General features: G+C 41.9%; 4 protein-coding genes across 4 annotated transcripts; 3 read left to right on the forward strand and 1 right to left on the reverse strand.

The window, feature by feature from the left end:
* Positions 1-20767: 20767 nt before the first annotated feature.
* htr1b (5-hydroxytryptamine (serotonin) receptor 1B) lies at positions 20768-21922 on the forward strand (the record flags this gene model as incomplete). The annotated part of the gene is made up of 1 exon (XM_080783444.1): positions 20768-21922. The coding sequence occupies one exon, from the start codon at positions 20768-20770 to the stop codon at positions 21920-21922; it is 1155 nt and encodes a 384-aa protein (XP_080639570.1).
* Positions 21923-33600: 11678 nt separating this feature from the next.
* On the forward strand, positions 33601-58454 carry impg1b (interphotoreceptor matrix proteoglycan 1b; the record flags this gene model as incomplete). Its single annotated transcript, XM_080783445.1, has 15 exons — positions 33601-33664; positions 37002-37217; positions 38768-38934; positions 41120-41263; positions 43282-43322; positions 43589-43761; positions 44333-44578; positions 44779-45401; positions 45832-45921; positions 52532-52751; positions 53729-53936; positions 55059-55247; positions 55964-56138; positions 57040-57123; positions 58374-58454. 15 exons carry the CDS (start codon positions 33601-33603, stop codon positions 58452-58454), a joined length of 2721 nt encoding a protein of 906 aa, XP_080639571.1.
* Positions 58455-61871: 3417 nt separating this feature from the next.
* Positions 61872-104218, reverse strand: myo6b (myosin VIb). Its single transcript, XM_080783294.1, has 33 exons — positions 104083-104218; positions 99098-99234; positions 96029-96098; positions 95783-95856; positions 94918-95047; positions 94405-94510; positions 93183-93238; positions 92958-93055; positions 92370-92534; positions 91176-91256; positions 88370-88550; positions 87260-87404; positions 83551-83708; positions 82990-83081; positions 82079-82151; positions 80643-80770; positions 79614-79709; positions 79307-79477; positions 78489-78527; positions 78137-78230; positions 76912-77042; positions 76622-76699; positions 76385-76514; positions 75553-75643; positions 73925-74075; positions 72707-72915; positions 72011-72089; positions 71026-71183; positions 70370-70417; positions 66123-66226; positions 65052-65186; positions 63763-63981; positions 61872-63390 (listed from the first exon to the last, which is right to left on the reverse strand). The coding sequence occupies exons 2-33, from the start codon at positions 99215-99217 to the stop codon at positions 63191-63193; spliced, it is 3810 nt and encodes a 1269-aa protein (XP_080639420.1). The 5' UTR covers positions 99218-99234; positions 104083-104218; the 3' UTR covers positions 61872-63190.
* Positions 104219-107677: 3459 nt separating this feature from the next.
* colec11 (collectin sub-family member 11) lies at positions 107678-109777 on the forward strand (the record flags this gene model as incomplete). Its single annotated transcript, XM_080783634.1, has 6 exons — positions 107678-107795; positions 107989-108060; positions 108725-108796; positions 108898-108951; positions 109054-109149; positions 109386-109777. The coding sequence occupies 6 exons, from the start codon at positions 107678-107680 to the stop codon at positions 109775-109777; spliced, it is 804 nt and encodes a 267-aa protein (XP_080639760.1).
* Positions 109778-144179: the final 34402 nt, after the last annotated feature.

Consider the following 144179-nt stretch of genomic DNA (forward strand, 5'->3'; position numbering starts at 1 on the left):
AAAAATATAATTAAATAATGATAATAGTAATACAAAATTAAAAAAAATATAATAAAATAACGGAATAAACATGGTGATATAATGGCATATTTACTGAAAGCAAGAACATAAGACTTTGAAGTATGAAGACAATGCACTTTTGAAAACTGGGAATGATGAGATGGATCTAATGTTATTTGGTAAGGTATTCCAGTCTGACGGGGCTTTAAAGGAAAAGGCATATTTACCAAATTCAATACTGACCAAAGGAACATAAAAATAAACCTGAGTGGAGTGTCTGGTACGTTGTGTTGAAGGGATAGAAGTTAAATAACGTTTGAGGTAAATAGGATAATTGAAATAGATACATTTAAAAACCAGTTGAAGCCAGTGCATGTGTCTTCTTATATGTAAAGGTGTCCATTGAAGTCTTTCATACATTATGCAATGGTGTGTGAGAAAAGGACAGCCAAGGACAAATCGACAGAGTCTATTGTATGCAGTGTTAAGCGGCACAAGATCTGATTTTGAGGCATTTTGGTAAACCACATCACAATAGTCAAATAGTGGAAGTACTAATTGCAAAGCCAGTTTCTTACGTACACTGAGTGAAAAGCAGTTTCTGGATCTATATAAAGCATTTATTCCGAAGTTAACCTTTTTTAACACATGGTTAATGTGAGATTTGAAAGCAAGTTCTGGGTCCAACCATACGCCTAAATATTTAATGTTGTCAGCTTTTTGCAAAGTCGTGCCATCATTACTGGTTATAGTAAGGGAATCTGTTATGGATTTGAGTTTAGGACTAGTACCAAAGATCATAATAAAAGATTTTGACTTATTGAGCAGTAATTTATTATGTAGGAGCCAATTTTGTAATATGTTATAGTCGTATTGAAGAGAAGTTTGGATTTGTGCTAAATCAGAGTTAGATGTGTAGATGACCGTATCATCGGCATATAGCTGGGAGCAACAATGTCTAAAAATTGATGGCAGATTGTTCACATAAATAGAAAAAAGAAGGGGTCCTAAAGTTGACCCCTGGGGCACACCTTTAAGTTGAACCACCATATCAGATTTCTTCCCATGCATGACAACACACTGTTTTCTATTATGGAGGTATGAGTTGAATAAGTTTAGTTTATTAAGGATCCCCATTAGTCTACACCGTAGTGGAGACTATTGTTCCTGGGATCCAGGCAAAAATGCATGTTTCTGAACAAACACACAAACCTAAAAACCTAAATTTATAACAGTAAAATTGAAAGGAAAAATAAACACATGCAGATTTGTCAGTCTGAAAATACAAAAAATAAATATATAAATAAATAATTTAATATAATTTATTTTCTGATTATTGCTGCCTTGAGTTTCCTTTTGAAACAAAATGTAGGTCTATTTCGAGTCAAAGGTGGGGGGAGCACACATACCAGTATGCAATGGCTCTGTATACATGACTGTTTTCTTTAAGTGCATTGGTTTTGGCCAGAGGAAAAGTAGAGTGACGCTTTAGTCCCAAGAATGTGCATTCCTCACAGAAACCGCATGCACTACATTTTAGTGCATGGTTTCTGTGAGGAATGCACATTCTTTAAAAACAGAATAAGGCTTAAAGTTTGCCAGTCTTTCATTCACCCTCATCCATGACAGCCTGGCATGCATAGCCAGTTGAGGAATATTTTGGGGCAGAGGTTTGTTGTTGGCATCCAGGGAGTGTGTGTGGAAAGTTTGGCATGGATCAGGCCAACGGTGACAGCAAAGTCCATCATTTATTCAAGGCATCTTCCAGTTACGTCAGGTTACCAGCATAATAAAGTCATCTTTCCATAGTATAGCACATTAATTAAGGCCAGGCCAAGCCTGTCCATCATGGTCTCCTCCGTTCTCTAACTCCCAACCCCCGACCCTGTGTCCCCCATGCCTTAATTTCACAAAACATCAAACAAAAGGTGCTTGCTTTTTCTATTGGTCAATTGTGTGTGTGTGTGTGTGTGTGTGTGTGTGTGTGTGTGTGTGTGTGTGTGTGTGTGTGTGTGTGTGTGTGTGTGTGTGTGTGTGTGTGTGTGTGTGTGTGTGTGTGTGTGTGTGTGTGTGTGTGTGTGTGTGTGTGTGTGTGTGTGTGTGTGCGTGTGCATAGAGACAAACTATAGCCTCCTACCCTAAAGAATGGCTCTGTCACTTATCAGTCAATCAGGAAGGCCAAAGCCCCAGGTGGTCTATTTTGACACCCTGAGTGATACAGTGATAAAGCCCTTTGAATTGATACAATTGATATGCAAATAGACTTCAAAACCTCTTAAGACCCAATCCCCCGCCAGCGGGGGCAGCGGCTGTCCACCTCATGAACAGCTCTCAGCGGGTAAATGGGCCTGGTCAAGGTCTCAGGTTCCAACTCCGATATTTTAGATTTTCCCTCCTGGACCCCCCTGGGGTTGGCACTTTGGTGAGACACTGGAGGGAGATGCAGGGAGAAATGGCTTGCAGAAGTTAAAGTTATATGTACAATTATGACTAACCATGTAGTTATGAATATGCATATGATTCATAATACACCATACACACGGACGGAGTGCAAAACATACTCTCTCCCCATGCCTTCGGCCTGGTGGAGACAATTATTCCTTGTCAGACAGACACAGACATCTGTTTAACAGATGTGTATCAATGGGCTGTGGTGCTGTTTGTTTATTCTACTATACACAGTAAAATCCTCAGTGTTAATTTAACTCTAGTGGTCTTTTACTCCTCCAAATGGACCTCCCCCTGCCCATGAAAAGTCCCCCATTGACTGTGCCGTTTTCACCAGCACCCCCTAGTGGATATGTGAAGTAAAGTAAAACGTGGGACTGAAGGGTGCTTGATTGATTGATTGAAAAATGGTTATTAACAGTTTGTAGAATGGGTACAGTTCAACAAAATAGGCCTACAGGTCAATACAAAATGGATAAAATCAGAAAAAGCACTAAGACTTGTTTACATCAGTGTCCTCCATCCAGAAAAAATGGAAAATATGTACAGTATAGAAATATAGAGGGGACTTACAGGGGCCAGTTTTGAATTGCAGCCTAGGTTTTGAAGGAGTCTAGGGATTCACATTTGCTGTTTGTAGGGCGTTCCACATTTTAGTGGAATAGGAGTGAAATGAGTTTAACCCCTTGTTTGAGCCGAATCAGGGTTGAGGCCTGACGTCGAAATAAATAAATAGCATGCCACTCGGTGGGGCGCTATGAGCTTGTAGATCGGCTATTTTTCAATAGCAGCTAAATAATGCTTAGTTAAAACACCAAAAGGGGTTCCCGTGTAGAATGGGATAATATTAGTCAACCTAATGTGATCCTCGTCTCCTGCACACAACAAACCACGAGAAACACCTTTTCTTGACACAGATCTCGCATCCTGCTACCCTAATAGAAAGGGGTGCATGAGCACCTGGCCGTTCATTCGTGCTCTATCTCCGACCAAGCCACACTTCCACCACACATCTCTCTATGCAAAATAAAACCTGCACACTCCCACAAAAGACATAGACTACATTGCATTCGCCAAAAATGTCTTATTTACTGTTTAAATATTACTTTTCTGAAACACGCTATTCTTGCTCAACCTCAACAGCCTACGTCAGAATCGTCATGTTGGCGTCTACTACGCCAACTACGTTCACTTAATGGGGCCAGTCCTTCACAGTGACACACGCGTTAGATGAACCACGCGACCGGCATGGTTTATACCCCTCAATGTCGTGCCTACTCTACACTGCCATCCCAAGTCCCCTCCCCCTTTCACTGCTCCTGTGTGTGACCTGTGAACTACTCTCTGACTGCACTGTGGCTTGATTTATATGTGCGAGGTTGAAATGTAATGCACATAAATTAATTATAGGTCCAGCAAGCAAATCATGATTGGCTGTTTGTGCTCAATAGGTCACCATCACATTCCGATTTTAGCTGTTGTATTTTGTATGACATTTATTTGGGCCAGTAGTTTCATATCTATCCTTTTTCCGACCAACACAGAACATGCTAACGGTGTTAGCGCGTTAGCATCCATCTTGCTTTTGATTTATATGTGCGAGGTGGAAATGTAATGCACATAAATTAATTATAGGTCCAGCAAGCAAATCATGATTGTCTGTTTGTGCTCAATAGGTCACCATCACATTCCGATTTTAGGTGTTGTGTTTTGGATGACATTTTGACCAGTAGTTTCATATCTATCCTTTTTCCTTTGACCAACACAGACCATGCTAACGGTGTTAGCGCGTTAGCATCACACAGCTTACAGCGTCAGTGTTGCATGAATACTTTCAACCATGACAATGCCGACTACTTTTGCTACACACACTTCCAAAGGATTATGGAGATGTCTTTATATTTTTTTTAAGGTTGAGAAATGAAATAATTATGGTCGTTTCTAATCTCAGCATTTCACAAGAGAAAGACGTGGATGCCTTTCGCTGCGCTGTTGGCGTTGCCATGTCTCATAGAAACAAGTAAATAGGTCTATAAAAATAATCCCAAAACAAGCGCATATAACAGGGGTCTGTAACCTATTTTCAATGAAGTGCCATGTTTTTAATTTCTAGATAGTGAGTCAGCCACAAGCTCACATCACAACAATAATCCATGTAATAATCACAATAACAATACTAATAATAATAATCATAATAATAATAATAACAATAAACTTCTTTGTAAACTCACTCATTTACAAACAAGCTCACATCAGAACAATAATGCATGTAATAATAATAACAATAATAATAATAATCATTATAAGAAAAACAACACTAACAACAGTACAGTACAGTACAGTACAGTACAGTACAGTAAAGACGTACAGTAAAGTACAGTACAGAGGACAACATTACAGTACAGTGCAATACTAAGGAGTGCAGTACAGTATCCTGCTACCCTAATAGACAGGGGTACATAAGCACATGGCCGTTTATCCAACAGCTTTCTCCCACCGAACCACACTTTCACCACACATCTCTATATGCAAAATAAAACCTGCACACTCCCAGAAAACATATAGACTACATTGCATTCGCCAAAAATGTCTTATTTACTGTTTAAATATTACTTTTGTCAAACACGCTATTATTGCTCAACCTCTACAGCCTACGTCAGAATCGTCATGTTGGCGTCTACTACGCCAACTACGTTCACTTAATGGGGCCAGTCCTTCACAGTGACACACGCGTTAGATCAACCACGCGACCGGGATGGTTTCTACCCCTCAATGTCGTGCCTACTCTACACTGCCATCCGAAGCCCCCTCCCCCTTTCACTGCTCCTTTGTCGCCAACTACGTTCACTTAATGGGGCCAGTCCTTCACAGTGACACACGCGTTAGATGAACCACGCGACCGGGATGGTTTCTACCCCTCAATGTCGTGCCTACTCTACACTGCCATCCCAAGTCCCCTCCCCCTTTCAGCGACTCGAACAGCAGCTCCGTCCGAAAGCCCACAGCACTACTGCACAGCCCCACACATGTCACACACCCAAATGAATCGAATGAATGAATAAGGCGCTTATATCGCTTTTGCTCAGTGGATGGGACATTTACATTAAAAGCAATCGGATGGACGCGTGGATAACGGCATGGTTGTGTGCAATCGGAGGGAAAGCTTCCATAATCCATATAGCTTCCATGCTAGCTGCTTCAGACACAGGGGAGGGAGATGGCCCGGTCTCGAGTGCGAAATAGCGCTTATGCAACAATTACCCTAAAAACACAAACACATCAACTCGATGTCATTGTGAATAAGAATTTCGAGCGACAAAATAATTTTTGGAAGGACACTTTCACCCAGTATGAAGCTATATGTGGTAGCCGTCTGTGTCACACCAAAACTGGTGTCCTATACAATCCTGTAACGATCCTCTCTTGCATCTGGGCTGAGGCACTGCCTGCGAGTTGGCTCCGTCTAATAAGCAAATTTAGAAATTCCTGTTTGAGAGCTAGCTAATTTAAGACATCCGGTTGCCTTCAGAATAAAATAAGGTCATTTAATTCGTTAATTACATAATTATTACATTATTAGTATTATTGTTACATTACAGTTATTGTAAAGACACACATTATGTTCCTGTGTAAAAATAAGTAATTCAATATATCTAAATGGATAAATGCTATTCACTACAGTGCATGGACTTTAAAAAGTGGAAATTATACTTCTGGATTTGCAGGCCTGGCGCCACAGGGGGGGGGGAGGGGTGTTTGCCCCCCTAAATCAACCTCTCTGCCCCCTTACATCAAAAGTGGAAAAAACTCTACAGTTACAGACAAAACAATTACAGGTACATTTCCAGGCATTCAATTAAATTCCCTTGCTTGAAAGGAAGGAAGTAAGGATGCATCTTAATACAGGATCCAGCAGCATCTTAATGATCTCCCATCTACAACTGGAAAAACAACATTCCTCACCTATAGGCCATCCTTGGGGTGGGGAGGGGTGCTAATGTAATTGTTGCAGTGGTCAGGGTGCTTAAGTGGCCAGCTACTGTAACTAGCCAGGGGTGCTAATGTCATTGTGCTGGGTGTGGTCAGGGTGCTTAAGTGGCCAGCTTAGCTAACAATAAGCTTCTTTGTAAACTCACTCATTTACAAACAAGCTCACATCAGAACAATAATGCATGTAATAATAATAACAATAATAATAATAATCATTATAAGAAAAACAACAATAACAACACTAACAACAGTACAGTACAGTACAGTACAGTACAGTACAGTACAGTACAGTACAGTACAGTACAGTACAGTACAGTACAGTACAGTACAGTACAGTACAGTAACGACGTACAGTAAAGTACAGTACAGAGGACAACATTACAGTACAGTGCAATACTAAGGAGTGCAGTACAGTACTATAATAATTTATAACCCATCCGTTACTACATGTGCAGGGCACACTACTGAGTTTAAAAACACAGCTGAAACATGAAGTGGAGTCTGTCAACTCCTTCTTCCCATATTGCGCTGCAACGACACTGGGATGAGGCCCCCGAAGGGGGCCGAAATTCTAGTCAGATTAATGCAATCACTCTTATAGTCAAGTGGGAATAGCGTGGAGGTGTTCCTTCTCATTTCTAAATAATTGGGTTGCCCTGAATTATTTGTGTGTTGTTATGGGGTTAAGGTTCCCCTCCTTTTCCCCCTGTGTACTGCCCGGGCTATGAGTACAAAATTGAATTCAGGCACAAATTGAATTACGCCAACCCGACTCAAATAGCAGCTTCATGGTGTTTCACATTTTACAGGAGAACTTGCCGAGGATGCAATAAGAATTGGTTAAATCTAAATAGCCTGTTTATTGTTTTCATATTATGGTCTCACACTTCGTCACGTCTTGTAGAAAATAGACAACCAGGGAGAGAGGAGGAGGGGGGGGGGGGGGGGGGGACGACGACTGCGTGCGTGCGTGTGTGCAGGGAGAGTGTATGCTAAGTGATTGGGATGTGCCATCAACATCAGTCCATAAAACGAGCCATCAATTTAATTTGAGGTGCATTAGTGTATAAAGGTTGAATCGTATGGAGTCAAATATCCAGCTCAACATTATTCTTGAATCAGTCTCTCAGCAGATCACTGATCTTTTGCACCCGTCAAAAATCTCTCATTAGGGGGTTCATTTGGAGGTTAGGTTAGCTAGCCTGTCATCTTAAACTATAAATAACGTTGTTTATATCACTGGATGTCAAAAACCCCAGGGCCCTTGAGGGGGGGGGGGGGGGGGGTCTCCATCAAAATGAGGAAAAGTTTTAACTCTTACAATAAGCTAACATTTTTAATTTTCAGCTATGAACATAGCAGATATATAGGATCACAACGCATATATATTTAAATAGTTTGACAAATCTTGACAATCTTCAAATCTTCTCTGGCACAAAATCTTTTAAAATGGGGGTCTGTGGCAAAATATACAGTATCAATTAGGGGGTCCTTGACATGAAAATGTTAATGTCACTCCATTCAGACTCTGTGTTGACAGTGACACAGATGAAAGCTATCTTGTCAATTCTCCTTCAGGCTTCGCATGTGATTGAGGAATGAGACTGATTTAATTATCATATTTTGCAGCTGTGAATCTTATGTGGTTTCATTTGTTGCTAGATCACAATAATTATAATGACTCAATCTGAATCAGCTGAGGCCACTGATCCACACACAGGACAGGTAGCATCATTGCTGACAAACATACTGTAAGACAGGGATATTCAATTGGCGGCCCGCGGGCCACATGTGGCCCGCGGAGCGCCTCCTTGTGGCCCCTGGAAGAATTTTGAAAAAAGAAAAAAAAAAAAAAAAAAAAACTTTTTTTTTTTTTTTTTTTTGGAGAATAATAATAGGGCTGATAAAAGTTACAGGTATGGTTTGTGCGATATTAATTGTGAGATTACCATAATGACGGTAATCATTAAAGGACCACTTTTCAACCTATCTTCATAATAGGTCCTCACTAATAATCATGATAAAATGACACGTTTTTTTCTACTCGGTCTGTGTCACATAGGAGGGCTGTGGGCAGTTCAGAAACCCACAGTGACATCAATGGAGAATCCAAGCTAATAGAAACTGCAGGCTTTCTAGTCCTGAAAAGTTGCGAAAATGGAAGCCATCATTCTCACAATAATAAACCCTGTTAGGGTCCATTTGGTTCCATTTGTACACTCTCAGAGTTACAGACCCATAAGGGTCCATTTGATTCCAAACCATTTCCCTGGGGACCCCCTGGAACTGCCTCAAGGACCGTGGGGGTCCCCGGACCCCGAAACCCACTTTGGAATCACTGCTCTATGTAATGTTTGTGTGTGTGTGTGTGTGTGTCCGTCCAGCTGATGGTCGTTAATGTCAAAGCAATGCTGTTTATGCACTGTCAAATAGGTCTAGGCCTACATCTATTCTAAGGTGGCATATACCTGTATAGACATATTACCCTGCTCATTACTGTGCGGAAATATACATAAATCTTCGTGTTTGAGCACAAAAAGCATTTTGAGAACCCACAAATTTCCGCGCTTCGCGCGCACACTGTGCGGCCCCCCACACACAATCATTCTACAGTTGTGGCCCCCGGCCTAATCTAATTGAATACCCCTGCTGTAAGACATTATTAACCATATACTGTAGATCATGATAACCTCTAAAAGTAGAAATAAAGCAAAAATAATAAGTCTAATCTGATTCTCAACCTTTCTCACCTGTCTCCCACATTCAAATCTTTTCAAAAAGAAGTCTAGTCTATGAGCTGCAGGATCAGATAGCAAAGTAAAAGTAATTATTTTTGTAATACTGTTTGCCCCCCATTCCTCCAACAGTTTTAAAAAAACATTGAATGATACTATAGCTGCCGAAGATATAAAAGAGTAGCACGAGTAGCATTTACCCTTTTTCTATACGTGCTATTGACATATGCAATTAGTTCAATCCTCCTGTCACAGTCACAGACTTTTGTCATTCATTGTACAGTCTAGGTCTTGTATTTCTATGTATTGTTCCCTGGTCTAGTTTCCATGGTTCTATGTTTGGTTGCTCCAGCTGTGTCTCATTTTGTAATTGACCCTCATGTGTATATCAGTCTTGTTCCCCAGTCAGTCCTGGTTGAGTCATTGGGCTGGATTTTGAAGGTGCGTTTTACCATGTGGTAATACATAAATTGGCCTCGCTCTGCGCACAATCGTATTATGAAAGCCTTATCGTCCCGTGTTGAACGCACACACATATGGAATACGACGTTGCTGAATATTTTAGCATTGTGGGAGTGTCCATATGTTAATTATTTTCGCTTTGCGCAATTTGCTATTAAGCCCCTTGACCTGCGCATAACGATTAGACGTGGGTCTAGGCACCTCATAAACGCAAAAAGAATTTAAAGCACTGTTTGATTTTACACTTGAGCGGCTCTGGGACGCTGCTGGAGTGTTGCCAAGTCTGTTTATTATAAGCGGCTTCTTTTTCTGTAAAGTTGCTTGTAAATATTGGTAGTTGTGGTTGCTTTTCTTGTTTCTAAAGGTTTCTCCTAATGTTGTTTAAACCAGTGATCCTCACACAGCACATTCCCATGTCAAGGATCCCCAGATTAATGCATTTGCCCAACTTAAGGACGGCTAATACAAAAATGTAATTAAAATGTTACTTTTGAAAATAGCAGATCTACCAGCTCACAATGAATCACATTCATTCATTAAAACTATGAACTCTGACTGCAGGCGGATATATAATGATCATTATAACAATGTGCAAGAAAATATTTAAAAAGATGGAAGGACTTTATATTTGTGGACAATCAAAATATGTTTTTTATTTTAATGTGGTGTCATTAAAATTAATCTGGATATAGCAGACTCACTATCTAGAAAATAAAAACATGGCACTTCATTTAAAATAGGTTACAGACCCCTGTTATATGCGCTTATTTTGGGATTATTTTTATATACCTATTTACTTGTTTCTATGAGACATGGCAACAGCCAGCAAAAGACGCATCCATTCTTTTTGAAAGGTTGAGATTAGAAACGACCATAATTATTTCATTTCTCAACCTTAAAAATAAATAAAAACATCTCCATAATCCTTGAGAGGTTTGCTTTCATACGCTGTATCACACTCGATCCAAGTCTTCTTCAATAAAATGCTACGAGCGAAGACCATACCATCACGGGCATACGCACCACGCATTCAACTCATTACTCATTTCAAATATAATATAATTATAATTTAAATTAAAATATAATTTTACTGGTGTTTCTCAATAGAAACAACTTATTTTGAGGCATAAAGGTGACAGCATGCAGTGCAATAGGAATAATTAACCCAAATGTGACAAAGTCATATGTCATGTCTTCTATGGTGCCAGCCTGAAGAAATGTAATAATAACGATCCCCAAAGTGCGCATTCCGTATGTGACATCAGCTGACTGGTAAAGAAAATAGTACGGACATGTTGATTGGGTAACTCTCAAACACGCCTTAAACACTCCCATGACTAATTCAAGGCCGTTTTGCGCACTCCACGGGGTGTCGAAAGCGCTTCTTAACATGCTTAAAATTGCAATATGACATACCTCACGCCCCCAGCTCATATTACTGTAATAGGTAAAACGCACCTTCAAAATCTAGCCCATTGTATCCTGTCACCTGTTTCAGTCTGTTTTAAGGTGTTCATGTTAACCTGTCTTCTGTATTAAAACACCAATTCATGGTTTTGAACACTACATGCCTGGCTGTCCTGCGTTTGGGTCCTTACCTCACCTACACGTGACACCTCGAATGTGATTATCCACAGCTTTAATTTGAATAATGAAGACAGGGTGGGGAAATCAGTGGAATTTCAACTGAGCTTATTTATACCTCTTTTTGTTTGCGAGCCAAATATCAACCCCCGAGCCTCTGTTCTAAACACATGGGCATTAAAGCATTGAATGTCAGAACAGGTCAGTTCTATATATGGAGATCTAATGGTGTCAGTGGGGGCAGTGTCTTGAGTGTATACAGGGTTTGATGTTTTTTGGTTTTGTTTTCATACCAGCTTACGTTCATTGTCTTTACATTTTGTATCTGAAACTGAAGGAAGATCAAATAAACTAAACTAAACTTAATTTTCGGGCCTGTTGAGAAGGCTAGTTTTCGCCGGTTGAAAATAGCAGATCTACACGCTCACAACACGTCGCAAAGCGACCAGCTTGTTCATGGAGATTTTTAGGTTATTGTCACATTCCGAAGCCAATAATTTGATGACCAATAGAGATGAGCATGAATTCAAGGCTTCACGGGGTGTTTAATTGATAGAAAATAAGTCCTTTTGACTCCTCATGCATTGAATGAAGCATGAGGTCAGTCTGTATAATATTAAGTCTTCAAACCAGTAACTCAAGTTTTCATAAAATTGTAGTGGAGTAAAAAGTACAATACCGTATACACAGTACAATAATTCAAGAGTAGTAGCCTACAGAACATTGTACAGTACAGTACTTGAGTAAATGTACTGGTGTATCCTGGGTAGGACATAGGATACAGCATACAAGCTATAGTAGCTACTGATCGCAGTAAAAACTAATGAAAATAGCAGATCAACAAGCTCACAATGCATGGGGTTGTGGATCAGCTATTTTCGCTATTTGTTGTAAAAAGGGTTTAAGTGACTAACACCTCCTGTTTTCACTAACCCATCACCCCCATCATCACCAATGATGTGCGCTAACAGCACTTTGCTATCCTTTGGGCATTGGTCCAATCATTTCCTCCCATTCTCACTATTTCACTGCACACAACACCTACACACACACACGCACGCACGCGCGCACACGCACACGCACACACACTCTCTCTCTCTCACACTCACACTCACACTCACACACACAAAAACATAAAAGTTGTTTTAGAGACATATATCTCACCTCCACAGTGAATAAAGTGATACTGCATCGCTTCTCATAGCCTCGCCCAGACATTCCCACCATTGGTGATCAATATAGGGCAGGCTATGACTGGATTGTCGAAGTATATTCTCTGAAGTCTCTGAAGTATTCAAATGGATCCAAATTAGATCCATGTGCATACTTCCTATAAGTATGGGGACCACCTGGAACCCCCTCAAGGACCCTTAGGGGTCCCCGATAACACGCTGAGAACCAGTGTTATAGACACGTAGGAGTATAGGATATTTCTATGATTGTTAGGAAGAAGCCACCGCTAGATGTGCTTAGAATAATTATGTTTGTTTAACTAATGAAACCCTACTTCTTTGACCAGGGTCCCCCAGGATCTCCTTCTTTCCTTCTGCATCAAATCTCTTTGCTAAAAATAACTGATAACTATACGTTTACAATGCATTGCAAGTTCACAACGTGACATATTGTATGCTTTTAGATCTGTACATTTACCTGAATGCTCACCATAGATTATGACTTGCCCAGAATAGAGTGAAAGTGTTTTCTATATGCCATGCAAGGACACGGTGGACTTTGAAGAGAATGTTGGCTGTTGTACGATGCAAAAAGGTTTCCATGTTTGGAGGATTAAGGTCTGTCTGCTTCAGTGTGATGATAGCCGTTGCTGAGTGGGTAGTTTGGGAATTGAAATGTCTCTGAGCAAGAGCGTTAAAAGGGGCACTTAAACGATTCTGCACACATTGAGGACATAATAAACATGATGTACCTCCTGGTGGAACTTTTAGACCAATCTCCCAGATCCAGGTCACTCCGATCTGACAGCCAGTTGAAGTCTCCATGGTCTAGCACAGTAAAGTTCAGGCGACCGTACCTTTGCTCAGTTTGCTGTGTTGGCAACGAAGTTGTGGAAGAAACTCCTTTTGAGGATCAAAGCTGCCCCCACCCTATAGGGACTTTTAAAAACATGCTTTCACTGCAGAGGACTCTTAGGTTCACTCGCTGTTTTCAGTTTCAGTTTTGTGGGTTGTGTGTGTGACGTGTGTGTTTAGCCTCCCACAGACTGAGCTCTTGTTGTCCTAATAGTCTTCTTTGTCTTGTCCCATGTTTTTCCTCTTTCCTTTCGCTTTCTTCTGACTGCGCCCCGGGAAAGTGTAATATCTGAATGGGGGGGAACCTATGAACCTATATAGTTCCAGTCAGACCAGCTTCTCCAGCTGATGTCATTCGACTTCAGCTCTTCTAAGGTGTCAACTACCTTGACTATTTTATTTTGATGCCATTTCTACTGTTACTCAAGTACAAATAGTGAATACAGACATTTTACTTGAATTTCTAGATGGGGATATTGCTACCTGACCTGTACTTAAGTAAAGAAATGGGAGTATTTCTTCCACCACTGACCCTATCTGCTCCTGTATTAATAGGCTACCAGCAAATATCAGAACAACAACAACATCATTAATAATATAGCCTGTACTCCTTTCTGCTATATGTCACTGTACAGTATATTTGCAAATGAGGTATTTCCATTAATCCATCACAGAGCAGTGGATGCTAACCTCTAACAGCCCCTCGGGGAGCAGTTAGACTAGAGGTTACATTAAGTGTCTTGCTTAGGGATACTTTGACACATTGCTGAGGCCTGGAATTGAACCTGGGACCTTTGGCTTCCCAGGCGGGCTCTCTAACCATTCAGATATGGCCACCAGGTATTGACACAGCTTACCATTACCATGGGTTGATGAATCAGTTCTCTACTGTACTTGATTTCTCCTCTGCACTTCTATGTTGGTATACAGGTCCAAGCTATACGGAACCTGCACCAACATTCAGAAGCGCTGATTCAGCTATATATAGAGAGAGAACACTTAACTGTTCTCAGTGGATTTATTTTCCAGTCCTCCAGCAGATCCCAAATGGATTCTGCAATTTCCGTTCCACCACAGTTCCATCATCCATCATCACTCATTTCCTGTCAGTCACATGATCCCTTCCGGGAGATACTAGCGCCGCTCTGTGTGTAGTACTGTACAGTACTGTACATTCACAGCAGCAAATGATCCCCGGTCCTTCTTTCTAGACAACACATCATCTGTGCTGGTATGGGATGCTCTGTCAAAGAGTAGAGATGTAACACTGTGAGCTCATAGAGCAGTTACTTTTGGCACGTGCTGCACAGCATCGTATACAACAAGGTATAAAACCCTGCATGGTGCCATGGTCTGAAGCTCATCTCAGCAACAACCTTTCTCTAAATGATTGACTTGATAATACTTCTTTGTGCCAGTAGCCATCAGGCTCCACAACAAGGCTCACCTCCATATGTCTGTTCTGTTCTTTTGAATTACTGACTTTCTGCTTGACACAGTGGAATATACATGTACAACACTATACAGAACCTTGTACGGATGCCTGTCAAGGATAACTGTTGTGAGACTCACTTCTATTTATCAATCAATAGATTGTATACTCAAGAATCACTGTTGATTGACGATGTATATACACTTGGTCTTCAGTGTATAGACTCCCTCAAGTAATATAAAAAAAGATGGAAAAGAAAAAAACGGCCTATATGCAGTATAGTATAGTCACAGTATAGTCCTGTGCTTTCATAATATGGTGAGTGACTGAAGCTTGTTAGATACCTTATTGCCTAGATAAAAATAGCACTTTCGGGGCCAGTGCGAGATTGAATGCAGCTTGCTACTTTGCTATAATAATAGCTATAATGTATTTACAGGATGACGGGGAGTCACACAGGTCTGTGCTGCTGGGACAGTGTAAAGCAGTTTATTTCTCTATATGCAGGCCTACACAGCAAAACATGATTGCAGTGGTAAATCTGTGCTACTTTGCCAGTAATAAAGAACTGTAGAGGTGCATGTAAAAAGGTATGAATTTTAACTGAGGCCAACAATTCAGATTTGAAACTAAATCACAGTATATAAAATTGTATATTGGACGCTGGTTGATACTATGTTTTAGCCCACCTCACCTTGGGTTGTGTGTGTGTGTGTGTGTGTGTGTGTGTGTGTGTGTTGGGGGGCAGATGCAGGCTCGCTTAGAAATTGGACCAAAGTGCAGTTTGCTTCGCAGCCCCTGTGGTGTGGTGTGATTTTCCATCATCTTCAAATGGTGCAATTTCTGTGTCTTTAGTTGCAGTGAAGCCTAGGCAAAACGTATACATTATTATCCCACAGGGGTGTGTGTGTGTGTGTGTGTGTGTGTGTGTGTGTGTACTTGGGTATAGCCACCTCTCCTCAAGGGCAGACATTGACTGCGAAGTACATCATCATCATCAAGCTTCTTAAAATAGTCTTTGAAAACTCCGACCTGTTGGCTAAGACGAAGCTCCTTGTCTATAAGGGAGTTATCCTGCCCACGCTCCTATATGGTGCAGACACATACGAGCCCTGGAGTCCTACCACCAGAGGTGCCTGCGCAAAACCCTGCGCATCGATTGGGAAAGAGAGGCGCACAAATGTGAGTGTGCTCGAGGAGGCAGATATTGACAGCATTGGCACAATCATCTGTAAACACCAGCTCAGATGGACAGGCCATGTTGTGCGAATGCCAGACACTCGCCTGCAGGTCCTCTACTCAGAGCTATAGCGACTGGTCAGAGCATAGAACTCCTGGAGGTCAGAAAAAGCGTTACAAATCCAATTACATATGAACGACTTTGACCGTCCATTTTGTTTTCTCCTCGCTGTCTCTCTTATCCAGTGAAACCCCATAAAGTTTAGACAGATGGCTCATTAATCACAATCAATTTCCACGGGTGAGATACCGTCATGGCATCATGCTGCCAAGCTCCAAATGGAACCTGAGTGCTTGATGTATGCTGTCGCCTGACTGTTAATTACGTTAGTTAGCATGAAGGGAGCATTGCCTGTAACTCCCTCAAATCATGCCTTTTTGTGCCATGCAGATCAGAGCGGATATGATTTACTGTGTATAGATATACATTGACTGAGCGTATCCAGTTCAATAACAAGCTGTGACTATTGTAACTCCCTCCTTACTGGCCTACCGGCATGTGCATTTAAGCCTCTCCAATTGATCCAAAATGCCTTCTTCTGTCGTATGTCCTTAGTTAGACCTTCATCTCCGTTGCAGCAAGCCAGTCAGAGTCCAGTGTGTCATTGTCTAGGTCAATTAACCCACGATCACCATCCGGTGGCCGGTATGGGGCAGCTGGTCAGCACGTGTTCCACGTGTTACAATTTCCCTTTTTCCGCATCTCTGATTTCTCGCCTGTGTTCATCACCTGCTGTTCTGTGATGTCTCTACAGAAACTGAACCAAACAGTGGCACTTATTAAAATCAGTAAGAGTCCAGTGGTCAGTGGGGGACATCATGGTTGAGGCTGAATCAAATGGCTGTCAATATTGGTAGGGAGCTGAGTTGAGGTCAGTCTTTCACCAGATTGACAGAATAGATAAAAACTCTAAAGAGTTAGTTAGTTACATGAGAAATAACTGTTGAAAAGCAACTGTAAATACGGTCCCCTCCCACACAGTATAGCCTCAGCATTTTAATTTCACACTGTGTACAAATGCACGTCTATTTGGTTCCATTTGGAGTTATATGGATAAGAGGATTTTACTGTGCACCTGCAGGCATACTCAATTACTCATGGCTGACTCGTTGTTCCTTATCTGATAGTGGAGTAGTGGAGAGAATGATAGTTCAGGACCTGAATTATCATTCTCTCCACTACTCAGAATAGCAGATAAGTTCAGGACTAGGCCAGATCTCAGCCCGTATGGGGATGAACTTTACGTCCTTTCCAGGACTTCTTCACCAGTTGAAATAAAATAGCTAATTCTGACTATATATGACTTTAGTTTAACTGTCCCGAGCCTCGATCGGACTCTCTCTGATTCATTCATTGTCCAAAATGCAGCAGCCAGAGTTTTAACTATAGAACTAGGATGAGAGAACATATTACTCCAGTTTTGGCATCACTGCACTGGCTTCCGGTTGTTTTTAGGATTGATTTTAAAATTATTTTACTTGTCTTGGGCCAAAAGGATAAAACAAAGTCCTGCATGGCCACTGCCAGGTAACTATCTGCTACAGAATTAACCCATTCTGAACGGGAACCCATTTTGGTGTTAGCACTATGTTATGCTTTAGGTATTGAAAAATAGCAGATCTACAAGCTCATAGCGCGCCACCGAGTGGCGCGCTACGAGCTTGTAGGTCTGCTATTTTTGAAAAATCGAACAACAACTGACATTTTTAGAATCTGATCTCAGGTCAGAATGGGTTCATCAGACCATTGTGTGTCCAGTGGAAACCTCGTATGAATCTGATCTCAGGTCAGAATGGGTTAAGCAACACACCTGTAGGTCATTCCCCATCTCCAATGATTAAACATGTGCTACTTTAACCACTTTAACCTATACAAATACTGGCTATTTGAAAATAGCAGATGTGCAAGCTCACATGTTGCGATGCGAGCTGCATGTACTATTTAAATAAAATCTTTAAATATATACAAAGTAAGACGCACTGAGGGTGAGAAGTGACCTCGCCAGGTCGTGTGCCTGCATCCGCCTGGGTGACGGCAGGCTGCTGGGCGAGCGTTTGGGATGGGGGGTCAGATCAACATATGGAATTAATTCTGTACTGGCCATATATGGAGCGTGTCTTGAGGGTACAGGGTTTGATGAGGTCAGATCAACATATGGAATGTCAGATCAGGTCAGCTCCATATATGGAGATATAAGGGTGGCATCGGGGGGCAGTATCTTGAGTGTACAGGGTTTGATGAGGTCTGGCCATATATGGAGCGTGTCTTGAGTGTACAGGGTTTGATGAGGTCAGATCAACATGGAATGTCAGAACAGGTCAGCTTCATATATGGAGATCTAAGGGTGGCATCGGGGGGCAGTGTCTTGAGTGTACAGGGTTTGATGAGGTCTGGCCATATATAGAGTGTGTCTTGAGGGTACAGGGTTTGATGAGGTCAGATCAACACATGGAATGTCAGAACAGGGGGGCAGTGTCTTGAGTGTACAGGGTTTGATGAGGTCAGATCAACATATGGAATGTCAGAACAGGGGGGCAGTGTCTTGAGTGTACAGGGTTTGATGAGGTCTGGCCATATATAGAGTGTGTCTTGAGGGTACAGGGTTTGATGAGGTCAGATCAACATATGGAATGTCAGAACAGGGGGGCAGTGTCTTGAGTGTACAGGGTCTTTCGGGCCTGTTGCCGGGTGTGGCTGCACTTTGGGGCGGTCCCGTCTAGAGTTTGAATGGACATGCATCAGTCAAAAGGGAGACATTGAAGAGGAAGGATGGGTGGGGAAGGATCAACATATGGAATGTCAGAACAGGTTGGCTCCATATATGGAGATCTAAGAGTTTGAGGTGAGTGGTAGAGTTGCTGGCCGGCTCCATATATGCAGATAGGTGATAATCCAGTCTTTTCCATGTATGGCTAATCCAGGGTTTGATGAGGTCAGTGTCACGATCTTCATATATGGAGACGGCCATGTATGCAGCGTGTCACGAGGTGTGATGGACTGACGGGCAGCCATATATGGTGGCGTGACTGACGGAGAAACAGGTTTTGCAGGTTTTCATAGTAATCTGCAATATATACGGTCGCGAATTAAATAATCATATTTTTTGAAACGTTGTAACAAGTCCAATCATGCATGGGGGTCCCTAGTCTTACACAAACAAAAAGGTAGGAGCGCACACCAACAGTAGGGAGGTGCTGCTGACCACGGGAGACAAACTTTTAAATAGGAAGGAGAGGTCGCACAGCTCGTACATCATACTTTTTGGTAACCCAATAAAAAGTATTTTTGGCACCGTGACTATATACGAGCTGTGCGACCTCTCCTTTCTATTTTAAAGGTCCCTGTAGTCCTACAACATATTTTGAGATGGTGGTCCGTCCATCCACGGCCAGATTAATTTGGAGCTCCCTGGTTTATAAGAAAAAGTCCTTCTGCACATGCGCACATGGACAGGTCACCTGTCACAGGTGCGTCGCATAACTGGAACTGAGAAGTAGAGAAAAAATGCCTGATGAAGGTCGGAACGACCGAAACGTTGCTCAATAAATCTAACTCAAGTGAAGACAGCTAGTGTGCGGGATCCTTTTTTCTCTACTTCTGAGCCTCTCAGCCCATGCAGGGACCAAAGACAGAACTGCTCACCACTCCTTCACCTAGCAGCAGTCGTTGTCCATGGTGCTGAAATCCTCCGCGGCCACTGTCCGTGGTCCTGAAATAGTGTGTAGTCACTGTCCATGGTGCTGAGATCTTCCCATGCAGTGGCTCTCAAGTCGGATAACTCACATTCATTCATACATTCATGGCAAAAAGAGAAACCTAATGCAAAACCAGTTGAAGACCACATTTGTTTGTCCACATTGAGACTTTTCAGTCTCTGCTTAAAACCCATTTTTTCGACCTAGCTTTTAATCACAACCTAGTTTAAATTCCAACCTTTTATTTTGAGCACCTCCTTATCTTATCTTAGTGTCTTATATGTACCCTAGTTATTGTTGTCGTTGTTGTTGTTATTATTTATTATTAATATAATAATATTAATTATTATTATTTCAATGTCAGTATATGCACAGCGCACCTTGCATTGTGTTTCAATTGTCACTATATAGTCCCTGTCTAAAATCCATGGAATAGCCTATAAAAGATACATTTTATTTTTTATTAAATATCTCAGAGCTCATTAGTGCTGCTTTTTTTAATCATCGATTGAAGCTTCAGATCAGATCCCTTGCAGTGGATAATGTGACAGTGACAGGTATAGGGAACATTGGGCACTATGACCCAGCGCAGCTCTCATGCTCTCCAGTAAAAACTCTATGTGATCAATGCTGCTTGTTTGATGTCAAGGCGAGAAAGTGCTCGCCTCGCCGTATATAAAAACCAAGGCTGAGTTATCTCACCATTCAACTACAGAGGGCCTGAATTGAGGCAGGTCCAGAAAACTTACACTCAAACGGATTACACAAGATATCTCGGATAACATTGCCCGGATAAACTTGCGAATTGATGGGTTATCTCGTATCTGATGCTCATCAATACAAACGTGGGCCATCTTATCGTTGTCTATAGGCTATACAACAGAGTTTAAAAGAGTTATTTGGATCTGCGACCTCTGAGAGAAACGGATATTTGCTTCGTGGTCTGATTTATTTCATTAACTTTGGAAACGACTAACGGCCAAGAAAGAAAATGAAGAAACGAGTATACTTGTTTTTCGTTCCCAAAACGATTTTCTACCCAGATGGAACGTTTTCAATGGAGATAAACCATTGCACCCCTCAGGGGAAAAAAAATCCATAACAAGTTATACGCGTGAAATAACAATCTAATAGAATGAATCATATCGCCTAAGATGGAGCGACCAAGTCAGGTCGAAACAACTCCCCGGTCCATCGGACAAACGGCGAACGCCACCAACAACTCTTTTTTCACGGATCCGTCGATGACAGACGAAAGTGCAGAGTCGCTTGTCTATCAAATCACTTTGGCAGCGATTCTCTCCATTATCACAATCGCCACCACGTTGTCCAATGCATTTGTTGTTGCAGTCATTTCTCAGTCGAAGAAATTACAAACTCCGGCGAACTTTCTCATAGCTTCTCTTGCCATTACTGACCTTCTGGTGTCTATTTTGGTGATGCCAATATGCGTGCTGTACACCGTGATTCACATTTGGACTTTGGGACAGGTCATTTGTGACATATGGCTCTCGTCAGACATAACATGCTGCACCGCGTCTATTCTCCACCTGTGCGTAATCGCCTTGGATAGATACTGGGCAATCACTGACGCGGTGGAGTACTCCAACAAGAGGACGCCGCGGCGCGCGGCGGGAATGATCGCCACAGCCTGGGTCATCGCCATCTCCATCTCTCTGCCCCCGCTCTTCTGGAGGCAGGTCAAAGCGGACGAGCTGACAAGCTGCGACGTCAACACGGATCATATATTCTACACCATCTATTCAACCTTTGGAGCGTTCTACATCCCCACGTTCCTTCTCATTGCTCTGTATGGAAGGATATACGTCGAGGCGCGTAAAATAATCCTCAAACAGTCGCCCAAGAAGGTGGGTAAGAGGCTCACTTCGGCACACTTGGTCACGAACTCCCCCGGCTCGGTGGCTTCCACAACGTCCTCCTCGCCGTGTGTAAGACACCAAGACACTCCGTCCAGCGACAGCGGATCGCTGGCGAGTGAGAACCAAGTGAAAGTAACAGTGTCAGATGCGCTCTTGGAGAAAAAGCGGATATCGGCGGCCAGGGAGAGGAAAGCGACGAAAACACTGGGGATCATTTTAGGCGCATACATCATTTGCTGGTTACCATTCTTCATCTACACGATAGTGGTGGCCACGTGTGAAACGTGTTTCTATCCAGAGTTGTTTGACTTTTTCACCTGGCTAGGGTATTTGAACTCGTTAATAAATCCAATTATATATACCATGTCCAATGACGATTTCAAGAAGGCTTTCAATAAACTTGTACGCTTCAGGTGTTGCAGATCCTGAAAAACACAAGCATCATTACGCATACTTTACGCACGATGCTTTTACGCGCATGAGGAATGCATCCTCGTGGAAACTGGTACCCGGGTTCGTACAAAAGGCAACTATGGGCTATATAATTATGACTGTTAGTCATGTTGACAAATTCACATAAAATATTTGAACACATGTGTAATTGTTTTTATCTATTTATTTCAAATCGAATTTTCTGGAAAATGTGATATACTTATCATTATGGATAAATTACTTGAGATAGACTTTGATGGCTCACATTATGTGAGTATATTCCATGTGAAATGATATGCACACAGCTGAAGTAATAATACATCTGCCTGCCTGCTGCAATGAGCAGAGGTTCATAATATCAGTGTCAAACAAAGAAACAGTCTTTACTGTGGGTGTTATTTGCCTAACAGTTGAAAGCTTATGGTGCTGCTGAAGTTCAATTTAGCTGAACAAACATCACAGTGGTTTACTACTGTGTAGCCATACATGTGTGTCTATTTGCTCCTGTATTTAGTGTCTCATGTCTCCATGCATATTTGTATTTCAGAGGCGTCTGATATAGACTCTCTAACTGCTTTTGAATTGCAAAATATTAAACTTGGACTGCAAAGATCAAAACGAAACGCTTGCTTTGTCAGTGTTATAAGAATTGCTGTAGCTGTTTGGAATTCACCTGTTCACATTCAGAGAGATGCCACAATCATGCTCATTATGGGTTGCAGATTATAGTGGGGTCAACATGGTAAACATGTTACATGGTGGTTTATATGTGTCTAATCATTTGAATTCAATAAACAATTGAGGTATAGGGGAAATGTTTTTAAACGTCCCATATACTTTCTTTTTTAAATCATCAGGAGGAATCGGTATATAATGTGAAATGCACAACTCTACACTGTAAAGTCCTGAGTGTTCATTTAAATCCGAGAGTGCATGTACACATGGGATGAGATGGACCCTTACAGGTTCATTTGGTCCCAATACAGGTCAATTCAGACCCCGTATATTTAGTGATTTGGCTCTTGATGTGTGGGGTTTCTGACCGTAAACACAATAAAACATTACTTTATAACTTAACGACTCCTTCGTATTGTTCCTATAATGCAATCCAGTTGTATATACACAATCCTATAGCTGACATGAGATTGCACTGTATAGTGTGTACTCTGGGACTGTGTTGTGGAAAGTGTGCAGAGCAGCAGAGGTTCTCGCTGAGATGCGAAGCTCCTCCACGCCTGCCTGCATGGTTGCATCGTGTCACCCGATCTGGAGTTGTCACTATATTCTACACATTACTGTTGCATGGCTCAGTGGACGCACCACTGCACCTGGTGCGTGGAATCCGCATCATGCACCAGTAACTACTGCCCATGCACGCACGTGCGCACGCACGCACGCACACACACACACACACACACACACACACACACACACACACACACACACACACACACACAGTATAGCGCATATGGATTTTCATGCATGACAGATGATTGCGCCTGAAAAGATAAATCTTCAGAAATATTTTCTTGGCTTTCTTTTCTGTTACTATATGACTATATGTCTTACTGTATGTATACAAAGAACGCACAGGCATGTACAGTTTATTGCAATAATACATAAAATACCTTTCAAAATATTAACTGGGTGGCTATATGCTATCACAGTAATGATGCAGTACAAATAAACAAATATGAATATAGTAGTATACTCATTACACACATGCTTATGTGAGAATGGAATTATATTACTGCTTATCTTATTTCCATCATTGGCCATAACATATTCTGACTATGAGTTTTAGATTGAAATCTCTCAGAAAAGATCTGCTATGTGATAGTGTAAGAGGAGTGTGACTGTGTTTAAATAAGAGCTTGAACAATTCTAAACTAGCAGACTAAAGAATCTATAAGGGTACCACTACAATAAGGACATTTAAAAGGTTCGGGTTAATCTGTCAGGGAGCAGGTTTCATGGCACTCAGCAGGTTTCATGGCAATTCCATCTAATGGTGCCACTGGAGGAAAAGCCATCGTTAGCAGAGCTAAACTGCAACAATTGCATGAGAACCCAAATTAGGAAACTCATACAGTGCCGGACTGCAGGTGAATTAAGAACATTAAAAACAGAGAGAAGTGACTTGCAAATTGCTTCGCACAGCTCACACAAGCTGGAGACTCGTATTGAACCCGCAGCCCAATCCATCCTAATACACGCATATCAAATCAATATCTATAAGCAAAACATGAACATTACATTTGCCTCTGATAATAAAAATAAACCAAAAATACATTACAATTTGAGAACACCACTGTTCAAGCATGGCCTACAGTATGTTAACACTGTTAACATGTTAACACTGTTAACATGTTAACACTGTTAACATAGTTAATGTTGTGAGTTCCCTTTTTGTTCAATTTCGTTCCCATACCAGGGGCACTACATAATCTTTGCTCCATAAACGAGATCTATTGGTAGAAAGTAAAATCCATCCTGGCAGTATTATAATCAGTGGTCAACACCCCCACTTGGTCTCACATTGTTAACTCAGCAATATGTTTTTTTACCTTACAATAGTTCTACATCTGTACATCATTATGTTCCAAACATAAATGCAGCAAACAGTCAACTAAAACTTGGTTGCAGGCTTTGTCATTACACCTCCTCAGGGACGGCTCCAGGGGGGAGGGGCCAAGCCCCCCTTGCTCAAAACAAGCCCAATTGACTGACTTCTATGTAAACCAAGATTCATTAGCCCCCCCCCCCCCCTCTAAATAGCCAGCCCCCCAGGCCATAGCACCCCCAGTGACAATTTTCTGGAGGGGTCGCTGCACCTCTGCTAGCATTTCGTCAGTTGGACAGTACTCTTTAACACAATACCATCATTCACAGTCGACATAATGAAGTGGGGACCGTTCTCTCTGGTGAGTATGAAGGTGCACACGCAGCAAAAATTCCATGGGAATCCAATTAGTAGTTCTCGAGATAACGATATCTTGTGTGCGAGAGTCAAGTGCACGGAACAAAAACCAAACTAAAAATCTGAACTATAACCACATCACAGCATGTGCTACTTTGCATGACCCCAGAAATACATTAAGAATTGATGTATTATATGTCTCACCACATTACCATATACAGTAGTATAACATGAATGCGAACATTGCTATAGTCAGTAGTCACACAGAAGACATGATTTACCGAAAGGCCGAAACGTTGGTTACTAGTAAAAAATACAGCATCGTGGCTACAAGTGTGCAGCCTTTTTCTCTTTTTTAACTTATTTACTGCCTTAGGCCAGCACCTCACCAACACTGGTGTGCGCCCTTTCCTGTTTTGTCTACCAAGACATGATTCATGAACATGACTGCATGAGTACATGACTTAGCCCTAATGCACCAGATACATTTTTTATAAAGACTTTTGTGGCAGATCATTTCACCGCTTTAGGAAATGTTGCATGGTTGCTTTTAACTGTAGAATAGCACGCATTTTAAAATGATCACTGTCGCTGATCACTGTCGTTAATGTTCATTAACGGCCTTTTGATTGATGGCGTTATTGTTTTACCCTCTACGTTCTATGAAGGTTCTGTAAATTCATTACCTGACAATGGGGGCATGTAGCTCCAGATTGTTGTCAATAAATTACATTAAGTTTGTTTTAACATTTGACCTTGAGAGAGAATAAACATGTCAGTATATAAACGCACACTAATTCACACTAATGATGATCAAATACAAGCACTTTAGCAAGTTCTCTCTTACTCTTGGATTTTGTGACTGTTAACAATCACAGTGTTTAAGGTGCTCCCTTAATAACTCCTTTCGCTCACAGTTTGGCCCAAAATTAATACACTTTGCGTAAACGATTAAATAAATAATGACAATAACAGAAGAACAATATAACACACAATGTTTCATCGTTCTGAAGGAGGCATGCAGAGACGTTTATCTCTTGTCAAATGCACATACCCCAGCATGCTACAATACATCTAAATTGACCAATGCAATATCAATTATTATCGATTTGCAGGAAACCCTTATGCTAAATACACAATTAAGCTCTGTAGCTCAGCTCTTCACACTATACTGTTGAATGTTTGGAACCCGGAATCCAGTGCATTCTTGCAGAATGCACTGGATTCCGGGTGTAGTTTGGCTCCCATGAAAGCATCCATGAAAGTGTCATGGTCACCCAGTCATGTGACCATTTCCTTTCCTTCTCAAAGCTTCCTTGCTTCCAGGCAAGTGGCCCTTCACAGGTGTTACTGAGTGAACCGATCAACCATATGGATATTGCTCTTGTCTTTATGTATGTAAATTGTCTTGTTCTTTGTGTTATGTCAAATGTGTGCATATGTGTTCTGCATACTTGGCTGCTGGGTCGCAAGACAAATTTCAGTGTGAAAGTACTATATTATATCATATCAATTGTCTCCACCAGCCGAAGGCATGGGGAGAGTATGTTTTGCAGGATTTGTCCATTTCCAACAAAATGGCTCAAATCACAGTGTGCGATTTCTGTGAAATTATGCACACTGCAGCACACACACTCCCAGTTCCCACTAGGCCGAGGAAGATCTGCCAGTTATAGTGCCAACATGAGGCCGATTTTGGCAAAACACATTTCTGGACAATACTTTTACATATTTGATGCACACATCCCGCACATCGGTATACTATACACTATCTCCATAGTCATGTGATCAACACCTATCTGTCTGCTTTCCACAAACGCTATTATCCTGTTTAGGCTCTGTTCCATTCTGGTCATACAGAATCAGGGTGCTGCTGTTGTGCATGTTGGCTCAGTGGAAACATTTCATTCTGCCACACCAGTGGGTCTCAAAGTGTCCTTGAGTGGGTTCCAAATGGCCCCATACCACACGGGTGTGTAACTCTGAGAGTGTACATACGTGTACACTTGACTCTCTGAGTTATGGGGGTCCTTGAAATTAAAAATGTTTGAGAACCACTATACAATAAATTGAACGGAGCCTTAATTTAGTATCACTGTGAAGGAAGTAGGCCCGGATGTACAGTAGGAAGAGTTATTCTGTGTGCATATAGCCGGTCTTTCCTCCATGCCTCACCACTGTCTCCTCATAAATACAATTGGAGTTTTCCTCCCCTCCGGGCGAGTTAGGATTGTGTTAGTGTCAGCGTTGCAGTTTCTACATTACGGCGTATCAGCTCACCCCCCTGTCGCCTTCCCTGATTAGCGTTTCCTATAGTTCTCACTTTTGCCTAATCATTTATTTGCCATTCTGAATTGCAAAATATGGAATTCTCTCAATGATCCAATTTAAGAGGTTACACAACATTTGCCTTTGGCTATAAACCCTAGTTAATGGAGTGAAGCAATCTCACCATACTGATGATTGCTATACTGTAGTGGCTGTGCTTATTACTTACACATGTGGAACCATTGCTACTGTATGTGAACTCAGAGAATATGCACTATGCATTCACACTTGAAATGCAATATAGCCCCTATGGAAGAAGTGTGGTGTGGTGAGGTGTGTATTATGGATGTATACATGAACCAAAAATAAGGCTTAAACAAACAAGATAAATGAATGAATGAATGGTCTATTTGCTGGTATGGCCAATAAAGTGTCACAAAAGCAAGTTCCGAACCACATCTCTATGACAATCTCTATATCTGAGTAAAACCTTTACATTACTTTAGAAACAAGATCATGGGAAGTTCAACTCTGAAGTTCAGTGTAAGTGTAAACTCAAACTCTAATATCATCATGTGGATGTCTCAACCTGTATTGCAGCTTCAACTTCAAATGCCCCCTGCTAAATGAACAACAGTTACCAAACCCTGTCAACAAAAGGTTTTTTTTAACTAATAAAATATCCTATAGACTGGGTTCCAGCCTGATTCGCTGCATTCCGTGATTTGTTTTGTCACTTCGCTTGACAAAACAAATCACGGGAACGGAACGAATCAGGCTGGAATCCAGGCAAAAACTTATTCAATTGTATTTTATTAGTTACACAAAGAAAGAACTCTCAAACTTGTGGTTTATATTGTTTATTCTGCATGCTTGCCTTGTGAATTATTCAGCTTCATTTCTCTTTAATCTGTTGTCCCTGTCTTCACCTTTTTCTGCTTCCTTTCCCATCTGCTCAATATGTCAAGTCCCTCAAGCTCCAACGGTGTTTTAATTTTGAAATAATAATTAAAATCACACACAGTGTGTTAGGTTGCGCACAGGTTGTGAAAAACAACCATGCATAGTCACTTAAGGAAGTGGTTGCACCACTTAGAAACAAAATCTAGGAAACCACTGTTTGGGAATTGGATTCAGACATCTCGCCTTACCTCTCGGAGTGCGACTGTGAACACAAGGAAAAAGACTGTGAGCACAAGGAAAAAGTAAGAGGCCCTTAAACTTACCAGTGGACCATTATTATCTAGGAACAGAAAGGCTCTGTCTTTCAATTTGGGCACGCACGCACGCACGTGCACACTCACACACACACACACGCAGCAGGCCTTTAGATAAAAGTACGATACACACACTCACCACAGTGAGAACAAACGAATTAGGTGCAGTGTTTTTCTGACACAATTATTTCATCACTTTTGTTTGAATTTCAAACATTCATCAAAAGCTTCAGATATCATCACCAATAGGAGAAAGGAAAAGGCAAACCAAGAGGACAGTTCATTCCCAGTTGTATAGCATTTCGTCTTAACAGAATATAAATTAGGGATTTACCCCCACCTGAGAGATAAGCCAAATATTGTCTATCAATCCGTTTTTTAATTTATTTATATATCAACCGTGGGAATCAGCATTCACTCGGAAACTTGACTGGCATGTGAGTCATTCTTAAAAAGGTTATCTTTGAAAAACAAAGAAGGGTCCCGCACACTTTCGGTCGATTAGACCTTCATCGGGACAGACAATTGTCTGTCCTGATGAAGGTCTAAAACCTTTTGCTAATATGTGAGTAATTCTACCATTCTCCCATTTACAAGCAATAATGACATAAAATGTCACTGAACATATTGACGTGTAACCTGTGTGGCCAAAATGTAACCACATGAAACCATAAAAAGGAGGCGGCCTGGTAGGCCCCTGGTGTACTCCGGTATTGGGTTTAAGTCCTTCATTAAATCCAAATGTTTGTTCATGGGCATAAAATACAGTAGAACACCTCACGAGAACACGAATTCTAAACACTAAATGACTTTAAGTTCTTCTGTATTATAATCTAAACACTGTGACACGTTTAAAAAGTGTTACAAATAAGTGTTTAGAACCTAAACGTTTGGATTTAGTGTGAAGGCAGAGGTCTTTGTCACTCCGTATTGATGATGCTTTTGGGTCTCCTCTAAAATAAATCCCCCCGTCTACTGTACAGTGTGTACAGTACACCCATGTCAGCTAAACAGACACCGTCTCAGTATTTAAGTCCATGCTCAAGGACAATAATTTTAGTGTGGTAAAATCTACCTTTCCTGCATTGTAATGTCCAGAGTTTTTATTTAATGCCCAAGTCTAAGACTGCAGTGAAGAAAAGTATGTATACAGTATGTGCCTTTATGCACAACTGTACCCAAGCAGGTACAGTAGTATACAGTATATACAGTAGTATATGATATCTCACTAGGTTAGTGGTTGTTTCCATGGTTCACTGTGAAACCTTAGCATCCCCATGGCCTCTGAACAGGTGTGGAGCTGTCAAGTGCCACTAGCTACAAGTAGGCTACCCCGAATCCCCCCTGGGCAATAACACCTGATGGGCTGTCACCTGCCCTGACCCTCATCTCGTCTGTCACTATCCCGTGTTCCCTCACCCCCCCCCCCCCCCCCCCCCTCCCTCTCTCTCTGTCTCTCTCTCTGTCGCTCTCTCTAAACGGTACATTTTTGCATTTACAGGTAAATGGCATCCAAAGCACATTCACACAGAGGAAACCATGCAAGACACCAGCCTGCTCCTCGGGAGCAGTTAGGGGTGAATGATCTTGCTCAAGGACACTTTGACACGGACACACAGGGGGACTGGGGAGTGTATCAAACCGCTTCCCAAGCGGCAGCTCTACCTCCTCATCTACTGCCACCCTGTGATCTTCTAGACGCAGGTGGGGATGACTCAGCTCACTATCTATCTCCATTCCTTTATAGAAAGAGTTTAGAGTTTTATTAGGATCTCCATTAGCTGGTGCATAGCAGCAGCTAATCTTCCTGGGGTCCACACAAAGGTGTTTTTCTTTCTTTCCCTATCTCCCCATTCTTTCTACAACTCTGCCCCCTTCCCTTCCCTTCCTGTCCCTGTCAGGTAAATTATACCCTGCCCACATGGGGAACATGATAGATGCATGGGCTCCATTTTATATGCCAGGAGGCACACAGTCCCATCTTTTGTCTCCTGGTGAGCGAATACTATACAGTCTTTTAGCTCCTGTTCATCCAGTACAGCAGGGTGGCCTTTTAGGCGACTGCTCTGGTTCCTCTACAAAGTTACACACACCGATTAATCTCTGGGACTCCTCCTGTCAACGACGTGGCACGTTGAATATATACAAGAGGACATTTCATGGCCTCTCTATTCTCTAATGACGTTCAAATTCATCACAATGTTATACATGCTTGTTTAAGCCTCTCTCTTCTTCTGACCAAAGGCACTTGTACCTATTGCAGTTAGCATGTCACAGGCTGTATAGGCCTTTTGAAGGTGACCTTATTCCTTGAAAATCAAGGCAATATTTAATCATACATACGTATGCAGAGGTGACTTGTTCACGAGTGATGGCCCTGATTCATGCAATTACACGCACAATGCCTCTTCAGGACACTGATATTTTATCATACATGTATGATATGCAGACGGCTCAATCATCGTCTTTGCGATTGATGGCCCTGATGTATGCAATTACGTCTGACACTGCCTGAATTTGATGTAATCAGTGTCTGATATTGTCCGTCACCCATGGGGGTTATAGATTGTCTCTTCAAGTGCTCTCAATCCGGATTTATACTTCGCTGCACGTACAGTAGGTGTCATGCACCGAAAAGAGCTGATCTACAAGCTTACAATGCATCGCATTGCAAGCTCGTAGATCTGTTATTTGTGTGAGTTTTAGTTCACACAAAACATTTCATAGTCTGGAAAAAAAGGTATAGGCTGAAGCATGAGCTAATTACGTCTACCCTTTTGTTATTTAACGTTTAATTTATATTGTACCTTTTTCAAGTATTCAAACACATGAGTTCATACATCTTATTTCTACTCAACAATGTTCAAATAAAAATTAATAATTTTTCTATAAACAATGCCACAATGCAACAATGCAATTATAGCAACAGTAATAGTGTCGGCGAGTCAGCCCTCAACCAGGCATTGCTACCATGATCGCAATCTGCCTGTTGTAAGATTAGCTTGACAGAAGGGCTCATGCATCCATGTTCATTTGAGGATGCTCCATTTATTTCCCCTGTTGTTTACATGCATGATGTTGCATTTTTTTTTGCAGAAAATCTGTTACTTTGGATGAGCAACATGCAGGTTTAAGTCAAGGCAATTGTCTGCCTGCCCATGGCATGCACCCTCCTCGCCTTGCAGTCGACTATTTTATCTTAATGACATTGTAATGTGATTTTGCAGCCCTGTGAGTGATTTGGGGTCAACTGAGAGATACATTCATGTTTGTTTGTTGCGAGAGATGCTGGCATGTGGTTATTGTCTGGCGTGTTTTCCATGGGCACAAGCAGCAGCACTGTGGAGCAGATCTCCGCCAGGCTGGGTTAATTGCTAGGGCTTTGATGTCACTCATGGGAACCATCAGGACACCAGATCTCCCCTCTCGTCGCAAACACGGCCCATAGCATCCTGTGTTTAACCCATTAAGACCTGAGTCAGATTCTACACATGCCTTCTAGTTTGAACTTTTTCATGCCAAGGAACCACAAAATCATATTGTATTTCGCCATGGGTGTTACGTGGTGAGTAATGTTGTAACATCTGTGCCCAAAGTCACATTGGTTCCATGCATTTTTTGTTTGCTATGCACCATTTTTCATGTATTTTATTATTTTCTACCAATCCGTTGCGCTATGAAATGTTTCTAGTTATCTGCTGGATATATGCCATGAGAAACCAGTTGGATACATGGGTTGCTATGGCAACAGGCAGTGATTGTGAAGCCCCGCCCACAGCTCACCTGGCTGATGGAGTGAGGGGCAATCACATTGTTTGGGCCACCTGGAGAGGTTGACTCTGGCAGTCCAGAGTGGAGGTGCAGAGAGACAGACAGGCTACTGCCGTGGGCAAGAGGAATATTTCCCATGTCTTGCCATTCTTTCCCTTTTGGATTATACCTCTGGATTTAGAGAACTTCTTCCCTTCCCTGGAGTTTGGATATTGGATATTTGACCAGACAAGGAGTTTAAGAGTGGCCAGAGGAGACTGGCCACACTCTACAGACTGGTTTGGATTTGCGTTATTGTTTGGACACCTGAGTTTAGTTTTGGACACATTGAGTTTAGTTTGGACAGTGCTAGGACACTAGGACTTCACACCCCTACCTTTTGAGAGTTTTATTTAATTTGATTGTGGGCGGGGCTTCACAATCACTGCCTGTTGCCATAGCAACCCATGTATCCAACTGGTTTCTCATGGCATATATCCACCAGTGGCACCTGCAAGACCCCTTAACCGATCCAGTTATCATCAGTCATCTGAGGACAATCACTACACGCACCTCTCTATATCCCCCAACACAGGGGATATCTAATGCTGAGGTAATAGGTAGAAGCCTGCCACTTTGTCCCTTTCCACAGGGAGGGCTCAAAAGCTCATCACCAGAAAACGACCATGCAGAAAACATGAATAAAGGCCATTGTTTTGCTGGTTGCTGGTTAAGACAGCAACCTCACTTGGCAGCAGGAACAGTGAATACTGGGGGGCACAGATTAGTCCCCTCTCCCTCGACGGGTCAGTGTCCCGGGAGAGGAATTAAGGACTAGGATGGTTGGAGGGACCCTGTGAAATTAGAGAGAGAGAGAGTGAGAGAGAGAGAGAGAGAGAACAAAGGCAGAGACAGTTCAATAGAGAACTACTGAGAGGCAGTCAGGAAAGACAGAGACTGAGGCTATCAGTAAGCCAGTTACAGGTGACAGGGGAGTTCTCACACGTTGGTTCAGGCTGACAGATGAGGGTCCAGAAGGCAGCTAACAGGATGAGGCTATAGCTGCCACGTGGCCCTGCAGGGATTATACAGAGCAAGACGAAGGTAAAGGGATTATACTCAAAAACAGAACCTGCTTTTTTAACCTCGTCACTGTTGTCACACTGGCAGTGAACGGAGTGTGGCTACTCAGAATTCCATCCACATCTCCCAACGCACTCGCTCGCTCGGCCTTTCCATCCCTCTATTGATCCATCCATATGCAGGCGTCGATGCTGTGTACTGGGATCAAACACTGGGGATCAAAGTAACTCAATCTGTCAATGAAGTCCTGAGCTGGATTGGATTGGAACTGAGTCAACTGACAACCTCTTTTTGGATGCACGACACATTGAGGAGGAGACTTTTGGACAGCTTAATAATGGACTCTAGATAAACAGATTCTGGATTTTATTATCGTTTTCTACACTGCCTACACAAATGAAAATCCTGGGCTGGACAACGGCATAAACTAGTCCATCATGCTATTGAAATCAGGACTATTCCTCCCATTGCTGTTTACTCTACAAGCTTTTCAAATCAAAGGTAAGGACTCACCTTTGCTACCTCCCCACAGGGGGGCTGTACTGATGACTGCTGTTCACCTGTTTGGAGATGCTTTATGCCTATTGCTCTTGTTCTCTGACAGGAGAGAGATAGGTTAATTGTTTCTTACTTTTACCCAACGGATAGTTGCTTTGGAAGGTGCATATACAGTAGAAGACACAAAGTTCTGATAACCAAACCTAATTAAACAACTTTCACTCTGACAAGCCCTGAACCACTTGAGAAGGATCTTGACATAATTATCTATTTCTATTTTTGTATTTCTCAGGGGGTAGGGCAGTTGTGTCACAGTCTGTCTTGTACATTAATGTAGATCATCATTACTGTCATATCTGAAAATATGGGGTGCAGTCTTGAGCACTGATACGTTTTAATGAGTTGTGAACACGTCATGAACCACTTGCGTATAGGTGCAAGCTCAAGGACATCGGGATTTACTCCCCTGTTATCTTTTTCAGCACCGTATCCACAAGCCTGTTTAAGATTATGATTTATGAATAGGCCTAGTACTCACAGTAAAATACAGGGCAATAACGTTCCGCAATTAAAACCCACTGAAATAGACAGTGTAATTAGTGCCTGCGTTTAGCAGTGGTTGTGCCGTTCAGTATGATGTGCGTGAGTGAGTTCATTACACTGAACAAAACAAAAGCTATTCTGTTCCCAATGTAGCGAGACGCTAATCTTTTCTGGCTTGTAACTCTGCTGTGAGGCCCTTAGTGTTTTGTTGGGCATTATAAGGCCCATTCAAGCATTCCATCGTCTATTTTAGGCCCTGTCTGTATGCATGCAAACAGGCTTCCTGGTTCATTAAGCATTTCATATTTTTTATCTGAATTGACCAAAACACAATAAACATTGAGCAAAGCACAAACCACTCAGCAAGATTTCAAGCTCAGTGTGGGTGTGGTGTGTCAGTAAATGTCTGCCCTGGTCTGTACCATAACAAACTGTAAATATGCAGCTAATACAATGTTCACAATAGGTCACTGTCACTGTCACTGTCTGTCTGTCTGTCTGTGCGTGCGTGCGTGCATGCGTGCGTGCATGCGGGCGTGCGTACATGTACACGCAGTACAGTATGTCAATTTACTGTGTGTGTGCGTTCGTGCGTGCGCTGAATGTCCATGAAAATGCACTCCCTGTCTGGCAACTCAACTGTCAAGTCAACAGTGTCCATGTCACTTACCGTACATGTTTACATGATGTCTCTTTCTATGGCCTGCTAATGCCAACATATAGTCTGCTAATCTAGTCAATATTGTTTGGTCGCTGGGTCTGATTAAACCACAGGTCTTTGTTTTGAAGCTCAGATATCTGTCTAGGCTTATTGTCTTAATGAGGCTTCAGGGGTTTGCCAAGTCCCCCCCCCCCACACACACACACACGCCCACCCCTCACTAATTATCTCATTCATTGTGGTGAATGGACTGGACTTCACTGTGTTCGCGGGCCTATTGGACTTGTGTAATGCGATGGCACTACCTCTCTGCGAGGCCTCAAACTGTGTCCTGACATGACTGTAGCTTTGCCTGGTTTCGGTCTTGAGGTCATCGGTTTCATACCCATTGCTGGAATTAATGGAAATGAATTGAAGGTCTGTACTTTTAAAGTCGCGACTGTGGCTCAAGAGGTAGAGCAGGTCGTCCAATCATGATCCATGGGTCGGCGGTTCGAATCCCGGCTCCTCCTGTCTACATGTCGAAGTGTCCTTGGGCAAATTGCTCCCGATGTGCTGGTTGGTACCTTGCATGGCTTCCGCTGCAATCGGTGTACAGTATGAATGTGTGTGTGAATGGGTGAATGTAATGCACAATCTATGTAAAGCGCCTTGGATAAAGGCGCTATATAAATTTACCATTTACCATTTTGGTAACTAACAAGTTACAACATATCTCCAAGCTCCAACTATCTATGTTTTCGATACAGGGTTCTCTCAGCAGACAGACAGACAGACAGACAGACCTTATTGATCCCCTTGGGGAAATTCAGGTATCGTAACTGCACTGCAGTATGCACTATACTGTACAACTACTGTAAGGTTAAAAGTTAAATTAAGAAAAAATATGTATAAATAAAAAAGTGCTACCTGTACATATTTTATATTAAAATTAGCATGAGGGTAAACGGGGCTCTATTCGGCTTTAAAATAGCGATAAAATGTCACTGTGACAGAGCTTCATGCAGAGCTTCAGAGCTTGCGTGTGTCTTCACTTTGTGTGTGTGTGTGTGTGTGTGTGTGTGTGTGTGTGTGGTGTGTGTGTGTGTTAATGTACTATCCATTTGCAAATGTGTCAGAGTATGGCAGGAGTCCTCTTCATCCATCGTTTAAACACGTTAACGTTACCCTGGCAATCCATCCCTATTTTTGGTCATTATACTGCAGGTGACTTTTTTTGTAGCTCAAACATCTCTTTCTTTTCAATACATTTTGAATATAGGGCTTATAACCCCAACTACAACTTGCTAAACTTAGTTCTGATTGATTGATTGAATATTATACCGGTATTAACAGTTTGCAGAATGGGTACCGTGCAGTTCAAGGAAAGTGCAGGAGACCTTTTTACATTCACACATTTTTTTAATTCACACATTTACAATTCATCACAACATATAAAGACATACAAATATAGCCTACACTTCTATGCAAAAAATAATAATGATCATATACACTGTTACAAAAAGGGAAACATGTGCACTGTACAGTATAGAAATAAACTTTAACCTTTTACAGGGGCCAGTTTCATATTTCAGACGATGGCTGGATGTTGCTCTTTACTGCTTCACATTTAGACATTTACACTGTCAGCAGGGATCTGCCCAGTACAGCCAGCGCTGTTGGCGCTGTTGGTCGCAGAGCAACAATGTTAGGGCCTAATTGCTCAGGGTTACCTTGGCTTGAGAACTGAGTCCATGCTCCCTATTTTATGTTGTGTTTTGAACCTTCTAGTCTCTCAACGTTTGACTTCAAATGTCCCCAAACTTCAGCTTCCGTTGTTTCCAAACTATTGTAAGCTAATTCATCAAACAAAATGATATGGCAACAATCTTTATATTCCTTCCTGCTCCTAATGGAGTCCAGAGTGTGTGCGTCCAAAAGAGAGGGGGCATACGCATACATCTTCTGAATCCCAATCGGAGTGCTGTTTGTACACAGTGTCAGTGCAAGGCCAGAGGCCTGGATACAAGCCATTAGATAATGCTATGCACTGTGCACAATGTGGAAATTGAAGTGCTCCTTGGCATTAATTACTTGTCAGCATGTTGTCTTATGAATATGCAGGATATATAACTAATAGAATGGTTTCTCTTGCAGACTTTCGCAACCAAGGATACTCAGGACTCAAACATGTTAAATACAGACACTTCCTGGAAGCATCCGGATCAAACAAACAAATCCCCAGCATCCAAACAGCAGAGGCTGGACATCGGACAAAGAGATCAGCACTCTTTACTACTGGTGTGAAAATATGTCCCCAGGAAACAATGAAAGGAGTCATCACTAGCCATCAGGCCTACTACAAACTCAGAGGTAAGGGGAAATACATTAGTCCGACTATGCACACTTTAGATTATGTACCGTGCCAATATTTAGGACAAAACAAACAACAACACTTTGGAGGGTTCTGACTCAGAACTTCTGAGGTGCAGCATATTCATGCCGGTTCTAGCAATTAAAATGGAGTGAAGTATTTTCTCAAAACCAAAACAATTCAGACTGGTAAGCTATGCCCCATGATATACGACTCATACGAGTCACAAGAAGCCCATGTCAAACACCAGCTCTGGGGTCCAGTAAAGATATTGACAAGCCTGTACAGTCTTGTAGCAAATGAAGGCTTGTCAATAATCTGATGTGAGAAAGTACACAAGGACCAACACTCACAAAAATAAACTTTACTTTTATTATTTGTGGAAAAATCGCTAATCGCTAATTTCACTCTGCACTTATTTTACCTGTAAAACAGTGATGTGACAATAATGCTCATTCTGATTCTGATAAGACGCTTTCACAGTTAAAATTTTAAAACGTTTCAGATTTTTTTTTAAAGTTGTTGATCTACAAGCTCACAAAGCATCACAATGTGATGTGTCGTAAGCTTGTAGTTCTGCTAATTTACGACAACGTAAACATTATAGCAATGCTTGTTTTGTCATAGTCAACTTTGAAATGGCTTTGAAGCTGATCTCGGGGGTTAAGTTAATAAAATGCAGCATATAGAGCAGCTCACCTTTTCAAACCTTCAGCTGGTTTAATATGTCACTCTATGTGTGTTATGTCACACTGTGTGTTATGTCATGTTTCACATCCCCTGCTGCAGTCAAGTGAAGCTGACACATATGAATTATGTATAGTTATTACATAACTGCTCAAATTTGACCCATGGAGCAATCAAGATATTGGACGAAGTGAAACTGGTTCCATGCAGACTTTGCAGAGTCATACTTTCATATTTTCAAATGTCAGGGATATATCATTTGCAAAAGTGTATTCTCAATTGTCATTGACTTTGCTGGAGCTTCAGCCTCTAAATCAGACAGGTTATAAATACATTATCGTTGATTCGTTGCTGTCGGGAGGAAGCTTTGGACAAAACCTCTTAACTCCATTGGAGCCTCAAACTGTCTGTTAAAGCAACTAACTCCACACCTCTCCCCCTCTCATGCAATTCATTGACAATATATAAAGTCAGAATACCAACTTTGATGAGACAGTATTGCTTTGTTTTCAAAATGTAAGGTTTTTTTCATTTCCTGAAAAACGAACATTTTGGAGTTAGATGGTTTCTTCCCGACAGCAGAGATATGTAGGACTGCATGTTTATTAAAGCAAATTACTTTTTGATTGATTGATTCATTTATTAACAGTTTGCAGAATTACAGTACATTTCAAGCACAACTCAACTGATGTTGCTTAGTCAAAATGGGAGACCTGCCATGCAACACACACGCATACAAAATTAATTCTACATTAGCCTATCTGCAAGCTTGGCATGTTGTGAGCTTGTACATTGGCAATTTCCGCGGAATATTCACCCCCAGGATACGGACGCTGCTGTTCACTTCGTGCATTCTGTTCAGTTTGTCAGGAGGCGATCTGGGAGGCGTTCCACATCTTCTTCGACAGGGTCCCCAACTCAGAGGAGTACCGGGCCTGGGTTCATACCTGCCAGCATGAGAATATCTGCATGGACGACCTGGCTCGGAACTTCAGCAGCTCGCAAGAACACCTGGACCTGGTTGCCAGAGTGAGTATAGCCTACATCCGCACAGTCGATTCAGTGACTATAGTCTGGCTTAAACCCTCTATGCCATAGAGAGGATATCTGTGGCAAAGAGTATGGACAGAAAGACCAGTCCAGGTAGAGTTACTGTATGACTCAGATCCGTTTGACTAACCATAGAGTTGTTTTTTTTTCCATCTACACCACATCTCTTTGCCAAAACATATCTGGTCTACAAGCTTTCAGATTGTAGAAAAGAGCGGACCAAATATGGAGCCATGCAGGATGCCAGACAAGTATATAGGGTTCATTTGGTTAAATAATTTCATAATTTCAACATTTTCAATAATAAGAACAATGCACCACAGGAGCTGTTCTGAAAGACCTCTTGAAAGATGGTTTAGGTAGGATTACCAATGACCATCACAGTACAGAACTGATCACTTGCAGCACTGGCAACAACATAAGGAATTTCACATAACTCTCAGAGGAGATACTTAGAATGTGATAAAAGCTGTGTGTCACATAGTTCCTATACTGTGAGATGTGATTGTCCTTTTCTTGGCTTACAGAGAGTAGCTGAGCTGGGAGAAAGTGAAGGGTATGTACAAACTATTATGTCTAGAAAGTTGTTATTATTAATGACACATTTTAATGTATAGTAACTGAATACATAATGCACAATATTTTGCACAGCTCCAGTAATTGCTATTAGATACTGTACATTTCAAACAAAATATATCCATTGTATTTGTGCTGTTTTCTTGAAACTGCAAAGTGAAATCTGCAAGCAGCTTAATTTCTGTTTATATTCATCTGCTTTGGCTGTGGGTTTTACAAATAATGCTGATATAACAGTTTATTTCAATAGTTCATCAAAAACTCATATGGAGCCAGAGGGATATTGACTGATTATACTACACTTGAATATTAGCCTATCCATGCATATCCAATGTGGGCACTAGACCGTCACCTGAACTCATTAATCAAGTCGTAGAGACGTTGACGGCTAAAATGTCAATATTCACCCCCAAGTATTATGTGGCTGATTACAACAACAAAATGTATAACTTTTTTCACACTGAGAATTCAGTTTGATGTGATATTCCTGACATTTTGAGTTAAGTTATTGATTAATGACACGTTAAATTATTTTACAGGGGGGGAGTAGCAACACCTGGTCCAGGAAGACCATGTAAGTTACCTACCTCTATGCATCGATGCTGTTGAATGAAATCAAACTAACAAGTTAACACAATAAATCAAATGTGTATCAAGGCTGTTAATTAAACAAATTTACTAAATTAACTCAATGCCGAAAGCTTTGCTCTTTTGTTTCAGGTACATGGACTCCCCCATTGAATCTACTTCCAACAGAAGAAGTGGAGGTATTTTTTTTTACCAACAAGAACCTACAAGACTCAGTAGCTTCAAGTTTTCTTTCTCTGAACAGTGACACAAGTGAACATAACGCCTTCCTTTTGTAAACCGTTGCCATGAACATATTCCGTAGTCCGTCCGTCCGTCCGTCCCCAAATCACTAATAGCATTAATATAGTATTTTACAACTGGTCTTCAGGCATAGCACTGAATGAAAACGGGTTTTACGTAGAACTAAAGATATACATTGGTCAATGAGGAAGTATGCACAAACGTTGAGTGATGCAAAACAAGTGCCTCCCCCACCGTCATTAACACAATACGTAGGCCTATAGGTCATGTCAAAGATGAAGTGACTGGCTTTTTTTGTTTCTGTTCCGTTCATGCAAGCATGTCCTCTGTGGATATTGCCCAATCTTATTGGAGTTTTGGAAGATAAAACATAGCCTATATATATTCATAAATGCCGTGATACTAAATGGAGGGCAAAGATAGAGCAAAAAAAGGACCCTGTAAAGCTCCTTTAGGGATGTTTTTGGTGAGAGAAAAGAACTGAACTGGTATACAGAGTATGATCTTTAATAGACAATGATTTAACCAATTAAACCCTATAGCCTACTTCATAAACTAATACTCATGCCGTTTCTTTTTTCCCTCTACACCGGTAATAGCCAATCTTCGACATGCTCACAACGAACGAATGTTCCACCCAGAATAGAGATGCTAGGGTTCAAGCTGTTAAACAACACCGAGGCTCACATGTGGACGACGGGGACTTCAGAGGCCCGTGTTTAATCTGTCGTTTTACCTTTGGTGTTCTGTCTGGCAGAGTGAGGACCAGAACATGCTACCAGGGGAGTATGAACACACCGTTGAGTTCAGTGTCACTGTGGTGAACTCCGAATACAGTGAGCTGCTCAGTGACCCAGAGGATCCACGGTACCATGTCATCACAGAACACCTGACGGAACAGGTAAGAGCTATCTTCAATGTCATTTATACTTCATCACAGAACACCTGACGGAACAGGTAAGAGCTATCTTCAATGTCATTTATACTTCATCACAGAACACCTGACGGAACAGGTAAGAGCTATCTTCAATGTCATTTATACTTCATCACAGAACACCTGACGGAACAGGTAAGAGCTATCTTCAATGTCATTTATACTTCATCACAGAACACCTGACGGAACAGGTAAGAGCTATCTTCAATGTCATTTATACTTCATCACAGAACACCTGACGGAACAGGTAAGAGCTATCTTCAATGTCATTTATACTTCATCACAGAACACCTGACGGAACAGGTAAGAGCTATCTTCAATGTCATTTATACTTCATCACAGAACACCTGACGGAACAGGTAAGAGCTATCTTCAATGTCATTTATACTTCATCACAGAACACCTGACGGAACAGGTAAGAGCTATCTTCAATGTCATTTATACTTCATCACAGAACACCTGACGGAACAGGTAAGAGCTATCTTCAATGTCATTTATACTTCATCACACAACTGTGTCACTCAAAAAAAGAATATACTTTTTTTTTGGCATTAGCGAATTGATATCTTTATTGACAAAAACATATTTAACATTAAATTCCGATTGACAATGAATGGAGAATTTACGTCATACTTATGTGGACGAGCACATCGGTATGTTTGTCCTACACAAAGACTAAATTCCCATTGACAATGAATGGATTATGTACGACGATAAGAGCGCCCCTCACTTCACACCGGTGTGAATTTTATCCACACATTCCTCCCTTTTCTGTCCTCACTTTTTATCCTCACATTCCGTCAGTCAATCAAATCATCACTATGGGGTACACACAAACACACAAAGCTGGGCATAGCTCAAAAAGGGGGGCCTTTGGGGGACACACACAATACGTCATAGTAAAAAGTCAATAGACTTGGCTGCCACATGATGTCACGGGGGGACCACACACAAAGCCAGGCGTTGGAGGGGCTAGCGCCCCTCAAAAATATTGTATTATGGGTATAATGGAACCGGCTTACAACTTATGTGATGATTTTTAATTAGGTGCAGCAGCTAATCAGCCAGCTTTGGAAGGCTTACATTTAACAATAGAGCTAATCCTCTTAATGATTGTAGGCAAATGCTGCAGGGTTTAAAAATTAGTCCTTTCCCATGCAGCTATTGAGGGGGAAAGAATCATTTTGTTCTGGCTGGAATTGAACTGGAAACAACCATATGGTCAGTGGTGCGTTCACAACTGCTGGTGTGCCACAAAATGATGCATCTCCAGCTGGTCACTTGTCAGAAGGAACTGTGCACCAGCATAAATTATGCATAAGCATTTAAAAAGAAATAGATTTTGGTGAATTACTCTGTATATAGTGGTATGTTCTATGTTGCCCTATGTGGCCATTAAAGTGCCCTATGTCAGCACAACTTAATTCCTGCTACGTACATAATTAATGTATGTTGAACTGACACAGCTCTTGCATTAGGTTGAAACCGAACTATATCGTTGAAATAGTGTGTTAATCATCAAGCTTTCTTCTCTTTTACCAAGGCATTGCACGTGCCATATAAGTATGTACTTAACCTTTGATTGTTGTTGGTCCTTGAAACAAGAAGTGTAGGTCTTTGTGGGTTGTTAAATGTCATACAAAGTAATTATAATCACACTGGGTAAATAGGAGAATTACTGATTGAGCTAATTGTAGGGATTTGAAACACAACAGGGGGCCTCGATCTGTCAATCTCACAAATGTGACTGAAATTCCGCTTTGACATTATAGTCTCCTTTAGTGCTGCTAACTTGACGTTGACTGTGGAGGAGCTTATAAAAGGTCAAAACAATGTAAAACCAAGAGCACACAAAGCTACAAAGCTTTTTACACCGATTTACAATCTCTGTGTAGCGCACATAGCTCATGCAACAAATGCATTTGATATGCTTCTTACAACCTCGTTATTTATTTATTCTTTTGCAGATGTTTCATATTTTTGAAAAAGTTCCGGGATTTAAAGAAATTCGTGTTCTGGGATTTCGGTAAGTATATCAAGTGAGAACAGGGGAGACCAACACACTAAGTATTATTATTATCTTTTGAGATAGATAGATTTTTTTCCTCTTGAAAGACATTTATTTCCAAGTAATGCTTAATTTATGTGGAAAATACCATGGGAAATAGCTCATCTACAAGCTCACAACAAAGTTGTACAGGCTTAAGCTGTACATGATGAGTCTTTCTCACACACTGTACTGTCCATGATGTCATGATGTGCATGATGACTTTGTGACGATGTGTTGCTCAGATCAGAGGATGTGGCCGTGCGTTATGCTGCCGTCTTCGATGGAGACGTAGATCTGGCCCAGGAGGAGCCAGGCCAAGATGTCAGTGGATCTAAACTGAAGCACATTGTTGCCGACGCCTTAAGTCACGGGACATCACTGCCACTGGACATTCAAACTCTCAGCTTTGGGCCCGGTAAATGAGATATCATGACATAAAATAGATCAGGGTAGAATTTAAGATTGTATACAGCTGACCAATTTGAAAGGTTAAAGGAGCATTCAGTGATTTGGAAAAAATAACCCTGGTCCGCCCCGGTAACAAGATGTGCAAATGCACGCACTACAGTACAAACGCTACAGTACACACGCGACAGGCCAACAGCACACACACTCCTGATTGGATGAAGGCCGGGCCACCTAGCCAAAAACAAAACCGGTTAACTGGGGACAGGGAGGAACTCCTTATATGGTCAGCACACTCTATAGTAGGGAGGATTATCACAACAAAACAAAAAATACGTGATATTTGAATTAAGTGCAATCACTGAATATACCTTTAATAACAATTGAAAATAAATCAACGTTTGGTCTTCATCTAATGAAAGTATCACCTGTCATTTCAGAAACTACAATTTACAGAGTCGACGAAATGCGCATGAATCCCCGTGAGACTGTGACACCTCAGAACATTGCCTCACCTCCTTCACCGACGGTTGGAGACAGTGCTCTGAGTCTTGGCCTCTCACCCACTGTGTCCGTCACAGAGAAACCAATGGAGGCTTTCACAGTCATCCCAGAAACACAAACCTTTGTGCCGTTCATGCCCAACAAGCTCCCAGAAACAACTTCTGGAGTCAGCGAGGAGACACCGGCAGCAATGGCAGCAATAGAGGAGTCTGTGGAGGGTAATGTTGAAGGGGCTATAGATGTTATGCCACCCACTCAGATGACTGCAGAGAAAGAGGAGGGGGATGTGTCTAGTATTAGACCCGAAGAAGAGGTGTCAAGCGGTAAGTACTGTACATAGACCCTAGAATCAAAACCCATTATGATTCATGTCCACTAACCACTATTGCTTTCATGATAGACAAAAAAATGTTTTAAAATTGAAAGATGCCTTTGCAGGAAGTAGGTCTTTTTCTTGTTATGTTATCTATTATATATCTAAATTCTCTTATTTTTTGTTCTTCCTTAACATAATATACACCAGTTGAGGTGGTTAAGGAAGAGCCACAGAATGAGGAAAGTCTCCAGTTATCTCCAGACGTGAAACCTTATATGACTACTGTTACACCTGAGGCTAACCTCGCCCCATCAGAGTCTACAGACCCAGAGGCAGAGGTCCCCATCTATACACCTTCCTCTGACGAGGATACAGGCCTTGAACCAGCGATATTGGAGCCGGAAGTGGAAATAGGGGCAGGGATTGAGGATGTGGTATTGCCAGCGTCCACAGAGAGTGGGACATCCGCTGAGAGAGGAGATGTACCGGTGCACAGTGGAATGACAGCGGCATCAGTGGACATCCCTTTTGAGTACCCAGACCTACACGAGAGGTCTACAAGGACGGAGGTGGAAGTGACAGAGTCCCTGGAGGTGGATATCAGTGGCAGTGGATTCAGAGATTCCTCAGAGTCTGAGGAGCAACCATATGAATCAACCGCGGCACCGGCTAAGAGGCAAATGAACACCCCACTGATGATGACCGCTGATAACAACAAAGAATTAGTAGTGTTCTTTAGCTTGAGAGTCACTAACATGCTGTTTTCCGAGGACCTGTTCAACAAGAGCTCCCCTGAGTACAGATCGTTGGAGAATACCTTTCTTGAGCTGGTAGGTAAACAAGCTTTTGCGCTTGATGTCATGCTTCTGCACACCTTATTCTCATTCATACTTTTGTAGGACCATGCAAACGTCTTGAAGCATTACATATTCACATTGATGCATTGTGTATTTAACGTGAAATTATAACCGTAAGGGCAACCGCCAACAGCTCCAAGATGACACTTTATGAGTCTTTGTATGCTCTAGAAGTGATGATTCACTACACACTATAAGACCTACAGCCTTATTTATCTTCTGCTGCTTTCTTCCCCTTCATGGCCGTTAAAATAATAACACATTATGTAACATGTATGTAGATTTCTCAAGCTCCCAAGCTGATTAATGCTACCTGAATGTGATATGGCATTATCCTATAGTCCGGATGGCATCTACAGTATTATGCAGATACTCAAGAGGATTTATTGTGTTCACTTAATAGACGCAACACTCTGGGTCCAGAGACTCGCCAAACCCTGGAGCTTCCGTTAAATCTGGGCCTAAGAGACAGATGACCTTAGCATCTATACCGGTATTCTTTTTCCATATTGGAACTACAACTCCCATGCCTCAGAGAGAGCATGACCTATCTACCTCTAACCTAACCATTCTTTATGCAGTATCTAACACATCTTCTTAACCCATTTTGACCTGAGATCAGATTCTAAAAATGTTTTCTACATCCTGACAGTTTTCTGAAAAGGCTATGTTTCTATGTCAGTCGATTTTTCAAAAATAGCAGACCTACAAGCTCGTAGTGCGCCACTCGGTGGCGATCAATGAGCTTGTAGATCTGCTATTTTTCAATAGCTAAAGCATAACATAATGCTTACACCAAAAGGGGTTCCCGCCCAAAATGGGTTTTAAACACAGCACTTCTAACATTGCTTAAGGAGTTGTCTCCACTTTTTCGCTTTCGCTTTCGCTTTGCACAGAAATATTCTCAGTTGCTTTTGCATTCTTTAAAGTTCAATCTTTGAAAGTCTTTGTGATCTTAATATCTTATCTTATGTTGTTTGGCTAATATGCTGCCTTAATTCTTCTAACATTTTTTTTGTATCTACCATATTAATAGCCTAATATTACAAAATGTGTGTTTGGCAGAACTTATAGATTATAACAGGGAAATATTTTTCGGAATGAAATAGTTGTGTTAATAGTTAGACCGTAGAATAAGCCAAACATAATGTTGCCATTCCTTTTAAAATATGTATATGTAATGAGGGCAGCAATTTACAGTTTTCTTAATTTTACAGTAACTTATTAAAGTATATTTTAAATTATTATATCTATGTGTAATTGGGCTGTAAATTAAAACAGCAGAATTAGTATTTAGTGACACTTTAAGGTGAGATATTTATTTCTGCTTATTATTCATGAACAAAAAACACATTAAAATGTATTTTTGTATTCTGCTTAATATGTGTATAGTATGATAATATCGACTACATTTTATGCACTTATACATTGATCAGTGTGATAATGTATGCGAGAGTGAGAATGAATGATAACTTGGATGGATGGATGAATGTTTAAAGTAATGAATAGTTTTTGTCGAGCAACATAATAAGTGCATGTTGCTATTGAAAAGAAGGAAATGCACAATATATAGTTATATGAGACCTGGTTCTGGTTTACTCATAGCCCTGCATGGTCCAGTGCTTACAGCGAGTCTCTCTCACTGACACCCATCCACTGCTCACTAGCAGCTTTTTCCACTGCGTGCGAGGGTTTACAATTCTCTGAAAATAAACAAACTGCTAGACCTTGGTAAAAGTCTATTCTCGAAGCTGGGAAGCATCTCGGGTCCACAGCTTCTCTCTAAAATGCACTCTTTTAGTCATTAAATAAAATGAATCAACCAAATCCGCGCAGGCAATTTGTAGAAGAAATTACTCCGGATGACTTGCTGTATTAAAATGGCACAAAGTGCATTTTAGAGAGAAGCTGGGGACCTGAGACGCTTCCCAGCTTCTAGAATAGACTTTTACCAAGGTCTAGCAGGCTTTGTGTCGGTGAGTTTCTATGTACTTTTAACTTGAACATTCTCCAGGCTTTTCTTTCTGAGAAAGCAAACGTGGGATCTGAGGTTAGTGCAGACAGTATACAGTACATGAGTACAACTATACTCTAAACAATGTGTAGCCTACTGTCCTCAACTTACACATTAGAGGTCAAAATCTTCAATATCTGCAATCACAAATATCACAAGACTCCTTTGAATTTGTTACATTAGGGTGGTGAGAAGTTAATTTATTTAAACACCGTTTGGAATATTGGAATACTCTGTTGACAACTTTACATCCCTATTTAGCTCTAAGCCTTACCCAGGGGTTGACAGAAGGTTAGTCTCTCACACACATAGAAGAGCCTTGTGCTCAGTAAAGTCCTCTGCCTTGAACTGAAGCATATCAATACAAATTGGATTGCAGTGCTTGCTGACATGTCAGCTGCCAGCTCCATCAGAGCAGAGGGAATGTGTAAGCTACTGTAGGAGGCTGGTTCAATATTTCTTTATTTTTTTAGTAAATTAATTAACATTCGATGTAAGCCCATTCCAATTCAATAAATGAAGTTACTGTACATCAAATATGATGCCATTATCTATTCAATCATACCCCAAAATAATTTAACTTCTCATACAGAATTTCACTTATATTATCTACCCCCATTACACAATTATGTTGCTTTTGTGTTGTATTTTCAGCAAAAGCTTTCCCCACAATATAGATTAAGGGTTTAAGTGGATAAACAAGTCTATCCCTATACTTTCCATTCAACACTCTCCTCCGTTACGCCTGTACGTACTGGTTTGTGTTAGACATGGCATTTAAAAAATAACTCTAATGAAATTTAGTTTTAAATAGTAATTATGTTAATATGTTTGACTGGACATTCCCCAATAAGAAGTCTTTAACAAGTAACAACCAAATATAATGCAGTATAGGCCTACTGACTGTTATATAGGAGAAAAACACTCACTTCACACAACTGTGTGAGAGAGAGAGAGAGAGAGAGAGAGAGAGAGAGAGAGAGAGAGAGAGAGAGAGAGAGAAAGAGAGAGACACACACAGAGAGACACAGAGAGACACAGAGAGACACACAGAGAGACAATCTAATAGAGAACAGCAAATAGCTCAAGACATGCAGTACCACTGGCAAAGATTTGTTTCTGGGCCATCCATTTGTCTCAATGCAGTATGTTGACTTGGTCAAATAGGTTAGTTTACTTTTGTTGGTCAAGCAAAATGCCATTTGGGAGACAACTAAATGCAGGGGTTTTGTGGCTCAAGGAACTACAAAGTCTTTCCAATGAAGCCAAGAACTTCATATTGATATTCTACTCCACTAGCCTGATGCAGCAAAGTAGTTTGAGACAAAGTTTGGCTTTTTAAAAATCATTTAGAGTGCCACTATTTCCACTCTGTTGTTGTTGTTGTTTTATCTAATTATTTACTGTAGATGAGCAACTGTGTGAAGTGAGGGGCAATCTTATAATCATACATCATCTCATTCTGGCCAATCAAGAATTTGCGTGCTCACCTTCGTCTTCAATGTTTGTGTTTACATGAACACTCAAAATTGTCCATTATTGTCAATGGGATTTTATATTTGTGTTAGGACAAAGTTTATGCACATACACCAAAAGCTGGACATAGGAGGGGCTATCGCCCCTCAAAAACGTAACATCCAAAAAGCAGGCAATTGTGATCCATATAGAAACTCTTACAAACAAGCCTGAGAAGATATGCACCATTGAAATGTAGATCAGGTGTGCTTCCTTTCATCAGCTACTTGGCTGTGGTGAGTGCTCATCTACAGTCATGTACTGTAGTACAACAACAGAGAGGAAATAGTGGCACTCTAAATGATTTATAAAAAGCCAAACTTTGTCTCAAACTACTTTGCTGCATCAGGCTAGTGGAGTAGAATATCAATATGAAGTTCTTGGCTTCATTGGAAAGACTTTGTTGTTCCTTGGCCCACAAACCCCCTGCAATTAGTTGTATCCCGAAGGGAGCATTACATTACGTACGTAGTTCAGACAAGTCATTGGTTGCGAATAAATGTCTGACTTTAATGCCCTGTCTGAAAAGCGTCCACCCCCCGTCCCGAAAGGCATTTTGCTTGAACAACAAAAGTAAGCTAACCTATTTGACTTAGTCACCATACTGCATTGAGACAAATGGATGGCCCAGAAACAAATCTTTGCCAGTGGTACTGCATATTTGCTGTTCTCTGTTAGATTGTCTCTCTCCGTGTCTGTCTGTCTCTCTCTCTCTCTCTCTCTCTCTCTCTCTCTCTCTCTCTCTCTCCACTTTTAGAGACAATTAACCATTGTACGTACACTGGCCCTGACCTGCCTGCTAGTGATAAGTGGAGTAACCTTAAGAGCTCCTTAAGGCCTCTTATCTCCTGCTCTGCAGCCAGGCACAGAACATATAGCTAAGGCATCGTAATCTCCACCACTCACAGTGGTTTGATGCTGACCTTCCGTATAGCCAAACTCATCTGCAGGTGGAACACACATAACAGATACGATCGATAAACCATGATGGAGGTCTCTTTGTTGTACCAGCTGGCCTCTTCCTCCTGACTAATCATCAGTTCAAGTCCAAAGCCAGCCTTATTATGAGAACCTGGCCTCAGCTGACCTGCAAGTCATTGGTCATTTATCTTACCTTATCTTATTTTAGGGATATTTCACTTTCAAATAAAATAAACACCCAAAGAAATATATGAAAAATAAATGAAAAAGGATTTATATAGTAATAATATATTTTCAAACTATCAGCTAACTTTCAGCATTTATCTTCTCAATTTAACTTGCCTTATCATAATCTTTTTAAATATCTCCAAATTAGACACTGGATCAGAGAAAACTACAAGGATTTCCTGTGTAATGCTAATAATTCACCCCCGGAGGATCAGCACATTGATGATCTCCTCCACCAGGGGATTAATCTCTTCCATATACAGTTTAAATGGGAATCTTTTAGTCTATAATAAATTGTTTCTTAAAACGCAAATGGGAAGCTGATTTAGAATGTACCTACTGTATGATGATGGTGATTGACGAAACCTCTTAGGAAGAGCTCAGAGAGTCCTGATCTCTACAAATAAAATGCAATTTTTTGCAATATTTATGCAATATTTTTCACATTACTTATTTACTTAGGCCACATCAATGTGTCAGAGGTGCAAGATAAATGAAGGTGATTTTATTTATTTGTTTCTCGATGACTCCTCTTGGGTGATGTTATAACAAATTGCTGTTCCTGCGAAGGTTGTTGTAGTCGATGTTGAATATTGTGTCATTCTGGGGTGGGGGAGGGCTTGGTGTGAAGGATTGTTTTTTTTGGCTTTTTCTTGTATTTTTGTCAAAAAAAAAAAAGGATGTTTTGTACCACAAAAAAAGGGGAAAAAAGTAATGGAAACATCACAGCCGTGATTTGTCAATTACTTTTCATCTATTTTTTATATATTTTATTTTATTTAGTTTGTTTTATTTGAAATTTAAATATCCCTTTAAATGTGACCCATGTATAGCACTTGTATAGTAGTGCCTTTAACTGTGACTTGTGCATTAAGATTTTGGCAGGTTCTGTGTATCTGCGTCTGCCTGAGTACAGATACACAGAATAATTCTGAACAGCATAATACTGAACTGATTACATAATACTGCAGCTTAATGTACTCTGAGGTCTTGGTATATAGTTAGTACACTAAGGGATATACAGTAAGCATTCACCAAACGGCATGCGTGATGTTGAGCTGGTTTCAATTCGAGATAGCTGGTGTCATGTAGGCCATTTCCAACTGTTTGATCTAGTTCTTTTCGATAACTGTTTGACTCTCTTCATTTCTAGTGATCACCATTTCCTGTATTCAACACTTAAACTTAGATTGATTGATTGATTGAAATATTTATTAACAATTTGCAGAATACAGTACATTTCAAGCACAAACTCAATACAAAGACTGTTAAGTGTGAGTGGACGACCCAATTAAGCATTACTCTTGTTTACAAGAGGGTCCACCATGTTCAATTCATCAAAACATTAGAGACGTACAAATAGACACTTAATCTATATAGTCAAAGAACAGAACGGGAATTCATCATGAGGGAGATAAAAAGGGAAAAGAAACATATACAGTGAGGGGAAAAAGGGGTGGGCGGTGGGGGGGGATTCAGATTTTACGGGGGCCGTCCGTAGGTGCCCTTTGAGAGCGGTTTTGAAGGAGTCAAGGGATTCGCATGTCTTAATGACTGTTGGTAGGGCGTTCCACATTTTGGTGGCATAGGAGCGAAAATATTTTAGTCCCTTGTTTGTGCCGAATCTTAGCCTTTCATTTGAATCCATATAGTGCATTTAATGTATGGTAACTATGGTTTCATGCTCACACATTTTTATGACATTATTATTCATTGCATTTGCACTAAAACATGACATGCTTTACCAGTGACAGTCTCTCACTTTGTGGATGTAAACTTATTTCCTGTAGTCTTCTCTTGGTTCTATAATCTTGTTCTCAGGAGGACAGCCATATAGGCTAGTGTTTGTCAAATCAATCAAACTTTATTGCATCTGTAAATACTATAGGGCTTTGAAGTGGGATGGGATCCAAACCTTTGTCAAATCAATCTAACTTTATTGCATCTGTAAATACTATAGATCTTTGAAGTGGGAGGGGATCCAAACCTTTTCCTCCTAGGATCAAGAGGGATTCATTATTCAATCCCATAGGATGGCACCGTCACCATTTGGAATTAGCCTCCCTTGAAAATCCTAACCCCACTAACCCCAGAAACTGATTTGTTGTTGAATTTATCGATGAGAACACAGAAAACGGATTATATATATTTGTCAATGTCATTGTAGGCCATTATAGCCTAACGTGAAACAATACAAGAAAACATTACCTCTACATTCACTGGAAATCTACAAGCGCAACGCATTTTGAGCTTGTAGATCTGCTATTTCTGCAAATATATTTGGTATAGAGTGAAAAAAGAGTACAGCCAGAAACGACTTGTGTCAGATCAAGTGTATTATAATTATAGATAGACTGTCTAAAATGCAGAGCAAAAGTCCCGGCTACTTGGTAATTCCACCCTTCTTTTCCTTTCTCTTATACAGCTCCTGCCATATCTAGAGTCTAACTTGACGGGTTTCAGGAAACTGGAAATCCTCAACTTCAGGAATGGCAGTGTTGTAGTAAACAGCAGAATGAGGCTGGACCAGCCGGTGCCGTCCAACGTCACCCAGGCTGTGCACTGTGTGCTCGAAGACTTCTGCCATGCTGCGTCCAAACGGCTAGACATACAGATTGATAGTCGTTCCCTGGATATAGAACCAGGTACAGTAAGAGGATTTCATGGAGTTGTTGTTGTGACCCTTATTATCTGCACGTGCACGTGTGTTAACCACTAAATAGCCATTTGCAAGCTCACAACCTGTCACAAAGTGACACATTGTGTGCTTGTAGATCTATTTTTTATAAAACTAGACCAGTTGATCACCGGCTTACTGTGGAACGGTGCAAGTCGGGAACGATCTGCGATCTGGACAATCTCCATATATGCCTATATATGGGCATATCGTTTAGATCGGCTATTCGATCCGACCAACACCGGCACACTCCCGCAGGTCATGTGTTCGGCGAGTTTGAAGTCGGTCGGTCAGACGGTTATCATCAAGATACGTGAACTGCAGACACACAGACAGAGATAGCATGCACTAGGATGTTGAATATGTTTTATTTTTTTACGTTTTGTTTTTTATATAACTAGAGCGGTGCCCGTTGGTCACTGGCCTACTTGGAGCAAGGCACGTTGGAATTATGGAGTTATTTGTCAGGCATGCCCAAATATGGACATATGGACAGAACAGGCCAGCTCCATGGAGTCTGGGCAGGGGCCCTGTCCAGAGCCGGGGCAGAGGCCCTTTGTGGCGGTTCTGGACAACCCTGGGTCTGTCCGACCGACTCGACAACGGGCGTGTGTCGAATTTGAAGTCGGTGGGGCGAACGGTTCTCTGGTTACGTGGATTACAGACGTACACACGTCCTTTACAGTTTGTGGATGTTGTGCAATAGTAATGTGATAACTTGTTACATAATGTAAGAGAATGCCCTCATTAACCACACCTTTTCACGTCAATCAAACTGACCTTAATTTCTCCTCTGAATGTGCGATGCAAAACAGGTGGCCAGCATTTCATTCATGTTAATGAGTTATTCTCTCCTTGTTGTTTCACCTCTCTCGTCCTCTCCACCCTGTCCTGCACACCCTTCTGTGTTGTCCCGTCGTTCCTACTGTCTTCTCATGGTTTTAGCTGAACTGGTGGACCCGTGCAAGTTCCTGGCCTGCAGTGGGTTCTCGCGGTGTGTCGTCAACAGCTGGACAGGAGAGGCAGAGTGTCTGTGTCACTCTGGCTACAGAACAGTGGATGGACATTGTCAGAGCACCTGCACCCTGGAGCCTAACTTCTGCTCCAATGGAGGGCTCTGCGAGATAATCCCCGGCCATGGGGCCACTTGCAGGTACACTACAACCAACAAGTTAACTCACAGAAAAAACAACATTGACTGCATTGTTCTTCATCGTGTTTTAGCAGGGGGGGGGGGGGGGCAATGACGACGACGACAGGTGGTTAACCTGTGACATTAGTCCTCTATGATGTCAGTCGTCTATGACTTATATAGCCTCGGAAACCCATGACTTATATGACATAAAATTATAGGACTCTAAATTTGTGCAAGGTTTCAGACTGATCACAGCCCTTTAAGCTTGTCTTCCATTGTACAATTTAAGTTAAACATTTCAAATTTAACTTAAATCAAATATTTAATTATTGTCACATCAAGTAAAAGAGTGGGTGGAATTGGATTTTTCTTCCCATTGTGTCGTTATTCCAAGAAAAAAATAAAAGGATGAAGGGGGAGTGGGGGGGAGGTCCATATAGGCCTATCAAAGAAAAAACAATAGTGGATGTATATGTATAATACAGTAGAGTAGCCTATACTACTCTGGCCTATTGGCAGTGTTTACATGAAATTTGGTGCTGATCGGTTAAGTGGTTTACACACCCACTCTCTGACCCTCTTATAGAAGGCTAGCCTCCTGCATGCAGAGCCACGCTGTAAAAGGAAATCCAAACAGTAATCTTCCACAAAAGAAAATTCTTTGGGTTACATTTGTATACGCTCAGAGTTATATTAACTTTCATGAGGGTGTTGCAGTGTATAAAGGGTTATAGTATCAATGCTACCATCTGCAGATGTTCACCTTTCACCCACCTAAAACATGATGTCAGTGTTTACTTTTGGAACAATCTCTCTCCCAGCCAGCACTGTCTCACGCACGCACACACACACACACACACACACACACACACACACACACACACACACACACACACACACACACACACACACACACACACACACACACACACACACACACACACACCACTTTGGTTGATTTCCAAATGTGTACAGGCAGGGACTGGATGAATTAAGTTAGTTTTTAAACAAAGGTCAAGCCACAGTTTTATCTTGTATTGTTTGTGAATATTAATGAAACAGCTCATTACGTTGCATAATTCAGGGTGACCCTTCCTTTCTAACCTAATTTCTATGTTGTGGATGGTTCTTTTTTTATAGATGCCCTGTGGGCACGCACTGGCACTACCATGGAGAACGCTGCAACGAGGTGGTGGCAGCAGCGCCCCTTGATCGTTCCGTTATCGCAACTAGCCTCGTGGGAAGCCTCTGCCTTGTTTGTGCCATTATTGGCATTTTGGTATTCATAAAAAAGAAGTGTAAGCGGACCGGAAAGGCTGAGACATTGGTGTAAGTGAGACATTTTATATATTATATACTTTGTCGTATGAAGGTGTATTTCAGAAATAGAGCATTGTAATAGTAAATATATCCAATCAACAGATTTTCACTCACACTCAGAAGTGGTATTATAGTGACGAGTTTGGACAAAAGGCTCATACATAGTCTGGATTTTCGGTGGTGAGGTGACCACCGCTCTGGTGGTGAGCTGACCACCGCTCCGGTGGTGAGGTGACCACCGGAGCTGAAATAACATTGAGCGGTGGCGAGTAAAAACAGAGAGAAGGGCGGTGGCGGTGGTTTGCTCTTCACCGCGGCTCGTGACGTCATGTTGTAGTTCGGTGGTCACCTCACCACCGAAAACCCAGACTATGTATGAGCCTAAAATCAATCACAACAAATGTGTCAACCGTTTGTTGTGTCGATTTTCAACGCTTCCGGTATTGCTGTGCACTGGAATGCAATAGGGAAGTGGTATTATATAGTACAGAGTGATATTCTCATAAGGCAACACATTGCTACATGTTGTGAGCTTGTTTATCTGCTAGTGGTGCTATTTTTTTAAGATTTAGAAAATGTGTCAAGGTTTTTGCCTATAGGCCTAAGGATCATAGGCCCAAAATAAGTTTCACGTAATTATTCTCACTAAGACATTGTTTGCTCTTGATGTTCATAATTGTTTCACAAACCTGCATATTCACAGTTCAATCATCTTTACATTATAGGCAACCCCCTGCTCCATATGCCTTTGAGAATACAATGAGACTGAACCCAGTTTTTGAGAACGATGATGGTGCCTTGGCTGAAACGTCCACATTACAATGTCCAAGTTTCAGTCAGTCATCAGTGTCACACTCTGAGACTTTTGCCTCAATTGAAAATATACATCTAAGCATTGAGGTAACCTGTAGTCCTACTGTATTGTACAACACAGTATGGCTTAAAACATAGTGTTACTAACCATAAATATTCAGTCAACTAATCCTCTAATAAACACATAAATAGTCATTTCAGTTTGCTTGCATGCAAAGTTTTCACTTCCAAACTAATCCAATTCAATGCAATACAATAGAAAACAATACTAATATTAAAGTCTTGCAGTAAAATATATTTATTTTGAATGTAAGAATATTAGACATTGATTGATGTAAAGGTAGAATGGTGCTTTCAGAGCAGGACCGTCTATGTACGCAGCATTGTGCATGTGCTCAAAAGAGGCCAGTCTATGACAGTCACCTATGGCATCAGTAGGTCTGCATTTGGGCAAAGCCTCTCCACTGAATACCAGTGTATAGAATTAAAGTTGTAAAGATTAATTATATATGAAATTTTAAAACATTTAAAAAAGGTACCTGTGACCTTCCCCGGATCATAACACAGCACTGGAATAGAGGGATTGCGCATGCATAAAGTGAATGTCAAATCGAGTGGCAAAGTGAATTTAACATTGTTTAATGTCGTTTAATGCAAGTAAATGATGATGTCACGCGCATACCCTCTATTAATTAATAGCCCAGTCTTACTACATGTACAGCCTTTAAGTAAGGATGGTTCACTTCATTCTCATGAAGATATTCCATTCCACAGCAGGAATCTAAGGGTTTCATATAGCTGTGCAGTTGTTGACGTACAAAGTTTCTTGTTTCTACTTGTGTCCACGGACAAATGCTTGCTTGCTTGCCTGTTTGCTTGCCTCTCTCTTCGCTCACCCATTTGCTTTTCAACCATTTCAGTGAATAATATTAACAAGAGATTAAATTGAATGTACAGTTGTGGCTGTCTTCATGTTTTTTTCCCACAGATCCCCAGGCACCTCTACACAACAAGACCTGAAAAGTTAGTCTCTGAAATGGTTGACTTCCACCAGTGCATACCACACAATGAGGTGAGGACCAATCGGGAACGAGGACACGGTACCATTCAAAGTATAAGCGACAGATAGAACATGGCAGCCGCGTCTATTGAATTCTGGCCCATGTTCTATTCCATTCATCAAGCTTGATAGCTTGCATTGTTATATTCGATAGCTTTCATTTGTGGAGTTCTGAAGAAAGGTTAAGTCAAATTTAGGCCTGACTCACACCTTTACAACAGACTGCTGATGCATGAGACTTATTTACCGATGCAAGCTCACAATGCATTTTCCAATTGGTATGACACAACATTTTTGTTGTATGAGGGGGAGGGGCGCAGTCGAAACACAGCCGAAAGCCGTACAACAAAAATGTTGTGTCTAACCATGTGACTTCCATTGGAAATGCATTGACACTTACCCTTTGTTTACATCTAGCATGCATCTAGCATGCATCAATGTTGTATGCTAGATCGAAAGGTGTGAGTCAGGCCATATGCTTTGGTGACAAAAGTGTGTGTGACGTGTAGCCTGCAGAATATAAGCGACGCTTGCACTTTGGCATGGGAGGTCAGATCAACATATGAAATGAATTCTGTACTGGCCATATATGAAGCGTGTCTTGAGTGTACAGGGTTTGATGAGGTCAGATCAACACATGGAATGTCAGAACAGGTCAGCTCCATATATGGAGATCTAAGGGTGGCAGCTGGCTACCCCAGAATTAGAGTCGAAGTGTCCTTGAGCAAGACACTGAACCCCTAATTGCTCCTGATGTGCAGGTTGGTGCCTTGCATGGTTTCCTCCGCCATAGGTGTATGAATGTGTGTATGTGTGTGTGTGTGTGTGTGTGTGTGTGTGTGTGTGAATGGGTGAATGTAATGCACTATCTATGTAAAGTGCTTTGGATAAAAGCACTATATAAATGCACCATTTTCCATTTATAACGCTTGAATGCCTCTGCAATTTGAACAGTGCCAAATTACAGAGACGCCATTGCAATTCATCCATGACGAACTGGAATGGCGTCCCGTTTTGGTCAAATTATTATAAACAAACATTTTCAAATCGGAACGAGTCATCCTGAGTCATGCAGTGTAATACTGTCCCATTGATATTCAAAAACAATACAACAAAAAGTTACTTTCAGGCGAGTATCTAGGCTACTCATTTTTCTGTTTTTTGGCTGATTCACTATGCAGCTACTTAATACGTAATTAATTATAATTACTTGTTCAGGTTTAATCCTATCCTGTCTTGCTATCTTCTCGTGTTCTCTTTAGATGTGGCGATCGCCGAATGAGTACAGAGCAAGTTGCCTTTTAAGGTCAGATAATGACTGCTTTGAAGTAACTGTTCTGTGACAACCACCTTCTGCGCCAATTCCACCTGACCACCTGCTGACAGTGCACCACATCACAACACACTGCAAGACAACGTGACGTTAATCCTAGCCTAATTTATGCAACTTCACACTGTAGGAATCAGGTTTTTACTGCCAATGGCTTACTCACTCACAGTGGTGATAGCAGCCTGGAATGGCAATAATCAAGGTGACAATGTTAAAAGTGATTGAGGTTAACTGTTCATTGTATTTTTGTGTCTTGTTAAGGCCCAGGCATGCTCCAGTTTTTAGGTGAGAAACAGAGAGATGTGTTGGGGTGAGCAATGAGTCGCTTACATCACTGCGGCGTGACGTCATGTTGTAGTTTTATTTCCCCAACCACTCCACCGTGGAGTAAAGCGTGAGCCTTCAGACAGAGCTCTATGGCTATAATGCATGAGGTGAATTTCTGTTGTGTTTTAAGTGGAAGCTATAATGTTTGCAATCATACTGTGTATTGAAGGTTAGAAACATTTTGCTATAAACCCTTGGGCCGTGGCAAAGATTTCAGATTTCCTCACACTGAGGTATTTATTATTTAGAAACTGATACATGGTGGTGGTATCATAATTAGACAAAGCTATGTGTTGTTTTAACGCTATTCTTAACTTTTAAGTCCAAAAAAAGAATTGAATGTATAAGCTGTTGTCACTTTGGTCATTACATATTGGTGTTGACCAAATAGTAGCAATGTTAATTTTAGCTGGACATATTGGCTAATGTATTTTCATCTGTTGAATAACACATCCTGACCTACTAAAAAAGGAAACGAGTGCTGGGGATGACCATAACTCACTGGTGTCCAGACGTGGACATTGTTTGTATGGCGTGGAGCCGAAGGGGCCATGGCCCTCTAGAACAGGGTTCCGTCTGTCTCCCTGTCTATCTCCCTGTCTATCTCTTTGTTTCTATTTCTGTCTCTGCAAAAGTATAGACCAATGCCAGGGAATCACAGTTAAGCTGACACTGCTGCTACGTAGTGAACCACAAGGCCAAGCTCTGTAGCATCATGTGATCAACATTAGCACACAAAGCTCAATTAGCACATTATTACTAGCACCCGATTGGTGCTTCGTTCTCAAACGGCACACATAGTGACTTACTTCCCACTGATTGTACATGGAAGCTATGCCATAATTAGACTCTGTCTAGACTCTGACTCTGTTTGTTTTGTTTTATTTTTACACCTTTCTCCATTTCACAGCAGCGAATAAACAATTTTTTGCATGAAAATATAGTACAGCTGTTTTATTTATTATTATTACTTGGGGAAACTCGAATATCACTGGTATTTAGGCTAATATATTTATGGGTATAACACTTGCTATGCATCCCATGTTTATAACGCATTTATGAATACACTTATAAGACATTATGATCTTCTCATAACCATGTATAATTATATTTATAAGCGCTCATAAATAATCATAATGTCAGTTCATTGGGATGGTCACAGAGCAGCCTCTTGCAGACACATTTTCTCTATGTTCAGCAGTAGCCTACACATTCATGTTGAAATGTATGTTATGCTCGAAACTTGTATATTCCCTGCAGTCACACAGAAGGTGCACACAGGAAGATGCTGTTGGTTTGTTGAGTGATTGGTGCCTGAAGATCTGATTGAGTGGTGCCTCTTATTGATTAGAACATGGGGTGCATCTTGGTTTATTGCTATTGTACTGTGATTGGTTGATTAGAAATGGAAAGGGTGGAGTCTGCATAGTATAATGAAAACAACAGTAAGACAGAGAGTGTAGGCTGCCATGGGGTGAGGTTGACTACACCTGGCCTACAGGGCACTGCTCCATGGATTTGTCTATAGCTGCAGGGTCAAACCATTAGAAGCGCCCACAATGTGAAAGCCCAAGAATATAGTGTAAGGTTGGGTAGCAAGAGGCCACCATCAGTTCTAAGTCACTGTAACAACAAGGAGAGCTTGTTATTTTAGATTAAAGGCTCCCATATGTGTTTTCTATCCCCACAAATAACCATTTTTGAACAATCAGGCTTTCATATCATATACTGGTGCTTTAATGGAAATTGCTCTCAGGAACAGCTCAGCTGATTTTGTCCTCATCGTGATGTCATCAATGTCACCCTACTTTGTATAATTCCTCCTCTTCTTCAGTCTTCAGTTCCAAATTTGCATTTCCACTTTGTTTACAATGTCCACCATTGTTGATTTTCCAAGCTGGCATGGAATGGAAATAAGCCTGGTTTTATCTAGCATCAGTAACTCAAATATTAAATAATGCATATCGGCACCCCCACCACCTCAGGACATTGTGGTACTGCAGCTAAAACTGCTTTCAAAGTCCAGAAAGAAATGACAATGGCTGGTTATATCAGAGTGGTGATTGAGGCTCAAACCATTAGAAATAACTTTGAGGGACATAGACAATATGATATAAAATATTAAAAGCAGTTTTAAAATGCATGTTATTTGCGCTTTAAGGAATTTCACACTATTGGCTCAGATGTCCTTAATTCCAAAGTAACCCACAGACGTGTCCGGTTGTCAAAAGGCTCATGGAGAGAGTAACCCACACAATCGATCCAATCAAGCCTGAGTGAGTGGCAGCTTGTCCATTGGCCACGCACAGGTGTGGGAGGCTATATACAGTATATGGTTAAATGGGCCCTATAAGAGATGCAGAAATTAACTATAGAAAAAGTGCCCTTCTGAGCACAGACCTCCACCAGGAGGATAGGAGAGTGTGTGATGTTTGGCAAAATGTATAGGAGTAATTTAAACGTGTGTGTGTGTGTGTGTGTGTGTGTGTGTGTGTGTGTGTAAAAGGAAAGGAAAGGTACTATGTTTACCCAGGGTAACTGGACTAAGCTCAAGAACTTGGTGTGTGTGTGTGTGTGTGTGTGTGTGTGTGTGAGACGCTGATACACTGCCATGTCTTCCTTCTCAGAATGCATTTCTTTCATGTGGATTCCAAGGGATTCTATTTCCCAAAAGTTGCGTAACTGATCTGACAGTGCCTGTTCCTCTCTGACGCTGATGTGCATCACTTCAATGTCCACAACTTCAGTTATGATATTTAGCGTGGTGACTTCTCCTTGCACCAGCCATCCAAATACACTTTCCAGTGCAACTAGTCCTTCATTCAGTCTCTCCATTTGGATAGATGCACCAACGCAAAGCGTTGGTGCATACACACACACACACACACACACACACACACACACACACACACACACACACACACACACACACGCACACACTTTATAACAATCCTCAAACTGACAAACTAGACTTACTTAATGATCAAATTACAAAATGTTAAGGTTTCCCATTTTATTCATTTTCCCAGCGAACATAATCATTATATTACCTAATGTGAAAAGACACTACATAAATGCCAATGAATCCAGCCGCTTTCACCGTTACAGTATGTGGATTAACATAAATACAGTATTGCATAAAAAGCCATCAAAAAGTAAATGCAGCAGACATTTTTTGTCGAGTTTGATGTAAAGTGTCGATGTTGAGCTTTTAAGGACAACGTGTAGGCGGCTAATACAAAGTACTAATATACAATGACTTCTAAACAATCTAAAAATATCTGTTTCCATTTTAAAAGTCTGATGTTAAGAACCGAGACAACTTTAACGAAGACAAAGTAGATTTTTCAGCATCTATAGGAGCTGCTTGAGATGATGTACGTAGCACTCAATAAGTAGATTTGTAATACCCGAAACACCATTTCACACAGCGGCCATGTTGGCATTTTGCATTGAAAAAGCAGGGTGGCAACGGGCTGGCATTTCATTAACTTAATGGCAAGATGGCCGACGTGTGAATAGGTGAATGAACCACAACCTTAGAGGAACAATAATGTATAATGCTTACTCCACACTATTTGAAAGTCCAACAATGCAGTGTTTCTTCTAAAAATCAAACATAGCTATTCCAGTCCATTACGATTTTAATCAAAAAACAATTAAGACTCCCTTGGAGCGCAGCAGTATTGCAGTTTTAAGGCCCCATAGTGGCATTTTCCATTCAAGCATACGTAGATCAATAAGAATAATAACTCAAATAACTAACTAACTGCACCAATAATTACACAGCAAAATAAAGTTGAGGGAAAAAAAAGAATGAGTGTCACTCTGGTATTACTTATTTGTCATTCCTGTAGGCATTGTAGGCATCATATATTCATGTACTGACAGTCTGCGTGTTTATGCTTTTGTGTCCGTGTCTGCTGAGATGTTTAGTGAGTTTATCTGAGCATGTGTACGGGCCTGTATGCACAGTACAAGATTCCTCAGTGTTAATTAATAATTTGTATTGTGACCGAGTATTATTCTGTGTAGGTGGGGCGGGTGAGTGTCCGCGCCGACTAGCAGCCAATGGCCTTTCGAGTTGACAAGCTGCTGCAGACAAAATAGGTTATCATGTTCATCTAATGGAGCTCTCCCTTCACGCATCTCAGCCAATCATAGTGACTGAAGGTGGAACCTTTCACTGGGAATAGCATACAAGCACGTATGTACTGTACCTGGTTGTGCCTCGTGTCTTACACCAGAAATGGTAGATCTACAAGCTTAAAATGCATCACAGCGTGACACGCTGTGAGCTTGTACAGCTGCTATTTTCTGTGTGAGACACCGGCATGCAACTAAGTATACAAGATGCGTCAGGATGTTGACGGGAGCCCATGTTTGTGTGCCGTCTATTTGTTTATCTTAGTCCAACGTGGTTCACTTGAGGAGATTCTGAAGCATGGCAGTGGCATAGGTTGGGCGGGCCTGCTTGCTCTCGATAGCGCTCCTAAGGTACTGGATCCCATCGCAGCGCTCCCAGATCTCTTCAAATTGCCTGGGCAGGATCTCTGCACCCCTCTTCCTGGTCAGACCAGTCTCCTCCAGGCTCAGCTCGCACATCTCCATGTCGTCTTTCCCTGTACAGAGGAGGTACATACTGTCAGGAGAAACATACAATATTCATACAAACAAGTATCTTTGTATGAATCTCTAAGGGAGATGCCAGCCACCCGTCGAAGAAAACTCATTTCGGCCGCTTGTATTCGCGATCTTATTCTTTCGGTCATGACCCACACGTCATGACCATTGGTGAGAGTAGGAACGAAGATTGCTCGGTAGACAGAGAGCTTTGCCTTCTGGCTCGACTCTCTTTTCGTGCCAAATGCCAATGATATAAAATGCCAATGATATACAGTATAGATATTATATAGTCTATAGCTATATACACTGTATGCTATTATAATGTAAACGTTACAAACTAAAACTTGAATCAGTTCTAGAAGACCTACCAGCCACCAACACGATGGGGCGTTTGTCTGGATGTAGCTCCATCTGTCTGGCTATCCAGGGCCCGTCAAAGTGGGCGTACCACCAGCCCTTCTTCTTGTTCTGGGGGTCCTTGTACTGGTCCGCTGGCCGGATGAATGGAATACGGAAGTAGCGCTGCTGACGGTTCATGGCCACTTCCTGTTGCTGGTTTACTATCGAAGGAGCTGGGTTCTGTTCGGCTGTGGTGGGGGCGGGGCAATGCAGGGAGCAAACAAACAGCGTTAATTCAATTGAAGACTTTATTGCCATGTCAACGGATTTGATTGGAATTTGTTTCAGTGCACTAAAAACAGACATACAAAAAGACACACATTCACATGTGGGGACCCCCAGAAACACAGCCCTGGGGGGCCCCGGTGTTAAGAGAACACAGCCCTGGGGGGCCCGGTGTTAAGAGAACACAGCCCTGGGGGGCCCCAGTGTTAAGAGTCATGGTTTGAGAAAGCATGTTGCCTATCTTTACCACTTGCTTCCGGTTTGACAGAAAGTCTAAAATCCAGAGACAAAGAGAGTGATTAATACCCATGGCCAAGAGTTTATCGAATAGTTTGATAAGGGCAAGACTTTTGTGTTTTTTGTTTACAACAATCATTACAAGCTACAGAGTGTTGCAGGAAAGGTTTATCCAACACCATTAAACACAAGAGGGTTAGAAAACAAGGCATAAAGTAAAAAAATGGATCAAAGAGAAATAGAGAAAAAATAGGTAAAGCTGAAAGCCAAGTCTAGAGCCTTAGGGAATAGCCTTGCAGCAAGAGTGAAAACGTTTAGTGAAGGGATGGAAAAAGTATGGAAATTAAGAGAATTAATGTATGCATGTGAGAGAGAGAGTAGGGTGTGTGCGTGCGTGTGTGCCTGTGTGCTACAGGTATACATTTAAATAAATTTAACTAAATAAAGGTTGGTTGAGTTGAGAATGAAATGAGCAAAGAATGGCCTTGCCAGTTGTGGCTGTGTGAGTACCTACTTGCCAATTTCAACAAATACTTTTCACACTGCCAGACGGAAAACAGCCACATTTGCCCTGTTGTTTCATCTGCTAATTGAATGGTTGAAACAAGGGCAAACTATATATTTACTTTTCATAATGCTTTAGTCATCAAAAAGCAAGGGGCAGAAGGTGAGGTTTTCTTCTATGTACGAGTACAAAAAATACACAGCAAAGACTCATCTCTCAAATGATGTTTCATAAGCAGTGTACTGAATGCAACAGGAAGGAGCAAACGATAAGTGATCTCTCACAACTCACCATAGTCGGTGACTGATTTCGGGGCCCTCTGGTCAGGTCCGTCATCGTCACGTTTCTTGTTCTTGGATTTCCAAGCATGGTAGACCTTCAGACGTCGGTGGAACTCCTCCCGGCACGCCGCCAGCAGCTCAATGTCTGCACGCAAAAGAGGCCACCAGTCAGCACACAAACATAACCGTAATGATAAAAACCATAACATTATCTACAGTACGGAGCCGGCCAGCAACTCTACATCTGACCTCAAACCTCAATCCCCTAGATCTCCATATATGGAGCTGACCTGGTCTGACATTCCATATGTTGATCCTTCCCCATCCATCCTTCCTCCTCGATGCCTCCCTTTTGACTGATACCTGTCCATTCAAACTCTAGACGGGCCCCGCCCCAAAGTTATTAGCGCAGCCGCGCCCAGCAGCCGGGGGAAAACTAGAGTTCTCAACAGGCCTGAAAATTAAGGCCCACGCCCTACAGTACCTGGGCCCTAACTGGGCTGGCACGAGGCCCCGTCTGGCCTTACTAATTAGCACACATTTTACGACCTACCCGACCCAAAAACGTCAATTAAAAAAATCACACCCGTGTGAAGTGAGGGGCGCTCTTATCATTATAGTAACATCATCATACATCATCTCATGAACAACTGAATTTATGTCATTGGTTAGCCGATTTGCTCGTCTACATATGACGTACATTTTCCCTTCATTGTCAATGGTATTTAATGTTTGTGTTGCCACAAATTTACGTCATATTTGAGGCACATAATGACCTAATTGCGGGTCTCAAAAACATGGACAGATGTTTAATTATTAACTATGGCGACTGAATAAAAAATCATGCTGGAATGATGGAGGTGTGTAAGTGTAATGCATTCCACCGTGGTCACCTGTGTGTATGTGTGTTTGTGCGTGTCTGTGTGCGTGTGGTGTGTGTGACTGTGTGTGTGCGTGCGTCCTATGCGCGAGTGTGTTGTGCGGACATGTGTGAGTGTGTACTGTACTACAATTGATGAGGCCCAGTGTTGAGATGCATGCCCTGGGGTGTGTTCATGTGTTCTGCTCTGCTCCGTCTTACCACAGGAGGTGTTGATAACGTCCCGCAGCTCGGCGTACTTCCACTTGCTCAGATCGTACTTCTTCACCCCGGCAGCAACCTTGGTTGCCTGCACCTGAGGACCCCTGAGGGCATGAAAGGCAGAGAGACAGAGAATGAACAACACAGCCGAGAATCAGTCTGGGGAGTTTGAGTGGCAGAGATGGAGGTCAGGTAAGCTATTGTTCACTATGGTAGAGGACTGAGGTTTCACACAGTGGACGGGATGTTCTGAAAATCTCTGTTCTGAAAGGAATAGCTAGCAACAGTTGTTATTTGAAAGCAAAAGAAAATAAGTTATTAGAACATGCTAAGCATCCATTGAAGACCAGATCAAGCGGGCAATTAGCAGACAATCATGGGAGATGTGATGGGTGACAAATCAACAGTGAGGTTAGATCAAAGTATAGAAATATAATTATGAACATAATCACTATACACTGTATAACATGAAAATGAGCTAGAGCATACTCTAGTCTACATGAACACGTATAGTCCATCTAATGGCACTATTATAGTCCATCTAATAGCACTAGAGTGTAAACGATGCCTCCTCTGCATCTGTGCCTACTTAGCAGACTGCTCCAGAGTGTCTGAGCTCCACCCCTCCTGTTCCACGACAGCTAAATCAATAATAGACTCCATTTGATTCCTAACTGTCAGTCCTTTAGCTGGGGACTCCCTAGAACCCTCTTAAACACCCCTGGGGGTCCCCAGATGATTCCTAACTGTCATTCCTTTAGCTGGGGACTCCCTAGAACCCTCTTAAACACCCCTGGGGGTCCCCACTGCTCCCCAGATGTGTAACACGGGACAATATGCACACAGATATACAAAATAAATGCCAGCTCTGCTCATCAGTAGTGTGTTCTTGTATTCTGCAGGAGTCGGGACTACTTCCCTGTGTTTAAGGCATAGACTGTAAAAAAAATATGGACAAAGCGTTCTCCGGGTCTGATATGGACGTAAAATGAAGCCTGTCAGTCCTTGAATTGTAAATCGCCATCTTTCTAGATCCGTTTGGGCCCAGCTGGCCATTGGCTGGCCCAGACAACGAGGCGGGACTTCCCCCCTTCTTCTTCGTTGGTTTTTATTTAGACTCGAGTGGGTGGGGGATCCCGTTCATAGACTGTAACGGTAGCCACGCCCCTCAGAACATACGCGACTTTATGATAATTTTTTTAATAAATGGGACCATAATTTTCCAAAAAGAATATTATGACATTAGAAATTAGACTTTAAACTAGTGACTGGAAGCAGAAAGTATTCATGACCATGTTTATTAAGGTAATACAGTCTAGGTGAAGTTGGGCCCAAATACATGGATCTCTATGGAGCTATGGGGTTTTTTGAGCCCAATGACAGCGCCACAACAGGCCATTATATGAATTTTCAGGAAATCCCGATTCCCTTAGTGGCTTCACAAAATATCTGTCTGACTGCCCCCCTGGTTTAAGGTCACATTCCCACCTAATACTTCGGTAGACTCGATGCGAATGTGCGGAGAAGTTGGGATTCTTGCATATTTAATTTGCTGCTGTTTGCCTTCACACTGTCATCCACAGCAATTGGAAACGCAGCAGGGGGGACCTTTATCAATGTGTTCCATTCATAAACTAGCCTACACAGTGAAATCTATGGTGATAAAATTATATTCATAACGTGCATGTGTCGTGCCGTTCTGGGACTGGACCCCCCCTCTCTCTCTCTCACTATACACACGCAGCCACGCACTGTTATTTTGGGAATGGAGGCACAGCACTGAGCGCACTGATATAACAGACAGCAGAGCAAAATGTTTACAAGTTTATCGAGATGAAAGTCCCTACTCCCACTCCCAGTCCCCACACAGTGACAGCACTCCATGTTTACGGCACAGACAGACAGACAGACAGACAGACAGACAAGACAGAATATTCTGTAGGCTATAATACACTGCAGTGTTTTTATGTGTTTTCTTAAGCAATTGATTAATGTACTCGTCCTCATTTCGATCAGGGCTTCAGTCTCCTCATTCGACCACGTCTATCCACGGTAACGGGACATCTTTGCGCTGCGTAAAATATGCCTTCTCCGTCTCCAACTGTGTTCAGCTCCTTACCCGCCACATTGTTTGCTTCATTTTCTTTATTTACTGCGGATTGCATTCACAACCTGCACCGAATCGTAATCAAGTGCGATTGGAAGCGAAGCGAAACCCCTGTTTTTGCTCTGAGTAGAATGTGGTTCTTTGATAGGCATTAGGATTCGAATGAGCCTTCACACCTGCCAAACGAAGTGCACTTTCTGAAAGTGCGCAGCAGGATTCGTTTTAATCGCAGCAAAGCTCTCTGGAGTGAATGTCACCTAAGTCCTGCAGGTGCAACACAAGTGGCAATTTGTGCAGCTCTCCAACTATACTGCAGCGCTTTCTCTGTGAGTACCCTGGGTCAGCATAATTTCCAATGGAGAGAAAGACACATAGTGTGGTCTCTCTGGATGCCTGGGCTAACACTGCTGAGATTAAGGGCTATAAATCCAAATGTTCTTTGGTACCCACTGGAACTGGTGCCAGCTTTACACAGAGGATGTGGAAGGATGTGCAAATGCCACTGATATTATCAAAGTCAAATTGCGGGGGAAATAAGTTAGTTTGGAGTGTTTCATAAATAAAAAATAGGTATGGCTTCAAATGTGAGATGAGATTCTCTGATCTTTGTCACATGAGTCATGTGAGTCACAATTATGTATGTAGGTTCAGCTTTGAACCTACGTGTTGAGCTTTGATATGTAGCTAGTAGAAGCCACAAGATCTTACATTTGCCACACCATTCTCTAGATATATCAGTGCTGGCATTCAAGTTAATATGTAAGCCTGATGAAACCCCCATCCAATGTATGCAGGAATGAACTCAACCAACCTCGAGTGTGTATACAGATTCTAGACTGAAACATTATCATGCTTCTACAGTACATCTCATTTCTCCTTGACGACTGACAAGGTGTTGTCAGCTCAATTAATCAGTGCTGTCGTGATCATTTTCTGGAGCAGGTTTATGATGACAGTGACAGCTCTGACATTGAGGAGAGGGCCCACAGCTCTGAGCTGCAAAGCTGCTAATCCTCCGCTCCAGCCGGGATGCATAAGCTACCTGCCAGTAGCATGTGTCCATCAATGACATGGGATCAGATGACTGACAACAGACATCATAGCTAAGGTGGCTAAACACTAAATAATTCAAGGCTACTGATATAGCTATCAGTAGCTATATCAGTATCCTCAAATTATTATTCACATACTGTAGTACTGTAATTCTACTCAATCAACAGACTCCAACTGTCTTTTAAATGCCAAATAGAATGTAATCTTTTAAACCCATCATTTTTAGGATATTCGTGCGTAACTTGCGCTTGTATCTTTTACCTTTCCATTTTATTTTGGGATATTGTGAATATTCACAATCAACACATTGCACTGGGTACAGAACAGGTGACGTGTGAATGTCTGTATAACAATTACATTTATAAGCAGTATTACAGTACTATGTGAATATTTAACACGTGGCTAATTGCAGAACTAATCAGAATCTATGGTACAATCTAAAGTACAAGCAATGGGAATGGGAGAGCATCATACGTTGCCAAACCCTCAAACACTTTACACCCAATTCTATACTTCATACAATGGCATCGTGCAGCGAAAATAGCCGATGTACAAGCTCACAACGCATCGCAATGCAGCGAGTTGTGAGCTTGTAAATTGACATGACCAAAATAGGGATGCCAGGTTGAATATGGATTTATAAGCTTGTGTTGTTTACCTGCACTGCAAACAACATACTCGACAGTTTAAAAAAAACATTAAGCTCAGTTTTAGCCTTGAAGAACACAGAGACAATCAGGGAATCAGAAATAGAATAGCCCCCATTATGATTCACCACGTCATCTTCTGTTTTTAACCATTCAGTTAGCAGGCATGCCCAACATACATGTTGTATATAAACGGCACATTGATTCATGATGCAGGGAGGAACGCACATGCTCCCAGATCTGACTCATGGTGATGATTTCTCAAAATAATTATGGCTGATTGTTTATGGCTGCTTTGAAGGTGAAGGTGTACTCCTGGGATGCAGAGAGATTTGGTACTTAGATTGGGATTAATTGGGGGGGCGGGGCGGGGGGCAGTTATTTGCATTAGGTGAAGCGTGGACAAGGGGCGGTTATAGGAAGCAGTAGTTAAGTCTTACATGGCTCTTGATGAGGATGAAGAGATAGGCAGAGCAGTGAACTCATTGCTGGGAGAGAACAACAGGAAAGATGTAGGTTACACATGCAGGCAGAGATTAAAATAACTTTGTTTACCGCCTGAGGTTAAATATTCAGTCATTGTGCAATTTATCTACTACTATACGTGCAGTATACTGTTTACTGTGCAAACATGCACACGTGCATTGTATATTATGCACAAATGCACTGTGAATATTATGTTTGTGTGTATAACATATTCATAAACAGACTGTGGTATGGAATTAAGAATGGCAGTTGTGCTTTGTAATGCAGTAGTGCATGGGAATATATTATGTTTATGTGCATGGTACTACATGTGCAATGTTGATTTTGACATTTGATACGTGTTCTATACTGCACTTGTATCTCCATATTTCATCTTTTTATGATTTTTCACAATTCATCATGAGTATCGTGCAAAAGCAGTGACAACAGCATCCTACAAGCTCACAATGTGTTGCATCTTGAAAAAAATATATAACTACATTTGATCTATCAAAACAGTGGAACATAAAAGGTTCCCGCCTGACAGCGATGATGTACATGAACAAACTATGGATTTGTATGAATAATGCTAGTTGTGGATTAGCACTGTGTGTGAATAATGGCACTGCACCTGCGCAGGCCATCTGCCTGTCCGTCTTCGGTGATGAGCTCAGCGTCGCTCTGGGCGATCCTCATGGCGAGCTCTCTGTCTCTCCTCTCCTGTTCCACCATGGTGGTACGCTGGACCTCCTCCTCGCGGTCCAGCGCCAGCTGGACCTCCATCTCAGCCTAAGGAAAACACACAACAAAAGATGCCATGAAATTCACAGTAGAAACTAAACATTGCCTGTGTTCAGTAGACGTTGAAAACTAATCTTGGGAGACTCGTGAGCCATGGCTGATGGCAGCCTGGTGTCAAACTGGCTCAAAGCAAAGTAATGTAATGGCGACAGCATGCAAATTTGCAAGTGGCTTGCTTGCCTGAGCTGAGAGGGCATGCACAGTGTGAGGCTGCCCGTCAACGTAAAACAATGGAACAACTGCTTTGATCAGTGTTGGGCCTCAACAGTCAAGACAGAGAGAATGGGCTCGGTGAGAGATTACGCAGAGGCTGAGGGCATTACACACAGATGGTAGAGTGTGCCCAGGGATGAAAAGGTTTAGTTCAATAGTAGACAGTGGGCATGAAGGAGGCAGTGGAATATATGGACACAGAGATACCGGTGAGGTTAGCAGAGGTGACAGTTGAGAGCACAGGGGAGTAGGCAGAGGGAGGAAAGACAATGCTGACTAGACTATAGTTGAAAAGGAAAAACAATTTAAGTCATTAGTAAACAATAACTCACTGCTAGGTAATAGGCCATTGGGTATACACACCGTATCACAGGTTGTCGTTCAACTGACAACCAACCAAACGGTTACCAAATATGTCAGTAGGAAGGTTATAGACACATCCCAATTAAATCAGTTTCAACCAAGAAGTAGGCGCCCCGAGTCCTGGCAGTTTCTGTTTAGATTAAATGACTTATCATTGTTTCTTGCGACATTTGTATGGTTTTTAAACTGTATATTCAGGTTGCAATTTATTGGGCTGGCAAATAAGAAGTTGTACAAACCTGCAGAAGCTTCTCCTCTTCCTCTCTCTTCTTCCTCTCCTCTTCCTCCTGCTTCCTCTTCAGCTCCATGTCTGCTTTCCTGAGGTCAGGACAGGAGATTACAAACCGTTATTCATTTGACAGCCTTTGGTGGAACCCTGGGTTGTATACTGTAGCTACCTGGGAATCATACAGTACTGTGTAAGACCAAAATGTGTCAATCATCTTATATGATTATATATCTGTAGCTTCTGCACTCTGTGAACTCTCAAAAATCACATCAAGATTCTGTCAGTGCAGTCTATAATTAAAAACATAGCTGGTACATCTGTTTCAGGTAGCTACAGTATACAACCAAATTGGTTCTACCAACACTTCAATTAATAATGAATTTCATTTTTATAGCGCTTTTCCAAGTGCTCAAAGCACTTTACAATGGTTCATTCATTCATACATTGGGAGGTGAAGCGGCGAACAGTCGACGCCAGCGTCCTCACTTCCCACATTCCCACACCAATGGTGGCGAGCTCACACCAACCAGCTCATTGGAGGCAATGTGGGGTTCAGTGTCTTGCCCAAGGACACTTCGACATGTGGACAGGAGGAGCCGGGATTCGAACCGCCGACCCAGGGATCATTGGACGACCTGCTCTACCTCCTGAGCCACAGACGCCCCGTTTCTGATGAATTGATCATCGATCCCCCTTCTTCACTCACGTCCTTCTGTCATCTTGCTCCTGTTGGCGGCGGTGTTCCTCCTCCTCCCTCCTCATCTTCTCTCTGTCCATCTCGTCCTCGATGTGCTTCAGTCTCTCCCTCTCCTCCTGTTCCTGTTTCTTCTTCTTGATGGACGAGAGGAGCTGCTCCGAGCGCTTCACCAGCCCCTGGTACTCTGCATCGATCTCCTTTCTGGTCATTACCGTGGCCTAAAAGGTCAAGAGATGGGGATGACCAACATGTCATATAGGTGGTATTCATGGACCGATTTCATATTCTATACCCCAACACGAATATAGGCTCAAGTGTGTTCTCTAGATTTCTTGCTGCACCAGTTTTGCTCAATGCAAGGCAGCGGAGACTTTAAAAAAGCCTTTGAGGTATGTCTAATGTCTAACCTTTTGCTACCTGAACCTTTGTTGTTGTTGTTTTTTCAGCAACCACCAGTCTCTGCTCCCTACTGAACAGGAACAGCAATCTGTAGGAGTCACTAGTGCAGTCAGTGTCAAAGAACGCTCTTCCCACCAGTGAACACGGCCAATTGTGTTCACTGGAGCGTATGGCCAAGCCACAGAGACGAATCAGTCTTGGCAGCAGAGGGCGGGAAATGTATCTCTGCAGCCCCCGGACACCCTCCTATCTGAATTTATTATGACTTCTGTTCTCACTCATCGTCCTGCCCAGCTACTGTACCAACTCTGGCAAGGCCAACGGGAACCCACCACCGAAAGTGGTAGTTTTATTTTATAGTTTTTTTTCTTTTTTTCTAAACTGGATCACACGGCTCACTTTAGAATGAATACCAGGCTTTCCGATCTCTCAAAACCACTCAAAAACCTTGCAAACGTGGGAAACTGGGTTTCAAATTGCCTTTCAGTCAATGGAAATGGTGAATCTTCTCTGCTTGGCCTTACGTTGGAAGTGGAGCCCCCCCGGCGCTCTTGCACACTCACATTAATCTTGGCCAGCAGAGAGTCTATGGAGGTGGCCAGGTCTGAACACTCACCTTAATCTTGGCCAGCAGAGAGTCTATGGAGGTGGCCAGGTCTGAACACTCACCTTAATCTTGGCCAGCAGAGAGTCTATGGAGGTGGCCAGGTCTGAACACTCACCTTAATCTTGGCCAGCAGAGAGTCTATGGAGGTGGCCAGGTCTGAACACTCACCTTAATCTTGGCCAGCAGAGAGTCTATGGAGGTGGCCAGGTCTGAACACTCACCTTAATCTTGGCCAGCAGAGAGTCTATGGAGGTGGCCAGGTCCTGGATTTGTTTGGCCATCTCCTGCTTGTCTTCTTTCAGCCCGATCACCACCTCGTTGAACCTCTCCATCCGATTCTTCAGGTTCCCAACCTTCACCATTCCATCAATGCTGTGAGAGGAGAAAGTGCATGCATTGCAGGGCACATAGAATCAGATATTCATGAGATATATGAACATATATTTTTAGAGCTGAATGATGAACTACTGTTACTGAATGATTTTAAGCATATGACGCACGCACGCACACACGCACATGGAGTGTGTATGTCTAGTGTAGTGTATAGTCCACTACACTAGACTACACTCTATCAGAATCCATCATCTCGATGGATGCAGTTTTCCAGACCAAAGCAATACAGTAGGAAATGACTCCCAGAATGAGATTTTTTTGATTGTTTGAACTACTCAAAATGAGCAATGTGGAATACTCTTCAAACCCCATCAAGCGTGAGTGTTATTGTAAAGAGAATGCACAAGGAGAATGAAGAAAAAGAACAGAATATCTGAAGATGTAGGGAGGAGGGAGGGCAGACACAGAATGTCAGCAACGTAAATCACTGAACATACTGTAGATGTTTATAAAGTAGGAGTGAGAGCCTTGCACAGAGCACCTTCAAACACTTTAAGCGCTAAAACAATAGACAAAATGTTTGTTTCCTGGCAGACCAAAAGAAATGTACTTTACATGAATAGTAAGTAAAAAGTAACAATAAGAAAGAGAGATGAGAGGAGGGGGAAGACAGAACAGAAAGAGTGACCAAGGGGACGATCGAGTGCCCATTTTCTTTTTTGAGGTAGACGTATGCCTAAGAGATGCCTAAATTGCCTATTTTGAAGGGAACTAGCCCCTCCTATATCCAGCTTTTAGTAACACAGACATTGCGTAACACACACATTAAAGGGACACTTCACCCTTTTTGCAAAAAAATATATGTTAATGACGTTTAGAAGCTTTAGAACACTTTCCTGGGGGTCTTTATGTGTGTAATATATGGTTTTAGATATTTTAGATTGTAGCAGTGAGCCTGTTGTCTCTGATGTCATGGACACTGGGCTCACTTCCTTCCTGGACTACATGTTGTCTCAGTAAGACAGCTCTCCCCCCTATCCACAAGGAGGAGCAGTGCACCAAAGAATTATGGGAATTGTAGTCCAGGAAGGTAGTGAGACCAGTGTCCATGACATCAGAGACAACAGGCTCACTGCTACAATCTAAAATATCTAAAACCACATATTACACACATAAATACCCCCAGGAAAGTGATCTAAAGCTTCTAAACGTCATTAACATATATGTTTTTGCAAAAAGGTGAAGTGTCCCTTTAAAGACAAAGGTGAGGACGCAGATTCTGATTGGCCGGAATGAGATGATGTATGATGATGTACGTACGATGATAAGAGCGCCCCTTACTGCACACAGGTGTGATTTTGTTATGTAGAAGAAACAGTTGAAGTCCCCTTCACAGTTGATGCCCCATGCTTTTGAAGCCCACTCCTAGCATGCATATATATTAATGCTCACAGGGGAAGAACATAATGCGAGAGGGGAGAGAAGGAGAGAGAGAGAGAGAGACAGAGACACTCACCGGGGCTTATGCTTCCTCTTACACAGCCACATACGGACCGTTTTCTGGATCTTGACACAGGCTGAGGCTCTGTACGTCATCTTGTGACTCACTGTTGGAGGTGTTTGAGACAAAAAGGGTTGGTGACAGATTCATTCAATTGGAAATTATAATGGCTTCCTTATTTAGCTTTTTTATCAGCGTCTTTCCACTGTTTAGGTTTAGCAAATAATGTTTGTATTTATGATGTTTGCATTCTCTGTTGCTATCTTGGCCAGGGCTCCCTTAAAAAAGGAGATGTTATCTAAATGGAACTCACCTGTTTAAATAACTGAGGAAAAATAAATTAGTCTCAGTAATGAACTATCCTGAGAAATGTGAAATGTGCAGGAGGCAGTGTACTGCTCTAAAGGTAATGTAATATCAACTAATGCTTTGACATAAATGAACAGGAGTCATGCTACTCTTTGGAATAATGGGGAAAATCAATACCAATTGTCAGGGATAATGGCATAATGGTTCATGGGGTTGCTTTTAGAGTCACATTCTATATTCCTACGGATTGCCTTGTGCTTTTACTGTTTGGAACAAATAGAAAGTGGGTCAACTTGATGTATGATATATTAGTGTTCTACCGCATCAAAAAGCATCTTAAAAAAGCAGCTTAATTCCTTCTTCGAAAAACTGAAATGACTGAACTTACAAACTAAGTTAGGCTACAATACTTCATATTTCCACAATGCATTTGCTGTTCCATGTGGTTGCATAATGTCCTACAGATAACAGACTTGTAGCAGTAGGGCCTGGCCCTGCAGTGATTTCTGCGGATGTGGATAACATGATGTTGACATACGTTTTATGACCGAGAGAGTACACCACTGGATCTTCTTCCAGCGACTACACACCAACCACTGGTTGACCTTCTTCAGCAGCTCTGCCAGATGCTGTGGATCTGACTTCATGATGTGATCAAACTCTGAAAACTGACGGACGGAAGGATGCACAATTATTTTGATACCTAGAGTACATTGACCTTGTATAATGACCTGCAAGTGAAAAACATGACATGGTGGGGCTGGCTTTCCTGTACCTTTCCAGGACGGAAGAACACTCTGGTCAGTCCAAATTTGTAGTCGTTAACGTTGAGCCCCAGGGCTTTGAACAGAGCCTGGAGGAGACCAAAGACATAACACACATACGTACATACCATGACACAGCAATATCATGCTAAGCATCAAGTATTTATGATTAAACACAAGCTACATGGATCAACAGTACCAAATGGCACAACTAAACCCATGCGCTGGAAATGTGCAAAGTAAGCTGTACGTATATATGACATAATGCATGACGGAAGCCGGTCGTTCGGGAGGCCCATACCTTGCAGAAGAAGCGAGGATCGAGGCGCGTCAGCTTGTCGGGCATGTACTTCTTGTACATGTTGTAGAGCTCATGGAAGGGGGCTCTGGAGGGGAAACCTCCTTGCATCAGGTCCAAGACAGACACCATCCCTAACCAACACAAGCACATGGAAACAGTCTGAAACACTGTACATCTGGACACTGAGACAGTCACTGTACGCAGCGGTGGAAGAAGTACTCACATTCTTCACTTGAGTATCAATACCACAATGAAGAAATACTCGGTTACAAGTAAAAGTCTGGTATTCATAATTAAAGGATCTGCTCTTTTCATCAAACGACACAGTTGTGCGATGGAGGATAAATAGAAGTTTAGTGTTGCTGCGACAGGTACAGAATAGAGCCCTGCGTGTGACTGTTTTCATAATGCCGCTCAATTTTTTGGATTTTTGACCATTACCGGCCGCTCCTGCAATGTGTGTGTTCCACTTCCACCCACACCTGGGAGAGAGCTTTTGACCGCCTGCAGCAAAACTTAAACCTTTCGCTCGTGTGTGATTTGTGTTGGAGAGTCTGTCAAGCAAAGGCAGAGTTTGTTCCTGACTTTTTAATTACCTGCCAACTGGACCAAGACAGATTAGGGAAGTACTGTATGTTAACCCATTCTGACCGGGAACCCGTTTTGGTGTTAGCATCATGTTATGCTTTAGCTATTGAAAAATAGCAGATCTACAAGCTCATAGCGCGCCACCGAGTGGCGCGCTACGAGCTTGTAGGTCTGCTATTTTTGAAAAATCGAAGAGCGACTGACATTTTTAGAATCTGATCTCAGGTCAGAATGGGTTAATCAGACCAGTGTGTAGTCCAGTGGAAACCTCGTATGAATCTGATCTCAGGTCAGAATGGGTTAAAAACTAAGCTTCCCGGCTCGAAACGTTCCGTCCAATAAAGAAAGAAATCCATAATTGGAGCAGTATTCTGGTGTGCAGATTGTATTGTTGTTTCATGTTGAATATTTTATCCCAGGTCAATTAAAGCACCTTTGAATTGAACTGAAAGGAAGGATTTGATCATTTCAGCACCATGGACAGAGACACAATGGGGACACCCAGCTAGAAATAAGTATTTTCTGCCACACCATACTCTAGGGACTTTAGGGCTCCATCTTGCGCCACCCCTTACCCCTTATCCCTAAACTTATTTGCGATTTTTTACTATTTTTACTTACTTCTTTTTGTACATACCTGAGCACTGCAGTTGAGACAGGATGTGGGCTCCTTCAAACTGGTGACTGACCATTTTCAGGTTGGGTTTCACACAGCGGATGAAACTTGCACCCTTTAAACACAGAGAAATAACGGTCACAACATGCGTCTTATTGTCTTACCCTTAATAAAGCCTCTGTATTACAATGTTCATGGTAGCCCGCATCCAAATAGCAGCTTCTGCTATATTACTATACGGTATTGCTTACATCGTTTGCTATTTCAAAGACAAATACTTTCAATGTACTCAGTGATGAATGTGACTTTGGGGGAGTAATTAAAGTTAAAGTTAAAGTTCAAACTCTCAAAAAGAACATTGGACGTTACTCACTGTGCTGCGAAGCTTCTCCAAGAGCAGATTCAGTTGAGTCTGTGAGCAAATAAATAATACAGTAGGAATATTTTTTTATATTCTCTTGTCAGTCCCCTGATAGTATTAAAGTAAAAGCAACTCAAACTTTTGCCCTTTTTGCGACACAGGGTTCTATATATTTAATGAGGAAAACTCAACTCATAATAATAATACAGTCATATCCACAACGATGCCATGCATCACAGTTAAGAGGTGAAGTACTAGACCAAACAGAGTTAAAAACACATTTATTAGGGAATGTAGTGAATGAATGCCTCAACAATTGTTGCTTCTTTAATAGTCTCCTCCTTTGGTTTTTATTTCATCATTGTAGACTGTCTACATTTTAACAGTTAAACCAGATATGTGACATTTCAATCAGATATCCAGCCCTGATTCCAAGACACATTGATTACCAGTTCTTTGAAGCATACACAGTACACATCAGGCCCGGTGCCACAGGGGTGCAAAAGGGTGCATTTCCCCCTTAACCCAACCTCCTTGCACCCCCATGTGAAAAGTGTATTTTATTTAATTTAATTTAAGTTGAGTGGTAAATGTATTCATTCTTGCAATGTGAGTGATGGGGACTCTAATGTACCCCATACCTTACGTCTAACCTCATGAACATAATTTACCGGATGGATGTGCTATGTTTTTCAACAATTATCTAGGATTTCAAGGCAACACGGGGTGAATCATTCATATAAAGTGTCAAAAAAAAGAATGGTTTTATTGCATTTGAGAAGAAAACACTCAACACCAATAGAGGATCCAAGACCCACGTGGTCTCTCACCTTGAACTTGTTTCCAACGCTGATAAAGCCCAGCTTGCCAGCCTTCTGTTTGGAGTCCTTGGCATTGTTCGAGTTCTCAAACAGTTCTCGAACAAACTTGTCCTTCGACTCGCTCACCAGGCACTCCAAGGACATGTGGAGGGCGTCGTTATTCTTCTCCACGAACCGGATCTATAAGGACACGCGCACGCAACAGTGGAACAGTGTTACTTTATTTTCATCACAGAGCCCTGGGGGACTCCGGTCAACTAAGTACAGGGTGTGAGTCGTTAAGGATTAATTAATAAAATCGGGGCTATAATTATACCGTTTCGTAGCACACCGCTCCAGCAAAATGCCTGATGATGAATCCTTCATCGTCCCGGACGTTCCTGTGAACGGCCAACTTTGACTTCCTGGGGACCTGCAGGGTGACGTGACAAGAAACGATATGAGCGTTTTCACTTCAGTGCTGAAATGTGTCATATTATCCAATTTGATATATCAATCAGAAACTCAAAGGAGTAGATTCTTTGAGAGTGGAGATTGTTTGGAAATCTATTACTGAAGGTTTATGAGATATACAGCGCACTCATTGTGAGAAACAATCAGCAATCTAATTTACAGTTATTAAATGCTTTTGCCTGCATGAATATTAATCAACAATTCTGCAGTTCTACTTAAGTAATATTAACAAAACTTATCTAAAGCAGAGCAGTCAATTGATATTCATTAGCTTTTAGAGTTTCTCTTGGTGTGTAAAATTTTTTGCACATATTTTAGCATCCACTATATTTAGAAATTGTTCTAGACAATGACTAATAGTTTTGTGTAGCCTGGCATGGCCAGACTACTGCTATTTACATTACATTTCTTTAAGCATTGGCAGATTCGTCTAAGTTTTGTGTGCATTAAATGTAAAGAATCACCCTCTTTTTTTTAAACAATAATATAATCTCCGTCCACATAATGTGGTCACAGGCAGCCAGCTCCCGAATTCGGTCTTGAATCGGTGTCAAGACTCGTTTCAAAAAGGATTGCACGCTTGGCTGAAAAACGTATCATGAGCGATGGGACAATAGCTACAAAGAGATTGAGATAGAGGGAGGGCTTGGGGTCCTACGTCATCAGCGAAGAAAGTGCAATGCAATGATCACAATGACAGCGAAACAACTCTCAGACCTCATTGTATGAGAACGATGAGAAAAGGAGAATGAATCGATTGAGATAAAGAATGAATGGATAAAAGAAAGAAAGAGACAGAAAGAAGTAAAGAAAGTAGACAGATTGAGAGGATATAAAAGAGAGGCACTGAAGCAGGTAGCTCAAAAGAGAGAGAGGGAGAGAGAATTCTCACGGTCAGTCTGAAGTGGTCTTTGTGTTTGCTGTGTACAGCCACGGTGAAGTGTTGGTCGCTGGCCTGAGGTAGACGATTCTCTTCATCCAAAATATCCAGGACACCCACCAGCTTCGCCTCCACCAGGTCTAAAGACAACATCAACTCATTGAATTAGTCATGCAAAGCAGCCATGTTTAAGTTACGTTTCAGTTATTATTATGACAATTTTTAAATTGTACAGTATAAATATTGTGTATTATAATTCCAACTTTTTGAATGTTGTATGTATATGTTTGTGCGTGTTTGTGTATCCAGCAAAAATGAATTTCAAGGAATCAGGACAAAACGTTTTCATCAAATTTAAGTCTCTCGAGTCTGCATTGAGATGCCATGGCACCTACCATGTTTTTACCATTTTGTGAAAACATGTTAAGTATTGGAAATTTCCAATTGCGCATTGTTTGTGTCTGATCGTGAATATTCAGGCACAGTATATGTTCATCCGGATGTTCATTTACGTAGCTGTATTTGTGAATTATTCATATGATGCTCTGAGTTTCGAATATGACCTGATAGCAAGGACCTCAGACAAATTTGCATGAAGAAGCATCTGTGCATAAATCCTGCAGATTGATGACTGAATTAATGTCCAGGCAAATAGTAATTTGCAAGTCATGAACGTTATTCATGGCTGTCAGTTAACCTCAAACCTGAATAATCACAGTGCATTTGAAATACAAATCAAACCACTTCACCTTCCCACACTGACTACTTCAACCATTACTGGAGGATTCATTCGTGATCCGAGACACAGACAATTAGGAGGGAATCCACACAAATGGCCATTACGCATGCTCCCTTTAGATACAGATATTTCAACATTGTGGATAACGAGAACTAGTATTTCCATGGATCTGACAGGTGACTGCCACGGGGCAGATATGACAGTACTTCCATCATTCTCGGCAGGTCTGTGGCAAGAAGGGCTCTACAGACGCCTGCGTCTCTTATTCTATGAGTCCTCAAAGACGTCACTTCAGCTTAATGATGTGCCAGGATGCCACTCAGTGGTTCTCTGCCATGGTAAAACCACCCAATATACTGCCTCCATGTCAGCCTTTAGATATGGACAAACACACAAGTGTATACACGCGTGCACGCACGCACACACACGCACGTGTGCACACACACACACACACACACACACACACACACACACAGTTCCTCTTTCAGTCCCTTCAGAAAACCAACTCGTTCAGGCATCTGGTTCACTCCATGGGCAGATCTAATCTAAATCAGCCTCTCCGTGCCTCTGTTCGATTTCACAGCGTGAAACAGTGAGCTCTCTGGGGACCCGCTACCTTAGTGCCCTGATGACTAGTGAAATCAAAAAGGTGTTGGTTTGATGTTACGGTGTATTATTTTACAGAGAGAATGTTCACAGCAACACCTACCTATGCAGTCCTGGTTATCCACATAATGAACTTCGTTTACTCCAAGTCCTTCCTTTTGATACAGCTCTTGCTCCTATAGACACAAAACAAAACTAAAATGAGACCACGAAAAAGCATTGTGCACTTTCTTGTAAAAACTCTTAGAGTTATTCTTTATTTTTGCATAGAATCAGTTTGACTTCACTGTGTGGCTCCAGGTTATTTCAGACTTACGACTTAAGGCTCCCTACACCTCAAAATAAAACTTCTACTTCAAACAGACAGAACTTTGGACACACAAATGGCTGAGATTAGAATTGTGGCAGTTTAATTGGAGACCTTTGGAAACACATAAAGCAAGAGATCAGAGGAGAGAATTGCAAGCCTTGCTATGTCCCTTGAGAAATGATCATTCTAATAAGAGAAGAGAGCAGGAGAGTGAGAGAGAGAGAGAGAGAACAGCCACAGAAAAAGAAAAGGAGTTTCACTTACTCAAGGCTGGTAAAAGATTGCGTGAGTGGCACCGCTCGCAGCAGGTCTCCTAGGCTACTGAGCATGCTAAATGAGTTTAACCCATTTTGGACTGAGGTCGATTAAAAAACAAATTTTCTGAAAAACCCATGTTTCTATGTCAGTGGTGCTCAACCTTTTTCATGTCAAGGACCCACAGAATTATCTGTATTTGGTCGCAGACCCCCATCGGAATATATGTTGTTCTAGGGACCCCCAGAAGCCAATATTTTAGTTAAAAATGTTTTAACTAAAATAAGAATTGCGCGACATTTTCACGACTTTTAAAAAATAGCAGACCTACAAGCGCTATGAGCTTGTAGATCTGCTATTTTTCAATAGCTAAATATAACATAATACTTTAAAACACCAAAAGGGGTTCCTGCACAAAATGGGTTAATTCATGTTTTGGCTGCACCCACCTCCTTGAGAATGCGCTCATTGAAGAACTGCTGCAGTTTCTCATTGCAGTAGTTGATACAAAACTGTTCAAAGCTGTTGTGTTCAAAATACTCTGAGGGGATGAAAAAAAACAGAAGAGGCGTTGAAAGATTTTGAATTATGATCGATTTCCAGAAAGCCAAATTTGTACTAGAGTTGTGCGCTCTAATGAATGCAGTAACATGGATATTATTTCCTTGGGTGAATTGAAGTGAACACTGTAGATGCAATTTAGGGTACTTAAACATAAGTGCAGGAAGAGGCAAGAGTCTGTTTGAACTTGACACTCGACAAGTTGAAAGACTAAAGTAATAAAACAACACTGGATTTTTCTACACTGAACCCGTTTAAACAACAACAACCATTACATACCTCCCAAAAATATACTTCCAAATACAGTTTTGACCAACGTTTGAATAGGTTGAAACATTACGTCATCTGGGGAGTTATACTGGAGATCAAATGTTCCCCTTGGTTTGGTAGCGTTCTATATACAGCTATCAGAACTTTAATTATTTCACGGAAGTCAAAACTCTGGTTACCAAAACCAGCGATGTCCAGCACTCCGATGAAGTTGGAGGAGCTCTCAAATGGGAAGCATTGGTTGACCCGTCTGACCACGTGGTCAAACAGGCAGCTGTACACGGCTTTGGCCAGGGCGTCACGGGCATTGTTAGCTTGTTCCACCCTCAGAGGCACCCTGGGGAGACAGACACAGAGTTAGGGTTAGGGTTAGCACCCTGGGGAGACAGACAGACACAGTGGAGAATTTGCAAGTCAATCTGAAATTGGGACACACTTACAGTACTTGCTTTTTTCTCCCCTAGTTTTACATGCTTCCATGCTAAAGTTGTCACGGTACGCTCCTCTGCCCTTGGACTTTTTGTCTGTGTTTTGGGACTTATTACTTGTATTTGTGTTCTGTACCTTATTTTGTAATAGTGTTCTGTGATTTCCTGTCTGCCTTGTTTTCTGTCTCCTGCCTTGTCTCACCTCCCTGTATTAGTGTAACCCTAGCCACCTGTGTTGTCTATATATTTGCCCCAGTGTTTTCAGTTCCTTGTCAGTTCGTCGTCGTAAGTGACGTGGTTATTTTCTTGTGTTTTCCTAGTTATTCAACAGTCCTACTATTGTGTTTGTGAATCAGTGGACCATGACACACAGGTTAACACAGCTCTTCTTTACTTTCAAACTCAGAGTAAACAATATATCAACAACCGGAGAAGCAGCAACATCACATCATCTTCTGTATAAGAGACTGAAGTAATCGATCCAAGATAATCCCCCCAATCATCACAAGGCATGCAGGAACATACAATGAGCGCAGCACCATCGAACAGCTGTCAGTGAGACATAACACCTACATCTCCAGAACCACATCGTGACAAAAGTAAGTAAAGGTTCTACAGTATTAATCAGAGGCGTATCTACAATAAGGCGAGGGCAGGCGTCCGCCTGTCCAAATCCATTTCTGGCCAAAATCCATACAATGAGAAAAAAAAGAGGACAAAAACAAGACATGAGGACTATTAGTGGACAGCTGATTGGCCGTCGCGGTAGAGCGCGACCCTCAATCACCCATTGGAATGTAAATGCGAGCCTTTCAGCCTTTGTATCCTACTCGTCTGGCAGGTATATCTCTTTGAAAACCTTTAATGCTACGATTGTGCGCGGGCCGGGGAAACGACAATTAACACATCTTGCGTGTCCAAAAAGTTATCCTTGCCTGCCCAAAATGTAATTTCTGGAAACGCCACTGGTATTAACGGGTCAGTTCTTGCAGAATAGGATTAACACACCTTTGTGTCTCCGACCGATCTACATTATAGCTGGGTGAGCACTTTTAAATGAGGGCTTCATTCTGAGATAAAGGTGAGACATTAAAACTGGATATGGAGTCCCCCGAACCCTGCTTGAATCTCTAATGTCTCTTTAACACCATTTTGTTTCAATTATTCAGCAGGGTTCAATGTATGAACCGAGTGCAGTTCCACAGGGCACTGGAGTTCAACTCAGCAAGTCCACTAAAAAGACGACGCTCGATTAAAAATGCAAGTCCATTTTAAGCAATGGCAGGCCTTTATCCACGTTATTTTGAATAGTCCTTTTTCTTGTTGTATGTGAGGAATTATGCACTGAGAACAAGTGAGAAAACAACAGCAGCACAGTGCCAATCTTTTGTATGGCCCGACGCAAAGCAAAAGATTAAAGTGTGGTTATTTTCTCAGAAGTGACTTGCTCACAGTGCATTAACAGAACGCACTCCCTAACCACATCAAACAGTCCAGGCTTTTCCTTCTTTCAGCACCACTGGAATTTGAATGCAATCATTGAGAAAACACAAAGAGCATTTGAGGGCATTCATTTATCAAATCCTCCCAAAGTTTTGTTTATTTTACCCAATGGTACTATATACCCACGGTTTATAGTATACCACAGTTTCTCAACGTCGGTTCCAGAGACCACCACAGGTCCAAATGAACCCTCGTGGTTCTGTAACTCAGAGAGTGTACAACTGGAACCAAATGAACCTGTAACTGGTCTATTTGGTATTTTGGTTACATTAACACTGAGGATTTACAGTGTATATAGGGGTTCCAGAGATAAAACATCACTGACAGTTGAGAGTTGAAAGGCGATGTTTGTGTTGACGTAGAATTGTCAATTCATTGTCAATTGTCGATGGGAATTTAATATTTGTGTAGGACAAAGTTTGTGCACACACACTAAAAGCTGGACATAGGACCTATAGGGCCTAGCGCCCCTCAAAAATTATAATAATAATGGTACCAAATGGGGGTCCATGGTCTAATCGCATACTGTATCAAACTAGGGATCCTTGAAATGAGGTTGAGAAATCACTGCCTTATACTTCATAAAGCCTTACAGACAGTACTGTATAGGAACAGGGTCACTGACTAACCCGAATTAGAGGATTAGCAACTACCACCACCACCCCAACCCCCTAACCTAACCTAAGTGATCCTCAACCTCCACACGGGCCGGAGTAGGATCACTGTGGGGTTTCATGACAGAGGCCAGCCCCCTCTCCTCTCCCCACCTGCTCTCCAGGGCAGGCACCAGGCCCTGGCCAGCTATACTGTACTGCAGCCATTCCCTCCAGTCTCCCCTCACATAAAGTCTGCATAATTTATGTGGAGAAAACACTTCCAGGCTGGGCCAGCTAGCATCTGGCCTTCCTGAAATATTCATCTGCTAAACCTAGCCCTGTCATTCAAACACCATACACCACCACTATTATTGTACTGCTAGTGCACCCTACTGTATATATTCCTTGTTTTGGTAAACTAAAGACATTACTGTACACGTTAATGCGTCAAGAACCCGTAATGAAGGAAGAATTATCAAAGGAATAACCCAAAACAATTTCATATTACCCCAAATCTTTCATATTCAGAATACCGTCATAATAAACTTAAATTGCTGTGAAACTGTACTGTATGTGAGCAAATGCCCATTGTGAATATGCCATTTATGTTACATACATACATAGAGGAGATGTATAGTGTATGCTGTTTGCTTGCGCACAGATAAGTAGGTATGTTATTAAGATGTTTACCTGGTATCCAAGTTACTTACTGCCACTTTCTGTGGCTGTTTTCTAAGCTTTGTACTTGATCTGTTTGTCGACTAGGGCTTATGCTGCTTACTCCAATCTCTTGCTCTCTGGAATCTGGATATGAGCGTCTGCTACAGTAAGTGCCTAAATTGTACATGGCAATAATCTCATGTATGTGATATTCTCCATTTACTAAATCCCTGTTTAATCCAAAATGTAACAGGCTTAATACAATCTCAGGCTTTGCCCTCCAGTGCAATCTCCATAAAGAAGTCTTACGATGGCACACAATGACCTCAGATAAGGACAACGGGGCTACAGTCACTTTGCCAACTGCCAAGTCACTGCCAGTGTCATTTTAACACTATCGCCATCTAAAGACCATTAGCTATCTTAACCACTTAAGCCCTATTTTATACTGTGTTGTACAACGCTGCCGTGCAACGAAAAGAGTCAAAAATGCGCAAACTCATGCAGATTGGTTTGCGATTGCTCATGCAAGTGATGTGATGTCTGATCTTGTAGAAAGAACATTTTTTGCTGGTTATGGATTTGTTAGTCTTCTTAACTGGTGACAGCTTTTCCACTAGAGTGGGTCAGACAAGTGGAAATTGCTGCTTGTCAACAGCTCTCATCAAATAGGATCAATATAAACTACTGTGAATTCTTACTTGATTACTGTTCCTTTGGCGCCCCCTGCTGTAGTCAGCATGATCCTGGTGGTGAGGCTGACCTGAAGGTCATCCTGGTCCAAGCCCAAGAGGTCGGCACAGTATTGCAGAGATGGGCCGGACTGATTATGCAACACACATCCGCCTGAAGAATACACACACATTGCAAATTGAAACATGTCATCCCTAAATTAACATTCGGCCAAACTCAATAAATGAAAAACAACTGGTCTTCTCCTTCCAGATCCTTCCTTTTAGATGGATTTGACTGAGTTAGCTCTACAGTATATCAGGCTGAGGGTGTTGGCTATAGCTTCACAGGCAGCATGTGTGTGCATATGGCACCATTTTTAAGAAGTTCTTCATGCTACTGCTCTCCAATCTTCTACCATAATACTCTGTGATAAATAATGACCCATTGATGCTACCGTCACAAATGTTGTTTTAGTCAAGGAGACATCTAGCATCTACTGACATATTTAGTGACTTAATGCCAAATCAAATAGTGTTTAGTACAGTATGCTATTACCGACAGCCATGAAGAGTAGGCTATACTTCTATGAAAGAGAATTGCTCAAATAAGGTTGTATACTATAACTGATAATCAAGATCATGTACACAGTGCATATTAGAACATAATGTATAGAAAAGGCCTGCAATATCCACACCTAGAGCCTTTGTGCAGTTACTAATTATTACCGATGTGATATACTGTCATTTGATGTTTTTAACGCAACTCTTTATTGGACTTTTTAGAAATAGAGGGATGGAAGCAGGGATCTGTTAGTGGCTCTTAGATGGGTGCTCTTTGGTGATACAGACAAAAGGTATCCTTCCTCCAAGTTGTACTGCTTGTCAAGGTGTAAGTTGCAGACTTGAAAAGAAAAGAAGGGAATCCAAGGCACTCCGTCTTTGGTGAAAAATGTAATAGTTTATTTGAGCAAGGCAAATAAATAACAGGACCTACGCGTTTCGACCAAAAGGTCTTTGTCAGGGTCTATCTGTCTTTATTGGACATGTTTGTGCATGCACGTGTGTTAACAGTTATCACTGTTCAAGTCTCTTTTTGCGCATACAGTAAGCGTTAACCGTTAACAGTCAGTATCTCACCTGAGCTACTTCCCGTGTCCTCAAAGTCGATGTTGCCGAGGTGCAGAACCCCGGCAACGACCCTGAAGAGGTCCAGCTTCTCGTCGTCGTCCAGACCGATCCTCTTCATGGCCCCACACATCCTATTGAAGTCCCCCAGGTCATCAAGGAGAGGGTCTTTCAGAGCACCGGCCTTTAGATGCTGGGAAGGCGGCATATACAGTCGATTAGTCAGACACATAAGACATCACAGAGAGAGAGCTTTAAACCATTGGTTCCCAACCTTTTTATACTGAAATACCACCAGTGGTTGGGAACCTCTGCTTTAAACCACCACCACAATCACACACACTATCACACAGGTCCAGCACACAGGTACCAATAAGGCTGTTACACTATAGGCCTACGGTTTCACTATACACTATACTGTTTCTATACTATACATCTCTTTCTTTAGGCTGGTCATAATAGTAGTTTTGCTGAGAAGCAGAAAGGATAAACATGCAACATACTGTAGAATGTCACTGGAAAACCTCAGATACAGATTCAGAACACATTCATGATGATTATAGTAATCAACTGGTGTCGGCGTGCTCCGCTTCAACCAAAGCCATTTTTATTTATATAGCTCTTACTGATTTATCTTGTTTTCAACATACAGCGCTTTAGTCAACATTTATTTATTCATTTTTACTTTACAGTAGCCAATATTACCCCCCCCCGCCCCAATTTGGTCACAGATGGTTGGCTTACAGTGACAGTCTAAAGCTTGAAATACTGAAAACCAGAAAAGAACATATTCTATTTTACACTCTGCCCACACATCACTCCTTAAAGCGTTATTTAAATCTGAGAGTGTACAAATGAGTTCCGTTTGTGTACTCTTTCAGTTAAATGAACACTGCAGAATCGACTGTGTAGTGTGTACCTCCATGCAGACAGAGAAGACGCATGCACTCTCATTTCCTGTTTGCTCTGCAAACAGGAAAATATGAGTGTCTCAGTGTTTACACTGGAGAAGACAATTACACTAATTGACAGTGGAATTGGGTTGCTATAGGCAACGGCCTGGGTCCAAGTATATTTCCGTATGTCAGCTACTGATATTCACCAACACTGCAAAAAGAAATAAACTTGGACCCATTGAGAATGTTGAAAATGTCTATACAGTATGTTACAATTACAAATAGAGCAGATAGCAGTATTTCCTGCTAAGGAAAAAAAGAAAGAAAAACTAAACAAACAAACAAAAACACTCAAAGATCACCTTATCGTCCTATTTACCGCCGACATGTGAGGGGATGTAAAGATACACAAATCACTTCATTAGTCAGTCATAATGCAATGTTATTGACACATACTCTGCTCACTTCCAGACACACAGTTGATGGCTTCACTGCCACTGTCACAGTCTCAGACTTTTGTCTCATTAATGATTGTATAGCATCTATAGGTCTTGTATTTCTGTGTATGTTGTTACGTAGTCTAGTTGCCTTGGTTATGTTTCTCTTTGCCCCAGCTGTATCTCATTTGTAATCACCCCATGTGTACATATATCAGTCTCGGTCCTTGTTAGAGTGTTTTTGAGCAGTGCCTAACCGCTCCATTACGCACACAGCGTGTGTGCGCGTGCACGCACGCACATTGGGCGCCCCTCAATTTAATTTTGAAAAGCTGATGGAAACATACCGTAGTCTTGACAGTTGCAACAACAACATGATGGAGAACCAAGAACAGTTTTGTGTCCTTGGACTAACTTTCCAAGGAGTAAATGCAAATAGCTGTTGGTAAAACCTTGATTTGATAGCAGGGGGGGGAAAGGTGGTGACAGTGGAATGGATCCCCATGAAGAGCTGCTGTTACATACGGCTCCTGGAAGTCTGGCCTATACACAGTAAAATCCTCTGCGTTAATTTTTACTCTGAGTGTACAAATGTACAGGGAACCATTTGTACACTCAGAGTTAAATTAACGCAGAGGATTTTACTGTGTACAAGCCAGACTTCCAGGAGCAGTAGGTAACAGCAGCTCTTCATGTGGGGTTCCACTGTCACCACCTTTCCCCCCTGCTATCAAATCAGCAGCTATTTTTTTATCCCACGATTTTGTAACCCATTTTTCACCCCTGTGTCAATTATCTAATGTGATCCTGGGCTCTACACACCCTCCGCCACCCTAGTCCCCATATACTGTATGGGGGGGACATGGGGAGAGCAACGGACTTGAACTCATGCTTCCTTCATGTGTCCAAGTTGCTCTTTTATACCTGACAGGGGGGAGTTTCCCTGGTTGGAAAAGTGTTTTTTTTTAAACGTAAGGGTATACAGTACTGTATGTAATGTTCCAGTTTGAAAGATATGCCAGTAAAATTAATTAATTCAGTAGATAATAAGTCCCCATGGGAGTGAATTGTCACAATTATTGTACTGATATACAAATATAGCATAATTCAATGCGCAGACGTTGTCGATTTTTTTTTCTTCCATAAACGATTCTGTTGAGGATTTATTCAGGTTAATTTCACTTTCCCACTGCATTTCTATAATAGTAGCAGATTGTCTGTACAACATTGTTTCAGATTAGTGCTACAGAGTAACTAGGATACCAGGTTTCACACTAGTGTCATGACATCACTGGCAAATGTAACACAATGTAAAACAAGCCTGTACATGCCAAGTTGCAATTAATTAATCACAGAATAACACGCCCCAAATAAACAAACAATAAAACAAATCAAAAGGTGATACAAAGTTATGAATAATAATAACATAACATAAAAAGCACAGCGGTGTTAATGGGGTTCACATTTGAAAGAACATGGTATTACCTGAGGACTCTTGCGGTTCTGCGTAATCTGTTTATCCGAGTCCTTATCAGTAAAATATCTGGTGCATCCTCGATTCAGATACTGTAAGTAGGAAAGCATCAAAAACACAGATGCATGATTCATATTTGGATAATCAGATGTCAGACACACAATTCAGTGTAATCTTCTTGTGGGGAAACCTTCGGGGGCTTGTTGTGTTGTTTTTCATCATCAAAAAAACGATTTACTTTGTCATCTTCCAATATGACTTCACACTTAACTAGATGTGAATCATACATCAGATAATTGCCTCTGTTGATGTGGGTGTCACCTAAGGGACGTGATATAATGATGCTGTGACAAAACAACTTCAAACAATGGCCACGATTGCGTATTTCTTCTGTTAAGTGTTGTTATGGAGTTTTCATACAGGACCTTTGTTCTCTCTATTGATATGCCACTGAACACAGTGTCACTGATGAGGGACTGACTTCACTGGGGAATTTGATTTGATGATTTATTTAAATGCATAAGTAAGCAAGTTTGCAAGCAAACTGGTGTGCCATCTAGTGGGCTCATGTAGACTTGCACAGGACAAGATTACTTTGCACTGGCAGTAGCAGGATTCAAAAGTACACATCTGAAAACACCATATAATTTAGGTAATCAATAGGTAAAATCTAACAGAAAATATGGCCTATTTAACAAAGAGATTTACATGTTAAGTAGGTACCTTGAGTAAAGCCATTCTCAAGTAACATTCACCTTCTTTCAAAGACGTCAATCAGCCCTTCAAGCTATTTTTATTTGCAGCTTCTAAAATGTGTCTTCTGTGAGTGTCTGTAACCTGTGCTGTGTGTGCATGTATGATTGTACAACAGCAGCTTATAAATTAACTTAATTATGGCTGGGTGTGCAAACCCTAGACATATCATGGGTCAAAATATCATATGTCAGCATTTCCCCTGAAATACTTTGTAAAAACTAAACTCAACTGCACCCTGGGTCAGAAATGAAATACCCTCATTAATTCCTCTGCCTACAACATTTTGTGATCACCTAATCTCTCAAGAACAGATTCGGAGCTTAAGGAAACAAACAGCAGAGGGTGCTGTTTTTCCTTTTTTTTTTGCTGATGGGTTCCCATATTGGCGATCACCAAACATAATCTGATGTTTTTAATGTCTTTATGAATGCAGATGAAAGCCCACTCACCTTGAAACTGTCAGGAGAATCAAGGTGGAACTTCTTCTTGATGTCGTCGGAGGCCCCGGCGCAGAGCCTGTAGAAGATGTGGTAGTTCCGCTCCTCTTTGCTCTGCATGCAGATCCTCGACTTCTCCAGCAGGTAGTGAGACACAAACCCGCCCACGACTGCATTCTAATTGGTAATATACACAGGAAAGAAACTCTTTTACTGTGTAGTTAATTTGGCCTGTTTTTTGACCTGAGATCAGATTCATACGAGGTTTCCACGGGACACACACTGGTCTGATTAACCCATTCTGACCTGAGATCAGATTCATAAAAATGTCAGTCGTTCTTCGAATTTTTCAAAAATAGCAGACCTACAAGCTCGTATCGCGCCACTATGAGCTTGTAGATCTGCTATTTTTCAATAGCTAAAGCATAACATGATGCCAACACCAAAATGGGTGCCCGGTCAGAATGGGTTAGGTTAATGATGCATGTAGCGCATGTAAAGTTAACCTATCCTAATAATCACAGTTAATGCGGTGGAATAGTATATAATAGTAATACAATTTATTTATAATAAAAAACTATTATAGTCAAGCATCATTACCTTTTCATTGAAATGGATCTCCACAAATTTCCCAAAGCGACTACTGTTATTGTTACGGACGGTCTTTGCATTTCCAAAGGCCTCAAGGAGAGGATTTGCTGCATTTTAAAAGTAAAAAGAGCATTTCAATTTCAACATTAACAATGTTATTACCGTATGTATTCACTGTCTAGCTCAATATCAAAATATATATGATAGGAGGTTATTGTGTTAATATGTTGTTACCTTCAACAATTCTTTCATCAATGTCTTGACCGGTTCCATATGATGTGGTCAGATATCTATAGAATGGAGATACAGTACAGGACCATGGTAACACCAATAATCACATAACAGGTTAAGCATCCAAGCTTATAGAGAATATTTAAGAATGCAGACACATTGGGCCCTATGTTGCGCCACTTCTTACCCCTTATCCCTAAACGTATTTGCCATTTTTACTACTTTTGAAAAACCTTTTAAAATAGTTCAACTAGCCGATCTACATCGACACGTTGTGAGCTTGTACTTGTAGATTGGCTGTTTGAACTATTTTAAAAGGTTTTTCAATATAGTAAAAAATGCCAAATAAGTTTAGGCATAAGGGGTGAGGGGTATCGCAAGATATAGCCCAATGTCCATAACAAGTATGCATTGACAATACATTTACAGCTTAATAAAATGTCTTGTCATAATATAAAGAGAGTCATTTCTCTCTTAGCATACATGTATGGGACTAGTGGAGAAGAGATCCAGTAGAACTAAGACAATTAAGTAATTTTATGTTTGGTTGTGCTCGGGTGTTGTGCTCTGAAAATAGCAGATCTACAATCCAATCTACAACGCGTCGCGCTGCGCTAGATCGGCAATTTTCAGCATGCAACAAAGTGCATTACAATAGTTAGTCGACTAAAACTAAAACTTTTCATGACTAAAATACGACTAAAACTAAATGTAATTTTATTCAAAAGACTATGACTAGACTAAATCAGAATTTGCCTTTCAAATCAACACTGCAATCAGGGCCTGATATAGGCATGGGCATAGGGGGGGCCAAACATGATGGCATGCAGAAATCCCACATTTCAAAGATATTTCAAATTAAAGGGCTTATATTTAAAACGATTTGAAACACTACGCTACTAACTAACTGCAACTGTCACACCACCAAACCAACACCATTTCATCATCCAAAAAATACAAATCTCAGTCAGACCGCTCTCTGCACCTAGGCGACCAATGCTCTCCCTTGATTTGCCAACCTTAACGTCCCTAATTCAAAGTATAGTTACTAATAGTTTTCTATGCATTTCGGGGGTTTGGGGGGGATTTAATCCCTCGCCACGGCCGAGGGGGTTGCCCCCCTACACTTTCCTCCCGCCCCCCTGCAGTGGAGCTGGTTAAATCCGGGCCTGACTACAATGCAGTGCCGTAGTGGGTACGGTATGTGACATGGATGTGTCCATACCTGAGGACAAACTTAGTGTTTTCAGTCTTTCCAGCGCCAGATTCACCAGAAACTATGATGGATTGACTCAGCTTCAGAAACTTCATGTCCCTGTAAGCCTTGTCCGCTGAGGGAGGAAAGATAAACGTATAGACAATGCATTTAATTGTGCATTAAAGTTGCTAGAATAACAAATAAGGTTATGTCTGATAAAAGCTCAATTCAAAAATATCTTTGCTGTATTGTGAATGAGATAAAAACTGAATTAGAGTATATGATTTTGGAGGTAATTTATAACAAATTTTACTTTTGTGAGTTAATTTCACAAATGTTCAGGAGAGCCTTTAGTATAGAAGACATATTTCAATGAAATTATTTACAATTTATTATTGTGTGCATTTCCAGGAAAAAGTAACTACAGTAACAAGTACTATTATTAGTGTAGCTTGTTGTTTCTCGCATCATAAGTTAGACATGCACATTATTTATGTGTTTATGTGTGATGATTATGCAGATAAATGGGAATGCTCTTACCGATAGCATAGACATGAGGTGGAAGTGTACCCAGGGACTTTCCATGGTAGGACTTGATGGTTTCAGGAGAATACAATTTGGGGATCTCAAAGTATGGATTCACAGCTATCAATATGTTGGCAACATATGTCTGTAAAGGAGCAAATAGAAAAATGAGTAATCATGGATCATCAAAGCATTTAACGAATCCTATGATGGTTATAATCAATGGACAAGAAAACAGTAGCCTATTACAATTTAGGCACTTAGCAGACGCTCTTGTCCAGAGCAGCTTACAAAATGCAAGATCAGAGTTAATAGCATGAACCCAAGTAAACAAATCACAAAACATGGGGAGTGAGCTGGTCTGCAGTCCTGACTGAGGGTGAAGATCATTCCACAGCTTGAGAGCCAGGAGGGAGAAGATATTAGGACGATTGGAGCGTTGGCCAGAGTGTTGTGGAGAAGGGAGGGACAGACGTCCTGTGTTAGCCGATCTGTGTGTAGGGGTGGATCATGTCCTGAAGGTAAAGGCTTGCCATGCCCTTGTTTTGCAGCATACAGCTGTCTACCAAGTGTTCTCTTACACACAATTAAAAAACAAGAGACCTATTTAAAACAAGTGAGATATTCCCTCTACCATATGTCACTCATTTCCTTAAGTGGGGTGACTGGGTGTACCATTCACTCAGTGACCCTTCGCTAGCTTCCCTTATAACCACCTGGCACTCGATTACCCCCCCAAGGGAAAAGGACAGGCAGGCAATCTTCTTTCTGTCTCAAAAGAGTCCTCCATCCTGCTACCTTCCCAAGATGCAATGGGACAACAATGTCCACATATTACTGTTCGTACAACATGGAGGTGTGTAAGGACAAGTAAACTTACGTAAATGTGGTCTTTACTGTACCGCACTCTGACATTGTTGAGAAGAGTGGCTTCATTCAGGTACATTAGTGAACCTAAACAAAACAACAAACAAACAAGCAAAAAAAACAATATTAAAAGTGCACTCAAAATACAAACAAGCATTTAATTTAATTATAATTCATCCCCGTTCGAAATATTTTAATTATTAGTGAGGCTGTTCCTTATTATGAATGCACTGTACCATTTTGAACGGTGGTAACTTACAGTTGTCTTCTACATGTTTGTTGATGTCATCCTCTGCTGGATAGACTTGGCTCATAGGAGCCAGAAAGGTCTGCAACATGAAAAGCAGAAAATGGCTTTTGGTAAGATACAGTAATGAAACCAAACAAATGGTTATGAGCATATTAAATGGGCGCAGAGTGGGCAGATCGACACAACCATACAGTAGCAATGTCTGACAAATGATAAACGTGAATTTCACCATCATGTTGTTGAAGGAGGCCCCTTTTCTTAATATCAACGTGTAAGATTCTGTAATTGTTTTGACTAGCTTTTCTCAAACTATTTTCATGCATATCCCATGGACCTGCCCTGCACATTCTGTGTGATTTGGACCCCCCGGAAAATTCAAAATGGTCGCATATTACGTGAGTTCATAGTGCCGGACAAATTAACACGTGAATCCAATGCCATTGCAAGGATAAGAAATAGGATAAATATTTATATAAAAATAGCTAAAAGTGATGTTTCAAATAAAATATATTATTATTATTATTATTGACCTTACAGGGCTAAAGATCACAGTAGTGGTGTTTGCTGCTACACCTTCACAAGCTGAAAGAGTTAGTGATATTCATGCTCTATTGTTCATGAGTCCATGAGTTAATGGAAATAAACTCAATGGAACAAGCCGGCTGTGAGATAAACAAGGAGCGACATGGCAGGATGATGAATAATTTGGTGGGAGAGCAACAGGATCTGAGCACCTGTGAGTGTGTGACTGTGTGTGTGTGTGTGTGTGTGTGTGTGTGTGTTGATCTTGTGCGAAGCAGTCCATGAGTCACTGTATTATTAAAAACACCCAAGCACCTCCCCTGTGACGAAAACAGGCAGAGGGTACTGTATTTATTGATTCTGACCTTCTGAAGGCAACCAAAACAACCTGTTTATTAGTAGAGTTAAGACTAATTTGTACACTGTAACACGACAGTGTTGCATGCCAACATGATTTCAGGCCTAGTAAATCAGTTTTTGTTTGCAAGCAAGCAACTCCAACTGTCACGTGTCCAACTGCCCCCCGGCCCCCACACACACACCTCCACTCACACTCACTTTATTTCCAGAATTTGCATGTGCATCTAATGTTTCCTCTCCCCAACGTCGCTGTGTAATATACACAGAGGTGCATGATGCGTGTGTGCAGTGCAGTGCATGCTTGCATGTCTGAGCTACTGGGGCAAGTGGAATGCTAGCATGAACAGAACGTGCTTTGTGTGCTCGTCGTTACCGTGACTCAAGTGGGACATTGCCAGACAAAATAGCATATTGTGTGTCCAACTAAATGGACCAGACAAAGCAAAACAAAAAAGTGGGTACACTACATCAGCCATGCACAACCAAGCGAGGGTCATAATACTGACATGAGGCTCTAATGAGCTCAACTCAACAATAAAGGAAACTCAATGAGCCTTTCATCACCTAGATCAGGGGTTCTCAACCCGCGGGTCCCCCCCCGGGGGATCGCCAAATTATTTTGGGGGGTCCCCAAAAATAATATATATATATATTATTATTATTATTTTTGGAAAATGGAAATTAAGAGTTTATATAGTACACAGTAAACTTTCCTTAATGATTATATCTGGTTTCAGTATTTATTTATGATGTATTTTCGCTATTATTAAGGTTATTGTAGCGGTCAATTTGTATTGGGGACGGGGTGGGGGTCGCGAGACATGGCCAAAAACGCTGCATGAAATGAAGCCTAACACACAGTCTACTGATAATAATGTTAATTCAGTTGTATTTTCTAACGATGTAGCAACTGAGGGCTGTATTTTGCGTGTCTTAAGTACCAGGTCTTATTCCCTAACTTGAGTAAACTAAAGACCTGGAGGCGTGATCAATGCCATTTGGCTATTCTGAGTGGCCAAAGAGCATTGATCACGCCTCCAGGTCTTTAGTTTACTCAAGTTAGGGAATAAGACCTGGTACTTACCGTAGGACACACAAAATACAGCCCTGAGTGTGCAAATGGCTCTGTTTTGTTTATGTGAGTTGACTACAGTGCATTAGAGACATCCAGAAAATGTCAAAGATGTTTTACTGTTTATTATGAGAAAAAGAACATCGCAAGAAAATTTTCACAGCAGCAATTTTGACACGTAAACACAGCTGAAGGTTATTACTTACTTAGGTTACTATAGGTTATAATTAGTAAGAACCTAACTGTGTGTGTTTCATTTAATGTTACTGTGTGAAGTTGACTGTACCGGAGCTGTCCATGCTGGCACATGGTAAACAACTCAAATGTACGTGTTTCATTTAGGTCCTAAATGAAACACACACACAATTAACACTATTACCTTCAGTTGCGTTTACCTTTCAAAATGGCTGCTGTGCTTCTTGTAAACATTAGAGCCACTCGTAGCCAGCTCCTCAGTGAAGACAACACACACACTGGGGACATAAGGAGGCTCGGGTGTAACAGGTGGCCTTCTCCTCCTAATGACCAACTCTCCCTGAAGGCAATACTATCAGTACACCTGCTGCTGCACTGTTTACTTATTCATGTGCCTGTGCATCGCCACATTTCGTTCATGCACTCTCTCAGGTTTCTCACGTTTTACTCATTGTGTTAACGCCTTTCCAACCTTGAAATTGCAATTTAGCTAAACAGCATTTCTTTTTTCACACATGGTTACTTGTGTATGTGCTGCCTGGTACTCTACTTAGACTGGTACTTTGTATGAGTAATAACCAATCTCATGTTAAAAGACTGTTTCACTCTACTCTACTCCCGAAATGTTTACTGTGTGTCTCCCGATATAATGAAAGTACAGTGCAGTGCGTGTGTGTGTGTGTGTGTGTGTGTGTGTGTGTGTGTGTGTGTGCGTGGTGTGCGTGCATGTGCTGGATCGAGTTAGCAAACAACCAATTCATGCCACCTGTGGCTGAGAGTGCATCTCTTGCAGGGGCCTCCACACCAACAAGAAGTAGCATGGCTGACCCACCTTAACTTGCGCTGAGGTCTTCAGTAACCTGAATGGCCACCCGAGTGTGTGTGTGTGTGTGTGTGTGTGTGTGCGTGCGTGCGTGCGTGCGACCCACCTTGCCCCTCTGGTTCAGCGGCTCTATGGTGAGTGCTTCAGCTCCTATGTCAACTATCATGCCCAGCTGGAACCCGTCGGTGGGGTGGGGCGCCCATACTGGCTTCCCATCCTCCTCCATGACTCACCTCCAGTCAGCTGTACAGTGGGAGTGAGAGAGAGAGAGAGAGAGACCATTCATCCAGTAATATGTACTATGAAATATGTAGCATATTACAGTAGAGATTAGTATTATGCTGTAGCAGTTACAAATGGGCTAGCTCCATTGCATGGTCCAGATAAGGGCTGATGATGGCTATTAAATCGTCTGACAACATGACATTACAGTGTTGTTTCTATTGCTTTCCATTGGAGTCATCCCACTGCAAGCAGTGTGGATTTCCCACTGGGACACAACAGGAGCTATCTCCAGAGGGAATCCTGAAACAACTGATGAGAACAGGCATACCAGAAAATTAGCTCTGTTGGGGATGACCTACAGTCTTTATAATTGATCTGACCTTCAACGCCTCTGCAAATTAAGGTTTAAGTTCTTTCAAGCTGGTGGTTATTTTGGGATGTAGTTATAGGCAAAAATATTCCAAAATTGCAATAATAGCCAATCTACAAGCATCACATTGCATCACGTCGTTGTGAACTTGTAGATTGACATCCAATTGGGCGCCTGCTGGCCTAGCGGTCCAGGCGCATGCCTGACAGTGTGTTGCGTGTTCGAGTCCCGATCCCGACAACCTTTGCTGCATGTCAGTCTCTCTCCTTGATTTCCCTATTACAAGTCAGACCTGTAATCATGTCTTTTATAAGATCAAGGACACAAGTAGGCCAACAATCTGAGCACTTCAGACAAGTAAAAGAAAGCCTGGTTTATACCTTTCACTGTAACTCTGATATTGATGATAGGTGTGTGTTTAACCATCAACCTTTGACAGTTAATCCTACACACAGTGCACTCCTCAGAGTGGCAGTGCTGACATCCACACTATCCAATTAGCTTCAGGGATTGAGGTCAAATTGTGAAAGGGGTCAGGAATTGGAAACTGCTGATGCAGCCTTCGGCAATGCCTCGAAGATCAGCAGGTCCATTCATTCCGTTCAACTGTACCACTGACAGCCTCTGTCCTGATGGCCCCATCTTGACCTGCACCATAACACCCCATTCAAACATCATCTCCAAGATGATGAAGCAATTTTGTAGTTCGTCTAGACTTTCTCAATGTTCCATTGAGAAATCTTTACTTCTCTCCATATTAGAATACGTTTTTTTCATATTTAAGTATCAACCAAATGATTTCCATCTTACACTTTGTTACTGCTTCATCATCAACTATAAGCCAGTTCTGGTGAACAGACCCATATGGGACTATCTGCTCACTTTGGACATTAATACCATATTCCAACTTTCAACTGATTGCAGCCTTTAACCATAATAATCCGGTCCTGGCATCTTTATTTTGGTCATGTATGTCACGAGGCAACCCGTGCCCTATACACATACATTACTTAGACTTAGACTTAGTTCCTCCCGTTCCTATTGGAACATTGGGCGACGAGTCCTCTCCATTTATTCCGGTCTCTGGCGACCCTTCTTGCTCCGTGCCAGCTGACACCCATCTCACTTAGGTCTTCCTAACATACATTGATGGAGAACAATGCACACACCTAAACTACACAGTTGCATCCAATTAACTAACTTTGCCGGCCGGCTTGGAAGACTGTGTTAATGGACATGAGTGCATATTTTTTTCACAGTGAATTGTAAAAAAGTACTTTGCAAATGGAGTGGAGGAAGGTACCAAGTGCTATAGAGCAGGAGGGGTGTCTGTCTGTGTTACAAGAGCTCTTGTGTTGTGTTATGTTTTCTATTCATCTTGATGTTGTGTAATGTATCTGAAATGTATGCGAATTGGTTTAGTTAAAGTAGGTAATTGTGTAAGTTAACTCATGGGCCGTGGTTAGCCAGATGTTGAGTTAAGTGGGTTACCAATTACAGAACTGTTCCTTGGTACAGTCTTGCCTAGTATAAGAGGGAGGCTGCAGGGGCAGTGAGTTAGTTCAGTTTGGCTTGAGGCAACCAGAAGGTAACACCCAGGGAGAGCTGATAGGGGTCATTGCAGGGTTTATAGCCTACACAGTGTCTCAAGTTCTGGGTTTGTTGTTTCCCTAATTAGTTTTCAAGTGTTTTTCTATGTTGTAAGTTAGTCTTTAGTGTTTTGTTTTGTTCGAGGCCTTTCCACTGTGAATAACCTGCATCGGGGAGAAATAAAACACCCTAAAAGGTATTGCTGGATTCTGTCACCTTTTGGAGTCTTGGCCACTCGGCCAACTTTACAATGTCATTCTAGGCTAAATGTTTCAAAATGTCCCCAATGCCACTACTACTACCAACTATATCAGACTTGGTGGTTAAGAAATGCACAGAAATACAAATGCCTATTCTGCATTAGAGTACAACAGATGGAAAGATGGTCTAGATTATAGTCTCACCGAGGATTGTGTAATATGTTTCAAAAGGTTTAATTACAAAACAAGATGTTTTAAAGAAAGTCAACAAAATATGTATCACATGGAGACAGGTAATAAAGGTTATTGACGGGTGGAAATTACATCCTGTATGGTCAGGCATTGTCTGAGTGTAAAATATGTATATTTTTTATTATACGTACATTTGTATTATACGTACAGTATGAGACCATCATTCATTACTGGGCTCCTCTAGGGACTAGATAAGAATGTTAGCATAGGGCAATAAACATGCATGTTATCGCAGTTCATCATTATATATTGCCTGTTCATAACATGAACAGAATAATGAGTCTTTGTTTACAGTAGGAAGCTTTGAACTAAGAATGTCAGCCATCAGGACACCAGGAAAAACATTTCCAACGTCAATGAACTGCAGTGGCCAACTGCAAGAGCAAGTTGAACTCCAAATAATAATAATAGCAAATAGTAATAGCAACAGCTTTGAGCCTAAAGTCAGAGACAAGGCCTTAACTGCAATACTGAGAAACAGAAATGTTTTTCTTCATAAATTAGCAATTTATTTTGACACACTAGTCTTTTTTTCTCTGTAATTTCTAGGTTTCTCTTCCTACGTATAGTATCATTATTATCACCTTTTCATCACTTTAGTTATATATTCTTCATTGTTCCAATAAACTAAACTATACTCTGCTAGGTTTGTATAGTATGTGTAATTTTAAACGGAGTATCATGTCATCCTTCCAGTGAGAGGACTTTCTCCCAACTTCAACTGGAGGTCAAAGATCTGATCCCACGATGCTGACTGGAACCGTTTTAGCAGCATGTCACACAGCTACCTCACCTCACCTATAGTATAAGGTAAGGTATCTAGATTCAGGTTATTGGTAAGAATTAATTTTAGTAGCCTATGTCTGTCTATTTGACTTGTTTGCCATGCAAGACCCAAGAGTGATAATTATTGCGACCGAAAGTTACTATGAAAACCTGAAAAATATGTCAGTCCGTCACACCTCGTGACATGCTCCATATATGGCCGTCTCCATAAGATCACGACACTGACCTCATCAAACCCTGGATACATGGATCATCACCTAGATTTGCATATATGGAGCCGGCCAGCAACTCTACATCTCACCTCAAACCTCAACCCCTTAGATCTCCATATAAGGAGCTTCATTGTTCATTGTTGATCTGACCCCTCCAATGGGCCCCATGCCAAAGCACCAATGCTCGCCCAGCAGTCTGCCGTCACCCAGGTGGATGCGACCTTGAGGTCGCGTGCACGCATTATTTTATTAACACCACAGTGAGCATTGAACAAGACATTGGTGTGTAAGGAGGAAGCAGGCATTTGCATTTGCATTACTTTGTCAGTCCTGCATGTCTACCAGTCCATCAGTCTCTCATGTGAGATCTCATGTTGGGATCAAGGCATGTCAAGACATCCTGAAGTGTAATTAGAACAAAACTTTCCCACAGTTTCCTACTGTCCATGTTTAATGATGTCAACAGGAAATGTTTTCATCATAAAAATAACTAGCTACAAGTGAGCTTCCAAGCACATACATAGAAACATCACATGCAGGCCTGCTGTTTGAAGACTGATAAGAATGCATGCTTATTAACCACTTAAACCCTTATACGTAGTTGACCAGATTCCCAAGGGCTAATCACAAAAACCAGTGGTAACTTTGACTCTTACTCTTCATCAAATCCTCTTAGTATTTGACCCTATTCCTGAACAGAGGGTCAGGTAATAAGGTGTCACTGACTGACTGCACTACATCCTGTGGCTGTGATGGTGGTGTGGACATGGATTCATTGTTGCGTGCACACTGGACAGGCGTGCTCGCACACCCACACGCACACATTCATGCGCACACACACACACACACACACACGCACACACACACACACACACACACACACACACCGCCTCTTGCTTCCTGTTCTCTCCAAGGCAAAAGGATATGGAAAATACATTGAAGTATCTGCTGTAGGCCAACAGGATATGGGTAAAGTACACTGTTAAAAGCAAACCACACTTCACTATCACGAGCAAGGTTTTCTGGTTTAAACAAAACAATACAAATAAATTAAATAATTGAATAAATAAATGAATGAATGAATGAATAAATAAATACTGCAGCTATAATAACGAGGAAGAAAAACTGTAGCCACAAACACATTATTATTATTATTAATACAGTACTACTACTACTACTACTACTACTACTAGGCTACTACTACTACTACTACTAATATTGTTTTAAACTAGGCTCAACTGCATTTTCGTTTAATCTATCAAATAATCAACTATCAATTTCATCTATATCTGTTGTTGCACCAATGCAATCACCTGCGTAACAGATAACTTGCTTAAAAGGTAGCCTAAAGTCCGTAGTCGCGCTCTCTATAGGCTAGTCAAGCTCTGTTCTCACAAGTGCAACACCACCAGCAAGTGTAAAAGTTAATCTACAAGACAACAACGGAGACACTTACCTCGTATATCTTTCAGACAGACACACGTGAAAGTAGGGCAACAGCTATGCATGCATGTAATGTCCCTCATGCGTATTTGTTTCGTGGCGATGGGTATTTCCAGCTGGAGACGGTCTTCCCCTGGCTGGATGAATGGAGCGTCAGGCTTGGATGACAGCAGGAGGCTGAAGTCCAGGGAAGCAGTCGCTGACGTCACACTGAAGCCTAGAAGTAGAATCTATACCCCGTAGTACGACGGCGTCGCACCGGGAACGCACCCAACATTTAGAGCGATTTGTTTCACTGTATGCTTTGTTACTTGTTCAGACTGCACTAGCCTACACCAAATGACACCAAAAGTTAGTTGAATTGGCTATATGCGTTAATTGGCGATTTGGCGTCAACACCACCCCCTTCACGGCAATGAAAGGAGAACAAATGCTGCCTTGAGACTCATGAATATTTGAGAGATTTAAGTAATCTAAAACTTTTGGGGGGGATTTTTGAAGGAGACACCCAATCCACCATTGAAAGCGCCACTGGGGTTGTAAATCTAATTAGGATATCTGATAGCTACTGTACTGGGCCATATCGGATTACCTACAGATGATGCAAACCACTAGCATGCTGCATGATCGACATATGGGTATGCGTATGCATAAAGTGAATGGCAAATCGAGTGGCAAAGTGACAGGAAAAGTGAGTTTAACATTGTTTAATGTCGTTTAATGCAATTAGATATGACTTTTCTGTTTGGATGTATGGGCTGTCAAGGCCAGAAAGTAGTTTTTAGCCACTCGAACAGTAGGCATTCCTGCATAACTTCCTGGTTTGACGATGATGTCACCTTGCCCACACATGTTAAGTAATATAGGCCTGGCTCCTGTACTGTAGTATAGTCTACTATTTTAAAAACACATCAGTTTGACCTATAGTTTATAAAATTCACAAAATCAATTTTGTTATTTGATTATGCTACTCTGACAATAACATGTAATAGCTGGCCTACTAGGGGGAAACTGGCTGGGGCTCCATTCTCATAGGTTAGAGTATAGATTCTGTACCATCTACGATATGTTTCTGTACCAATAAACCACATTAATTAAAAGAGATCAAAGACGATGTGGGAGGGCTTAAGGAGTTAATAATCATGCACCATATAAGTATAAGACCATTCTGTCTGGCTGTTTGCCTTGCATTTAAATGTCTCCGTCTAATAGGTAACATAGCCTAGGCTAATCTTGATAAATAACAGTGGCAAAGGAACTCGAGTAGCCATATAGGCCTACTTAAAATAACTACACTAACAGAACAGTGTCCGATTATCCGATAGGTCGAAGTATAAAATAGTCCCAGTCCGTATTGTGGGCTTTTGGCTCCATCTAGTGGCGATATGATGGAGCAGCTCAGCATCTGAGTGCGGACAGAATGCATCAGTGCAGCGGGATGAGGAAGATGCCAGCTGAGCTGAGTTCCCAAAGTAGGCGGCCTACTATATCATTCACTAGCAGGAGCCAATCTGCTTGGTTTAAAATGGGAGAACAGCACTACAGAACTGATATAAACCTGTTATTATTATTTACATAGGAGATAAAGTTATTATACGGTAGGTTTATAAAGTTAATACTAGTATGATAGGTTCACTGTTTCCCCTCTCTGTCTGCACCAGCAGTGGTGTGTAGTGTAGGCTACAGTTGTTTCCCCCCTCATTAGTAATTCATTGTTTCACCAAAGGTATCATTCCTCATCACAAAAAGCAGTAAAGTGAGACCGGGGGTAAGTTTGACTCAAATCCTCTTCATTTGATCCTAATCCTGAACAGAGGGGAGATGTCAGGTGAAAGGTGTCAGTTGTGTGGCAATGCAAACAATTGTATTGGCCTGTAGAGCACACACGCGCACGCACGCACGCACGCACGCAGACACACACACACACACACACACACACACACACACACACACACACACACACACACACACACACACACACACACACACACACACACACACACGCCAATAATTATACTAATACTAAACATTACTTTCACAAAATAATTTAAAAAATGGTGCTTGGTGCTTTGAAGACACCTTCCCAATTTTTTTACTTTCTTTTGATAAATCCAGTTAATATTTTATTATGTGACAGGAGGCAGCCCCATCTACAAGCCGATCTAAAGCTCACCATGCATAATAGTGATTCGATGCATTTGAACTTGTCGATCGCATATGATTTCGGTTTTGCACGACTCCGTGGTACGACGGCGTATAATAATGGGTCTTGTGTGTTATCAGGAAGTGCTGCTGTCAATCAACCCTGCTGCTTTCCCATCCAATTATCTGTGGGGCCCCAGCTGCTTTTTTCTTCTTTAACCCATTTAGGCCTGACCTCGAAATTTAAAAGAAATATTCTAAATCCTCCAGTTTTCTGAAATAAATATTTTCACGATTTTTCAAAAATAGCAGACCTACAAGCTCGTAGCGCGCCACTCGGTGGCGCGCTATGAGCTTGTAGATCTGCTATTTTTCAATAGCTAAATTATAACATAATGTTTAAAACACCAAAAGGGGTTCCGCTCAAAATGGGTTAAAAAAAAGAGAATCTGTAACACTGTTTATGGATAGCCTATCACACACATTCTGGGCTGAGGAGGAGAAAAAAATGAAATGCTCTCTGAGAGACCACCACTGTTCAATGCCCCTATGAACTCATGAGGATCATTTTGCCAACTTGTGCAGGCTAATGCTTCTCTCTGCTCTTTTCTGGCTGGAAAATTCCCCTAAAGGTGAGTCATGATTCTTGAAATATACAGAATACAATATACGGTGTAAGTGAGTGAAATGCTAGTGACTAAATGAATTTGTCATGTCAAGCATGGCTCTTTTGAGTTTACTGAAGCCATGGATATGACACTTGGTTTTTGATGAATCATTTGCAAAATTGTCTTGCTTGTGCTGCACGCTTCAGTACAGTACAGTACAGAAGTTTGTTGCTCAAGCCAAGTGTGAATTCATGATTAAAACTTAACGTGGCTTGGATTAAGATGCAGGTTTATTACTTGAAGTCATTAAGGATTAAACAATTAAACCCTTTGTTGAGGCACCCTCCATTTTCCCCCTCTACACCATCTCTTTGCTGAAAATAGCTGATCTACAAGCTCAGAACTTGAAACGCGTTGTGAGCTTTAATTCTTGTTTCATGATAGCTGTTTTACCTTGAGATTTTGCTTTAAGAGCTTTTGGAATCTGACTCATGTTATCATTGCTGTCAAAGCCTGCCTTCTCAAGAATGCAGCAAGTCAGTCTCACTGATACTAGGGGATGATGGATGGCGGTTATGTTTACTCTGACATTTTAGGCTGATAATGTATGTCATTACTATTTGTTTAACCCATTTTTGTGTTAGCATTATGTTATGCTTTAGCTATTGAAAAATAGCAGATCTACAAGCTTGTAGGTCTGCTATTTTTGAATGTAGAAGACATTTTTTTAATCTGATCTCAGGTCAGAATGGGTTAATAATAAATTATCGAGTCAATAATTTCTGTAAATATACTCACACCTTCATTTCTCTATTTGTCTTTATTCGGTTTTGGCTCATAATCACCAGGTACTGTAGCATGAAAGGAGAGAAGTTGTTTGTTTCTGTGATGGGGCTGATACTGCTCCAGTCATCTTTTGGACAACACATGACAGAAGAACCCTGTTCTGTTCAAATCCTTGTCCCTGGACTCAAAGGTACACAGTCATAGTTACATACTGCCTACTTTAGTAAACACACACACAGTCACACACACACACACACACACACACACACACACACACACACACACACACACACACACACACACACACACACACACACACACAAATGCATCTTACCAAATTTATGTAGGGAAAAACAAACAGCTAACAGCATTCTTTCGTAAAGGAGACCCAGGGGAGAAGGGAGAGAAAGGTGCACCAGGGAGACCAGGAAGAGTCGGCCCACCCGGCGAGATTGGTATGTTTTTCTGCTTGGAAAATATGCACTGTTTAGAAATATTATTCCCATTAGAACACCTTAAGTGTAATTTATAGCCTATTCCGTTCCATGTGTCATTGGCCGAAAATAGAGCTGTTGGCTTGAAAACCAGGATTTCATAGGGAAATAAATAATACAAATAAAATAAAATAATTCACCGTACACCTCAACAAATACTCCTCATGCTTTCTTGTGATAATGTCTCATGCCATATAGTAATGGGCTGGATACTCTGGATCACAACCAGGCAGAGACAGATCCAGAGACTGCCAAGTGTTTATACTTTGGGGTCAGAAGTCAGATGAGAAATTATGCCCAGAATGCACTGCTACTGACAAGTGTTTACTTGAGGCTTTAATGAGGAATGAATGTTCTACAATTTACGTTACAGACACATGGCACAGTGCTTTTGCTTTTTTTTTACGTATCCTTGGTTAATTTATTCAAAAGAGGCCACAAACTGGCGGTCCAGAAAACAGAATTTGAGTAGTCAAGTATAATTTGTATTAATGTTTACTTTTTCGAGAGGCTATTTGGATTCGGCAATTTAGTTCAGTCAGTTTGATTTATCTATGTAATTAGTTTCTGTATGTGCTCCCATAAACATTTCTCAAATGGCAATGCTTTTGTTTTTGTTTTATAGGCCAACCCGGAGTTAAAGGACAGAAGGGCATCATGGGACATTATGGCAAAATGGGCCCAAGAGGAATCAAAGGTTACTATAAAACTATAGCGCTGTAATGTACCTGTATACTTGTATGAATACTATATGTGTCCTGTTTAACATATGATGTTTTTTCTTGAGTACTATCTCAGGTGTAAAGGGAGATATGGGAGAGGCAGGTCCAAAGGGCCCCAATGGAGAGCCAGGTAGAACATCCACTACAATTTATTTAATGGCATACTGGATCATTAACCACCACACAACATGTGAGGTCAATGCAGTAATCCTCCACAGTTTTGCCTTATCAGGTGTTCCATGCGAGTGTACACCTCTGAGAAAGATGATTGGAGAAATGGACATTCTCGTGGCCCAGTTGTCCTCTGAGCTGAAGTTCATTAAAAACGGTAAGATTTTTTTGAACATTCCTGATTTATCATTAAACAAATATCTAGGATATTCTCAAACCAACAAGTGAAATATAATTTGAAAAGCTATCCTGTTCAATAAAATATTCTCAGTTTGACACTTTTTTTTTTTTAATTCATGGGTATAATTGTTTCTCTGCATATAATGCAAATATATGTCACTGAAAATCATAGAAATGGAAGTGCTCATTTTTCAGCACTGCCCTCCCCTGCAGCTGTTGCTGGCATTAAAGAGACAGACAGTAAGGTCTATCTGTTGGTGAAGGAGGAGAAACGCTACGTGGACGCTGAAATCTACTGTCAGGGGAGGGGAGGGCACCTGGCCATGCCCAAGGATGAGGGGGCCAACGCCGCCATAGCGGGCTATATCACGGAGGCAGGCCTGAGCAGAGTCTACATCGGTATAAATGACTTGGACCACGAGGGTCTATTTGCCTATGTGGACCGCTCTCCCATGAGCACCTTCAGCAGATGGAGACAGGGGGAGCCCAACAACGCCTACGATGATGAGGACTGTGTGGACATGGCGGCGTCTGGGGACTGGACTGATGTCGCCTGCCACCCCACCATGTACTTTGTGTGTGAATTTGATAAAGATAGTGTGTAAAAAGAACAGAGAGCAGAAGTTTGAGTGCGTCCTAAATACAGTGGAAGAAAGCCACACGTGGGGCAAAAATAATCCAGTTAAACTAAACTTCTCCTGCCTTCAAAGCAAATGGCAAAATGATATCCAATTCCAACTACAGTTGTGCAAATAGTCAATTTTATTTTCTGCATCATTATATAATGTATTCCATGTTGACTGCAATACTAGTGCTAAATGAAAGGCATACGATGAAGCTATTTATTTTTTGTAATTCACTCAGCATTCTGAAGTTACATTTTTATATATATTATAGTATTTTCAGGTTACTCCTCATTAAAGACAAAGACACTTAACCATATGTCTCCTGTCTTGTTTATTTATTTATTACTTGCGCAAGCAGAGCGCGCAAGTAATAGTTTTCGTTTTTGTATGTCACCGTTTGATGTGTATGCGCCGTGCCAGTGTATGACATAATGACTAATTGTGCTTGATATGGCAGTGGTGTCAGATTACATACATGTATACATACTGTAGGTGCATTACCTTTAATCCTCCCGACACTAAAACATATCGTCATTACGTCACCATCGAAAACCAATTACACCCTGGCATTGGGTCCTGTAATCCACATCTTTAATACGTCATCATTGAGAGCTAGTTGTACCAGTTATACCCTAACATGAAGGTAATTCATGTTCTTCTTTCACAGAGAAGCTGAGATTTGACAGTTTGTAGCGGTTGACAGTACTTGCGCGCTCTGTTGCACACTAGTAGGCCATAAATGCAACAAGCAAGTAGGCACTCGACAGAGTGCTGTCCAATTTTATTATTATTTTTTATTATTTATTTATCTGTTTAATTAGTAGAGTAGAGTTGCAATGGCATAGAATGAAGGGGTGTAGGCCCTCTACAAAGGGTTTTTTGCAGACAACCTGTCTGAGCTGGCTTTGGCCAGAGCTATGAGTCATCCCAACAGCCATATACGGTAAGAGCTGCCATCCAGTGGACAGAAATCGTATTACAACAATGCAACAAACCAGATTACATACAGGTATATGTTTGTAGCCTACAGTACTTGCATATGCATTTGCAGCTATGTCAGGTGGCAGAGATTGCATGTCATTGAGCTTCTAATATAAGTTTTTAAATCGTATATGTGCTTTAGGTGTAGGCTACTTGAGGTGAGGTTGTCAGTTGACCCTTTATGTGATACAGGATCATCATCATTAGACATGAATCACATGTAATCCAGTATCTTGAAAAGAATCCCTGGTTTGGATGACCATGGTGTCACTTCTGACTTTGTAACTTATCAATTACAAAGTCAGAAGGTTACTGAAAACCCAAATCCTGATGGGCATGGGGAAATAGCGAGCAAAGCAGTTTTCATAGAAAATGATGGGTATTGATTAAAAAAGGATCCTTTATCATACAAACACATATTACCTTCCACCACAAGACATAATAGTATGTTTAATATTACAATGTAATGCAATATCAAGAACAAACAGGTCATTTTAGTAGGATATAGTATGTCTTTCCATTTGAACACCTTTCATCTTTTATAGTGTAATTAACATGGGTTATCTTCACAGCTGTGGATGGTATTATTTTTGAAGATGGGCATTACACTTCGGATGATACTGCTTCTCCCTAAGAAGACAGAATAATTTGAATATGCATGATGCAGTTCTCCTAATAAAGCACAGCACGAGTCCCTTAAGAAATGAATAATTAATGATGAGATGAATTATGCATTTCATTGACCAGGAGTTGTCTAGCAAAACCCAATTAGGTGCCATTGTTGGTGCAATCTCTGGTTACCTCTGCCCTGTGGTAAACAATTTGGACAGCTCTGTCTGGCAGTGGCCTGCCAGGCAATCTGTGGTGAGCAAAAATGTATTCCAAATGGGGGATTAGGGCAGCTATCTGGAAATACGTGACCAGCACATATTAGACTACATTTTCTCAATACCACCAATCATGTAAAGCTAAATTTAGTTCATTTACATTTACAAAGTGGGTAGTGTGTGTGCGTGTGTGTGTGTGTGTGTGGGGGGGGGGGGGGGGGGGGGGGGGGCTACTACAATTAACTTGCCTACTATCATTATTATAACAACAACAAACAATAATAATACACATAAATACATAATATTAAACTATTTATTGCACCTTTGATACAGTACATAAATGTAGCTGGAATTATATCAAATGAAACATGTGCAACTGCAAACCCAAGAAAGGGAAAATTATGTGATGAAAATAAAATATTAATATGAATAATGTTTCTCATTATTTTTTAGATAGCCTACCAAGTCAAATTGTTATCTTGAGACGTACGCCAAGTCATTATTTTGAGAAAGTTTCTCATGAAGTGATTGTGGAAGTTTGTCATTATTTTGAGATACAAATAAATTATTTTGAGATAATCATTATATTTTAAATATATAGGCTACTCGTTTCTCATTATAATGACTTGCAGGAGCATCCTCCACCACCCCACCCCACCCCACCCCGCCCACCCCGAATCACATTGGCGGAAATGATATAGGCGTAAATGCCAAAACAAATGCACGTGACCTTAATCCTATAGCGTGTTTCCCTGGGAACAAGGTGGATGAGTCATTGGAAAAGACCAGGAAAAAGACAATACCAGCCAACCATGCAGCACCGGGCAGCGGATAGGTTTCTTGATACTATCCTCTCAAGTGAACTAACATCCATATCAGATATCTCGATCCACACGTCTGCAGAGCTTACTTATAACTGACTAAACTATAGCCAGCTGGTGAGCAGTTTGCCACGCACCAGGTTGTTTAGGCATTAGAATAGGCTATCTGCGTTGTTGTTGGTATGTCTGACACATCGAGTATGGCTGCAAACTCTAGTCTGCCTCCGACCAAAACAATTGTGGTGTACAGAAATGGGGACGCTTTCTTCCCCGGGAGAAAGATAGTGGTCAATCAACGACACTTGTCAACGTTTGGCAGCTTTCTGACCTCTGTGACCCATGGAATTGAGGCTCCCTTCGGAGCTGTGAGGAATGTCTACACTCCCAGAGAGGGACACAAAGTTGTTGACTTGGACCATTTGCAGCACGGAGAAAGTTATGTTGCAGCTGGAGTGGAACGTTTCAAAAAGCTTGAGTAGGTACAAAAACGATTAAAATTGGCCTAATTAGGCTACAGTAATACTAAAAGGCATCAATTATGAGCATTGCCCAGCTCGTTTGAAGAAATAAGACTAAACAGCGAGCATTAACAATCAGAGAAAACACTGATTGAGTCACCTGTTGAACTTAACTAAATCATTTTGCTTATAATGTATGGGATCTCTTCATCTTTGCAGCTATTTCCAAATAACAACAAAAAAGCCACAGCTGAAGAAGAACAAAAAGGTAAGCCACCACAAGGCCATTTAACTGGTTTATTACTATTAAATGTATGATTCATGTTTCCTGTCCTACTTATTGTGAATCTAGAGCAGTGATTCTCCTCTTTTTTTTTTTACATTTCAAGAACCCCCAGTTTGATATAACATTAGGCCGGCCCATGATGGACCACCATTTATTTTGGAATCCCATGAAGGACCCCTTGTGGTCCCTGGACTCCATGATGTTTAAAACTATCAGAGATAGAACATTAGAGTATATGGGCTGATGGGCTCTAGTGTTTATTAAGGCTACAGTATCTGCTCTTTCCAAATGTGAAAACATTTTGAACATGTTTGTATTCCTACAACATGCAGTCTGCTGTCTGCTGTGGCGGACTGCTGGGTCGAACTCTGGATTTGCAGCCTAGGAGGTGCCCGGACCGCTAGGCCGGCCTGGGCAATATCCCACAAAATTATGTTTAAGCAATAACAATCATCCTTCCATAAATGTATAGACTCAGAGGGGACCCTGCTAGGGACTTATATATAGGGGAGACAATGAGTTTTATCCTGTCATTTCCCAAGCCATCAGTCAAAGCGAACACATGGCCATGACAGCGCGTCCTCGCTGGACATGCAGAGACTCTTGGGTAATGAAGTCAAAAGACGTTGGCTGCCAAGTTATTTGCTATAAATGTGTGGCTCTAACCAAAGTGAAGTCCCTGAACACTTACCATTGTTGTGGAGTATAGCTACCAGTATAGTTATCATGTTTATACTTTAATAAACTTTAATCTACTACATCATTAATGCCTATATAACACTGTTAGACATTCATTTCATTTCCCTTTATTTTGAACATTTTAGATTCGACCGGTAGTTCACAGCAGAATAGTCGTTTCAGCTCGCTGCCAGAGAATTATTAACGAGTCATGCACTATCTAGTGAGTATTGACTTATGACTGCCTCAAATACATCATCATGCATGTGGAAAGAAACATGTCATACATGCCTATACAATTTTACGAAGATGTAATATCTAAATGTAGTTTATATTGTTCATTGTTGTATGTCATTGCAAATTGTCTGTTTTGTTAACTCTTATAGTGCTTTTACCAATGGAGATATGCGGGTGCCTCCAGTTCGAATAATGATCCCGAAGTATACTCTCACAAGCTGGGAAAATGTCTTGGCTATGGTGACGGAGAAAGTGCGTCTTCGTACTGGTGCTGTGCACAGGTAAGACAGGAGAGACTTTACTTTATAGTTGCCTATTGCAGCTATAAATGTATTGCAGCCTCCCTACACTTTCCTCACTCTATTCCACCAGAATAATTAGGAAGGCAAATAAAATCATTGCAGACAACTCCCATCCTGCACATCACCTCTTCAATCTCCTCCCATCAGACAGGAGATATAGAAGTATCCAGAGCTCAACATGTCGCTTCAGGGATAGCACTTACCCCGTAGCCATTAGACATCTGAACTCATAGTATATGCATATAGCACTTTAAAAAACTGAATGTAATTTCCTATGCTGCTGGTTTTTGTTTTTGTATTGTACTGTCCTTCTTGTTTGTGTATCTATGGTTGTCTGTATATGTTGAGTATGAACCAAGACAAATTCCTATCAACTTGTTGACATGGCAAATAAATTATTGAATCTTGTATTCTCTGTGGGAAGGTGATCCCTAAAACCTTAATATTATACTTTTAACTATTCCTTGCCTTTTGTGTTATTGTGTTCTTTTGAATCCCCAGACTTTGTTCATTAGATGGATGTCTTCTACGTGGTCCAGCGGAGTTAGAGAATAACCAGTATTATGTGGCGGTTGGAGCTGATAAGTTCAAGGCCCTGCCATACAGCCAGCTGGTTCCCAGCAGAGAAACCATCAGGGAGGACGATATGAGTTACAGGTATATATTGCTTTTTAATGTGCTAATTTATGCTTTCGCAGGACAGACTGTAACAAAATATTAGGCTTGAGTCAGAACATTGCTTTCCGCATTAAAACTCCCAATACTTCATTGACCTGTGTCTCCACCCAGGGGTCTATACTCCTCCTTTCCTCCTCTCTAATAAAGTTCCCGACCTACAAGCTCACAACGCGTTTGCAGTGTGATGTGTTGTGATCTTGCTTTGGTTATTTTTGTCTAATCTTGCCTATTTTTTCCTGAATGTTTATCTATTTTGACATGCCCAGAATAGGGTTTATTCAATGGCTGGATGCTGATAAAGACATGAATCATTTTGTTGATATCCTAACTTGGGCATTTATTTTCCTGCAGACTCGGCCATGACTGTCCCTTAGACCTGTCCCTTAGAACGCTAAGACATGTGGTGACACAAGCTAAGGATGTGGTGAGTTACTGCAGTTTCAAGAATCATTTTCACAGTGGTATACCATCTTGTTTTACACGATGGTGTGACATGCTAAATTATATTGCCTTTTTAAACCGATCATACGGTATGACTACATATCCATGGCACCTCAGTAGTGTCACAGTTGAAAAGCGCATCTTTGCACACACAGCATTTCAATTAACATTTCCCACGTGTGAGACTTGTGTTGCGGAGGTGCAATTCGTTATGAAACGGCGCTATCATCAATCACTGTCTGCAGGAGGCATTGAGTTACCATTGCCTTCCACTTTGATGGGTAATCCCCACAGAGACAGGCTGGCCCACTTGATCAAGTGCAGTGAGCCTCATAGACTGAACATATGCACCAGGGGGGGACTTTCACTGACTGGAGAGAGAGAGGGGGGGGAGAGAGAGAGAGGATAGAGAGACAGAGAGAGAGGGAGAAATTCTCTCATTCAAACCAGAACCCAGACAATTTGTATTGTGATTAAGTAGACAGTGGAAAGCTTTGAATCCATATGAGGATTGTTCTACTAGGGGTCTGGAGATGAACACCGGAATAGTCCCCGTGAGGCCAGCAACATGCCCAGTCAGCAGGTCTGGGTACTGTAGAGATAAGGCCCCCCTAGTGAGACGTGTCTGACATCTGATTTTTGTAACCATGAAAGATGACAATACCGTGTCGGATGCCAATTTTTGTTTCAAATGGAGAAAAATGTCCCCTGCATTCAACCACACAATGTAGGTGTTCCTGTAGCTGTAGCAGATGACATGACATTGTGCAGATAAAGATAATCTGTACTGTAGAATTTCGACAGTAACTTGTACTTTTTGTGTTTTGTATGCAAGTTTTTTTCTAATTTGGCTTAATTAGTTTCTATTACAGTACATCCCATTCCCACTTGGGGGACAACATTACATTTCACAGATGACATATCTGTCTGCCTGGACTATGTTTCATTGAGTTACAGCCATTGTTTACACTACCAGTAGGGGGAGACATAGACAGAACTATGCCTCATATTTGCATCAGCCATGCTGATCTGCTATTAGTTATTCACTGGACATGATGTTGCTACACTTTACTCCCGTTCCCTCTTCGCCCGATCCCTCATGAATTTGTAAACATGATTTGACCAGTTAATGAGGACCTTTCAGGGGGGTGGGCGGGTGATACATGTGAGGAAAATTGCTCACTCTTGCTTGATCTGTCAGCTGTTTGGCTTACTGATTACACATACATTTATAGGGTCATGTCCATCATTAATTTCAGTTTGACCTCACAAAACAACGACGGTCTGGTTAGAAACGCCCGTAAAAAAAAAAGGGATCCCGGTAACGTGCCCGTGGAGGCTGCGTAAAATGTAACCTTGCTCCGCAACCTTGTCTGTATGGAAAAGGTGTCTTTCCCCCGTCTGGACCAGGGGGGTGGGCAACGGTGGAGATATTTACACCCTCACTCCAGAGGGCCACAATTTACAATTTACAATTTAGGCATTTAGCAGACGCTCTTAATCCAGAGCGATTTACATTAAGCAAGAACAAAAAGCATGGGAATACATCACATAAAGATTATTTATCATGAAACATGCGTAAGCTAAGTAACAGTGGAATATCTATATAATGAAACTAAACATATAAACTGTACTGTACATATATACTATACTATGCTATACATATGTACTATGGCGTGCTATGACTACATACAATGCAATTCTAGTGCTGTCTACATAACATGCTATAAGTCTGTATCAAATGCTATCTAAGTCTACAGAAATGCTATCTAAGGGGGTAGGGTAAGTGCTATGGGCCATGATGGAGTCTGAAAAGGTGGGTTTTCAGACTACGGCGGAAGGGCCACATTGCATATTACGGTCGTAGCAAAAATAGCCGATCTAGCCGAGCTTAAAAAACGCATTTTGAGCTTGTAGATCAGCTATTTTGTTTAAATTGAAATCCTGAATATGTTTTTGCTATTTGGATTCCTGAAAAGTGACCTTTTTTATATCATTTCAAATGCATGTAGTTATAGTTATGTTAACTTTATGAACTAAATGCAAATACATTTGACATAATAAGACATCATTATTCATTAAGCTACGTATATAGACTAATTAAAGTGGGTCATGTTTGGAATTGTAACTGCCAAAATCAATAATCTGTCAGTATTCCGATATTAAAACTCATCCAGTGCCACCAGTTGGATACCAGTTTTGGCCCTCGTTGCCACCGAAGCCCATTATAAATAAAATAAAGAAATTTAAATTCTATTGTGCATGTCATGTGCATGTCATCACCTGCACACCAGATTAGAGGAATTTTCAAAATATGGATTATTTTCCAAAAAGGCGTCCAAAGGCGCCATTGGCACTCTCGGCGCTGAGACAGTTTTAACCTGCGGCCGCATTAAGTGATGGTGGGGGCTGCATGTGGCCCCCTGGCCGCCAGTTGCCCATGTTTGGAATGGACCGCTGGTAGAGCGCTGACGAACGGGACGTCTGGTCTAGAGCGTCTGGTGACGTTCTCAACTGACGGCACGGCTGTGCAAACGAGCTTGGTACTGAGACTCTCCAGCACTCCCTGTTCCCCCTGGAGGCAAGTGCAGATGCTGAGCCAGGCCTTTAGCAGCGATGAGATGGAAACCTTTCGTTAGACATGTATAGCATGAAGAGACGATTTACAGTATATATGAAAGAGAGGAGAAGGGAGAACAAAAAGATAGAGAAAGGGGGAGAAAGAGAGAGAATTATGTTAAGTAGAAAATCGGAGTGCTTCATGTTACTCATAGTAAACAGTGTACTGTACTTTAACCGTACCTCATATAGTGCTTCCTATATGAAGCACTGCATGTAAACAGACCAGAGAGGGTCGACTAAATGAGGAATAATAGGAGTTCACTCTCCTCCCTGACATGGGCGATAAAACTCCATCCCCTCCCACTGCCGACCCTCCATGATCTCATTGGGGAAAGGGGAAGTGGCGATGCCCAGCGGAAAGCTATACTCCCAGGCTGCTGCCTGCAAGTCTGCTGCACTGGAGGACCAAACCCAGGGAGTGGCCCTCTCCGCCACCGTTGCCCAGTGTGTTGTGGTTGGATAGCGGCTGGCCCACGTTGGACGGCTGGGTCCCCCCCTTTTCCCCTGGCTATCATATCACACTGTCCTCTTGTTGACTCCTGCGCTCTGCCACTTGAGAGGGCCAGAGATTACTCGCTGCCCGGGGCCCCCTGAGGCCACTCACACCGACTCTAGAATTCTCTCATTCTGTCTCTCCCTCTCTCTCTCTGTCTCTCTCTCTTTCTCCCTCCTCTCTCTCTTTCTCTCTCCCCCTCTCTTCCTCGCTCTCATAGGGGCCTCCTGATAGACGCAGTTGTCTGCCCCCCTAGGACATGGTCGGCAGATATGTAATGCGTAACGAGAGGCGAGATGACTTCAGCTTTTTCCACTGTCTGCCGTGTTTCAATTCAGCGCTGCAACTTTTTTTCTCCTTTGCTCTCCCAAGCTCTGCAACTCTGGTTGTCCTCCCTCCCTCCCTTCCGCCAGCCTCCTCGCCGTTCTCCCCGAGTGAGAGGCTCTTGATTTAACGCTGTTGATATAAATAAGAGTTGTTTACATCTTGCTACCAGGCTGTATACAGTACATGAAAAAAGGGGGGGAAAAAGAAACACATCAACAGACGCAACAAAACAAGATTTTTAAGAGTTTTAATTTGTGCTCGATGTGTGAAGATGTTTCACAGGTGTGAATTGAGGTTATGAAATTAGATTAACAGTATATCAATGACCGAATCCACACGGCGGCCAATTTAGTCTTACATGAACTCGGCCGCTTGTATTCGTGACCTTATTCTTTCGGTCATGACCCACACTTCATGACCATAGGTGAGAGTAGGAATACTTCATGACCATAGGTGAGAGTAGGAACACTTCATGACCATAGGTGAGAGTAGGAACACTTCATGACCATAGGTGAGAGTAGGAACACTTCATGACCATAGGTGAGAGTAGGAACACTTCATGACCATAGGTGAGAGTAGGAACACTTCATGACCATAGGTGAGAGTAGGAACACTTCATGACCATAGGTGAGAGTCGGAACGAAGATTGCTCGGTAGACAGAGAGCTTTGTCTTCTGGCTTTTCGTCTTTTCGTGTTGGGCTGCCCCACCATGTGAATGTGGTCATTAGCTGCAGTGGCAATACATTTTTGTCTTTGATCTCGTGTTTATGGCCACTATGGACTTGTACTGTATGTGAACTCTGTTTCAACTTTCCCTCACTGACTAATGTGACTATAGCAGGCAAACTTCTCTCTCTCTCTCTCTCTCTCTCGCTCTCTCTCTCTCTCTTCGCCTCTCTCCCAATTTTTGTTGTTGTTTTATTTTCCTCCCTTGGCCCACCGACAACTGTAGGAATTCAAAAGAACATCCACAGACCCTGCTTCTTCTTCTGCATTAAATAAAGCAAACAAGTGAAGAAACATCACTGCTATATTCCCCAGACTCCATGTTAGCGAGCCTGCGAACACCATTGCCAGAAGTGTATTCTGGTGGAAGGCTGAGATCACTACACTCTCCCCCGAGCCAGCCCAGGGATCCAGCCCAGGCAGCCGCAGTAGAGATCTGCTGCTGAAAAAGAAACATTAAGTCTGTGCTCTCTCTCTCTCTCTCGCTCTCTCGCTCTCTCTCTCTCTCTCTCTGGGAACTATAGTTCAGCTTTACTACCTACAGAGGGGATGAGCAGCCTGTGAGGAGAAAATTGCCTTTTTGTGGAAGCATTAATTCAAATGTGTACCTTTTCTGTCTGAACATCTCGCCACTGCTCGCTTTCCCCCCACGTCTCTCTCTGTCTCTCTCTGTCTCTCTCTCATTCTCTGTCTCATCTGTCTGTCTCTCTCATTCTGTCTGTCTCTCTCTCATTCTCTGTCTCATCTGTCTGTCTGTCTCGTGCTCCCTTTGCTCTCTCGCCACGCAGTTAAGTCCCAGGACTATACTCCCCCCACCCCCCCCACCCCCCTCTCTCTTTTTGTCCTCCGTCGGTTCCCCATCAATAACCGTCTGCTGTCTACACAGCTGAAGAATAAGTTATTCCCTACGACTCCCCTCCCTTTCCCTTTAAGCTTGTTTGGATTTTCATTGTTTGATCTGGCTTGATAAATAAGACAAATGCAGTTAGAATTTCATGGCTGCCCCATTTCATCAATAAATGATTAGTTTGCGAGCGCTCCCAAGTGATTGATAGGTTGTGCACGGGATGTATTGGAACCAGATGAATTCAATACAGTGGGAGTCGCGGGGGAGCTACAAAGCGTATCAACTCATGAAAAATTGAGGTCAATGGAAAATGTAAAAAAAAAACGGCGGTTGAGAAGAGAAAAGCAAGTGGAGGAAGAAGTTTAGTTCAACAGCTAATATACGTTGTGTTGCCTCACCGTGTTTTGTCCTTTCTACTCCCCCCCCCCCCCCGCATCAAAACAACACAAAGGGCCGACTATGAATCATAGCAAAATCAGAGGAAATACGTCTCAACCCATGGCCCCCTCTTTTTCTTGTCTCTCTGTGTAGTTTGCTCACGCAGGCTTTGGAAAAGACCTTGAGCACGCAGCCAGGGGCCACACGAAGAACCATGCGGACTCAGCCATGCCAGAGAGAGCCAAACAACAGAGGCAGGTGTCCAGAGTCCCACTTCTCAACTCCACAGTGGGTAAGGAGAGCAATTCTATAGAGCCGTTCTCTACCACACAGTATTTAATGTGGTTTATTTTCTATGTGCCTCCCTTTTTTCTCACTCTCGCTGTTATAAAGGCGACCTCTTCTTGACTACTGTTTTTGTGTGGATGTGTGTGTGTGTGCACATGTTTGTGTGTGCTTGTGTATGCACATGCAGTCACGTATAAATAGACCAGTGTGTTTTCTTGGTGTGTGCTGAAATGTATGTGACATTTACATTTTCAGTGTGTGTGTGGTGAACAGATAGAAAAGTAGGAAGATAATAGCAACCTGTTCACCGAAGTTAACCCGCATCAGGGGAGCAGAGCTTTCTGCTCTTTGAAAGAACACAACTTCTTTCCGTGAATATTAAACGGAACATGACTTCAAACACCGTCAAGGGCTCTTAAATCATGGATGAATTCAATCAGGCCATTTTGTTGAATATGTATCCAGAAAACCTTGTTAACAGAGCCGGGGAAAAGGAAAATAAAATGCTCCAATTTTCTCCTGATGCGGGGAATCAAAACGATCATAAGTTATTCATCACAATAACACGGAGGAGAGATCATAAAAGTGACAAAATACTCCTATCAGATTGATGAGTTTCAGCACTGTAGCAATTATGCAGTTTGAAAGTGATATATAACATCAATACTGCAGTAATTGCACCTCCGCTCACTGCCACCCAGCTATTCAATAGTTGTTATTTCACGGGTGTATGTTTTACCTTCCGTGCACAACAGCACACAATGACCCACACTTGAAAAGGCCCATCCCGGGCCAGAGTTAGCATGACATCATAGGATGAATAATTGCCGTGGTATGAGAGCTGCCATCACTTCACACATAACAGCCGAGCCAGCGTTCTTTAGTGATGGAGTTGGATTTCCTACTCTCATGTCAGGCTCATATTAGCGAGGTGGCTGTCTGTCTACCGTCGCTGCCCGGTGGTGGAGAGTGCTCTTCCTGAAGACCACTTTTTGGACACTTGATCATCCCCCGTGGCAGGACCCCGTCTCCTCCCATAAACTGCTTAATGTTGTGAGGGTAAAAGAGAAAGAATCCATAGGGAACTCAGCCGAGCTGCGCAGAGTCAATCAGCTCAATCAACTCAGAGGCACGCGGTGGCTCTGAGTGCTATTGGCAAGCATCAGCCAAACACAAGAGCAGAGCTTTTGGCAATACTTAACTTTAATTTGATTTAATCATTTCCCCTTTCTTAGGGTGTTGGCACAGGAACAGATACAAGTGGCATCTTTATGAGACATAACCGATTAGTAACAGGTAGTCGCATACCGGTAATTCTCTTTTTGAACAAAATGTATTTGAGGCAAATTAAGTTTAAAAAAAAAAAGACAAATAACCCTTTTCTCCTATGATCACCAAATGCTCACACTAATACCAGGGAGGTCGGGGTTCGATCCCCGGCCGGGTCATACCAAAGACTGTAAAAATGGGACCCAATGCCTCCATGCTTGGCACTCAGCCTCAAAGGGTTGGATTGGGGCATCAAATCTACTAATCAAATGATTCCCGAGCGCGGCACAGCTGCAGCTCACCGCTCCTTGGCTGCGGCTCACCGCTCCAAGAGATGGGTCAAATGCGGAGAACAAATTTCACTGCGGTAACGTGTGTGACAAATCGTATGACTTTGACTTTGAAGTTAGTAGTTCAATAAGGTGTTTAATCAGTCACGATTACCCCTTCCGATCTAGCAACCACAGAGACAGACAAATAGGGTCTTGGGGACAGCAGCATGATGTTGACTTGTAAACTACTCCTTGCGCGCATTAACAGCAGCCTGTCACTGTGGAGAGCTAACCCCAGAGTGTAGGTTCATGCAGAGTGTCCAGACTTGTGGCAGCGGAGCCATGCCTTCTCCCTAACCTTTAGGCCTGAGTGACCACACTCTAAATAAATAAATGGACTTGACAGCATCATTGATCACTTCAGAGGTTGAAGTAAAGAGGAAGATGGATCGGATCAGAGGGCAGTAAGAGGGAGAGAGAAACAGTCGGGGAGACTGAAGCTATGATTCATTGTACGATGGTGTCAAACTCAGAAAATAGCAGATCTACAAGCTCACCATGTGTTGCAAGGCTCATGTTCTGAGCTTGTAGCTCTTCTATTTTCAGCATGTAAACACTGTCGTACGATGGAGAATAAATTACGGATGAGCTGCCAGCAGATGAGGTAATTGTGATTAATCGCTTTTCTCAGAGGGCAGTGTGTTCAATGCAAAACACAAAAGGCGGGAGACGGTGGGAGCCGCAGAGGTGCAGGAAGATGGCCAGTTGAAGGTGGACTTGCCAATTGATCAGGTAAAACACAGGTCCGTACTGGACCCCAGTGAGGTTATTAGCATTATGGTCTTGAAACAACTTGGGCCTGCTTCCCAGATACAGAATGTAAATCTAAAGTCATAATCACCGCCAGCACCTAAATGTACACATGTGCTGTCCACGTAATACTAATTCTCTATAGCAACGCTAACACAACTCTTTTAATCTCACCATTACAAAGTCATTAATCTTTCCCACCAACCACGATTCAAACATCATAATAGGTTTGGTGATTTGGAGATTATCTTGTTCGTATTTATATTTAACCCATTCTGAACGGGAACCCATTTTGGTGTTCAGCATCATGTTATGCTTTAGCTATTGAAAAATAGCAGATCTACAAGCTCATATCGCGCCACCGAGTGGCACGATACGAGCTTGTAGGTCTGCTATTTTTGAAAAATTCGAAGAACGACTGACATTTTTAGAATCTGATCTCAGGTCAGAATGGGTTAATCAGACCAGTGTGTGTCCCGTGGAAACCTCGTATGAATCTGATCTCAGGTCAGAATGGGTTAAACCTTTGTTTAGAGCTTATTTTCTTAACTTTTTCAAAACCCAATGCAAAAAGTCCTTCAGAAATCAGTGGCAGCAACATGTGATGGCGGCAACTCACAGATGTGCCAAAAAAAAATACATCATCCCTGGAGCACACTATTTGCTGTTTGTGTTCAGTGTAGACGGAAAACTATACAAAGACGTTGCAAGAATAAGAATAATACTGGGCAAATTGATCCACTAACAGTATGTGGTTTGGATTGAGACAATCGTACACCCTGCAACCATTAATGTTTTTTATTTATTTTAGTTAGCCTCACTCGCCACATTGTGTATGTCTTTAACAGGACAACTTCTTTTTCGCTTTCTTTCGTTTTAGATTTTAGCTATTTTTGACCGGGGGCAGGGGCATTCGAACAAGTTGCTAAATATTATTAAAATTATTATTTACTATAGTCCTACTATACCCCAGGAAATTATATCTGGCCACAAAAAATCACGAGTAGTCACATTGTTCATTCAGACACATGGAAAACAACTACTGTGGCCAGATGTAATTTTCTGGGGTCTAGTAGGACTATAGTAAATAATAATAAAGAAATCACCGTAACAGTTTGTTAAAAAAAATACATATTTACCCAAGTGTTTGAATGCCCCCGTCGTTCCCCAGTCAAAAATAGCTAAAATCGTTTAAGTGAAAGAAAGCAGCAAATGAAAAGAAATTTAAACTCCTCTTTTATTTTCTCTAATAACAACCTAAAACATGAAAAAAACAAAGTTGTCCTTTAACTTTCAATCACCTGTGAAAGTACTACTTCAGAAACTTGGATTCAGTGCACAGAGCAAACCCCATCACACCTCAGTTGAGCAACTCACATGAATATTTTGTCATTGTAAAATCAATATGACAATGCAGCATAATCTGAACGAGGTCTTTTCTCCTCCTCCCTCCAGGTTGAGGCTAAGGTGGTCGAGGATGATTGTGACCTGCAGGTCCATTCTCACTCCTCCACCACGAACAAGGGCTCGCTCCAGGGTCCAGGCAATGTGAGTACCCCAACAGCGCCGTAGGCTGTACAAAGACAAATATATAACGCACATCCCAGTCTTCGGTACTGAGCCAAACTACTAAACAACATCATTTAAACATCAGAAATTGTATGTCTGGTGCTGTGTCTAGTCACTAGGTGGCGCTGGTAAGAAATGTGTCCACACCTTTATATAAAGATGTCATTTCCTGTTGTTGTACTAACTTGAAAAACACTGCAAGGTCTAAGCACCATTCTGGTGCTGCTGTGAAATACAATTTGAGCATTTTAAAAGTGAGTTGTTTTTCTTAAAAAAAAAGGAAAATAATGTTCCAGCAAGTGGAGTGAAAGCACATAGCTTGTTCATTTTCGGTTGGTAAAGCAGCTTGAAAATGCTTCATCACAGGGCCAGTAATCAGCAATGCATTACATTTTATTGTTCTTAAGTCTTCTTATTCTTATCCATGGTTAAGTCTTGAGTTTTTCTGTATGCTATTTAAATAGTCCTGAGAAGAAATGCTGCTATTTGCACCAAAATGACTGCACATTGCTGCTATTTGTTTAAAAAAAGCTTTATACCCTGTAGAACATGTAACGATGCAATGTGACATAGCTCCGTTTACAAATGCTGTACCCCCTCCAACTGTGTACTGTATATATCCCCATTTTCAACTGTTTTTTAATTATATTTTGACACTTGCTTTGGCAATGTAAACGTATGTTTTCTCATGCCAAGAGCTTTAGGTAGCCTTTAAAACTGCACTCGCGTCTAGTAGCCGTAACCTTTGCGCATACATGTTATGTCTCTGTTTATTATCTGTGTGTCTTTTGCTGTGTTTGATTTTCCTAGTGCTCCTCTGGGCGAGGAGAGTCAAGAAGGGACCCACAAGTCGCTTCCAGTCCCAGAGATGGAGGACTAAAGTCCCCAGAACCCCAGGTATGACCTCATCTAATATAGACGCTGGCAGCTTTAGCCGTAGCTACACAGACACATGTACTCAAGGACTACTGCATTAGACTGAGCAAATACAGCAGGGCGTGGATGTTATTATACTAGAGCTCCATAACCATATGCACTCGGCTTGATGTCTGTCCTTTACTCTGGTTTTAATGTGCATTCTCCTTGATGAATTAGGGGCAGAGCTGTGTATACAGATGTTCCTCCATGGCTGTGTGGTTCCTAGAAATTACACTCATTTAAATACACTTATTTTGCTCTAATAATCCTCGAGGGACAGCAATATGAAGCCCCATAACTGTGATGAACGTACACAATACTAGGGTGATATTACTATTCCAAGCAATTTCATTCAGCTTTGAAATGAGAAGATATTGAGTCTTATTTAAGCAATCAATAACCTTGAACATTTCATTTTAATGAAAACTATAATTTCAAGCAGTGGCAATTACACCATAGGGGAATGTTTTGGTGTGATGATGATTTTGCCACCGTATGCACTTTTGCAATAAAGATATTCTTATCGGGATAATTATTGACTTCATAGGGCCAGTTATGACCCTGGTTAAGAACCTCATCAATAGCTTAATTCATTACTTATCGCTTTTAGTCATACATGAATATTGCTGATTCAGAATGGCTATGGATTGGAAGGAATGGCCATTAGATAATGGACAATAACGATAGTCCCCAGTACGGACTTGTACCGCTTGGTAGAGTAGGACATCTCTGTGCCAAGCATGTATTTCTTGACTTTCCATCCAAGAAAGAGAGAAAGAAGGAGGTTAATTCACCATAAAGTTGTAAAGATTCAGCGTAGGGCCGGAAACCAAATATATGACTCTGAATCATGAACTTAAATTAAACACAACAGTGACTGTGTTACATCAGAATGAAATGACCAGGAATAGATTGTGAGTGATGTAAAGCAAATGTAAGTCTCCAAAACTCGAGCTTTATTTAATTATTTACCAGGGACCGTGCACATTAATCAACATCACATCGGCTTTCACATCCATGTAATTGAGCCAGAGTTAGCCAGAATCAAATTTTCATATGTAGTCCCAGAGCAGGCTGTTAAAAAGTAGTGATAAAACTATACACAAAAACAGACGTATCAATACAATACAGTACAGGACAAGTAGACATAGTACAGGAGACAGAACAATTACAGTTCTGCAGCAGACTCTTTGGACATAAGTCACCATACTTTGGTGTACAGTAGGTTCTATTCAGACGTATTCAGATGTACTTTTTTGTGTTAGGTAGACTTGGTCCCTTTATTTCTGGGTAACATCAGCTCTAGGATTGTTATTGTGCAACACCATCGTTGTTGTTTAAAGAAGATAAATGACACGTGTGGTCAATGAGAAAAGTTGTCTGTTTCTACTTTCCTACAATTTCTACACTGGACCCCGTTTGTCTGGTGGATGTCTCCAGAGACAGCTCTTCACGAACATGACAACTAATGCAGTTTCTCTCAAGCTGCCAAAGTTCTGGGAGTCGGCAGCCTCTGCTTGGTTCGCCCAGACGGAAGCACAGTTTGCGTTGCAAGAGATATCCGCAGATGCCACAAAATACTATTACGTGGTGTCGGCCCTCAGGAGTTCAACGGCGACCAGAGTGGTGAGTCTACTCAGAAGTCCTCCCGAGCAGGATAAATATGACGCGCTCAAGGCTCACCTGTTGAAAACGTTTGAACTGTGCGATGCCGAGCGGGCCGGCTATCTCTTATCTCTGGAAGGTCTGGGCGACGACAAGCCGTCTGAACTCATGGACAGAATGCTGGATCTCCTGGGAGAGCACAAGCCCGACTTCCTCTTTGTCCAACTGTTTCTGCAACAGTTGCCTGTTCAGGTACGGGCCGCTTTGGCCAACACCACCATCACTGACTGTCGTACTCTGGCCATGGAGGCCGATCGGTTTTTCTTAGCCAGTGAACAATATTGCGCGGCCGCCACACTGCTTCCTGCCCAAAGCGTTTCACCACGTCCACCACGGGACATGGCGGTCGCCGCCGCCGCAGCGACAGCTCCTCAACGCCGATGGGACCCCGGCCTTTGTTTTTACCATGCGAGGTTTGGACCCAGAGCCAAGCGGTGCCGATATCCATGCACTTTCAGCGTGGCGAGAAATGCTGGGGTTGGTCAGTACTAGTGACCATGACTAGCTGGAATGCTGCTGTTTATCCAAGACACTGTTTCTTTGAACACCCGGGCCCTTCGCATCAGTGCCCCAGACGCCCCGGAGCCTTCTGCCCGCCTCCATGTTGACGTTTGTTTATTTATTACTGTGCATACTGGGAGGACATACAGTATGTATGTAGTGGACTCTGTGGACATGAATCACCATCATTTGTAGGCGATCCGATACCGGAAAATGCACTATTTATCTTTCTGTGTTAAGGACATCTGCACTATGATTATTATTGTGCATCTTGAGCTCAGTTTTTGATGTGATGAAGAAAATAAATGGCACATGATCATCTAGTCGGTGAGAGAAATTACCACAATTTCTATGATGTTAGCTTTTTATTGCCTTGTTTGTTTTGAGGAATGTACTGTGCAGTAGTTACTGTAGACTAGAAGTGATGTAGGCCAATCTGAACCACGTAAACCTTATACTTCTGGGATCTCTACTTGGCTCTGCAGAAAATAGATCCTCTTCAAGCTTGCTGTGAGCTTGTAGATCTGCTATTTTTTAACCAAATGTTCGCTTATTATGACATGCCTAGAATTGGGATGCTAGGGTCCATGTCATGTGGTTAAAATAAATTCTCAAAGTAACATATAGCAATCATTGCAACCAATTGCTCATGCAATTTGTCACAGTTTTCCTTTAAGGTCAAACAAACTAGTTCTCTCTCATCGCCTGCAGCCTCATCATTTACAGCCACGTGAATGATAATAAGAGATGTATGTAGCGCTATGACTCATACTTCTGAGTTGGGATAGATTGCCTCCCACTTTGACCATCATGCATTCTTGTGAAATGCCCCGCTTGCACCATATATCTATATAAATATATTGATGACCAAATTCAATTACATGATTGCATTCTCAGCCAAACCTCCTCAGCCGCCTCCGTTTCAATGATTCATTGCATTGAATTTAAATAGTGAATAGTTACAGACAGTACACCGGTGAGGTAGTGTGTGTGATATTGACCTGTGTGGTCCAGACCAAATAAAGAATAACGAGATTCAGCATGTCTGCCAAGTGGAGATGTCCGCTGGGAGTGAAGGCAGAAGAAAGCAAAAGGATGGAGGACCAGAGACCGGATGCAACATTCATCAAAGGCTTTCACATAATCAGCTGACTGACATTTGTTGGGTTTCATGAAGGTTTCCCTCGGACGCTATACTCTGTTAAGTTGCTGATTAATTTCACAAGAAGGCCAGGTCCTATGTGCTATGAGTGTAGTGGACATGAGGTGTGTTTTTGTAAATGGGCACAAGGGTAGACTTGAATCAACTGGTGTGATATTGTGTTTACAACTATCGTTTGTTTTGATTTAACAATATCGGCTGATTTATCAACCAGTCAGCTAAGCATTTTTTCTTAATTAATATTGTTAGAAATGCCAATACGACTAGGGACATTTGATCAATTGTCTTCCTCTTCTTAAGAATTTGTGATAAAAAATCAAATACTTATTGACCCTCTCATTGATCCCTCCTATTCTCTTTCCAATGTAATTCCGTTTCATTTGTCTTTCGCCTGTTTTCCAGCCTGCTATTCCCTCAAGCTTAGGTTAGCCATTTCAAAGGCCTTCTTCTTCCCCATGCAAGGTCAACTATAATCAACTCTAGACAATGTCACCGCCTGGCTTCTCCGGCAAGCTAGACTGAGAGAGACGATTCCTCTGGGCTTTTAAGGACCTACTGCATTATACCATTCAATTACTGTTCATTAGACAGTGTACAGTCATTAATCAGACTGAGATGTTCTGCTAGTCCTCAACGGGGACAATGAACTGGGGGAAATTTATTCTGCAGTGGCTCCCCGTGTCAGCCTCTGTTTAGTATGGCAGAGGGAGAAAAACAGTCTGGAATGCACTATAGGGCTGTCAGAGATACAGTTTGGATGCTGCACTGTGCTGCACTGTGTTCAAGTGAACTTATCCTCTTCATGCTGTCCCCGTCTCTGAATTTTGAGAAACACAGCCTTTTGTCAGAGATTTACTGCATATGTACTGTAGTATTAGGAATCTGATATATCACCGCAAGGGAGGAAACCTGACAGATTTACTGATTTGGGGCAGCATATGCATTGGATATGACTAGATGATGATATGAGAAACTGATTTATGTTTTCCAGCAGGCTAAAGAGGAGGAGGCGACTAACGGGGTCTGCAGGATACGGTCACGGATGTCCAGGTTTCTCAAGGGTAGGTTCATCAAAGCGTAGAGGCTGGTAGTAGCGCGCTGGCGGCAGCCGCGGCTTCACAGAGGCCCCCGCGTTCCCCTCCGCGGCACCGCTGAACCTAATGCACCCATAAAGAGACCACTAATACACTCCGCATTACCAGTCCCCCCCCCCCCTCACATCGCATGTCACTGGATCCGCAAGCACCACTCAACATCTGGGAGAGCTTTCCGCCTGTACTTTATGGAGACCATCTGCCCGAGTGGGGTTTCTGCCGTCCCAATCTCAGATGACTTATTCCAGTATTAAGCCATTTTGGGCGGGAACCCCCTTTTGGTGTTTTTAAACATTATGTCATAATTTAGCTATTGAAAAATAGCAGATCTACAAGCTCATAGCTTGTAGGTCTGCTATTTTTCAAAAACCCGTTATAATGTGCCGCAAATCATTGAATATATATTTCAGAGCAAACATTTTTAACTAAAATATTTGCTTCTGGGGCGTCCCTGGAACTACATATTTTGAGATGGGGGGTCCGTGGCCCAATAGATAATTCTGGGGGTCCTTGAAATGAAAAAGGTTGAGCACCACTGACATGGAAACATAGGTTTTTCAGAAGTTTTTTTTAGGATTTAGAAGCCTTTTTTTTTAATCGACCTCAGTCCAAAATGGATTAAAGGCACCTGCACATCAAGGTGCACCATGCTGAGAGCGCAGGATTATTCACTACTCTTTATATTTCCTGTTTCCTCCGTGATTTGGGTCGACTCTTGAGCGCAGTATGAATACAGTGGAGTAGCTGACTTCCTATTGTTTTACTTTTTCTTTATCCCCCTTGACTCTTTAGAGTTCCATGCTTTTAGTTTTATTTCATTGATACCTAGAAGAGCACATCTGATTAAAAAAGAAAATAAGAACGAAATATGACATGCATTTCATGATGGAAAAAAAGGAAATAAAGATAAGAAGATAGTATTCAAACACATACGGTAGCTGTGATGCAAGCCTGACACTCTTGCTTTGTTGACTGGGTATGTGACTTGCGCCGTTTTCCAGCAATTTCACTCTAATTGGCTACAAAACATAGGCTTTGGCGAGTGAGGCCCATTCAACGGTTTCCAAAGCATTCCCCATTGTCCCCGGTGAGAATTCCAGAGGTGGCTAAATGGAGCGAGATGTGAAAACCCTGCAGGTGGTTATCATCAGCGCCTGCCCTCCAATCTGCCGTGTGCACCGTGTCACTGTGTGACACCAGGAGAAACACTGCATCCTGTGCTAACAGCAGGCTCCCTGCCTCATATACAATCCATGCGGTCACAAATACACACACATATACACACACGCGCACACACACACACGCGCACGCACACACACACACACACACACACACACACACATAAACACAGGGTCATCTCACAGACTGCAGTTAACATCAGTCTCGTTCATTACACAGACACGTATGCACACCCATGTATACAGCGCGCGCACACACACACACACACAAACACTCCTACCTCAATTATCCTTGTGTGTGTGTGCCAGAGAGAGGCACAGGAGAGTGCCAGAGAGAGGTGTAGTCATGTGAAATTCATTGGACAGAAATATAGCCATAGTATAGTATACTGTAACCTCCTGCTTTTCTTCCAGAATAGCTGTGTCCACTGCAGGGGGTGTATGGAATCAATCACGGCATCTCATTACTTGCACACAGCAGCCTCCTGTCCCTATTTTTCCTGTCCATATTACATTGTATTATTGTCCCTGGGTCTGAATGCTTCTGCACCGTATACCTCCATATTCCCTAGCTGTCACAGCCGCTGTGGATCTGCACATGCCGTGCATAGCTGGGAATTCAGAGCTGAAGTGGAGGGAAGTGGGTTGTGAAAATATGGGGAACGCAAGTGATCTCAAACTAACAGATATGAACCCTGGCACCTGCTTTGCATCAAAATGTTTATGTCTGTGCCATGCCAGTCTTTATCCCTGAAATGAATTTTCCAGTTGAGGGGAAATGGGAACCGTTTTTTTTTTTTTAAGAAAAATGTAAATCTACCCTCAAAGTCCTTACTGTCCTCTCCTCCATATAGTTGTGGCAATTTCTTATTAGGCACGGTTTCATGGCCAGGGATATTCTGTCTCGACTTCCCGTGCATGAGGGGAAAAACACTGTTAGGTTCATTTTGGTTCGAGATTCTCCTTCAAAAGTTATTGGCAACATGAACAATGGCCACGTAATTTATGGCAACTGTTAAGGTCTCTGACAGAAGTTGTAAAGCATCTTGACTGATTGAGTAGCTCTGAGATGTGTGCAGTCATGGCATATTGTCGCCTGCATGCGCCGACTACATGCAGAGAGTTGTGTGGCTTTCTATGTCACAGATAAATTATTCCACACAGCCAAATTAATGTGTTGTAAATCACCTCCCGGACCCGAGACCAGTCCTGAGTGACGACCTTTACGCCTATTTGACTCTAACTCTTATTTATGTTAATCACATCTGTATTATACTGACGGGGGGAAAAGGGTGTCATATTCTAAAAGGTCATTGTTGTGCAGTGTAGCCGACAAGAGGGAAAAACACTTTGTTTTTGTTTATCGCTAAGCAGGAGAAGCCTTAGAAATGACAGGTTTGCTTGTGTGTTTATAATAAAGTATTCTTTTTTTCATTCCCCTTTTTTTCAGAGAAAAGTAAAAGTTGAAAACGGTCCAGTCCTCCATCTGCATGCCGTCCATTGTAAAGGTATGTGTTTTATATATATACGTATATAAGGTCGATAAAATTTCTCATGAATTGAAATTGGAATCTGACATAATTTAAACATGGCACATGCGTGCTGTAATAGAGCTCCATATAGCGCAGTGGCTTTCATCCACCCTACAGACTAGGGCAGCTATAGGAAGCCGCCTTGAAGCATAAAGAAACCCCGGGCGTGGTCATGAAATCCCCCCCAGAAAGAACTTCAGGTTACTTTTTATCGACACATACTGTAGGTAATTGCGTATTCTGCGGGGGGTTCGACTGCTACAATACATACTTATGATATACACATAAACACTTTTTCTTACCGTGGTTTCATTCTGCACTATTAAGTTGCAAAAGGTATTTAGAACAAATGGTATCCTACTGGATGGTGTTATTGGTGTGCGTGTGCGCGTGTGTGTGTGTGTGTGTGTGTGTGTGTGTGCGCGTGTGTGTGTGCGCGTGTGCGTGTGCGTGTGAGAGAGAGAAAGAAAAATAAAGCGTTTCCACTCATTCATCATATGCATGGCATGAAAGGCCTTCAAAAAGAAACAGCTCCCAACAGCGATACGTCTCTCTCTCTCTCTCTCTCTCTCTCTCTCTCTCTCTCTCTCCACACTTCCGAACCCTCAACACCAACGCTCCATTTACATGGTGAAAAATAATAAGTTCCAAAGACAGTGTGCTGAGCATCAACCGTTGTGATGTGAGAGAGCGTGTGATCTCCAGCGCTCTCCAGACGACAGGCTCTGTGAAGTGCACCACTGCCCAGTTACACACACATTAGCTTTGATTGCTGGTTTGTTCTGTCCGCGGCCTGTAGCTTTGAACCGCATCTCACAGATGAAAGCCAACCTTGTCCGCAAGTGTGTCCACTGCGGACCGCTGCTGTTGCTTATTTGCTGTGGGCGCCATCAAGGGCTTGGAAGACTTTCTTTTTTCCCCCCTGTTTTTGTTCTATAGTTCCTTACCATGCCGGGATGAGCATTATGTATAATTTATCATGCAATACATCTGCAGACAGGGCCCCATCTCAGATCCATTTGAATTTAATGCCTCTTCTCTTTCGTGGTGACTGACTCTGTGGTCATCCTATGATAGCACTAAAGCCTGATTTATACCTTGTTTCGCATCATGTCTACTGTCTCGCAAACACAAATAGCAGGTCTACGAGCTCACAATGTGTCCCAGTGGGACAAGTCGTGAGCTTGTAGATCGCCTATTTTCAGTGCAAGACACTGGTCGAAACTATATAAATCAAGCGGCAGCCTCTGTTGTGTCCGGCTGATGCACTTTGATATCAGTGGTTGGAGCATCACTGCTTCACTGCTTATATCTCTTTGTTTCTCTGCCATGCCTTTTCCTCGCTCTTTCTCGACGTGTCTCTCTCTCTCTGACATGACGTTTCTCTCTTTTTCTCTCCACATTTCCTTGCACTTTCTCTGCATGTCTTTCTCTGTCTGTCCTTCCTCTCCCTCTCCCCCTCTCTGACATGCCCTTTCTCTCTTTTTCTCTCCACTTTTCCTTGCTCTTTCTCTGCATGTCTCTCTCTCTCTCTCTCTCTCTCTCTCTCTCCGTCAGAGCCATAGAACACAGTAGCAGTCTCAGTAATGGTAGCAGTGGCGGTCCTCGACTGAGGACCAGACGTCCTTGTGCTCTCTGTCTCCAGCAGCACAGCCTCTCATGTATAAGATGAAACGGTGTTATAAACCAAATAAAAATGTCTTGCCTCTTGACAGCCCCACCGTGAATATATGGCCTCTTATTTCAGTGAATATATTGCATAATTATATACGGTTATGAATATTGCATGGAGCCTCACACTGAGCGCATGGTAAGATGCCTAATTGCGGAGTTTAATTATTAAGAAGCAAAGGTCCTGAGCGGGTTCCACGCGAAGCACTTTTGATAAATTATTTTTTGTAGTTTTCTGATGAATTATTTGGGGGAGGGGGGGTTCTCGTGCCTAATCAGCAGGCATAGTGGACTGCATAACTGCTCTTGAGAGAGACTTAGCTTCCCTCGGAGAGGTATTGCTACACTGATTAAATCCAGTGAAATCAACTAATAGCTTAATGATATTGGAGTAGATGGCAAAAAAAAATCCCACTCCCTCTTATAGTGGTGCTGTACTGAACACATGGGTGCAGTAATGGGTGGAATGAGGACTGTTTTGCTGTTGACCTCGGGGCAGCACCTTAATTTCTCTGTGTAACATGAGAGGGGGAGAGAGAGAGAGAGAGAATGGGACCGGGTACAGTATCCTAAAGCAGAGCAAAGCTCTTCATATTAAACCCAGTGTACTGTAGTGTCTCACTTTGTACTTCACATGAAGCACTTCATGCAACCAGCACAGAGAGGCTTGCTAAACAAGGAATAATAAGAATGGGGCTCTTCTTGAGTACTACGAAAGCCACTATTGTCAGTGTGCTTGTACAGTGTAACTGCTATTGATACTGCCACTTTCTTCCTCTCCTAAACATGTGCAGTACTATATGCAGAGGCAGGCCTTTCTGCTTATCTATTCAGTTCAAGTACACTCCCTGTGCCGGGAAAGTTTGAGGTCTGACCTCGGGCTTTGTGTCGAATTTGAAAATGAATAAAACAGTCTAGTGCAAGCCGTGTTACCTCAAATATATAAACTCACACACATGATGTATACGCTTCCATAAAAGCTAATGGTTCTAATGCGGACAATAAGAATCACTGACCCGCTTAATCGCAGTTCCATGTCGTGCTGTGACAGTGCGAAAGTTAGCCGGATCAAACGCAGGGTAATAGCTCGGGTCCCTGCATTCTCCCCTCGTACAAAATGCATGGCGTCTTGCACTTACGAAATGCAGTCAAGCAGCTCTCTGCGCGGAGGCACAAATATGTGAATAATTGATTTGATATTGATGTGAGGAGCACCTTGGTGTGTCCAGTGCTTGTTTGGTCTAGGACCTCCCAGAGGGCAGGCGCCTGCTCCGTCTGTCAATAACATGTCAGTCGTCTCACATGCAGGGCACTCTGACCAGCTCTGCCTCAGTAATCACCTGCCCCGGCTGCCCTGTCCTTGTTGTTAGACATCTACTATTCTGCTCATGCTGGAGGCTAGGCGTAAGAGCAGGGGCATCAACTGGCATCAAACATTAACCCCGGTGTCCCCATTTGGGAACAAATCTTTCAAAATGTAAATTGGCAAATAGCAGATCTACATGCTCACGTGTCAAAGGTGCAACACATTGTGAGTGTATATAAGGCTTAAGTATATAAGGTATTAAGATTTGTGAATCTGGAAGACTTTCTCCAAGTATATGATCAATGGACTATTACATTTTGGACCCCTCAGACATATTATTGTCAAACGTGGGCATTAAGTTGAAAAACATGTTCCAGAATGCATCTGCCTCAACAGTAGTACTGTAATTACCTGCCTATCTATTACCCAACCCCCTGGGACTGCTACACTGTGTTTTGACTACAGTATAGTGTGATGGGCTGGCCGGATGGAAGGCACATTCTAATTACGTTATCTTCTTAGGTAATTGTAGATATTATAAATAAATTGCTGGAGTGAAAAGGCTTTGTAATAGCATTTGTGATTTGATACAATACATTTAATGCAGTATAGTATATTGTTATAAAGCCTTAATCTGGCAGGTTGACTAAGAAGTTTTACATCAATTATCTGATGGTATCTGCAATCTGCTGCGCCATAGTCTTATGTCATTGTGCAGATTCACTTGATCAGATCACAACAGTGTCTTGCTCAAGGGCACTTTAACCACAGTTGTTGATGGAGAAAAGATTTTTTTTTTCTTTTTTTAATCCATTACCTATCCAGATTTACAGTAACTGATGACCTTCCTGCTTGGCTAGCCTTCAGGCTACCTCTGCCCGTAAGTTGGGATGTGCACTGTAAATGTACTGTAAATGCACTGTAAATGTGCATGGTGGAAGTAACGAGTGTGTAAGGCTTCAGTCTGTGTGCTGTGAGAACTAGAATGAACCTCCTAGTACGCAGAGAGAGACAGGCAGTGTTATGAGAGATGGAAAAAAAAGCCCTTTTCGACACTGACATCATCCAGAGCCACCAGGAGGCCACTTTCCCCCTCGTTCTGTTCCGGCCGGCTAGCTACCCACTTTCTGCCACTAATGGCTGGAAGCGCAGCTAAAAGCTCCCAGTGTGATAAGGTAATGTGAAGGCAGAGAGGGAGAGAGAGAGAGAGAGAGAGGAAGAGAGAGCTGTATCACTGGGGCCATATATACTGATTATGCAGTGATGAGGAAATGGTCTTAAAATAAGGGGTGGTAAAGAAAAGGAGAATGGAAAAGGCTAGATGATATCAGTGACTGCTGACTGCAGTGGTCCAGGGCTGGAGTCGGAGCCAGTGGGTTGTGGAGGGGTGGGGACTTGATTATCCTCCCAACTGTCCTTCAGGATGCTGTGGATCAGAGGAAGTGGTCAGTGGTTTGTGTTTGTGGTCAAGTTAATTTGCCCAACACTGTGTGAAACATATACAAATCAGCTTTCATTACTAAAAGGCTTTTATTTGGTAGTGTGGTGTGGCTGGTGGTGGTGGTGGTGCCGCCATTATTACTCATTCCAGGCAAAAACCATTATTTATACACCCCAACATTATGAATGTACATAACATAATGCATACAGTATTACAGTACAGTATAAATGCCATTTTTGCTGCTCTTTTATGCCAGAATAGCACCTCCTTTGTCATCATTTGACCAGTGATCAGTTGATTTGCGCAGTGTTAGAAAAGGACCTTGGCTTGTATACTGTATACACAATGTACACAATATATATCCAAAAGTCAGATCTTTTTAAGAAGACTTTACCATTAGCTTTAGAAATGGGTAGATTCATTGGTACTCCCGAGGTAGACAGAGTGTGTCTAGTGTGTGATTTGAAAATAAATTGAAAATGAAATTCATTTTTTGTTTTACTGCCCATTATATGAAGAATTAATTAATTTTTTGTAAAATGACAACCATCTGTGCTAACTTTTTCTAGTTAGAGGACTACGAAAAACTGGAATTTTGTTTTAGGAAAGGTATTTTTGCTTTAGCAGACGTTTTATGCAAAGCATGGGAAAAAAGGAAGAATGTTTTGTTTGTGTAAAAAAAAGGGGGGGGGGGGGGGAAAGAAAAACCTGTTTCTTGTACACAATGCAATATTGAAGCAATGATCTGTATGGTGTGTCCTATAAGTCCATGTGGGCTGGGCGCCTTGGGTGCATGACACAAACATAAAGAATCTATCTATCTACTGTAGCTGTAGCTGTAGAGTTCCTGAAACCACTGGTTTAGAATAGATTACCCTGCCTGTACACATACAGCATCATGCTGTTTTCTTCACACCCTCGCTTCACTCTTTTCTCCTGAACAGTCTCTCTCTCTCTCTCTCTCTCTCTCTCTCTCTCTCTCTCTCTCTCTCTCTCTCTCTCTCTCTCTCTCTCTCTCTCTCTCTCTCTCTCTCTCTCTCTCTCTCTCTCTCTCTCCCTCCCTCTCTCTCTCAGTTTGGTATCTCTCTCCTCGGTCGCTGTCCTTAGACAAGATGGATGGGTGTGTTCCCAGGGCAGATGGTGGTGTTGTTCCTCTGTGTGTAAGCGGCTCACACTTTAACACCCCGGCCTGCTTGTCTGGCCCGCTGGGCCATGGCCTGGGGATAGGAGGACTCTCACTCTATACCACACCACGTAGTGTAGTGTATAGTGAGCATGTGTGACGCCGCGCGCGGCAGCTAGAACCGCATGGCCGCTCACACCCTTTTTAGCAAGGAATATACACTCTATAACATATGCCCGAAATGCACAGATGAGTTCTCCCTTTTTGAGTGGTGCAACCACTCCTACAACCAGCAATGTCCGTGTACCTGTGTAGGTACCTACCTGTGATGTGTCTATGAGCACGAGTATGTTACTTTTTATACCAGTAGGGGGCGCCAGAAACAGAGAGAGGGGTAGTGCTGTGTCTCTAATGAGAGAGAGAGAGAGAGAGAGGGGGGGGGGGGGGGGGGAATTGCACCACTCAGTTCACACGTGTGTGATTTTTAAAGGAACATGCAGCTTTTGTTGTGCGGAAGCTGTCGTGTGCAGTACCATCATGAGTTACGTGTTTTACATAACAGTTGGTGTTTGCTGTTTTTGTCCTTCTTTGCGTGGCTATGAAAACTTTCCATTTCCGTACACCATTCCAGTACTACAGTACTTAATTGTTGCTGTGAGGTCGTTATACCAAACGGGTACCAAGTTACCGACACTATCAAATAAGGCAATACTCCAGCCAGAGTATTTAGCCTAGTAGCCAAAAAGTGAACCCGGACATGTTGAGTACACCAACGTTTTATGTTAGAAATGTTTAGTATGGGTCCCCAGCATGTAGAAACTGCCGGATGCTAACTTGCATATGTTGAGCAATTTTCATAATTGGCATAATATGTGACCATACCATTAACAACCTATAGAAGGCAATTGCCCAAATGTGCTGACATCATCAATGTGTGATGACGGCATTGGCCGTTTTTAGCCCAATGAGTGTTTTTTTTTTGCAAAACTAATGCTCGGAATGGATTCAGCATCATGAAAACCCCCTAGTTTGACATGTCACATGCTACATAAAGCATGATGAATATTTTGCCTTCTATAGGTTGTAATTGGTATAGTCGCATATTATGAAAATTGCTCAACATATGCAAGTTAGCATCCGGCAGTTTCTACATGCTGGGGACCCATACTAAACATTTCTAACATACAGTATAACCTTGGTGTACTCAACATGTCCGGTTTCACAATGGGGCTCTATGGGCTGGCAAGTATAGACTAATTAACCACTTGAACTCTATACTTAGTTGAGTAGATTCCCAAGGGCTCTATAGGCCTCTTCATGTTTCCGTTCGATATACTAATGTCTTTGCCGGAAATGGCCGATCTACAAGCTCACAATGTGTCACGTTGCGACACCTTGTGAACTTGTAGATCGGTTATTTTCACAGACATCCCAGAATAACATCCCCCCCAGAATATGGATACTAGTGTTGTTCAAGTAGTTAAAATATTTGAACTATTTAGACGTAACGACGTGTAATGCTACCTGCCGCTATTTCTATTGTTTGAGCATCACTATAGTCTATAGTTAGCTTTCAGACAGACAACATTGTTGCATGCAGAGCCGTCATCTTCACTCCCACAAAATAACGACCTCTGATTGGGCACCGTTTCACATAATGATGACCCGTGTCTTTCTGATAGATTCATTTCATTTCATCGCTGCTGTGATAAACTTTTATAACAGCTATCATTTACCTGGCAACATATGCAGGCCTCTTTAGGAGATCCACGCTTGATTTCTGTGCGATGATCTGAGGATGATAAATCAGGCGGTGTACATAAATCAGGGGGTGTCACTAGCAATATCTCGCTTTGTGCATGCATATGTAAATTCACTGCCAGGCAGTGATGTTCTTCTGTGGGGATATTGTAGTCTTTGTCTAGCCGCCAACCATTACTATTTCCTTCATTTCAATCTCGGCACGCAATCTGAATTGTCCCTTAGCTGCTCCTATCACATGTAATGAATGTACTGCCCCAAAGGTGAGCGCCATAATTGATTAAAAACCATAATGTTTTTTCATGTCTGAGCATAGACATATCTGTGTGTATGTGTGAGTGTATGTACGTATACTGTACGTGTGTGTGGACAGGACAGGACGGACATCAAAGTCGCGTGTGTGTGCTGGCTCTATTTCATCCTGGTTAATGAGGAAGCTGTGAGAGTGCTTCTGGGTCACAGTGGGAACATGCACGGCGAGGTCACTTCAAAGGCGGGATAATGACGGATTAAGTCTAAATCACAGCCACGCTTTAGTCTCTGCCTCACATCCAAGCCCGTCGCCTTGCATTTTATTAACAAAATCATCGCAATATGATCTGTTAAAAATGTGTCTGCCTTAATTTCCCCTTGTCCATCTTACTCTGCTTAAATCCCCCCCACATCCAGATTAGTGGATCATGGTGGGGCAGTGTGGTGGGTGGACCTTTTTAAAAAGCCTTGATCGTGATGAGATATTCTTTCATTAGTGTCTATATCTCTCAGTGTATTCATGTTTTAATGTACTCTGCTGAATTTAATGTGGCACGCTGACTTCCTCGTTGCTTCTTTCAGTGGTGGTGAAACAGGGACACACTATTGACTATTCCATTTGTGCTGGAACCTACAGCACAGGTGTAATGTCCTTGTTTCCTTGACTGGCTACACTACTTCTACTTCTTATAAAGCACACTGGAAGTGGTGTAAAAAAAGTATTCACATTTTGTACTTAAGTAAAAGTATCAATACTGCAATGTAGAAACACTCCGTTACAAGTAAAAGTGAGCTTGTAAATACTCAAATACACAAATACCTAAAAATTGTACTAGTTTAGTAAACCACTGAGCACACACCCTTACATTTTAAAGGACTAAACGATAGCAAAAAAGTATTTTAAGTTTGTGTTGACTAGCAACGGAGAAGGAGCGAACACGTTTCAAATCACTGAACTAATGGTTGTGGGGCTGGGTTGTTTATTAGCTGGCTGCTGTTCTTGTCACATAGGTGGTTGGGTTAGGGTGCTTCACTGCGTAGCAGCAGGACTGCTGCTCATCTCGTTGAGTGTAACTCTCACCATCCCTCGCCTCCCGCCCTGCAGTGCCTCTCGTTAGGCTAGCTCCCCATCCAGGCCACTCGCTGTGCTGTCGTCGTAGACGTGTAGAGTACTCAGCGGAAAAACACAAGTGCGTCTGGAGTGATTTATCCACCTGTAGAGGCACTCCAGCACAGAGAGATCTGCTCTCATCATCAACACAGCAATTATAATCAAGGGGACCAGTTGGCAGGCTTTGCCACCGAAATGCTTGTTTGTGACACACAGAGGTGGGGGGTGGGGGGGCGGGGGGGGGTGTGAGGAACTATTATTGATAAATCTGAGCGATTATTCAGGTGAGAAAATGTCTCTGGGTTCAAGGTCTGAGTGACACACCATATAAATCTCTCCGCCTAAACATTGTCGGCGCTAATCCGGATTATCCAGGATGTTTACGTACGCATGCCTGGCTAAATCAATTCAATAGATATATATAATCCTGGTTACATACATTAATAAGGTGCACATAGTATATACTTTGTAGTGTCTGCTTAGTAAGGGATTAGTGGAAGCAACATCAGCTGAAATTGGACCGTCGTCCACCCCCTGCTCGGAGTGGAAAATCAGCCTCATTTGTTGGAGGCTCAGAGGTGGCTCTCATTTCACCTGGGCTCTCCCCATGTTTAATTGGCCTCATTAGTTGATTAACTTAACAAATTTCCCTCTTAGCCTCGAGGCATAGCTTCGAACCCTGGCATACCAATGGGCCTTCCCAAAGTCACTCATCACAGAAAGCACAATGTCAGCACTTAGAAGCTGGTCATTTCGGTGCACCAGGAAGCTTTCTATTTTGGCACTGATGCCTAGTTTCCTATTATTAACCTCTAGCCTTTTGCTTCAGCATACTCCTCTGCTGCTGAAATGGCAGTAGTTGGTTCCAGGACACTTTTGCAATGTGGCAACTATGTGTGATATTACGTGCCATACTTTATTAGCTTTCTGTACGGTGCTGTGTTTTTACTGTATTACAGTATGTGCTGTACTTTAACAGTATTTACAGTAGTAGACTCGGGGACCACGCATTGTCGGGAACAATGCAGTACAGTAAGATGGGAACAATGTAAGTTGGGAACGCATGCCCCACCCGTTTATGTAGTACTGTACCTGTTATTTTATTACTCAGTGTGGTACCTACTGTACTACCCAGAGTAATCTAGTAAGAGAGTGGTGACACGCTTTGATCTTGCTGCAAAGCGGGTCCCTATGGGCTATAGTTCCAAAATTGCTCCTATGGCTGGAACTATTCCACTGAGATAGAATGAGCACTTCCGCATTCCATTGTTACAATGCGAGTCAACGGGAGTGTCATTACTCTCTTACTAGATTACTCTGCCACTACCATATATAGACCAATCAACCAAATATACAGGGATCCCTCCCTGATGTCGTCCAAAAACTGTGTTTGAGGTTTCTCGGTTCTGGTCGGTTCTGGACAGCCGTTGGTTGGTCCAACTGAATTCCCAGTCGGCAGAAACCATCTTCGCGTTCATTGCGATACACATGGACAAGTTTGAACTCAATCTGTTGGGCGGTGCCTGAGTTATGTCCTGGAAAGTCCCATACACAGGCAGATCAGATAGATACACAGGTGTCTGCAATTTATAGATACAGATTCATAGATGTACAGTAGGTGTTGCTTTGCACAGTTATAATGCCACCCCCTACAATGGAGTGTGTAGGCGGGGTTGGAAATGTGGAAATGTACATTCGATTGTCCAATCTAGACATAGAATGCAATATTTGAAGATGTTTGTTTGTGAATGCATAGATATTGGTTTCATCTTGTTCATGTCATCCTTGGGGAAGGGTATGACAAATGAGTGGTAGATGAAAAACAAAGGCCGCGTCATGTTAAACTATCCTGTCACCACTGAAATCTCAAGAATCCTCTATAGACTCGTCGACAGTCAGATGAAATGGCCAGCAAAGTGTCAATTTAACCACACCACTTGTTATTGCCAGCCAAGTTATTGGTCCACTTCCTTGTTTAATAACCAGTGGCAGAGCTCAGAAGAAGTCAATGAAGGGGGAACATGTGCGCGAGCGTGCATGCGTGCGTGCGTGTGTGCGTGGGGGGGTTGGGGCTGTATGTTTGTGTGTGAGGTGGGGGGTGCAGTACGATAGGAGAGGAGTTTACAAATGGGATCCATCATTTTTCATGCACAGGGGTGACATCCCTCCGTCAGCCAATTTCGCTCCGATAGCCCAGTCCCTTGGATCATTGATATCTGCATTAGGGACCTTTGTTAAAGGTCTCATCTAAATGCATTGAAAAATGCCTTGCTCCCTCTGTGTACTTCCCGAGGTTCCTTGTGTGTGTGTGTGTGTGTGTGTGTGTGTGTGTGTGTGTGTGTGTGTGTGCGTGCA

The sequence above is a fragment of the Protomyctophum bolini genome (assembly GCF_963924005.1).
Source record: "Protomyctophum bolini genome assembly, chromosome: 15".
Lineage (NCBI taxonomy): Eukaryota > Metazoa > Chordata > Actinopteri > Myctophiformes > Myctophidae > Protomyctophum > Protomyctophum bolini.

Coding starts and splice junctions, on each gene's coding strand:
- myo6b (XM_080783294.1), bottom strand. CDS start 99,217: ATGGAGGAGGATGGGAAGCCAGTATGGGCGCCCCACCCCACCGACGGG. Junction 83,709..87,259: donor GCCAAAGGAACAGTAATCAA/GTAAGAATTCAC, acceptor CTGTCTCCCCAG/GGTGCCTCTGAGGGTGGAAC. Junction 65,187..66,122: donor CGTTATCAACACCTCCTGTG/GTAAGACGGAGC, acceptor TTTTGCGTGCAG/ACATTGAGCTGCTGGCGGCG.